Genomic DNA, 142,843 nt, shown 5'->3' with positions numbered 1-142,843 from the left:
TAAAATAACCAACATTAATACGAACTGAGTGTCTTTTTATAGATTGGATTCAGACTACAAAAAACATGGAGGCCCTACAATGCTGACTAGCTTTGAACGCTTGGTTTGGTTTAATTGTCTTTTTCTACTATCTATCGGTTTTCGACAAAAACCTCTTATTACTTGATAACAGGTACTTGATTCAAGTGAGAGTTTTCAATAATTGGTATCTAGATACATTTTACATACATATATTTAACCAGTAAATTAAGAAATGCATAGAGGTAGTTTTCTACCTAGACAACTACCTACCATTTATCTGATCTGTGGACTAGATAAAAAGTCACTGGGATTACCTGCCATGATTGCATATTTGAGATCCTCTTTCCAAGCCTCATCATGGTTGGTCGTGCTTCAGATCCATGAATTGCATGTAATGCATGTGCCACAGCATAAATCACATTGTAGATGTTGTAACTTTCACCTTCCATGCTTGTTTCAAAAATGTAAGAAGGTAAATTTTGTAAATTCTCCCTTCCTGTACATTGCTTCTTCCCCTTTCGAAAGATCCTTCCTGGATTGTCCAGCATGCAGGGAAACAACCTTTCCCAACATAATAGGAGAAAGACGTCTCCTTGTGGCTTCAAGGGGTCTAAAGACAGGAAGAAATGGCTGAATTCTGAGACATCCCCAGTGTGGGGCCTAAAATGCAAAGCCCCATGGAAGGGCTTAACTAATTTTGATACGTCTTGATTCCTCAGCACACTAAGTTTCCAATGGGAAGTTAAGATCCAAACTTTCCGAAATGATGTCTTTCTCAAATGTTCATAGATACTCATTGCCACCTGTACATTTGTAATGCTATTGGAGTCTCCAAATAGAACAATCACTTCAGCTTTAGACCAAGTCTCCGAAATATGCAGTATTTTCAACATTGGAGTATTAAGAAATTTTGATTTCAACTTTTCAGTGAAGGCCACACAGATCTCCTTCTCCTGGAGCATTGGTGTCAGAGTTGAGACGAAACGTCCTCCTCTGTCATCTTCAGGGGCTACCAGCCCAACCCAGTTCCATTGGAAATACAGGAGCAGCTGCACTAAACCCACATACTGAGCAAATTCACTGGGATTAATCCAGAAGAAGGAAGGATAAACTCTTCTCTCTCTCTGAGTGAACTCAAAGCCTACACCTAGCTGGAGAAAGTGAGTTTCTTGATAGAGTAAAATTTAAGGGTCACCATTATGTGAATTGTTGCCCAACCTGGCTCACTTTGAGTGACAAGCTTAATTTTCTGGCCTTGTTAGGAAGAAGGATTACATATTAGGAAGAAGAGGTTATGTATTTTGCCTGGTAATGATGTATCAAAAGCCATGAATGTCAAATTAATACAGAGACTATACTAAGTACATTACTTTTATGAAGAATAGATTAGGAAGGAATTCCTCTTGGCAAATACCACATTTCAATATATGTCATTATCTATCACTTTTGACTTCTATAAAAACACACAAAATATAAATATAGGTCCCCTTAAACCCCTTTTCCACCTTTAGCTACACTGTGTGTTATTTGTCTACCCCATACTCTATCCAATGAGTCCCCCTTACCTGTGGGACCTTGAAGATGCTGAAGATGGAGGCCATCTGCCTTGAGGATCTGGGGTTGAGATCTCCGATGACAGAGAGCAGAGGGTCCTTCCTGTCACATTTGTAACCAGGAATCATTTGGTCTCTTGTGGAGAGAAGGGAGAGGCTGTTTGAGGAAATCTCCATCTGAGTCTGAGAATTTCTATAGATGTGGAAGCCAAGGGTGATGTTGGGGAGGAGAATCAGATCCTTGTTGACCTCTGTGACTGCAAATACCAAAGCTACAAACTGCTGGTAGTTCTTGGGTATGACTCTATAGTGAAAAAATCATCAGGGAAATTTTAAGGAAAGCTTGTGTGTGCTGGTGTCATGTTTAAAAACGTCCTTTGTAGGAGAAATTCCCAAATTCCTTTGAGTTGTGTTGGCTTTCTTGGCAGCTGCAGCATACGGCTGGCTCATAATTAAGTGATTGTCCACTAGGACCTCAAGATCCCTCTTACAGTTACTTCTATTGAGCAATGTACCACATATACAGTACCTGTGCATTTGGTTTTTCTTCCCTAAATGCAGAACCTTGCTTTTTTCACTGTTGAATTTCATTTTGTTAGATAGCCCCCAATGTTCAAGTCTGTCAAGATCCTTCTGTATCTTGAGCCTATCTTCTGGAGTGTTGGCTATTCCTGCCAGCTTGGTGTCATCTGCAAATTTGATGAGTTCCCCATCTATCCCCTCGTCCAAGTCATTGATGAAGATATTGAAGAGAACTGGAAAGACTGAGAATTCTAGCCTATTTTATGAGTTCTTTATTGAGAAAAACACAAACATCTGAACTACGCTAGGGCATTGCAAACATCACTAGAACAAGTATTTCTGAAAAGAGTCCTTGAACAAACCAAATAATTATTTACCTGTTTCCCCTTTAGGTGAAACTTACAAAATATTCTCCAAAAATAAAGATGGGTCTTCTTTAAAGGATTGGAAGTTGAATTTATGTACAATTGCCAAGGGAAAATTCCCACCAATAATGACATCACCAGGCCTGTAAAACTCTCTCGTAGTGTGTACAGTGTTTCTCAACACACACCCAGTTTGCATCCCCTTCACAGAAATTGAAGGCAGGAGCCAGATGAGCAGCAGGAGGAGGAGGCGAGGAAGCCCAGTCATTCTTCTCACCTTCCCCTCTAGATCAGAAATCGAAAGGGTGTTTTGTGTGTGCAGAGATTGAATTGCAAAGAGTTCTTGAAATCTCAGCAGAGCTTTAGCACAAGAGAGATAGTCTGTGCCACCTGGATGGCCCCCAAAGAAAATTTATATCAACTGTGCTTCCTGTTACCTGTGTATGGTCTGTTACCAAAGAGGAAACTAAGGCTAGCTGAGTCTCACCAAACCTTGAAGTTGCCTCTTCACAACACAAGGCAAGGTGACATGTCCTGCCCGCAATGGGAGAACTCCGAATATATAATTTAAAGCAGGTTTTATGTCGGAAGATCTTCATGGGTAGAAATCCATAGGGGATACATTAGAAATTATCATTCTTCTGATAATTACAAGGAAAAACAATTTTCCTATGTACTGAGCAATACACCAGATAAAGAAAAATGATTTTGGGACTCTTGTTGTTAATCCACAGATCAGATGCAGTTGAGAGTCAAGGTGAAGTTGGGTATTTGGATTATGTGAAACTGAGCATGGAGTTTGGCCTCTTCCATAGTTTGTTTGGCTAGTATAAGTCTTCATGGGGATGGTGGCCCTTGACAATCAGTTGTACCCTAGTAAGGCTGGGCAATCATACCAACACTTGGATGGACTAAGTGGTTTATAAATACCAACATGGCAGGGGATGAAATTAGACACTAACTTCTCCCATAGAACTTAAAAAAGGGAAACTTTCTCGCAGGGAGGACAATTAACCAATGGAACAGCTTTTCTTCAGACATTGTGGGTGCTTCATCACTGGAGAGACTGGAGAGTCATGTGTCTGAAATGATGTAGGATCTCATGCTTGAGTGGGGGGAGGGGGAGGGGCCTGGCGTAGAAGACCCTAGAAGTCCCTTCCACCTCTATTCTGATTTTGATCATCAGCCTTTTTCCCCTCTGTTGAATCATTTCTTTTTTTTTTCTTTTTAAATTTGAATTATATGCCGCCCTTCTCCGGAGACTCAGGGCAGCTTACAATGCATTAAGCAATACCCTTCATCCTTTTGTATATTTATACAAAGTCAGCTTATTGCCCCCACAAACTGGGTCCTCATTTCACCTACCTTAGAAAGGATGGAAGGCTGAGTCAACCTTGAGCCTTGGAGAGATTCGAACCAGCAGTAAATTGCAGGGAGCTGTGTTAATAACAGGGTGCGTAGACCAGTGTACCATCAAGGCTCTTTCTATCTTTCTGCACCTATTTGCAGACCTTATCATTATTTCCTTCATTTTCCCATCTGTTATAAAGACTGAATTGGTCCAGGCAGTCACTGGGAACAGAGATTGTGCAGCTGTCTGACAAGGGCTTCCTTAAAGCTGTTTATTCCATTTCTTGCTTCTTGTTCATTCCATTTCCCCATAAATCACAACCATCTTGGTGTTGTGTATATTACCTTCCAAATACTTAGCCATAGTGAGAATATATATACCAAATCTATGAACATTTATTGCAAATCTTTTGAGTTCTCAGAGACCATAGTGTCCACTGTATATAAGAGTAAACAGACATTTGCAGGTCCAAATAACCAACCGTTAAGCATGTCCTGTATTCTTACCTGTAAATTCATTAAATAAGCAAGAGAATATCACACCACCATATTTTTCTTACTACTCACAATGCATTGCCTTTAACTTCACCCTTCCTTCCCTCCCTCCCTCCCTCCCTCCACCCCTCCTTCTTTCTTTCCTTCGTTCCTTCCTTCCATCCATCCATCCATCCATCCATCCATCCACCTTCCTTCTTCGTAATATTTGGAAGAAATATTAAGAGAGCAGTAGCAGGAAAATATCCATGAATATCAATTTCACATGATCTTATTTATTAATAAACTATGTTTCTCAATTAAGATAATAGAGAATAAAACAATATGGTTCATTTCAATGCTAGAATTAAAAAAAATCTCTAATAGTCAATTGAAAGAAAATTTCAGTAGGAAATTCAGCAAAGGAATCAGTGGAAGGGAACAAGGTTAAAAACACTGAGAGTGAAACAAACCCAACATATTCTTAAATATGCTTTTGATTAAAATTAATTAAATGGGAAACTACCATTTTGGAAACTAATATCCAGATATACAATATCAATGTTTATTATCAAGTTGATCTTTGGGACAAGTAGCATTAATGAAAAAAGTGGGTGATTGTTGCGGATTAACAGACATTCTGAGATTACTCACATCACTTGATTTCCAATTGTTTAAGGGACAAGCCCGTCTCTGATTTCCACTTTTAAAAGAAATGAGATGAATTTGAAAAATGTCCAAAATCAAAATGAAACCTCATAATCCCTGCATAAATGAGGGTGGAATGAGGCATTTTAATGGATTTTATGTTGTGATTTTTAATGTTGCAATCCAGCTGGAGTCACCTGTGTGTAAATTGGATGTCAATATAAATGTGTTTCATATTTATAATCAGGGATTATAATCAGAGATCCTTGTGCCTCATTATATTCTCTCTACAATTCAGATTGGGTTTAAATAGGATAATGTAGCATTTGGGGAAAAAGATGCAAGCCAAAAGACCAGCCCCAGAGGCCAAGATGGAGAAGATCTCCACAGCCACCATGGACTTCCCTTTGGTGCTCAGGTAGGTGGGGAGGAAAGTGATCCACACACTGCAAAAGACCAGCATACTAAAAATAATGAACTTGGCTTCATTAAAGCTGTCAGGCAATTTCCTAGCCAGAAAGGCCACAGAGAAACTCACAAGGGCCAGGAAACCCAGATAGATGAGAACAACATAAAACATCAAAGCTGAACCTTCATTACATTCCAAGATGGCCTCTCCTACTAAAGAGTGGAAGTCAAAGTTGGGAAATGGAGGAGAGGTAGCCAGCCAGGTGGCACAAAGAAGTGCTTGGACTAGGGGACAGGCTAAGACAATGGAGTTAGTCAATGGTTTTCCTAAGAATTTTCTTGCCCTGTTCCCTGGCTTGGTGGCCATGAAGGCCAGAACCACCATGACAGTTTTTGCCAAGACAGAGGAAACCGCAAGGGAAAAGAGAATGGCAAAGGCAGTTTGTCGGAAGAGACAGGTGAGCTTCGTGGGTCGACCAATAAAGAGGAAGGAGCAGAGGAAGCAGAGCAGGAGGGAGACCAGGAGGATGTAGGTGAGATTTCTGTTGTTGGCCTTGACAATTGGTGTGTTGTAATTTTTACGGAAAATCACCAGAACTGCCAATGTGATCACAGAAAGAGAAAGAGCGAGAGAAACTAAAGTGTATCCCAGGGTGTCTTGATAGGAAAGGAAGTGGATCTTCTTGGCAATGCAGTGGTCCTTGTCCTTGTTTGGATATTGGTTTTCTGGGCAGGGGTCACAGTGAGCTGCATCTGAAATCGAAAGTCAGTGTGAATTTCTTGGTGAATCAACAAGGGCAAATCATCCGTCCATACTGACAATGCTGGGAATGTCAGCTTTGGAAGCCATATTACCCCGGAAACTTCCATGCTGCCACATTCTCATGTGTAGGAAAGTAGGGGGGGTAGTAGAGGGGTTGCCTGTAGACATAATAGCATTCTTCCTGTCGGTCAAGGTCAGGGCAATCCTGCATCTGGAGAAGGAGTGGTCGGAGTGATGTCTCGAGATGGGACGGCGGTAGATTGGAGCATGTGATCGACTGAGGACTGAGGGGATGGTTTTGGGAGTTTTGATTTACTGAGGGAAAACCCGGACCTTTTAGATTCAGATTTTCCCAGATGTGCCAGTTTACCTATTCTAGTAAATAGAACTTTGAAAATGCTTTCAAAGCAGATGTATCTGCTCTGTTTCTGACAGGCCTATGAATTTCCTGTGATATCAAGTGTTCTGATAGAAGAAGCAGGTTCTTAATAAAAACTAAACCTTCTAATTAAAGCTAAAGAATCTCACTCCACATTCTTTCACATAAAGATTGGGGTCTTGTTTTCCTGATGGGATGTATAAGTAGGAGTAGAAAGACTTGTAGGGAACCCATGAATTGTGCTCCAAAACCAACTGTCAACCCTGAAGCTGACCTGACCGAAGCCATTTTTGACAGCTTCAATGTTGTCACACTGGAGTTGAGGGATAGGGAGCGGGCATTTTAGATAGCTGGGATTTTGTAGCCAAAACAAAATACTTCTCAACAGGCAATCAGGCAGCAACATGATTGGACCATGTGACTGGATTGCTTTGAGAAAATGATAAACTTTTACTTTTAATTACGTGTAAACTGTAGGAACAATCAGAGTTGGGTTTCACCAGATCTGTTCCAATATGGTATATCCAATAAAGCTATACTTTGAGGAATCTACCTGCTTTAGGGTTTTGCTTCATATGGGTGTATTACTTGGAACGCTGACACCAACCTGTATTAAACTTATGAGGGGCAAGAAAAGTGGTCTATGGAGTAGTACAATTTAGAGTCATGAATTGAGAGGCTGAAAAGTATGAATATACTGAAGCATGTAAATCCTTCCAAAATTAATATTTTCCCCTGGTTTTCTTGATCCTGGAAGAGCTACATTTAAAGTGAGTCTACCTGTCTGATTAGAAATGGTTCCTTCTGGACAAGGGTCACATTGGTAGCAGCAAACCGGCTTTCCTTCTGGAACGCTTCTTTTCTCTCCTGCATGGCATCTCTTCATGCCACACCTGGCAAAGGGCACCTTCTAAAAAAGAGAAGAGAGATACTGTAGGTGGCCCCAGCAATGAATATGCTTCATTTATTCATTTCTACATTGCTCTTTCCATCTTTAGAATGCCTTCAAAAGAAATGGTTTACCAGAAACCAGGATAAGCCAATGCAATCCTGACCCACCAATGGACTCTGGAGATTGGAACTGGGACCTCAAAATGCAAAGGAAGGTTTGTGACATGGAGCTAGAGCTTTTCTGAAAGAAAGAATTGTGAGGATCCAACTGAATGGAAACGGTCCATGGAAATCATTTCTGCCTGCTTTTAAGATGTCCAGGGTTTCGAGCAGGAATTCTTCCCAATCTTACCCCATCTTGAACTTTTCAGAAATCAAATCTCAAATGTGTTCAACTCAAAAGCATATTTTTCCATCCAATTCCTGAATGTAATGGTTTCCCAGTGATGTGCATCCTCTGGAGTGAATGAATCTTTTGCTGAATTTACATTTCCTTCCAGCTCACCTTTGTGGCCCAGATGATTTCATCGGAGTTAATGGTGAAATCTTGTCCTTGGGAAGCTGTGGAATCTATTTGCCCAACTTTCATGGGGACAAAAGATTGATTGGGGAGGAAAAGCCAGTTAAGAAGATCATAACAATCAGACACCAATGTACTTTCTGAAAAGGAGATTTCCTCTCCAGCACTGTTGTTGAACTTGATGTTCCTCAGATAGGGAAGAACCTGAAAGAAAAGACAGCTGGATTAATTGGCTGAACACCACACATAGGACATCCTGATTTCTATCATGATGTCATGGCCATCAGCCTAGGAGATTGGTCTATATCTGAGAAGCTAAATGATGGAGATCTAAGCAATCAAATCTAAGGCACTCAGATTAGGACCATGTTGAGTTCTTCTGCATATGCTGAGTTTGACAGAAGCTTAACCCAACAAACAAAGCAGTAGAAGAAATGGCACACTCTCAGGCAACCACTGATGTCCTTCCAGGAACTTCTAGGAAGCTCTTTGCTCTTATGAATAATCAGTTTGGTTTAATTCTCTTTTTCCGCCATCTATCCCTTTTCAACAAAAACCTCTCACTTAATTCAAATGACAGGTTTCCATAATTGCTATCTTAATCTCTTCTTAGATACATTTTACATACAGATATTTAATCAGTAAATCAAGAAATGCATAAAGGTAGTTTTCTATCTAGACAACTACCTATCCTTTTTCTGATATGTGGATCAGATAAAAAGTCACTGGGATTACCTGCCATGATTGAATATTTGAGATCCTCTTTCCAAGCCTCATCATGGTTGGTTGTGCTCCAGATCCATGCATTGCATGTAATGCATGTGCCACAGCATAAATGGCATTGTAGATGTTGTAACTCTCACCTTCCATGCTTCTTTCAAAAATGTAAGAAGGTAAACTTTGTAAATTCTCCCTTCCTGTACATTTTTTCTCCCCCTTTGGAAAGATCCTGCCTGGATTGTCCATCATGCAGAGAAACAACCTTTCCCAACATGGAGGAAGAAAGACATCCCCTTGTGGCTTCAAGGGGTCTAAAGACAGGAGGAAACGACTGAATTCTGAGACATCCCCAGTGTGGGGCCTAAAATGCAAAGCCCCATGGAAGGGCTTTACTAGTTTTGATACGTCTTGATTCCCCACCACACTAAGTTTCCAATGGGAAGTTAAGATCCAAACTTTCCGAAATGATGTCTTTCTCAAATATTCATAGATACCCATTACCACCTGTACATTTGTAATACTATTGGGGTCTCCAAATAGAACAATCACTTCAGCTTTAGTCCAAGTCTCTGAAATATGCAGTATTTTCATCATTGGAGTATTAAGAAAATCCGATTTCAACTTTTCAGTGAAGGCCACGCAGATCTCCTTCTCCTGGAGCATTGGCATCAGAGTTGAGACAAAACGTTCTCCTCTGTCATCTTGAGGGGCTACCAGCCCAACCCAGTTCCATTGGAAATGCAGGAGCAGCTGGATTAAACCCACATACTGAGCAAATTCACTGGGATTAATCCAGAAGAAGGAAGGACAAAGTCTTCTCTCTCCCTGAGTGAACTCATAGCCAACACCTAGCTGGAGAAAGTGAGATTTTGATTTTAAGGGTCACCATTATGTGGATTATTGGCTCACTTTGAGTGGCAAGCTTAATTTCTTGGCCTTGTTAGGAAGAAGGGTTACATATTAGGAAGAAGAGATTATGTATTTTGCTTTGTGATATTGTGTCAAAAGCCAAGGAAATGTCAAATTAATACAGAGAATATTCTAACTACACTACTTTTATGAAGAATAGATTAGGAAGGAATTCCTCTTGGCAAATACCACATTTCAATATATCTCATTATCTAGCACTTTTGGCTTCTATAAAAACATATATCAACACAAAAATATAAATATAGGTCCCCCAAACCCCTTTTCCACCTTTAGCTTCACTGTGTGCTTTGTTGTTTGTCTACCCCATACTCTATCCAATGAGGCCCTCTTACCTGTGGGACCTTGAAGATGCTGAAGATGGAGGCCATCTGCCTTGAGGATCTGGGGTTGAGATCTCCGATGACAGAGAGTAGAGGGTGCTGCCTGTCACATTTGTAACCTGGAACCATTTGGCCTCTTGTGGAGAGAAGGGAGAGGCTGATTATGGAAATCTCCTTCTGAATCTGAGAATTGCTATAGATGTGGAAGCCAAGGGTGATGTTGGGGAGGAGAACCAGATCCTTGTTGACCTCTGTGACTGCAAATACCAAAGCTACGAACTGCTGGTAGTTCTTGGGTACGACTCTACAGTGAGAAAATCATCAGGGAAATTTTAAGGAAAGCTTGTGTGGAGTAGGTCATGTCATTTTTAAAAACACCCTTTGCAGCAGAAACTCCCAAATTCCTTCGGGTTTTTTTCATTGTTAAGGCTGTTCCTTGATTAATGGCCTTGACAGCAAGGAGAAAATCCTGTTTATCCATATCACAGATCATTTTATACTCCTCCATCAGCCCTCCCTTCTTCACTTTGCTCCAATGGGTATTGTTCTTCCCAATTGCTTCTCTTCCACCCTCATTAATTTTCTTCCCTCTTGAAGGAGCTTCTTCAGGTCTGGAAACCATTGTTGAGCAGTAGGTGTGACAACATACGTTTATTGAAGGCCCATTTATGAGCAATCCTGATTCAAAAATGGATGGAGTTTTTCCAACTCCTCAGCACTGTAAATGGGTTGACCTCATCTTTGAGTTTTATACCAGCAGTTTCTGTCCAAATTAGTACTGTAAGTCAACTTCTTCACTAGGCCAGCACAGTTTCTAAAGTGTTGTCCTTCCTCACTTTTTTGGGTGTTATATGAGCTTCCTGATTGAGAGTCCTGGAAAGACTGAGAATTCTTGCCTATTTTATGAGTTTGGTTTTTTATTGAGAAAAGAACAAACATCTGAACTATGCTAGGGCATTGTAAACATCACTAGAATAAGTATTTCTGAAAAGAGTCCTTGAACAAACCAAATAATTATTTACCTTTTTCCCCTTTAAGTGAAACTTACAAAATATCCTCCAGAAATAAAGATGGGTCTTTTTTAAAGGATTTGAAGTAGAATGAATGTATAGTTCCCATGGGAAAATTCCCACCAATAATGACATCACCAGACCTGTAAAAGTCTCTTGTAGTGTGTACAGTGTTTCTCAACACACACCCAGTTTGCATCTTCTTTGCAGAAGTTGGAGGAAGGAGCCAGAAGAGCAGCAGCAGCAGGAGGAGAGGCAGCCCAGCCATTCTTCTCACCTTTCCTCCTAGATCAGAAATCAAAAGGGTGTTTTGTGTGTGCAGAGACTGAATCGCAGGGAGTCCTTGAAATCTCAGCAGAGCTTTAGCACAAGAGAGATAGTCTGTGCCACCTGGATGGCCCCCAAAGCAAATTTATATTCAATGATGCTTCCTGTTACCTGTGTATGGTTTGTGACCAAAGAGGATACTAAGGACAGACAAGTCTCACCAAACCCTGAAGTTGCCTCTTCACAACACAAGGCAAGGTGACATGTCCTGCCTCCACTGGGAGAACTCCGAGTATTTAATTTAAAGCAGGTTTCAACTTGGAAGATTTTTGTGGGTAGAAATCCATAGGGGATACATTAGAGATAGCTGTTCTTCTGATAATTGCATGGAAAAGCAATTTTCTTATTTACTGAGCAATACACCAGATAGAGAAAAATGAGTTTGGATTTCCTATTATTAATCCACAGATCAGATGCACTGGACAATCAAGGTGGAATTGTGTATTTGAGTCATGTGAAACTGAGCATGTGCACACAAGGTGGAGTTTGGCCTCTTCCATTGGTTGTTTGGATAGTATAAGTGTTGATGGGGCATGGTGGCCCTTGACAATCAATTGAATCCTAGTAAGTCTGGGCAATCATACCAACACTTGGATGGAATAAGTGGTTTATAAATACTAACATGGCAGGTGATGTAATTAGACACTAATTCTTCCGATAGACCTTAATAGTTGGCAAGAGAATTTCTCAAGGTATTAGGTTAAATCAAACTCTATGTGAAGATTTTCCAGGAATGAGTTGGAATCAGAAAAGTTTGCCTGCTGTGTTTGTCTTGGGAAGCAGGTCTTCAGAATTGTGAACTGGTGTGGGAAAGACACCATCACCAAATGGCAAATGTCTGGGTTGGCTGAGGTAATAGGAATGTGTCCATGGTATTATGTGGTTCTCTCCATTCCCTGGAGCTCTTTCCATTCAGTGTTAGTTGGAGGGGAGACACTGAGCCCCAACCTCTGGTTTTCAAGGTACCTCAATGAGTCCTTCTCATTTCAAAGTCAAGTATCACCCTTACCCTGAGGGTATTCAATTATACAACCAGTGATTGACCAAGCAATGAGGTCAAGATTTTGCCCTAGTACCCGAAGTTTATTGAATGGGGAGGAACAGTCTCCATTTTAATCCTAGTAGAATCAAACAGCTGTGGATGATTGGTCCTCCCAACACTGGGGTCATTGGATCTTTGATCTTGCATGACTTGCTTAGGACTGCTGTGCACTCTGGGTGTCTTCCTGGACTCTCAGCTCCTCCTCCAAAAGCAGATGTTAGTGATGGTAGTTTTTTTCTAAAGCTTCGATTTGTTCAAAAGGATGATATTGAGCTGTGGAGAGTCTGAATGCCCCAAAATCAACAAAGAAAAGGAAGGCAAGAAGAAAGGTTGGAAGCAGAAAGTCTCTATTATTGGGATCAGACCAGGAACTGAACTGGATCAAGCATAAATTCATCCGTGAGAGAGATGTGGTTCCTGCATCTCTCAAGGAGGTTGTGGCTATCCCCCTCCTCAAGTAAGTGATCCCATCATACTGGCCAATGTCAACCCTGAAGCTGATCTGGCTGAAGCCATCTTGAGGGTTCAGTCAGAGGTGGGCTGCACATACGTTAACAACCGGTTCACCAGAAATGTTCACCTACCTCGCTTGTGCGCGGCTTCAAACTCCCTGCAAGTCTTTTTAGGCAGCCGCAGTGAGTACAGCAGGCGAGGCGTGGAACTCAGCTGGGATGCGTGGGTGGGGCCAGTGAGCCAGAGTGTTAGCAATGTAGGACAGAATAGCGCTAGGGCCGGTGGATGGGCCCAGCCGGTGGTCAGAACTACCAGTTCCCCTGAACTGGTCTGACCAGGCAACAGCCCACCTCTGGGTTCAGTGCTGTCACACTGGAGCAAAGGACTTTTACTTTTAATTTGGTGAAAACTAAGGGGCCCCTCAGAGCTGGTTTTCACCAGATATGTGCCAATATGATCTTTCCAATAAACCTATTATTTTGGATTCCACCTGCGTTGAAGTTTTTGCTTGCAATGGACCTATTATTTGGAATCCCCACAGCCAATTTTCACCCAGTATCCAATATGCCTTCTTTCTTTTTAATTTATTAATCAATTTGTTGTATTCCACTGAGTGTCCCTGTTATCTGGGAGCATCGTCAATATTACAAATAAGAATTTCAAAAAGTGTCATTTGGTCCTTGGAACATTTATGAATGGTAGTGCTGGGAACACTTCTCAGATTTACACTTCTACCCACACCTTCCCCCCTCTCTACACCCCTCCCCCAATTTAAGGAAGGAGGTGCTTTTTCTTTTGAGTGGCAGTTCTGTCATCCCAGCATCAAACTGCCCCACAGGATCTTACACCTACTTGCAGACAGCCATTGTTTGAATAAATGTACACACCACCAACTAATAAAAAAATAGCTATACTTTTGGGAGACTCCCTTTAACTCCCTCCAACCATGACTTTATCCATCTCCTGCTAACATGTTCATTTTTTCATCAAGTTCATTCCTCACAACCGAGAACCCTCTATGTTTCTAAATTCATTTCCATGCCTTTTAAGCAGGGGTGAAATCCAGCAGGTTCTGACAGGTTCTGGAGAACCGATAGCGGAAATTTTGAGCCGGTAAATACCATCTCTGGCTGGCCCCAGAATGGGGTGGGAATGGAGACTCTGCAATATCCTTCCCCCAGGAGTGGGGAGGGAACGGAGATTTTGCAGTATCCTCCAAATGCCATGGCCAACAAGCCACACCATGCTCACCAAGCCATGCCCAAAGAATCGGTAGTAAAAAAATTGGATTTCACCACTGCTTTTAAGTCCTCCAATTTCCCCATCTTGATTGTATGCTGTAACACACACACACACACACACACTTCCTAAAGACTGAATTGTTCCAGACAGTCACTGGAACAGAGTGAAAGGGGTTCTTGTGAACAGTTCGTATCAATTTCTCTGTCAAACACAGCTGTCTTGGTTTTTGATATATAATTTTTCAAATGCATACTCATAGCAAGGATGTATATCTATCTATGCAACGATTTTTGGAAATGATTCGAGTCCTTAGATAACATCTGCATATAGTAGTACAAGACATTTGTCTTCTCAAATAACCACTTTTTAAAGTATTTCCTGACCTCTTATCTCTAATTTCTTTAAAGAAATCAGAGAGTATCATAAAACAAGGTCTTCCTCCCTACTCAGTAATCAATTGTTTAATTATTTGTTCAAGAAAGAACAAGCCATGATGTATTCATCTATCTATCTATCTATCTATCTATCTATCTATCTATCTATCCTTCCTTCCTTCCTTCCATCTTCATAACAGTCACAAAGAATAAATAAGGTATGAAAAGCTGGGGCCAGAAAATAATCACATGATCTTGTTGATGAAAAATGTAGCTTTCTCACTTAAGTTAATAGAAATTAAAACAGTATGGTTCATATAAACTCCATACCTTTTAAAAAAACTAATGGCCAATTGAATGAAAAAGTTAGCAGGAAAAGGCAAACCCTTGCTAATCCATTGAAAAAAATTCTTAAAAACACTAATAGTGAACACAACACATTTTTATAGCCGATCAGATTAAAAAAAGAGAACAGGCATGTTGGAAAGTAATAACAACATCTTTACATTATTATCATTTATTTCCAAGTTGATCATGGGGCCTCCCTGGGAAGAACTGGCATTAATGAAAAATAAAAGGATGAGTGTTTGTTGCTGATTATTAGAAATTTGTGATTAGCACGTCACTTGATTTAGAATTATTTAAGGAAAAAGCACCTCTCTCATCATTTATTTTAAAAATCAAAAACTAAAATGTCAAAATTAAACATACATCCCCATATACATCAGAGATTTTTATGTCTCATTATATTCTCTCTACAATTGAGATTTGGTTTAAATAGGATAATGTAGCATTTGGGGAAAAAGATGCAAGCCAAGAGACCAGACCCAGAGGCCAAGATGGAGAAGATCTCCACAGCCACCATGGACTTCCCTTTGGTGCTCAGATAAGTGGGGAGGAAGCTGATCCAAACACTGCAAAAGACCAGCATGCTGAAAGTAATGAACTTGGCTTCATTAAAGCTGTCAGGCAATTTCCTAGCCAAAAAGGCCACCGTGAAACTGATGAGGGCCAGAAAACTCATGTAGGAGAGGACAGTGTAAAACATTAAACCTGAGCCTTCATTACATTCCAAGATGGCCTCTCCTACTAAAGAGTGGAAGTCAAAGTTGGGAAATGGAGGAGAGGTTGCCAGCCAGGTGGCACAAAGAAGTGCTTGTATCAGGGGACAGGCTAAAACAATGGAGTTAGTCAGTGGTTTTCCTAAGAGTTTCCTTGTCTTGTTCCCTGGCTTGGTGGCCATGAAGGCCAGAACCACCATGACAGTTTTTGCCAAGACGGAGGAAACCGCAAGGGAAAAGAGAATGGCAAAGGCAGTTTGTCGGAAGAGACAGGTGAGCTTCCCAGGTTGACCAATGAAGAGGAAGGAGCAGAGGAAGCAGAGCAGGAGGGAGACCAGGAGGATGTAGGTGAGATCTCGGTTGTTGGCCTTGACAATTGGTGTGTTGTGATTTTTATGGAAAATCACTAGAACTGCCAATGTGATCACAGAGAGAGAAAGAGCGAGAGAAACTAAAATGTATCCCAGGGTGTCTTGATAGGCAAGGAAGTGGATCTTCTTGGCAATGCAGTGGTCCTTGTCCTTGTTGGGATATTGGTTTTCTGGGCAGGGGTCACAATGAGCTGCATCTGAAATCGAAAGTCAGTGTGAATTTCTTGGTGAATCAACAAGGGCAAATCATCCATCCATACTGACAATGCTTGGAATAGCCAGAAAAATGGATCTGTTCTCTGGCTCAACATCTCTTCTTTATACTTCAAATCCACTCATTCAACCTTTTTTTATTTACAGGAAAGGTTTAGCAGATATAGGTAGACAGATGTACTCTGTCTCTGACAGGTCTACAAATCACCTGGGACATTGAGTGTTCTGATAGAAGAGGCAGGTCCTTGATAAAAATTAAAGCTTGAATCTCACTCTCCATTCTTTCACAAAAAGATTGGTGTCTGGTTTTCCTGATGGGATGTAACAGTGGGAGTGGACAGCCTAGTAGGGAACTCATGAATTGTGCTCCAAAATCAACTGAAGCTGACCTGACCAAAGCCATCTTGACAGCTTCAATGTTTCACACGGGAGCTGAGGGATAGGGAGGCAGGATTTTAGATAGCTGGGATTTTGATAGCCAAAACAAAATACTTTCTCTTGGGAACCAAGGACATTCTCACAGAATGTGTTCAGAGGAAGGTGGAGTGATGTCACCAGTCAACCAGATAGCAATATAATTGGACCATGTGACTGATTGTTTTGAGAAAGTGACAAACTTTTACTTTTAATTAGGTGAAAACCACGGGAATCTTCAGTGTCGGTTTTCACCAGATCTGTTCCAATATGATATATCCAATAAAGCTATTCTTTGAGGAATCTACCTGCCTTGGAGTTTTGATTGATATGTGTGTATTACTTGGAACCCTGACACCAACCTGTATTAAATTTATATTAAGTTTAGATTAATGAATTGAGAGGGTCTGCTGAAAAGAAATATGAATATATTGAAGCATATAAATCCTACCAAGCTGATGCCAAAATTAACACGTTTCCATTGAATGGTTTCCTTAATCCTGGAAGATCAGCATTTGAATGTGCTACCTGTTTGATTAGAAATGGTTCCTTCTGGACAAGGGTCACATTGGTAGCAGCAAACTGGCTCTCCCTCTGGAACGCTTCTCCTCTCTCCTGCCTGGCACCTCTTCATGCCACACCTGGCAAAGGGCACCTTCTAAAAGAGAAAAGAGAGATATTGCAGTTGGCTCAGCAAAGATTATTCTTCATTTATTCATTTGTACATTGCTCTTTCCATCTTTAGAACATCTTCAAAAGAAATGGTTTACCAGTAACCAGGATAAACTCCAGAGGGAGTCAGGCCAATGCAATCCTTTTTTTTTTTTTAAATAATTTTTTTAATTTTAAAACAAAAAAGAATAATAACATGCAAACATCATTCATTCAATCAAGTACAGACAGTACATCAGTCGGTTTACATTTTTATTATATAGCCAATGATAAAATAAATCCCATATCAAATAATATTGTTTTTCTTCCTGCTCTCTTATTTATAATGTCAGTTTACTCATTTCGGCACAGTCCAACATTTTCCTAATAATTTCTTCATCTGTAGGTATCATTTCTGCTTTCCAATTTTTAGCAAATACAATTCTAGTAGCTGTTAGAAGATTCACAATTAAATACTGTAGTTCTTTATTATATATTTCTGGTAAAATTCCTAATAATAATATCTCTGGTTTAAAGTCTATGTGTCTCTTGGTCATTTTTTCCAGCCACATGGGTATCTTAGTCCAATATCTCCTTGCTTCTAGGCATTTCCACCACATGTGGTAATAGGATCCTGGGGTCTGATAACATTTCCAACACCTCTCCGATTTATTCTGGAACATTCTGGCGATTCTCGATGGGGACAAATGCCACCTGTAAAACATCTTATACAAATTTTATTTATTTATTTATTTATTTATTTATTTATTTATTTATTTATTTATTTATTTATTTATTTTATTGAATTTCTATACCGCCCTACTCCCGAAGGACTCAGGGCCGTGCACAGCCATGAAATAAAACACATAGATGTACAAAATTTAAAATCGAATAAAATGAATTAAATAAATTTGGCTGAATTAATACCCATAATTTAAAATACCCATATTTTAAAATCCATTAAAAATTTAGAATTTACACTTAAAAGGGAGAAGATTTAGGCGAGGCCAGCTTGATGAAATAAAAGCTTCTTCAACTCGCGGCGGAAGGTGCGCAGATCCGGAATCCTCCGTATCTCTGGGGGGAGCTCATTCCAGATCGTCGGTGCCCCCACAGAGAAGGCTCTCCCCCTAGGGGCCGACAGCCGACATTGTTTGGCCGACGGCACCTGGAGGAGCCCCACTCTGTGGGAGCGTACTGGTCGGTGGGAGGCTGTTGATGGTAGTAGGCGGTCCCGTAAGTAACCAGGTCCCAAGCCATGGAGCGCTTTAAAGGTGGTAACCAAAACCTTGAAGCGCACCCGGAAGACCACCGGGAGCCAGTGCAGCTCGCGCAGGAGAGGTGTTACATGGGAGCTCCCTGTTGCTCCCATAACCACCCGCGCGGCCGCACTCTGCGCCAGTTGGAGCCTCCGGGTGCACCTCAAGGGGAGCCCCATGTAGAGAGCATTACAATAGTCCAGACGAGAGGTGACGAGGGCATGAGAGGTGATGAGGGCAACGAGTCCCGATCTAGAAAGGGACGCAACTGGCAAATCAGGCGAACCTGATGAAAAATCCTCCCGGTCACGGCCGTCAAGTGCTCTTCTAAAGACAGCCGTGAGTCCAGGAGGACGCCCAAGTTACGAGCCCTTTCCGTGGGGGCCAATGATTCACCCCCAATAGCCAGCGATGGCGCCAGCTGACTATATCGGGACGTCGGAAACCACAGCCACTCGGTCTTGGATGGGTTGAGCCTGAGCCCGTTTCTCCCCATCCAGATCCGTACGGCCTCCAGGCACTGGGACATCACTTCAAGGGCATCGTTGGGGTGGTCCAGGGTGGAGATGTACAGCTGGGTGTCATCAGCGTACAGATGGTACTTCACCCCGAAACCACGGATGATCTCACCCAGCGGCTTTACATAAATGTTGAACAGAAGGGGCGAGAGAACCGATCCCTGCGGCACCCCACATATAAGGGGCCTCGGGGTCGATCTCTGCCCCCCTGTCAACACAGACTGCGACCGGTCAGAGAGAAAGGAGGAGAACCACCGTAAAACGGTGCCTCCCACCCCCAACCCCTCCAGCCGGTGCAGCATGATACCATGGTCGATGGTATCAAAAGCTGCTGAGAGGTCTAACAGGACCAGGACAGAGGAACAACCCCTGTCCCGAGCCCTCCAGAGATCATCAACCAACGCGACCAATGCCGTTTCCGTGCTGTACCCAGGCCTGAAGCCCGACTGGAACGGATCTAGATACGACGCTTCATCCAGGTACTGGGGTAGCTGTCGCGCAACCACACTCTCAACAACCTTCGCAACGAAGCAAAGGTTGGAGACTGGACGATAATTAGCCAATACTGCCGGGTCCAGGGAAGGCTTCTTGAGGAGAGGCCTTACCACAGCCTCTTTCAAGGCGGCGGGAAAGACACCCTCACCCAACGAAGCATTTATAATCCCCTGGAGCCAGCCTCACGTCCCCTCCCGGGAAGCCAGCACTAACCAGGAGGGACACGGGTCCAACAAACATGTGGTCGCGTTCAATCTACCCAGAATCCTGTCCACGTCATCTGGGGTCACAGGATCAAACTCATCCCAGATAACAGTCTCAAGGCCTGTCCCCGTCACCCTCACTGGATCTATCCCGTCAGAGTCCAGACCTGCCCGAATCTGAGTGATTTTGTCATACAGATACTGAACAAAATCCTCGGCTCTTCCCTCCAAGGGGTCCTCCCGCGCTTCCTGGTGGAGCAGGGAGCGGGTCACCCTAAACAGGGTGGCCGGGCGATTATCTGATGATGCAATAAGAGCAGTAAAATGAGTACATTTTGCTGCTTTTATCGCCACTAGGTAACTCCTAATATGAGATCTTACCAGTGTTCGGTCAGATTCAGAAAGACTAGCCCTCCAACAGCTCTCTAGGCATCTTTTCCGGCGCTTCATCTCCCTCAGCTCCTCGGTGAACCAAGGAGCCAGGCGAGATCGGCGCCGGGTCAGAGGCCGCAAAGGCACGACTCGATCCAGGGCTCCAGCAGCCGCCCTATCCCAGGCGGCCACTAGGTCCCCAGATGAGGCGTGAGCCAGAACCTCCGGGATTGGCCCAAGCTCCATCTGGAACCTGTCAGGTTCCATCAGGCGCCTGGGGTGGTACCATCTTACCGGTTCCGCCTCCCTGCGGCGGGGTGCTGCGGTTCGAAGGTCAAGGCGAAGGAGCGAGTGATCTGACCATGACAAGGGCTCGATGACTATATCCCCTATCTCGAGATCACTCAACCACTGTCCAGAGACAAAAACCAAGTCCAGTGTGTTTCCCCCAGTGTGCGTAGGGCCATGAATTAGTTGGGTCAGGTCCATGGCCGTCATGGAAGCCATGAATTTTCCTTATATGCTATAGACATTGTCATTTTATAGTTATGAGACCACAATTTTTGCCATTTTTCTAGATCAATCCCATAACCAAAATTTTCCCCCCATGCTACTATCGATTCTTTAACTTCTTCTTCTTCCAGTTTTAACTCTAACAAAACCACATACAGCTTTTTAATAATATGATCATCTGCCCCCATTAAAATCTTATCCAAATTAGTCAAAGCCTTGTAAAACCCTTCTTGCTTACAATCTTCTCAATACCTAGAAAATATTTGCTTATATGAAAACCAATCCATCTTAAATCCCTGTTCCTCTAATTCCTGTTTTAATTTGAGTTTACCCTTTTCATCCAATAATTAGCTATACCTAATAGTTTGCTCCTTTCTAAATATTATGGGATAAGAAAAAGGCTCTTTGCTTTAGATATCCAAACAGGTATTTTCAAGTAATAAAGTTTCTTAACCTTCTCCCAATTCAGCCATAAAGCTTCACTTATTTGATGTCTTCTGAAATACCCTTGTATTTTTGTTCCTTTGTACCATAAGAAAGCATGCCAACCCCTCAACAAATCATGTCCCTCCAGGTTTAATAATCTAGTATTCCTCAAAGTTATCCATTCTTTCACCCACGTTAAATTTGCGGCTTGATAGTACCATTCAAAATTGGGCAGACCGAAGCCACCCCTTGATTTAGCCTCTTGTAATAGCTTTAACTTTATTCTCGCCTTTTCCTTTGCCATATATATCTCATTATCATTTTATCTAAGTCAATAAAAAATTCTTTATCCAACTTAATTGGAATTTTCTGAAATAAATACAGAATTCTAGGCAAGACGTTCATCTTAATGGTTGAAATCCTACCAATCAAAGACAATTGTAAATTGCCCCATTTTAACAAATCTTGCCCTATCCGTTGTTTAAGCTTATTATAATTGTTTTCTTTCAAAGCCCCAGATATTTCACTTTATTTGTAATCTGCATTTTCGAAATCTCCATCAACTCTTCTTTCTGTTTTTTCAACATATTTTTAGTCAATACTTTTGTTTTATCCTTGTTAATTTTCAAACCAGCTACTTTTCCAAAATCTCCAATAATTTCTATTAATTTACTTATTGTCGTTAATGGTTCTTCAATAATAAATCAAATCCCTGAATTTAACGGGTTTCCCAGTGAAAAGGGTGTTATGCACCCCCTGGAGTGAATGAATCCTTTGCTGAATTTACAACATTTCCTTCCAGCTCACCTTTGTGACCCAGATGATTTCATCAGAGTTAATGGTGAAAACTTGTCCTGGGGAAGCCATGGAATTCATTTGCCCAACTTTCATGGGGACAAAAGATTGATTGGGGAGGAAAAGCCAGTTGAGGAGATCATAACGAGTAGAAACCAATCCACTTTCTGAGAAAGAGACTTCCTCTCCAGCACTGTTGTTGAACTTGATGTTCCTCAGATAGGGGAGAATCTGGGGAAAAAAAGACACCTGGACTAATTGGCTGAACTCCACACAGAGGACATCCTGGTTTCTATCATAATCAGCCTAGGAGATGGGTCTATATCTGAGAAGCTAAATGAGTTCCCTTGATGGAGATCTAAGTAATCAGATGTAACATCAAATATTCAACTTCAATGACAATACATTTTTTTTATCATTGCACATTAGTATCATGGCTTCTTCAATTCCAGTCTTACAAGAGTGATAGCTACATACAAACATTTTTATGCCATATTCCAAATTACATTGTGTAGTTTTGCTCTGTGATACTTGGCAAGCTACATTTTCAGTTTTATTTGGGCCCATAGTTTTGTAAATGACAAATGCAAGCTAGACTTTCTCTAGAAATAGAGAAAGTCTCGCTTGCAAAGAAGTAGATGTGACCAAGGGGGGGTCATGTAGAAGGTTTGTCCTGCACTGGTTTATCACTTCACTATCTAGAGACGAATAATTTAGCCTTTGAAGTTGAAAAGTCTGATGAATTTCAGATCAGGAACCCAGTAGGACCAAGTTGAGTTCTTCTGCATATGCTGAAGTTGACAGAGACTTAACTCATCAAAGAAGGCAGAACAAGAAATGGCATACTAAAAAAATGGAGTGGACTCACAAATAATTCTAAGCCATAATAATCAACCTTAATATGAACTGAGTGTCTTTTTACAGATTGGATTCAGGCTACCTACTGAGAGAAAAAGAGGAGGTTCTACCATGCTGACGAGGACTTCAACTGACCTGTCGAAGCATCTTCCACAAATGCACTCAGATTAGGACCATGTTGGGTTCTTCTGCCTATGCTGAGCTTGACAGAAGCTTAACCCAACAAACAAAGCAGTAGAAGAAATGGCACACTCTCAGGCAACCACTGATGTCCTTCCAGGAACTTCTAGGAAGCTCTTTGCTCTTATGAACAATCGGATTGTTTTAATTCGCTTTTCCTTCTATCCCTTTTCAACAAATACTTCTCACTTAATTCAAATGACAGTTTCCATAATTGCTATCTTAATCTCTTCTTAGGTACATTTTACATACAGATATTTAATCAGTAAATCAAGAAATGCATAGAGGAAGTTTTCTACCTAGACAAATAAAAAGTCACTGGGATTACCTGCCATGATTGAATATTTGAGATCCTCTTTCCAAGCCTCATCATGGTTGGTTGTGCTCCAGATCCATGCATTGCATGTAATCCGTGTGCCATAGCATAAATGGCATTGTAGATGCTGTAACTTTCACCTTCCATGCTTGTGTCAAAAACGTAAGAAGGTAAACTTTGTAAATTCTCCCTTCCTGTACATTTTTTCTCCCCCTTTGGAAAGATCCTGCCTGGATTGTCCATCATGCAGCCAAACAACCTTTCCCAACATAATAGGAGAAAGATATCTCCTTGTGGGTTCAAGGGGTCTAAAGACAGGAGGAAATGACTGAATTCTGAGACATCCCCAGTATGGGGCCTAAAATGCAAAGCCCCATGAAAGGGCTTAACTAATTTTGATACGTCTTGATTCCCCAGCACACTAAGTTTCCAATGGGAAGTTAAGATCCAAACTTTCCGAAATGATGTCTTTCTCAAATGTTCATAGATACCCATTGCCACCTGTACATTTGTAATGCTATTGGAGTCTCCAAATAGAACAATCACTTCAGCTTTAGACCAAGTCTCCGAAATATGCAGTATTTTCAATTTTGGAGTATAAAGAAAATTCGATTTCAACTTTTCAGTGAAGGCCAGGCAGATCTCCTTCTCCTGGAGCATTGGTGTCAGAGTTGAGACAAAACGTTCTCCTCTGTCATTCTCAGGGGCTACCAGCCCAACCCAGTTCCATTGGAAATACAGAAGCAGCTGCACTAAACCCACATACTGAGCAAATTCACTGGGATTAATCCAGAAGAAGGAAGGATAAACTCTTCTCTCTCCTTGAGTGAACTCAAAGCCAACACCTAGCTGGAGAAAGTGAGTTTCTTGATAGAGTAAATTTTAAGGGTCACCATTATGTGGATTATTGCCCCACCTGGCTCGCTTTGAGTGACAAGCTTAATTTTTTGGCTTTATTAGGAAGAAGGATTACATATTAGGAAGAAGAGGTTATGTATTTTGCCTGGTGATATTGTGTCAAAAGCCAAGGGAATGTCAAATTAATACAGAGAATATACTAACTACACTACTTTTATGAAGAATAGATTAGGAAGGAATTCCTCTTGGCAAATACCAAATTTCAATATAGCTCATTATCTATCACTTTTGACTTCTATAAAAACACACAAAATATAAATATAGGTCCCTGCAAACCCCTTTTCCACCTTTAGCTGCACTGTGTGTTATTTGTCTACCCCATATTCTATCCAATGAGGCCCCCTTACCTGTGGGATCTTGAAGGTGCTGAAGATGGAGGCCATCTGCCTTGAGGATCTGGGGTTGAGATCTCCGATGACAGAGAGCAAAGGATGCTGCCTGTCACAATTGTAACCTGGAACCAGTCGGCCTCTTGTGGAGAGAAGGGAGAGGCTGATTATGGAAATCTCCACCTCAGACTGAAAATTGCTATAGATATGGAAGCCAAGGGTGATGTTGGGGAGGAGAACCAGATCCTTGTTGATCTCTGTGACTGCAAACACTAAGGCCATGAATTGCTGGTAGTTCTTGGGTTTGACTCTATAGTGAGAAAAGCATCAGGGAAATTTTAAGGAAAGCTTGTGTGGAGTAGGTCATGTCATTTTTAAAAACGTCCTTTGCAGCAGGAACTCCCAAATTCCTTTGGGTTTGTTTCATTGTTAAGGATGTTCCTTGATTAATGGCCTTGACAGCAAGGAGAAAATCCTCTTTATCCAAATCACAGATCATTTTGTATCCCTCCATCAGCCCTCCCTTCTTCCCTTTGTTTCAATGATTGTAGTCCTTCCCAATCACTTCTCTTTCACTATAATTAATTTGTTTCCCTCTTGAAGCACCTTCTTCATGTCTGGAAACTATTTTGTAATTTATTTATTTATTTATTTATTTATTTATTTATTTATTTATTTATTTATTTATTTATTTATTTTGTCAAACATATACAACATAGCATGGACAGTTATAAACATAAACAGAAAGAAACGAAGTAAGTACAGATAAATGGGGACATTGTTGAGCACAAGTCTACAGCCGGGGGTGACAGCATACATTTACCGAAGGCCATTATTTAGGAGCAATCCTGATTCCAAAAACAAACGGATTTTCTTTACCACAAGTCCACACTGTAAACAGATTGACACCATCTTTGAATTTTGAATAAGAAATTTGTCCAAATTAATATTGAAAGTCAACTTCTTCACTAAGGCAGCAGAATTTCCTCACTTTATTTGGTGCGTTATTAGCTTTCTGATCAAGAGTTCTGGAAAGATGGAGAATTCTCCGTGGTCTCCATATTTTATGAGTTTGGTTCTTTATTTGAAAAAAAGCACAAAGATCTGAACTATGCTAGGGCATTGAAAACATCACTAGAACAAGTATTTTTGAAGAGAGTCTCTGAACACAAAGCAAACCAAATAATTATTTACATCTTTCCCCTTTGGGTGAAACTTACATAATAGTCTCCAGAAGTAGAGATGGTTTTACTTTAAAGGATTTGAATTTAAATATATGTGTAGTTCCCAGGGGAAAATTCCCACCAATAATGACATCACCAGGCCTGTAAAACTTTCTCTTAGTCTGTAAATTGTCTATCAACACACACCCAGTTTGCATCTTCTTAGCAGAAGTTGGAGGCAGGAGCCAGAAGAGCAGCAGCAACAGGAGAGGCAGCCCAGTCATTCTTCTCACCTTCCCTCCTAGATCAGTAATCAAGAGGTTATTTTTTTTTGCAGAAGTTGAATTGCAGGGAGCCCTTGAAATCTCAGCAGAGCTTTAGCACAAGAGAGATAATCTGTGGCACCTGAATGGCCCCAAGGTAAATTTATATTAAACGGTGCTTCCTCTTACCTGTGTATGGTCTGTGACCAAAGAGGAAACTAAGGCCAGACAAGTCTCCCCAAATCCTGAAGTTGCCTCTTTGCAACACAAAGCAAGGTGACATGTTCTGCCCCCACCCAGAGAACTCCAAGTATCTAATTTAAAGCAGGTTTTATGTCGGAAGATCTTCATGGGTAGAAATCCATAGGGGATACATTAGAAATTACCATTCTTCTGATAATTACAAGGAAAAACTATTTTCCTATGTACTGAGCAATACACCAGACAAAGAAAAATGATTTTGGGACTCTTGTTGTTAATCCACAGATCAGATGCAGTTGAGAGTCAAGGTGAAGTTGGGTATTTGAGTTATGTGAAACTGAGCATGGAGTTTGGCCTCTTCCATAGTTTGTTTGGCTAGTATAAGTCTTCATGGGGCATGGTGGCCCTTGACAATCAGTTGTGCCCTAGTAAATCTGGGCAATCATACCAACACTTGGATGGAGTAAATGGTTTATAAATACCAACATGGCAGGGGATGAAATTAGACACTAGCTTCTCCCATAGAACTTAAAAAAGAGGAACTACTACCAGCCAGTTTGGAAAGTACGAAGGCTCAACTCTCCCTGCCTTCCCCCTCGGCAGAACTTCAAGCAAAGAAACATGAGCCAGATAAGTACCCAGGGACTGTGCCAAAAGCCTCCGAGGCTGAATTTCCCTTTCCAAACATGAAAGATAAAGGGAAACCCCTAAGTGAATTGGGAAGGGCGAACTGGCTATGGGAATGGGAGCAAGCCAGAAAACAAACTAAGCACCAAGAAATTCTAAGGAAGCCACTCGAAAGCCCCATAGATGAGTTGAAAGAGAAATTTGACCGTGCCACCGTTCAGGGGGAGGGGCCATCTTGCAGACCCAAAGAAAAGAGAGAACCAGTCTGGGCTGTTGATCCAAGAGGCCGTAGGCCAAGGCGCAGCCCTTCCCCCCTCCACAGCAGGAGGAGGAGGAGCCCAATGATGCATCCATGGGTCCCCCCCCTCCCAGCAAGCAGTGAAGCCTAGATGAGGCAGCACCTCCCTACCCCAGGATGAGAGACGAGGCAGAGGACTATCAACACCAAGGCCGGCCCTACAGAACTCAGCACAGAGAGGAGAGGGTAGGGCGAGAGGAACCACCCCAGTTCAGAGAGAAGTTCGATGGTGACCCAGACAATCTCGCCCAATTCCTCGATTCAGCTGAGATATACATAGACCGTTTTGGACACCTCTACCCTTTCCCCAGAGCCCTAGTGAATGCTATCTCAGAAGGGCTGGAGGGAGAAGCAAAGAGGTGGTCAGCATCCCTCTACAAAAACAGGGCCCCCCAGCTGCAAGATGCGGATGGGTTCTTGCAACTATTGAGAGCCCATTATGAGGAGGAAGAGGAGGACTCCTATGTGGAAGACGAGCACAGAAACCTAATGCAGAACGGGAAGCCTATCAGAGAGCATATCCGTGAATTCAGGAGAGTCATTGGGACACTGCCTCCCCTACCAGAGCAATTGCTGGTGTACTTTTTTAGAACAAGCCTAGATAAGAGAATTTCCCAAGTGACTGCTTATCGGGACATCCCAAACCAACTCTCTGAATGGTTCAGGGTAGCAATAAAAGTCGATAGAGGGCTGCGGGCGAATGACATGTCGAAACCACCAGATGGAAAGGAGAGGGGCCGACCGGACCAGGGGCCACTCAACAGACGAGAAACCCCAACATCACAGCCCACCCAGAGGCCAACTGCCCCATGGAACCCACTGAAATGCTACAGATGTGGGGGAAGTGGCCACATAGCAGCAAGATGTGCAACCCCTAGGCCGGGACCAGCTCCACCGCCCAAAGCACGACCGGAACGAGGGCCCTAGTGCACCACCCACGTACCACGGAAAGCTCCCCAAATCCCGGAGTTTTTTGCTCACCTGACCGAAACCAGAGGAATCCCAGATGAGGGAGATCAGTCCCCTGAACCCTATGACACGGAGGACGAAGGCGAGGACGACCCAATGGTGAGTGGACCCGTCCATCCTTTTCTTTTCCCCATATGCCTAACAGCCCCCAAAACAGGGGCCCAAGGGACTTTCCAAGCCCTAATAGACTCTGGTAGCACAAGGTGCCTAATTAACCTACCCACAGTTCTAAAATTGGGGATCCGAGCTAAAAAGCTCAAACAACCAATTCGCTTTGAGCAAGTTGATGGGTCCCTAGTGGGGGGAGTGTACGCCACACACTTGACTGAACCCCTGAGACTGGAACTAGCAGATCACTGGGAAACGATCCGCTTCATAATAGCCCCCAAGATGACAGTCCAAGTCATATTGGGACTCTCGTGGTTGGACAAATGGGGCCCAATCATTTGGTGGCAAGAGGGGACCCACAGGCTGAGGATAGCAAAGGGTCCCCAACCCCTGCCACCCCGACCAGAAGAATTCCCTCCCACGCTGAGACCCCAAAACCGCCCGCCACTGCAGAAGAAAACACCACCAACACAAGGGTCCCTCCCAGAAGGTACAGCGAAGCAATTGGCAGCCGCACCCGCCAGTGCTTGTAATGCAGATCAGATCCCAGGGGAGTACCAAGACCTTGCAGAGGTATTCAGCGAGGCCGAGTGTGACATTCTACCCCCCCACCGCGAGACCGATTGTGCCATCGAGATTATCCCAGGAGCAAAACTACCCAAACCTAAAATGTATGCCATGACGCCCCGTGAAATGCAGGAAATGCGGGACTACATAGACAAGAACTTACGAAGAGGATTTATTGAGCCAGTAAAACCAAGGGTAGCGGCGCTGGTCCTGTTTAAAGAGAAAAAGGACGGCTCTATGAGACTGGTGGTCGATTTTCGAATTCTCAACACCGTTTGCGTACACAACTTATACCCCTTCCCACTCATGAAGGACATGCTAGCCCACCTAGCTAAAAGAAGTTTTCACCAAACTAGACCTTCGAGAAGCTTATTACTGAGTACGCATCAAGGCAGGAGATGAATGGAAAACAGCATTCAACTGCCCCCTGGGTAGTTTCCAGTTCAAGGTAATGCCCTTTGGATTGCAAGGAGCCCCGGCAATGTTCATGCAGTTGATAAATGAAGTCCTACATGAGCACCTTTACAAAGGGGTCCTCGTCTACCTGGACGATATTCTCATCTACACGGAGACCATAGACAAACATGTACCTCTCGTCCGCCAAGTACTGAAAAAACTGCTAAGGGCAAACCTGTATGTCAAACTGTCAAAATGCGATTTCCACCAATCATGGCTAGACTACCTAGGCTACCGAGTATCAAACGAGGGGATAGAAATGGACCCAGCCAAGGTCCAATCAGTTCTACAATGGCAGCCCCTCGCACCCGCAGACAACTGCAAAGCTTCCTAGGTGTCAGCCTCAGCATTTCTGCTTCAGCTGCCATAAGAAACGGGAGGGGATTAGTTGGAGCAAAGAGGGGGGGAAGGTAGTAGGAGGGGTTCGAAAGAAACGAAACTAAATCTCAAAAGGGGACGGCTGACCAACTGTCCACATTCCTGAGGAATGACGCTGCCAGACGTGTTGCCACCTGACCTTTAGAAGACCTTTGGATTGGCTGTTGATTTATGAACATGGGGGGGGAGAAGCTTAGTAGATGCATTTCGCGCGTTTTGCTCACTTCCAGCTTCACCTGGGTTGTTAATCTTTTCATATTCAGTAAAAGTACCAAATTCTTTAAAAATGCTTGAGTTTGGGTTTTCCTTTCCTGGATACTGAAGGAAGCATACCTGACATTAAGCTGGAAGTCCACACCAGTCATCCCGGACAAAAACCGAGGGGACTGTAAATCCAAAATATGTCAGATCGAGGGAGTGATGGAGAAGAGAAGCTGGGGGCAGCCAGTTCAACCGCCCTCCAGTCGGAGAAGGAGACTGTAGAATGGTTGGAAAGACTCCGTTTGGAGACGGAGGAGGCTAGATGGTCGAAGGGAGTGGGGAGACTGCCTGACTGGGGAGAGGAACCCTGGGGAGTGACAACTTCCAGACCCCGAAAAAAGGAGGCAGTGTGGATGCAAGAAACAAAAGAACGCCTCATGATAGACCAAGCCTTGCAGCTTATCCGTGATGTAGAAGAAAGCAGAAGAAACCGTGAGTCTTTTGGAATTCCTGGGGAGAAAGGGGGGGCAAGCCCCAGGGGGGAGCCAGAAGAAACAGCCTGTGGGGGAGAGGAAGAGCTTGAGGAGGGAACATCCCAGGCTTCGGCAGCTCGAGGGAGAGATGCAGCCGGCCAGAGAACCCCAGCCTTGCAGGCCCCCCCCCCGCAGACGTAAAAAGCCAAAAATCCCCCCCCTTCCTGGGAAGTTTGATGGGAATCCAAAGACCCTGGGATTTTTCCTGACCCAAGTGTGGAACCACATGCAGGACTGGGGGGAGGACTACGAAACAGAAGCGGCTAAAGTCAGAAGCGTCGCGAATGCCCTAGAGGGAGTAGCTGCTGAGTGGATGGTGGTTCTCCACAATAATACCTCCCCCCTGCTGAGAGATTACAACCAGTTCATGAGGGCCCTTAGAAGGCGTTTTGAAGACCATTTAGCTGAACGAAAGGCCAGACTCAGAATGAAGAGCATTCAGCAGGGCCGGAGGCCGGTGGCAGAGTATATCCAAGAGTTTCGTGAACTGGCACCCTATATGACAGGCTGGTCAGAAATGGCGCTTTTGGAGAGTTTCAAGGATGGCTTGAATGAAGAGATATATCGAGACTGCAGGAGCATGGGGGTCCCCGATGATTTGGATAGATGGTACATAGTAGCTGAGGATGTGGAGATCGAGCTGAAACGGAGCGAACTACGAGGAAGGCGGATGGGGGACCAGTCATCCTCTTTCTACCGTAAGGGGCCACCCAAGATGACTGGCGGGAAGACCGAATCCAAACCCAAGTCAAAGCCCTTCACCTGTTTCAAATGCGGGAAGGAGGGTCACCGGGCAGCCGAATGCTTCTCCAAACCACCGCCAAAAGCCACCGGGGCCGGCCAAAAGAAAGGCGATAAAATACCCGCCAAAATCCGCGGCACCGCCCTGAAAGGAGAAGTCGTTGAGTTCACTCCCCGGAACCAGTGTGAGTTGGGAACTCCGACCAACGATGACGACAGCGAGACGGACTCCGACTCCGACACCGACGAAAGGGTGAGTCACACGGAAGAACCCTTACTCATCCCCGTAGAAATAAGGGTGCCCTCCACAGGGACTCACGCGCAATTGTTAGCCCTGTTGGACTCGGGGTGCACTAGGTGCATCATTAGCCCCAAAGTAGTGGAGGAAATGGGACTGAGACTAAAAACTTTAAAGAGACCCATTGCATTTTGTCAATTAGATGGGTCGATTGCAGGAGGGGGCCCAGCTAGTTTTATGACCGAACCCCTTGAACTGCAGTTGGGGAATCATGTAGAGAAGCTCAGCTTTATTGTAGCACCTGGCATGGAAAGACCCCTCATTCTAGGACTGCCTTGGCTTCGCAAATGGAATCCACGAGTAAATTGGAAGACGGGGGTCCTGCGCATCCGTACGGCAGAACCAACTCCGGAAAAGGAAGCCCCCCCCCAAGGGACGACATAAAGCCAGAAAGGGTGGCAGTAGCTATTACCCATATTGAGGGAGAAGAAAAAATTCCAAAACAATATTGGGACCTCAAGGAAGTGTTTAGCGAAAAAGCATCAGATGCCCTGCCTCCCCACAGGGCCACTGACTGCACCATTGAAATACTCCCTGGGGTGAAGCTTCCCAAACCAAAAATTTACCCCATGACACCTCGAGAATTGGGGGAATTGCGAAAGTTTATCGACAAAAACTTAGAGCGGGGATTCATCGAACGACCCAAACCAAAGGTGGCGGCGCCAGTAATGTTCCGCGAAAAGAAAGATGGATCCTTCAGATTAGTCGTTGATTATAGAAACATGAACGCCATTTGCGTAGAAAATGTCTATCCCCTCCCACTCATGAAGGACATGTTAGCCCATTTAGGGAAGGGGAAAATTTTTTACCAAACTTGATTTAAGAGAGGCATACTACCGAGTGAGAATAAAAGAGGGAGATGAATGGAAGACAGCATTTAATTGCCCACTGGGATGTTTCCAGTTTAAAGTACTCCCTTTTGGACTACAGGGAGCCCCGGCTGTATTCATGCAGTTGATCAATGAAGTGCTGCACGAGCACCTATATAAGGGGGTGTTGGTCTATTTGGACGATATTCTAATTTATTCTGACAACATGGCCGACCATGTAAGACTGGTTCGAGCGGTCTTGAATAAACTCAGAGCAGCTGAACTCTATGCCAAACTTTCTAAATGTGAATTCCACCAAGACAAAATCGACTACCTTGGATATCGTATATCTCATGAGGGAATAGAGATGGACCCAGAAAAGGTCCGGGCAGTGATGGAATGGGCCGCACCACGCACCCGTAAACAGTTACAGATTTTCTTAGGGTTCGCCAATTTTTATAGACAATTTATCCCCTCTTTCGCGAAAATCACGCTGCCAATTACAAACTTGCTAAAAACCAAGGGAGAAGTAAAGCCCAAACCCTCGAAACCACTAGAATGGACTATGGACTGTCAAGCTGCTTTCGAAAACCTGAAACGACTGTTTGCAGCTGAACCTGTGCTCAAACACCCCGACATGGAACAACCTTTTGTAGTACAAGCTGATGCTAGCGACGTCGCTGTAGGAGCAATACTCTTGCAAAAGAATGAAAATGGGCTATTACAACCCTGTGCTTACACGTCCGGTAAACTATCAGACACGGAAAGGAGATGGGCCATATGGGAGAAAGAAGTGTTTGCAGTTAGATGGGCGCTATTAACATGGAGACAATTTTTAGAAGGGGCAAAACACCCTTTTGAGGTGTGGACTGATCATAAGAATCTAGAAGCATTAAAAACACCACGCAAACTATCACCAAAACAGGCGCGCTGGGCCCAACACTTCAAGCGTTTCAATTTCACTTTACGTTACCTTCCTGGGGGAAAAAATTTCATGGCGGACGCACTTTCCAGATTGCCGCAGTACAACAGCATAAAAAAGGAAGTGGTTCAACCAATGATCCCCTTGACGCAATTGGCAACACCTGTCATTACCAGAGCGCAGAGTAAAACCGAAACAGAACTCTCTGGGGATTTGCTCGAAAAATTACGAGAAGCGCTAAAAACTGGCGAGTGGTTTAAGGCCCACTCGAATGAATGCACACTTCGCGATGGACTACCTTGGGTTGGATCGAAATTGTACGTTCCAGCCACATTAAGAACAACCGTATTGAAATATGCTCATGATGCCAAGGCCGCAGGACACTTTGCGTTTGTCAAGACTCTACATCTTGTTAAGAGACAATTTTGGTGGCCTGCGCTTAAAAAGGACATAGAGGCATATGTGGCTAGCTGTCCAGTATGTGCCTCGGCTAAAAGACCTCCAGGAAAATCCCCTGGATTACTGCAAAGTGTGGCTAGACCGAACGCCCCTTGGAAAGAAATATCTATGGACTTTATCGTGGACTTACCAGACAGTGAAGGCTGCACTGTTATTTGGGTAGTAACTGATTTGTTTTCCAAACAAGTACATTTCATCCCTTGCTCAAAGATCCCTTCAGCAAAAACCCTCGCAAAACTGTTTATTCGGCAGATTTACCGACTACATGGATCTCCGAAAAGAATAATTTCTGACAGGGGTGTGCAATTTACTTCTAGTTTCTGGAAGGAGTTTTTGAAATTGATAGGCTCCACACAGGGGTTAAGTTCCAGTCACCACCCTCAGACAAATGGGGCCTGTGAAAGAACCAATGGGGTGCTCGAACAATACCTTAGGTGTTACGTAAATTACCAGCAAGACAATTGGGTAGACTTGTTGCCATTTGCAGAAGTAGCATATAACAATTCTGTACACAGTAGCACCGGATTCACCCCTTTTAAGGTCGCATCGGGCCAGGATTTTGTACCCATTCCCGAGCTACCACAAGATGATCCCCAAAATCCCTCCTTGATGGATTGGATTGAACAATTAAAGAGCACCTGGGCAGTGACTCGGAAGGCATTAGATGAAGCTCACCGGGCTCATAAGGCGCAAGCCGATAAGATCTACAACCCTGCGCCTACAACTCCTGCAGACTCACTGACACAGAGAGGCGATGGGCGGCATGGGAGAAGGAAGCGTTCGCAGTAAGATGGGTGTTATTGACCTGGTGGCACCTACTAGAGGGAGGCCAGAAACCGTTTGAAGTCTGGACTGATCATAAAAACCTGGAGGCCCTAAAAACCCCACGGAAACTGTCGCCCAGGCAAGTCCGGTGGGCTCAATACTTCAATCATTTCAATTTTGAGCTTAAGCACATCCCAGGAGGGAGGAATTTCCTGGCTGACGCCCTCTCCCGGATGCCCCAATACAACAGTGAGTGGGAGCAGGTAGTGAATGCCATCATCCCCTCCATCCAAGCAGCGGCTCAAGTGATCACCAGACGGCAACAACGTGACCGGCAGGGCCAACTTGCAAGTGACTTAACTGCAAAATTAAAAAATGAAACACTGACAGACCCCTGGTTCCGAGACAATCAACATCTCTTGACAAAAAGAGATGACCTAGCATGGAAGGGGACAAAGCTCTATGTCCCACAGACTTTACGCACCCTGATTTTCAAGAGGAGTCACGACGTTAAACCAGCGGGATACTTCAGGTTCCTAAAGACTCTGCACCTAGTACGAAGGCAGTTCTGGTGGCCCCACATGAGAAAGGATATAGACAGTTATGTAAAAAGCTGCACCATTTGTGCCACGATGAAGACAAGACCAGGGTGCCCGCCTGGACTGTTGCAACCAGTAGCTGAGCCGACAAGACCATGGGAGGAGATTGCGATGGACTTCATAGTAGACCTACCGAGGAGCAGTGGGAATACAGTGATCTGGACTGTAATAGACTTATTCTCCAAACAGGCACACTTCATTCCTTGTAGCGGACTGCCCTCAGCCCGCCAGTTATCCAAACTGTTCCTGAAACACATCTACCACCTGCATGGAGTCCCCAGGAGAATCATCTCCGACCGAGGGGTCCAGTTCACCGCAAAGTTCTGGAGAGAGTTCCTACGATCCATAGGGTCATCCCAAGGGCTCAGCTCAGCATTTCACCCGAGCACCAATGGGGGGGCAGAAAGACTGAACGCTATGATAGAACAGTATTTAAGATGCTACGTCGACTACCAGCAGTCCAATTGGGCAGACCTCCTATCTTTTGCGGAGGTCGCATATAATAATGCTGTCCACAGCAGCACGGGGCTAACCCCGTTCAAAGTAGTGAGTGGCATGGATTTTGTTCCCATGCCAGAATACCCGAGGGAGCCCCCTTCCTCAGTCAGTTTGACCGACTGGATGGCAATGTTGAGACAAACTTGGGAAAATGTTAAGAGGGCGCTGGCAAAGGCGGCTCAATCTTATAAGGAACAAGCAGACAAGCACCGAACTCCCCAAAGACCATTTCAGTTGGGAGAGAAAGTCTACCTTTCCACCAAGTACTTGAGACTTAGACTCCTGAGCAAGAAATTAGGCCCAAAATTTATAGGACCGTTCCCTATAGTAAAAATAATCAACCCCGTTACAGTACAACTGCAGTTGCCACGGCTCTTGGGGAAGATTCACCCCGTTTTTCACAGTAGCCTTCTGAAACCTGTAGTGGGGTCTACTTTAAGGCCGATGCCATGTAAACCCCCTGGACCCCTGGTTGTTGGGGGCCAAACTCACTACAAAGTGCAGCGAATTCTTGACTCAAGATGGCACAGGGGCGCCTCCAGTACTTAATTAAATGGAAGGACTACCCGTTGTCAGAGGCTTCCTGGGTGAAGAGCTCAAACATCCAAGCTGACCGCCTTATAGCAAAATTCCATGCAGACCACCCAGGAAAGCCAGGGGGGGGTTCGCAGCAAAGAAGGGGACAATGATACTTATCTTGTTGTGTTTCTCCTATGGGGCAGGTTACGTCGGAGAAGTGAAGGGAGAGGGGCCGGATGTCAGCGTTCCAAATTATGATCTCCTTCAGCGCTGACATGAATGAATGAAAGAGGGAGAAGCTTTGCTTTAATGCTGAGATGAACTTTTACCTAGTTCCCTGCTCTTCAGTAGATAGCGTTCCCTGTGTGACAGAGGGAGGGGGGAAATTCCTGTGAAAAGAAAGTGCTTGGGATGATGGCCAATGAGACATTGGGGTTGAGGAACGGAAAGGGAGGGGTTTGGAAGGAGGTGCCAGTCTTGGCTACACACAGAGTTCAGGGATGTCGTTCTCCTATTCTTAAATTAAAAAAAAAGATTCATTAGAGACCTTGCGTTTGAGAATGAAGTTTATTTAAAATAGCAACGAAACCTGACACATATTTTTCTTACTACTCACAATACATTGTATTTAACTTCACCCTTCCTTCCTTCCTTCCCTCCCTCCCTCCCTCCTTCCTTCTTTCCTTCCTTTCTTCCTTCCTTCCTTCCATTCATCCACCCACCTTCCTTCTTCGTAATATTTGGAAAATATTAAGAAGAGAGCAAGAACAGTAAAATATCCATCAATATCAATTTCACATGAGCTTATTTATTAATAAAGTATGTTTCTCAATTAACATAATAGAGAATAAAACAATATGGTTCATTTCAATGCTAGAATTAAAGAAAAAAACCCCTAATAGTCAATTGAAAGAAAAAATTTCAGTAGGAAATTCAGCAAAGCCTCAGGCATCAGTGGAAGGAAACAATCTTAAAAACACTGAGAGTAAAACAAACCCAACATATTCTTAAATATGCTTCTGATTAAAATTAATAAAATGGGAAACTATCATTTTGGAAACTAATATCCAGATATACAATATCAATGTTTATTATCAACTAGCATTAATGAAAAAAGTGGACGATTGTTGCAGATTAACAGACATTCTGAGATTACTCACATCACTTGATTTCCAATTGTTTAATGGACAAGCCCGCCTCTGATTTCCACTTTTAAAAGAAATGAGATCAAATTGAAAAATAACCAAGATCAAAATGAATACTCCTAATCCCTGCATAAGTGGATGTGGAAATGAGGCATTTAATGGGTTTTTATGTTGTGGTTTTTAGTGTTGTAATCCAGCTAGTGTCACCTGTGTGTAAATTGGGTATCAATATAAATATGTTTCATATTTATAATCAGAGATTATAATCAGAGATTCTTGTGCCTCATTATATTCTCTCTACAATTGAGATTGGGTTTAAATAGGATAATGTAGCATTTGGGGAAAAAGATGCAAGTCAAAAGACCAGCGCCAGAGGCCAAGATGGAGAAGATCTCCACAGCCACCATGGACTTCCCTTTGGTGCTCAGGTAGGTGGGGAGGAAGCTGATCCAAACACTGCAAAAGACCAGCATGCTGAAAGTAATGAACTTGGCTTCATTAAAGCTGTCAGGCAATTTCCTAGCCAAAAAGGCCACCGTGAAACTGATGAGGGCCAGAACACCCAGGTAGGAGAGGACAGTGTAAAACATTAAACCTGAGCCTTCATTACATTCCAAGATGGCCTCTCCTACTAAAGAGTGGAAGTCAAAGTTGGGAAATGGAGGAGAGGTTGCCAGCCAGGTGGAACAAAGAACTGCTTGGACCAGGGGACACGCTAAGACAATGGAGTTCGTCAGAGGTTTTCCTAAGAGTTTCCTTGTCTTGTTCCCTGGCTTGGTGGCCATGAAGGCCAGAACCACCATGACAGTTTTTGCCAAGACGGAGGACACTGCAAGGGAAAAGAGAATGGCAAAGGCAGTTTGTCGGAAGAGACAGGTGAGCTTCCCAGGTCGACCAATAAAGAGGAAGGAGCAGAGGAAGCAGAGCAGGAGGGAGACCAGTAGGATGTAGGTGAGATTTCTGTTGTTGGCCTTGACAATTGGTGTGTTGTGATTTTTATGGAAAATCACCAGAACTGCCGATGTGGTCACAGAGAGGAAAAGACTGAGAGATGCTAAAGAGTATCCCAGGATGTCTTGATAGGCAAGGAAATGGATCTTCTTGGCAATGCAGTGGTCCTTGTCCTTGTTGGGATATTGGTTTTCTGGGCAGGGGTCACAGTGAGCTGCATCTGAAATCAAAAGTCAGTGTCAATTTCATGGTGAATCAACAAGGGCAAATCATCCTTCCATATTGACAATGCTGAGTTAGCCAGAAAAACTGGCTCAACATCTTTCCTTTATGCTTCAAATCCACCCATTCAAACTTTTTTTGCAGGGAAGGGTTAGCAGACATAGATAGATGTACCTGCTCTGTGTCAGACAGGTCCATAAATTTCCTGGGAGTTTGAATGTTCTGATAGAAGAGGCAGTTCATTAATTAAGATTAAAGCTAGAATCTCACATCCTAGTCTTTCCCAGAAAGATTGGTATCTGGTTTTCCTGATGGGATGTATAAGTAGGAGTAGAAAGCCAGGTAGGGAACCCATGAATTGTGCCCCAAAACCAACTGTCAATCCTGAAGCTGACCTGACCAGAGCCATCTTGACAGCTTCAATGTTTCACCCTGGGGCTGAGGAATATGGAGGCAGGATTTTAGATAGCTGGATTTTGTAGCCAAAACAAAATACTTTCTCTTCGGAACCAAGGACATTCTCACAGAATATATTCAGAGGAAGGTGGAGTCATGTCACCAGGCAACCAGATAGCAATATAATTGGACCATGTGACTGATTGTTTTGAGAAAGTGACAAACTTTTACTTTTAATTAGGTGAAAACTGTGGGAATCTTCAGTGTCGGTTTTCACCAGAATCTATTCCAATATCCAATAAAGCTACTCTTTGAGGAATCTACCTGCCTTGGAGTTTTGCTTGATATGGGTGTATTACTCGGAACCCTGTAACCAACCTGTATTAAATTTATGAGGAGCAAGAAAAGAGGCCTGTGGAGGAGTACAGTTAAGATTCATGAATTGAGAGGGTCTGCTGAAAAGGATGAATATGCTGAATCATGTAAATCCTACCAAAATTAATATTTTCCACTGGTTTCCTTGATCCTGGAAGAGCTACATTTAAAGCGTGTCTACCTGTCTCATTAGAAATGGTCTCTTCTGGACAAGGGTCACATTGGTAGCAGCACACCTGCTTGCCCTCTGGAACGTTTCTTTTCTCTCCTGCATGGCACCTTTTCATGCCACACCTGGCAAAGGGCACCTTCTAAAAAAGAGAAGAGAGATACTGTAGGTGGCCCCAGCAATGAATATGCTTCATTTATTCATTTGTACACTGCTCTTTCCATCTTTAGAACACCTTCAAAAGAAATGGTTTACCAAAAATCAGGATAAGCTCCAGAGGGAGTCAGGCCAATGCAATCCTGACCCACCAACGGATGCTGGAGATTGGAACTGGGACCTCGAAATGCAAATGAAGACTTGTGACATGGAGCTACAGCTTTTCTAAAAGAAAGAACTGTGGGGATCCAACTGAATGGAAATGGTCCATGAAAACCATTCTTGCTTGCTTCAATAGTGTTCTAGGTTTCAAGCGGGATGTCAGGTTTTGATGCTATCTCAAAATAAATGAATTTCCAAACTGCCGATCTTTGAGGAAATTTTCTCTTTATTGAGCATAGCGATCTGATCCTGGCTCTTTCGCGGTCAGTACTGACCTTTACCCCCCAATCCCTCCCTTTCCAATCCCCATATTCTCTGCTTCTCATTGGCTATCTTCCAAGCCACTTTCCTCAACCCTTCTTCGTCAGATCACAGGAATGTCTCCCCCCTCCCATCTCCGAGGAGACAGAATCTTCAAAGGGATTTAGTAGGCAAAAGTTCAAGCTTCTCCTCTCCTTATATATGTCAGTGCTGGGACGTTGACATAGGAATTCTTCCTAACCTATCCTATCCTGGACTTTTCAGAAGTCAAATCTCAAATGTGTTCAACTCAAAAGCTTGTTTTTTCATCAAATCCCTGAATTTAACTGTTTCCCAGTGAAAAGGGTGTTATGCATCTCCTGGAGTGAATAAATCCTTTGCTGAATTTATAACGTTTCCTTCCAGCTCACCTTTGTCACCCAGATGATTGCATCGGAGTTAATGGTGAAATCTTTTCCTTGGGAAGCCGTCGAATCTATTTGCCCAACTTTCATAGGGACAAAAGATTGATTGGGGAGGAAAAGCCAGTTGAGAAGATCATAACGAGTAGAAACCAATCCATTTTCTGAGAAGGAGACTTCCTCTCCAGCACAATTGTTGAACTTGATGTTCCTCAGATGGGAAGGAATCTGAAAAAAAAAGACACCTGGACTAATTGACTGAACTCCACACATAGGACATCCTGGTTTCTGTCATAATCTGCCTAGGAGATGGGTCTATATCTGAGGAGCTAAATGAGTTCCCTTAATGGAGATCAAAGTAATCAGAAGTAACATCAAATATTCAACTTCAATGACAACACATTTTGCTGGACATCAGTATCATGGCTTCTTCAATTCCAGTCTTACAAGAATGATAGCTACATATAAACATTTTAATTCCATATTCTAAATTACATTGTGTAGTTTTGTTTTGTGATACTTGGCAAGTTACATTTTTAATTTTATTTGAGTCCATGAGAAATGCATTTGAAGAATGATTAAATAATTAAATCGACAGGGTCCTTGGAGCTATTTGAGCGTGGTTGTTTTCTTGCAGATGTTTTATGGCCTAAAATGGATAACATTGATAGTGATATCACTCCCTTCTAGCATTGATAATGCTCTTAGAGCACCAAGACTCTTCATTTCAACCTCTAATATTCTCCTTTATTGGTAAATACTTTCCAACATAACTTTGCAAGCTAGACTTTCTCTAGCTGATAGTCAAAGAGAACAGAATGAAGAAGTAGATATGACCAAGAAGGGCCACATGGAGGATTTGTTACTTCACTGTCCAGAGAGGAATAATTTATCCTTGGATGTTGAAATTTTAGATCAGGAACCCATTAGGACCATGTTGAATTCTTCTTCATATTCTGAGGTTGACAGAGACTTAACACAACAAACAAAGCAGTACAAGAAGCAACATACTATAAAAATAGGGTAGAGTCAGAAAGAATTCTAAGACACAACAGTAAAATGAATTGAGGGTCTTTTTACAGATTGGATTCAGGCTACCTACTGAGAGAAAATGAAGAGATTCTACAAAAATTCCTGCCTAGGACTTCAACCGACCTGTTGAAGCATCTTGTGGAAATGCACCCAGATTGTCATCATAGTCTGTGATGACCACTTCTCCTTGAAGTGGTTACACCTGATTCTCAGGCAACCACTGATGTCCTTCCAGGAACTTCTAGGAAGCTCTTTCCTCTTATGAATAATCAGTTTGGTTTAATTCTCTTTTTCCTCCATCTATCCCTTTTCAACAAAAACCTCTCACTTAATTCAAATGACAGGGTTTATTGTTAAACCCTGTCATATATATTATATAAAAACCCTGTATATATTAAATATTTAATATATATATTTTAAAATATATATTTATTTTATTTATTTATTTATTATTATATTTCTATACCGCCTTTCTCCCGTAGGACTCAAGGCGGTGTACAGTCAAGAAAAATATAGACACACAAACATCATAAAATTGCTAATTAAAATTGTTACTTAGTTTGGTCAATTAAATAAAACCCAGAATTAGATAACATTTAAAAAATCATTTGCATGTTTGTATGTTTAGCCCTGCCTGTTGGAACATCAGGGTCTTGAGGGCACGGCGGAAAGCACGGAGATCAGGGATATTCCGTATCTCCGGGGGCAGTTCATTCCAAAGGGTTGGAGCCCCCACAGAGAAGGCCCTCCCCCTGGGAGTCGCCAGTCGACATAATTTGACTGACGGTACCCTGAGTAGTCCCTCCCTGTGAGAACAAACTGGTCGGTGGGAGGCTATTGGTGGCAAAAGACGGTCTCGTAGGTACCCAGGTCCTAAGCCATGGAGCGCTTTAAAGGTGATAACTAACACCTTGAATCGCACCCGGAAGACCACCGGGAGCCAGTGCAGCTCGCGTAGGAGAGGTGTTACATGGGCGTAATGAGCTGCGCCCATAATCACCCGCGCGGCTACGTTCTGGACCAGTTGGAGCCTCCGGGTGCTTTTCAAGTCCATACGGGAGGTAACTAGGGCATGAGTGACCGTGCGCAAGGCGTCCCGATCCAGAAAGGGATGCAACTGGCGGATCAGGCGAACCTGATAAAAGGGACCCCTGGCCACGGCCGTCAAATGATCTTCTAAAGATAACCGTGAATCCAGGAGGACACCCAAGTTGCGGGCCCTCTCTGTGGGGAGCAAGATCTCATCCCCTATTGTCAGTGATGGTACCAGCTGACTATACCGGGACGCCGGAAGCCACAGCCACTCGGTCTTGGAGGGGTTGAGTCTGAGCTTGTTTCTCCCCATCCAGATCCGCAGGGCCTCCAGGCAACGGGACATCACAGCAAGGGCATCATTGGGGTGGTCTGGGGTGGAGATGTATAGCTGTGTGTCATCAGCATACTGATGAACACTCACCCCAAAACCACGGATGATCTCACCTAGCGGTTTTACATAAATGTTGAACAGAAGGGGTGAGAGGACTGACCCTTGCGGCACCCCACAAATAAGGTGCCTCGAGGTCGACCTCTGCCCCCCTGCCAACACAAACTGCGAACGGTCAGAGAGGAAGGAGGAGAACCACCGAAGAACAGTGCCCCCTATTCCTAACCCCTCCAGCCGGTGCAGTAAGATACCATGGTCGATGGTATCAAAAGCCGCTGAGAGATCTAATAGGACCAGGATAGAGGAGCAACCTCTGTCCCGAGCCCTCCAGAGATCATCCACCAATGCGACCAATGCCGTTTCTGTGCTGTATCGTGACCTGAAGCCCGACTGGAACGGATCCAGATAGACAACTTCATCCAGGTATCGGGGTAGTTGTCGCGCCACCACACTCTCAACAACCTTCGCAACAAAGCGAAGATTGGAGACTGGACAATAATTTGATAATATAGCCGGGTCCAGGGAAGGCTTCTTGAGGAGGGGCTTCACAACCGCCTCTTTCAAGGCGGCGGGAAAGACACCCTCACTCAGGGAAGCATTTATAATCCCCTGGAGCCAGCCTCGTGTAACCTCCCGGGAGGCCAGTACCAACCAGGAGGGACACGGGTCCAATAAACATGTGGAAGCGTTAAGCTTGCCCAGAATCCTGTCCACGTCCTCAGGAGCCACAGAGTCAAACTCTTCCCAGATAACGCTCTCAAGACCTGCCCCCGTCTCCTCCCCTGGATCTACCCAATCGGAGTCCAGGCCTTCCCGAATCTGACCGACTTTATCATGCAGGAATTGTACAAAATCCTCAGCTCGACCCTTTAAGGGATCTTCCCGTACCCCCACCTGAAGTAGGGAGCGGGTCACCCTAAACAGCGCAGCTGGGCGGTTCTCTGCAGATGCAATAAGAGCGGAGAAGTAGCTAGACTTCGCCGCTCTTATCGCCACTAGGTAGATCTTAATATAAGATCTCACCTGTGTTCGGTCAGATTCAGATCGGCTTGTCCTCCAATCACTCTCCAGGCGTCTTTTCCGACGCTTCATCTCTCTCAGCTCCTCGGAAAACCAAGGAGCTAGACGAGATTGGCATCGGGTCAGAGGCCGCAAAGGCACGACGCGGTCCAAGGCCCCAGTAGCCGCCCTGTCCCAGGCGACCACCAGGTCCTCAGTCGAGTCGTGAGCCAGAGTCTCAGGAAATGGCCCAAGCTCCATCAGGAACCTTTTGGGGTCCATCAGGCACCTGGGACGGAACCATTTGGTTGGTTCCGTCTCCCTGCGGAGGGTGGAAGTGACTTGAAAGTCCATGTGAAGGAGAGAATGATCAGACCATGACAAGGGCTTGATGTCTATATCCCCTATTCTTAGATCATTCAGCCACTGATCAGAGATAAAAATCAAGTCCAGAGTGTGATTCCCCAAGTGGGTGGGGCCTTGAACTACCTGGGTCAGGCCCATGGCCGTCATGGAAGCCATGAACTCCCGAGCCGTCTCCGACATCTCACCAGCAGATGGCAGGTTAAAATCCCCCATAACAATAAGTCTGGGGGTTTCCACCGCCACCCCGGCTATAATGTCGAGCAGCTCAGGCAGGACCGCTGTTACGTGGCAGGGAGCCAGGTACGCAATCAGTAGGCCCATCTGAATCCCCTGACCCCACTTCACAAGGAGGGACTCACATCCGGCTATCTGAGGAACAGTGGCCTCCCTCGGGCAAAGACTTTCTCTAAAGATTGCTGCCACTCCCCCACCCCTTCCCTGAGCCCTTGGCTGATGGAATGCACGGAAACCTGGCGGGCACATTTCCACAAGGGGAACTCCTCCCTCCTGGCCTAACCAGGTCTCTGTAATCCCTGCCAGGTCAGCACCCCCCTCTGAAATAAGATCATGAATGAGGGGGGCTTTATTTACCACTGACCTGGCATTACATAACATCAGCCATAGACCCAGGGTCTGAGACTCTGAACAACCCGGGAAACGAGCAGTGCTTTGGGGGTCGGAGTGGGCAATCGCTCGTAAACATCGAGTGCGCACTCCCGAAACATAATATGGCCCCCTGCAGCCATCATATCTGCCCCTCCCACTTACTATACTAATGCCCATTGCTTCATCCCCCTGCATCCTTGTCAGATTTCTGTCCCCATCCTCCCCACCATGATTATCAGACCCATTACCCCTTTCAGTGGATTTATGGATCCCCCCAGATCCATTCCCACAATCCCTCCCAGAACCCCTTAAAATAGAACTTAAAGATTTATCTAAAAACCCCCAAAGCCGTCGTTTTTTTGCAAACCACCTCTCAGGGTTCCAAAACCCGTCCTCAAGGGCGGCCCTTGATAACTGAGAGGGCCAGACATGCGAGAGGGGGGAATCTCGCAGTGCAAGGAGCTCCGCAGTTGAATACATCAAAGATAGGAGCGAGTTGAAGGAGATGAAGGATCATTTTCTTCTAAGAGTGTTAGAGATGGTTAAGACAGGTAATTTAAAATAAGGGAGGAAATAGATGTAAAAGGGAGACCAGTAAGTTACAAATGTCAATACATCGGAACATCATCGCCCTCTCACGACGATGGGAAGTCTTGTGGTTGTAGTAAGTCCATCCAAAGGAGGTGGGGGTAGAGGTCTCAAAAGGTCGTCCTCTCACAGCGACCAAACCATTTGAAACAAACAAAGAGAAGGTGGTCTATCTCCCCATAATCCAAGACTCTCGATGTCTGTATCTCCTCCAGTCCTGATACCAGCGATGGCCGAGGATTAGATCAAAAAAGTAAGGCAGAGCCACTGGACAAAGTATTTAGGGTTAAATAATCAGGGTAATCTTGGGGGAACAGGTGGTAAATAAAGCTGCAGATCGATCTAAGATTGCAAGTTAACGCTGAGTGGTCTATATACACACACACACACACACACACACACACACACACACACACACATGTAGGTCTTTGGTTATTCGGGTTTTCTCCTGCGTAAAATTGGAGGTTTCTTGGCAACGTTTCTACGAAGTCTCATTCGTCATCTTCAGGCTGGTGTCTTCGGCTTCGTGCTTCTAGAAGCAATGTGTGTGATCGCAGCTGTTTCTTCCTTTTAACTGCCAGTGGGGGTGTGAACTTAAAAGGAAGAAACAGCTGCAATCACACACATTGCTCCTAGAAGCACGAAGCCGAAGACACCAGCCTGAAGATGACGAATGAGACTTTAAAATCCTGGCTAAGATCACAGCTCAGAATCCTCTAGATGACGCCTCTAGGTTATCAAGTATTTGGAAACCTGCACTGAGGGAAACTCGAATTTTAACATCAGAGGATAGGCAGAGATCCCAACAGGCAACCAGTGGTGTTGTAATGCGTATAAGAACCCTTTCCTCTTTGCAGTCGATAGCTAGCAATAGGGAGACAGAGAGAACCAAGCCAGAAGATATGCCAAGATCTCAACAGGCAACCAGTGGTGCTGTGATGCCTACTAGAATTCTTACCTCTTTGCAGTGGACAGTTGGTAATAGGGAGCCAGAGAAATGTGGACCTTTAACATGCAGTCAGGCTGCCGCTACGATAATGAAGCAGGACCCACAGCTTCTAAACTGATAATAAAGGCCCGAAGATGACAAGGTAGAGAGCTTGTCTAAACGTTGCCTAACCTTAAAGTGTTGGTTAGGATTTCAGCCAGAGTTTTTTGAAAGACCTTAAAAAGGTTTTTGTTTGGGAATTTAGAGGATTCTGAGCTGGGATCTTAGCCAGGATTTTAAACATTTTAACTAACAAGCTTATAATGATGCGGGAAAACACCCAAGATTTTAACTTTTTACATACACACACCCGCCAAAACTTAAAAAGACACACACACACACACACACACACACACACACACACACACACACACATATGTATGTATAATAAGTTACATTATATATGTATATAATCAATGAAAAAGCTACCAAAAGGTCATTAAATAATGATTTTTTTAAAAAAAAAGAGATGATGGATGGAGACAAAATAGTTTTCAAAATGGGGGCTATATTAAAACTGAGGGGGGAGAGTAGAAAGTACAAATTGGGAAAATACTATTACAAACACTGATGTATCATAATTTGCTAGAATTACAGTGTGCATGACAAGTCAGAATACTATGGTTATGTATATCTAATCGTACTATTATGTTAGCATTGTGTAAAAAGTATATCAACCCAGACAACGCACTTTCCACAAGATATGTATGGCTGTTAAAGAAAAATTACAAATAAAACATATAGATAGCATATAGATATTTAATGCAAGAAATGCATATAGGTAGATTCCTATCTAAAGATCTGTGGACGAGATAAAAAGTCACTGGGATTACCTGCCATGATTGAATGTTGGAGATCCTCTTTCCAAACCTCATCATGGTTGGTCGTGCTCCAGATCCATGCATTGCATGTAATGCGTGTGCCACAGCATAAATGGCATTGTAGATATTGTAACTCTCACCTTCCATGCTTGTTTCAAACACGTAAGATGGCAGATTCCGTAAATTCTCCTTTCCTGTACATTGTTTCTCTCCCTTTGGAAGGATCTCGCCTAGTTTGTGGATCCTGCAGCCAAACAACATTTCCCAACATAGCGAGAGAAAGACGTCCCCTTGTGGCTTCAAGGGGTCTAAAGACAGGAGGAAACGGCTGAATTCTGAGACATCCCCAGTGTGGGGCCTAAAATGCAAAGCCCCATGGAAGGGCTTTACTACTATCGATACTTCTTGATCCCTCACCACACTAAGTTTCCAATGGGAAGTTAAGATCCAAACTTTCCGAAATGATGTCTTTCTCAAATGTTCATGGACACTCACTGCTGCCTGTACATTTGTAATACTATTAGTGTCTCCAAATAGAATAATCACTTCAGCTTTAGACCAAGCCTCCGAAATCTGAAGTATTTTCAACACTGGAATAGTAACAAAATTCAATTTCAACTTTTCAGTGAAGGCCAGGCAGATCTCCTTCTCCTGGATCATTGGCGTCAGAGATGAGATGAAACGTTCTCCACTGTCATCTTCAGGGGCCACCAGCCCAACCCAGTTCCAGTGGAAATGCAGGAGCAGCTGGACTATACCCACGTACTGGGGAAATTCCCTGGGATTAATCCGGAAAAAGGAAGGATGAACTGATCTGTATTCCAGAGGGATCTCAAAGCCAACACTGAGCTGGAGAAAATGAGATTCTTTTTTTTTTTTTATTAAAGAGTTTTACAGTTTTACACAAACCTGTTCCTCTCCTCCTCCCCCTCCTCCCCCCTCCCCCCCGACTTCCCAGAGCAAAATACAGGGTAAAATATTAAACAAACATAGTCAAACATAAACAACCTAACTATAAACTCTAAACATCCCTCAGCACTTTAACTCCCCCTTACATGCCAAAATATATAAGTATAAAAAATCTATCTAAATATTTCATTCATAAGCTATTTGCAACTTTTTAGTCCCATATTTATTCTGAATGTAGTCGATCCATCTTCTCCATTCTGCTATGTGTCTTTCATTTGAACAGTCTTTCAAATATGCAGATATTTTGGCCATTTCCGGCAAATTAGTTACTTTTAATGTCCAGTCCTCAATAGTAGGTAAGTCTTCCTTCTTCCAATACTGCGCCACCAACAATCTGGCTGCAGTTATTAGATTCAATATCAATTTAGTCTCTATCACCGTACAATCTGTAATTATACCCAATAAAAAAAGTTGTGGCGTAAATTTTATCTTCTTTTTGAGAATATTTTGCATAATCCACCATATCTTAATCCAGAATGCCTCAATTTTTTTACAAGTCCACCATATATGATAATACGTTGCGTCATCACATTTACCTCTCCAGCATGTGGACTGTAAACTGGGATACATACTGGCTAACTTTTTGGGATCTAAGTGCCATCTATAAAACATTTTGTAAAAATTTTCTCTCAAATTTTGAGCTTGAGTAAATTTTACATTTCTAACCCATATTTTTTCCCACGTTTCCATCATTATTGGTTCCTCAATATTTTGTGCCCATTTTATCATACAATCCTTCACTAATTCCATCTCTGAATCTATTTCTATCAATGCATTATACAACCTTTTAATATGCATTGGGCTTTGATCCCTTATTTGTTTTATCAAGTTTTCATCATTTTGTATAATACCAATTTTCTGATCTTCTTTCCATCTACTGTACAACTGTCCATACTGAAACCAAGTTTGTATTACCCTTTCTTGCTTTAATACCTCTAGAGACTTTAACTTCAATATACCTCTTTCCATAAGAAGAAGCTCTTTATAAGTAATCACATCTTGTTTTTGTTCTATACTTATATTTTCCATCGTGTGTCTAGGTATTGCCCATATGGGTAATTTACTATTTAATTTATATTGATATTTTTTTCCATACACGTAACAATGCATTCCTCAGTATATGACTTCTGAAATTCTTATCCACCTTTTTGTCATATAATAAATATGCATGCCACCCATATAATAAGTCATATCCCTCAATATTCAATATTCTCTCTTCTGTTAAATTAATCCAATCACTGATTGCTGATAAGGCAGCTGTCTCATAATATAATCTTAAATTGGGCATTTTGAGACCTCCTCTTTCACGTATATCTTGTATTATTTTTTGCTTTACCCTTGGTCTCTTTCCTGCCCACACAAAATTGCTAATACCCTTCTGCCATTCATTCAAATTTCCATTTTTCTTCAATATTGGTATCATTTGAAAGAGAAATAGAAGCTTTGGTAAAATATTCATTTTCACTGCCGCTATCCTTCCCAATAACGATAGATGTAATTTTTTCCAATTTTCCAACGCCTTCTGTATTTTTTGCCACAGTAATTCATAATTATACTTATATAATTTTGCATTTGATGTCATAATATAAACACCTAAATATTTAACCTTATTTGCTATTTCGAATCCAGTTATTCTTTCCATTTCCTCTTTTTGACTTGCAACCATATTTTTAGTTATTATCTTTGTTTTCCCTGCATTTATTTTGAATCCAGAGACTTGTCCATATTGATTAATTATTTCCATCAAACCTGTGACCGATTGTACTGGTTGGGTCAACATCACAACCAGGTCATCTGCAAATGCTTTTAATCTATAATCATCCTGCCAAATTTTAATTCCCCTTAATTTATCTGAATCACGTATTTTATTCAACAGCAATTCCAAAGTCAAAATAAACAACAATGGAGATAAAGGACAAAGGATAAAGGATTCTTGATAGAGTAAATTTTAAGGGTCACCATTAGGTGGATTATTGCCCGAACTGTTAGATTGGCTCACTTTGAGTGGCAAGCTTAATTTTCTGGTCTTTTTAGGAAGAAGGATACATATTAGGAAGAAGAGGTTACGGATTTTGTCTGGTGGTGACAAGTGAGAAGCCAAGGCAACCATATGTCAAATTAACACAGAGAATATACTACACTACACTTTTATGAAGAATAGATTGGGAAGGAATTCCTCTTGGCAAAATTACCCCATTATCTATCACTTTTGTCTTCTATAAAAACATATCTTGAGACAAAAAATATGAGCATATGTCCCCCAAAACCCCTTTGGTTTCCACCTTTACCTTCTGGGTGCACTTCAGTTGATTGTCTACTCCCATACTCTATCCAATGAAGCCCCCTTACCTGTGAGACCTTGAAGGTGCTGAAGATGGAGGCCATCTGCCTTGAGGATCTGGGGTTGAGATCTCCGATGACAGAGAGCAGAGGGTCCTGCATGTCACATTTGTAACCTGGAACCATTCGGCCTCGGGTGGAGAGAAGGGAGAGGCTGATCATGGAAATCTCCATCTCAGCCTGAAAATTGCTATAGATGTGGAAGCCAAGGGTGATGTTGGGGAGGAGAACCAGATCCTTGTTGATCTCTGTGACTGCAAATACTAAGGCCATGAATTGCTGATAGTTCTTGGGTACGATTCTACAGTGAGAAAATCATTGGGGAGATTTTAAGGAAAGCTTGTGTTGATGGAGTTTATCCTGCTTATTTTTTCAATGTCCTTTGTATCAGGAAATTCCAAATTTCATTAGAATTCATTCCCAAATTCCAAATGTACATTTGTACATTTCCTGAAGGTCCCTATTTAGGGGCAAGCCCGATTCTAAGATGGATGGATTTTTTACAACTGCTCCACACTGTAAATGGATTGACCACATCTTTGAGTTTTTCATCAGGAGTTTATGTCCGAATAAATGTTGTAAGTCAACTTCTTCACTAGGCCAGCACAGTTTCTAAGGTGTTGTCCTTCCTCACTTTTCGGTGGTTTATTAACTTCAAGAGTTCTGGGAATATGGAGAGTTCTAGCCTATTTTATGAGTTTAGTTCTTTGTTGAGAAAAGCACAAAAATGTGAACATTGCAAACATCACTAGAACAAGTACTTTTGAAGAGAGTCCCTGAACACAAAGCAAACAGAATAATTATTTACATCTTTACCCTTTGGATGAAATTTAAAAAATATTCTCCAGAACTATAGATGGTTTTTCTTTAAAGGATTGGAAGGTGAATGTAAGTACAGTTCCCAGCGGAAAATTCCCACCAATAATGACATCACCAGGCCTGTAAAACTCTTTCTTACTCTGTAAAGTGTCTGTCAACACACACCCAGTTTGCATCATCATAGCAATAGTTGGAGGCAGGAGCCAGAAGAGCAGCAGCAACAGGAGAGACAGCCCAGTCATTCTTCTCACCTTCCCCTCTAGATCAGAAATCAAGAGGTTATTATATTTTTTGCAGAAGTTAAATTGTAGGGAGCCCTTGAAATCTCGGCAGAACTTTAGCACAAGAGAGACAGTCTGTGCCGCCTGAATGGCCCCCAACGCAAATTTATATTAAACGGTGCTTCCTCTTACCTGTGTATGGTCTGTGACCAAATAGGAAACTAAGGCTAGCTGAGACTCACCAAACCCTGAAGTTGCCTCTTTGCAACACAAGGCAAAGTGACATGTTCTGTCCCCACTGGGAGAACTCTGAGTATCTAATTTAAAGCAGGTTTTATCTCAGAAGAACTTCATGGGTAGAAATCCATAGGGGATACACTGGAAATTACTGTTCTTCTGATAATTGCAAGGAAAAACAATTTTCCTATGTACTGAGCAATACACCAGTTAAAGAAAAATGAATTTGGGACTCTTGTTGTTATTCTACAGATCAGATGCAGTTAAGAGTCAAGGTGAAGTTGGGTATTTGAGTTATGTGAAACTGAGCATGGAGTTTGGCCTCTTCCATAGTTTGTTTGGCTAGTATAAGTCTTCATGGGGCATGGTGGCCCTTGTGACAATCAGTTATACCCTAGTAAGTCTGGGCAATCATACCAACACTGGGATGGACTAAGTGCTTTATAAATACCAACATGGCAGGGGATGAAATTAGACACTAACTTCTCCCATAGAACTTAAAAAAGAGAAACTTCCTCACAGTGAGGACAATTAACCAATGGAATATTTTGCCTTCAGACGTTGTGGGTGCTTCATCTCTGGAGGTTTTTAAGAAGAGACTGGACAGTCATGTGTCTGAAATGGTGTAGGATCTCATGCTTGAGTGGGGAGTGACCTTCAAGGTCCCTTCCACTTCTATTCTGATTTTGATCATCAGTCTTTTTCCCTCTGTTGAATCATTTCTATCTTTCTGCACCTATTTGCAGACCTTATCATTATTTCCTTCATTTTCCCATCTGTTATACAGACTGAATTGGTCCAGGCAGTCACTGGGACACAGAGATTGTGCAGCTGTCTGACAAGGGCTTCCTTAAAGCTGTTCGTTCCATTTCTTGCTTCTTGTTCATTCCATTTCCCCATAAATCATAACCATCTTGGTGTTGTGTATATTACCTCCCAAATACTTACCCATAGTGAGGATATTTATATCAAATCTATGAACATTCATTGCAAATCATTTGAGTTCTCAGAGACCATACTGTCCACTGTATATAAGAGTAAACAGACATTTTCATGCCCAAATAACCAACTGTTAAGCATGTCCTGTATTCTTACCTGTAAGTTCATTAAATAAGCAAGAGAATATCACACAACCATATCTTTCTTACTGCTCACAATGCATTGCATTTAACTTCACCCTTTCTTCCTTCCCTCCCTCCCTCCTTCCTTCTTTCCTTCCTTACTTCCTTCCTTCCCTCCACCCACCCATCCACCCACTCACGTTCCTTCTTCGTAATATTTGGAAAAAATATTAAGAAGGGAGCAAGAGGAGGAAAATATCCATCAGTATCAATTTCACATGAACTTATTTATTAATAAAGTATGTTTCTCAATTAACATAACAGAAAATGAAACAATAAGGTTCATTTCAATGTTAGATTTAAAGAAAATACCCTCTAATAGTCAATTGAAAAAAAAATTCAGTAGGAAATTCAGCAAAGCCTCAGGAATCAGTGGAATAAAACAAGCTTAAAAACACTGAGAGTGAAACAAACCCAACATATTCTTAAATATATATTTTGATTAAAATTAATAAAATGGGAAATTATCATTTTGGAAACTAATATCTAGATATACAATATCAATGTTTATTATCGTTGATCTTTGGGACAAGTAGCATTAATGAAAAAAGTGGGTGAATGTTGCAGATTAACAGAAAATCTGAGATTACTCACATCACTTGATTTCCAATTGTTTAAGGGACAAGCCCATCTCTAATATCATCTTTTAAAAGAAATGAGATAAAATTGAAAAATATCCAAGATCAAAATGAAACCTCCCAATCCCTGCATAAGTGAATGTGGAAATGAGGCCTTTAATGGGTTTTTATGTAGTGGTTTTTAATGTTGTAATCCAGCTAGAGTCACCTGTGTGTAAATTGGGTAGCAATATAAATATGCTTCATATTTATAATCAGAGATCCTTGTGCCTCATTATATTCTCTCTACAATTCAGATTGGGTTTAAATAGGATAATGTAGCATTTGGGGAAAAAGATGCAACCCAAGAGACCAGCCCCAGAGGCCAAGATGGAGAAGATCTCCACAGCCACCATGGACTTCCCTTTGGTGCTCAGGTAGGTGGGGAGGAAGCTGATCCAAACACTGCAAAAGACCAGCATGCTGAAAGTAATGAACTTGGCTTCATTAAAGCTGTCAGGCAATTTCCTAGCTAGAAAGGCCACCGTGAAACTGATGAGGGCCAGAACACCCAAGTATGAGAGGACAGTGTAAAACATTAAACCTGAGCCTTCATTACATTCCAAGATGGCCTCTCCTACTAAAGAGTGGAAGTCAAAGTTGGGAAATGGAGGAGAGGTTGCCAGCCAGGTGGCACAAAGAAGTGCTTGGACCAGCGGACAGGCTAAGACAATGGAGTTGGTCAGAGGTTTCCCTATGAGTTTCCTTGTCCTGTTCCCTGGCTTGGTGGCCATGAAGGCCAGAACCACCATGACAGTTTTTGCCAAGACGGAGGAAACTGCAAGGGAAAAGAAAATGGCAAAGGCAGTTTGTCGGAAGAGACAGGTGAGCTTCGTGGGTCGACCGATGAAGAGGAAGGAGCAGAGGAAGCAGAGCAGGAGGGAGACCAGAAGGACGTAGGTGAGATCTCGGTTGTTGGCCTTGACAATCGGTGTGTCACGATGCTTAAGGAAAATTGTCAGAACTGCCAATGTGATCCCAGAGAGAGAAAGAGTGAGAGAAACTAAAATGTATCCCAGGGTGTCTTGATAGGCAAGGAAGTGGATCTTCTTGGCAATGCAGTGGTCCTTGTCCTTGTTGGGATATTGGTTTTCTGGGCAGGGGTCACAGTGAGCTGCATCTGAAATGGAAAGTCAGTGTGAATTTCTTGGTGAATCAACAAAGGCAAATCATCCGTCCATACTGACAATGCTTGGAATAGCCAGAAAAATGGATCTGTTCTCTGGCTCAGCATCTCTTCTTTATACTTCAAATCCACTCATTCAAACTTTTTTTTTTGCAGCAAAGGTTTAGCAGACATAGGTAGACAGATCTGCTCTGTCTCTAACAGGTCTACAAATTACCTGGGAGATCGAGTGTTCTGATAGAAGAGGCAGGTTTCTGATAAAAATTAAAGCTTGAATCCCATTTCTTCACAAAATATTTTCTCTTGGGAACCAAGGACATTCTCACACCTGGTCATAGGAAGGTGGAGTGATGTCGACAGGCAACCAGACAGCACCTTGATTGGACCATGTGACTGATTGTTCTGAGAAAGTGAAAAACTTTTACTTTTAATTAGGTGAAAACTGCGGGAATCTTCAGTGTCGGTTTTCACCAGATCTGTTCCAATATGATATTTCCAATAAAGCTATTCTTTGAGGAATCTCCCTGCCTCGGAATTTTGCTTGATATGGGTCTATTACTTGGAACCCTGACACCAACCTATATTAAATTTCTGAGGACCAAGAAAAGTGGCCTGTGGGGTAGTACAGATTTGCTTCATGAATTGAGAGGGTCTGCTGAAAAGAAGTATGAATATATTGAAGCATATAAATCCTACCAAGCTGATGCCAAAATTAACACTTTTCCATTGAATGGTTTCCTTGATCCTGGAAGATCAACATTTGAATGTGCTACCTGTCTGCTTAGAAATGGTTCCTTCTGGACAAGGGTCACATTTGTAGCAGCAAACTGGCTCGCCCTCTGGAACGCTTCTTCTCTCTCCTGCCTGGCACCTCTTCATGACACACCTGGCAAAGGGCACCTTCTAAAAAAGAGAAGAGAGATATTGCAGGTGGCTCAGCAAAGATTATTCTTCATTTATTCATTTGTACATTACTCTTTCCATCTTTAGAATGTCTTCAAAAGAAATGGTTTACCAGAAACCAGGACAAATTCTAGAGGGAGTCAGACCAATGCAATCCTGAACCACCAATGGATGCTGGAGATTGGAACTGGGACCTCAAAATGGAAAGGAAGGCTTGTGACATGGAGCTAAACTTTTTCTAAAAGAGAGAATTGTTAGGATCCAACTGAATGGGAATGGTCCATGGAAATCATTCCTGCCTGTTTAAGAGTGTCCTGGGTTTCTAGAAGCAAATCTTCCCAATCTTACCTCATATTGAACTTTTCAGAAGTCAAATCTCAAATGTGTTAATAGAATGTTTTTTCATCAAATTCGTGAATTTTACTGTTTCCCAGTTAAGAAGGTGCTGTGCCTCCCCTGGGGTGAATGAATCCTAAATATATAATGTTTCCTTCGACCTCACCTTTGTGGCCCAGATGATTGCATCGGAGTTAATGGTGAAATCTTGTCCCAGGGATGCCGTGGAATCTATTTGCCCAACTTTCATGGGGACAAAAGATTGATTGGGGAGGAAAACCCAGTTAAGAAGGTCATAACGAGTAGACACCAATCCACTTTCTGAGAAGGAGACTTCCTCTCCAGCACTGTTGTTGAACTTGATGTTCCTCAGATAGGGAAGAATCTGAAAAAAAAAAGACACCTGGACTAATTGGCTGAACTCCACACAGAGGACATCCTGGTTTCTGTCATAATCAGCCTAGGAGATGGGTCTATATCTGAGAAGCTAAATGAGTTCCCTTGATGGAGATCTAAGCAATCAGAAGTAACAACAAATATTCAACTTCAATGACAACACATTTTCTTTATCATTAGTCATTAATATCATGGGTTCTTCAAGTCCAGTCTTACAAAAATGATAGCTACATACAAACATTTTAATGCCATATTCTAAATTTCATTGTGTAGTTTTGCCTTGTAATACTTGGCAAGCTACATTTTTAATTTTATTTGAGTCCATGAGAAATGCATTTTAGGCATGATTAATTAAATTGAAGGGGTCCCTTGTGCTCTTTGAGCATGGTTGTTTTCTTGCAGATGTTTCATGGCCTAAAATGGATAACATTGATAGTGATATCACTCCTTTCTAGCACTGATGATGCTACCTAGTTGGGTCATGAAATGTCTGCAAGAAATCAACTAAATTCAAAGAGCACCAAGACTCTTCATTTCAATCCTGAGCTAGAATATTCTTCTTTATTGGTAAATACTCTCTATCATAACTTTGCAAGCTAGACTTTCTCTAACTGATAGTCAAAGAGAGCAGAACAAAGAAGTAGATCTGACCAAGTGTAGGCCATGTAGAAGATTTGTCACTTCACTGTCTAGAGAGGAATAATTCAGCCTTTGATGTTGAAAAATCTGATGAATTTCAGATCAGGAATCCATTAGGACCAAGTTGAGTTCTTCTGCATATGCTGAAGTTGACAGAGACTTAACCCAACCAACAAGGCAATACAAGAAATGGCATACTAAAAAAATGGAGTGGACTCACAAATAATTCTAAGCCACAATAACCAACATTAATATGAACTGAGTGTCTTTTTACAGATTGGATTCAGGCTACCTACTGAGAGAAAAGGAAGAGGTTCTACCATGCTGACTAGGACTTCAACTGACGTGTTGAAGCATCCTCTACAAATGCACTCAGATTAGGACCATGTTGGGTTCTTCTGCCTATGCTGAGGTTGACAGAAGCTTAACACAACAAACAAAGCAGTACAAGCAATGACACACTCTCAGGCAACCATTGATGTCCTTCCAGGAACTTCTAGGAAACTCTTTGCTCTTATGAATAATTGGTTTGGTTTAATTCTCTTTTTCTGCCTTTCCAACAAAATCCTCTTACTGATACTTAATTCAAATGACAGTTTTCAATAATTGCTATCTTAATCTCTTCATAGATACATTTTACATACAGATCAAGAAATGCATAGAGATAGTTTTCTACCTAGACAACTACCTATCATTTATCTGATCTGTGGATCAAATAAAAAGTCACTGGGGTTACCTGCCATGATTGAATATTTGAGATCCTCTTTCTAAGCTTCATCATGGTTGGTCGTGCTCCAGATCCATGCATTGCATGTAATGCGTGTGCCACAGCATAAATCGCATTGTAGATGTTGTAACTTTCACCTTCCATGCTTGTTTCAAAAATGTAAGAAGGTAAATTTTGTAAATTCTCCCTTCCTGTACATTGTTTCTTCCCCTTTGGAAAGATCCTGCCTGGATTGTCCATCATGCAGCCAAACAACCTTTCCCAACATAGCGGGAGAAAGACGTCCCCTTGTGGCTTCAAGGGGTCTAAAGACAGGAGGAAAGGACTGAATTCTGAGACATCCCCAGTGTGGGGCCGAAAATGCAAAGCCCCATGGAAGGGCTTTACTACTTTCGATACATCTTGATTCCTCACCACACTAAGTTTCCAATGGGAAGTTAAGATCCAAACTTTCCAAAATGATGTCTTTCTCAAATGTTCATAGATACTTATTGCTACCTGTACATTTTTAATACTATTGGGATCTCCAAATAGAACAATCACTTCAGCTTTAGACCAAGTCTCCGAAATTTGCAGTATTTTCAACATTGGAGTAGTTAGAAAATTCAGTTTCAACTTTTCAGTGAAGGCCAGGCAGATCTCCTTCTCCTGGAGCATTGGCATTAGGGATGAGATGAAACCTTCTCCCCTGTCATCTTCAGAGGCCAGAAGCCCAACCCAGTTCCACTGGAAATACAGGAGCAGCTGGACTAAACCCATATACTGAGGAGATTCCTTGGGATTAATCCAGAAGAATGAAGGATAAACTCTTCTCTCTCCCTGAGAGAACTCAAAGCCAACACCTAGCTGAAGAAAGTGAGATTCTTGATAGAGTAAATTTTATGGGTCACCATTATGTGGATTATTGCCCCACCTGGCTCACTTTGAGTGATAAGCTTAATTTTCTTGCCTTCTTAGGAAATTTCAAATCTTTATTGTCAGTGCACAAGATATGTACAATGAGATTGGTTGAGCTCCCTCAGTACACTCCCACCAACACAATACAACTCACAGTAAAGACAGAAAATCCCTGTTAAATATTAACAAAGTACCCAGTCCTATTGCACCAGTGTGAACATGTTACACATTGGGCCGGCCCTGCATTCCATCATTCTACGTAATTATGACGTTAAATTAGGAAGAATGATTACATATTAGGAAGAAGAGTTTATGTATTTTTCCTGGTATTGATGTGTGAAAAGCCAAGGGAATGTCAAATTAATACAGAGAATATACTAACTACACTACTTTTATGAAGAAAAGATTAGGAAGGAATTCCTCTTGGCAAATGCCACATTTCAGTATAGCTCATTATCTATCACTTTTGACTTCTATAAAAACACACAAAAATATAAATATACAGTAGGTCCCCCAAACCCCTTTTCCAACTTTAGCTACACTGTGTGTTATTTGTCTACCTCATACTCTATCCAAAGAGGCTTCTTACCTGTGGGACCTTGAAGGTGCTGAAGATGGAGGCCATCTGCCTTGAGGATCTGGGGTTGAGATCTCCGATGACAGAGAACAGAGGGTGCTGCCTGTCACATTTGTAACCTGGAACCATTTGGCCTCTTGTGGAGAGAAGGGAGAGGCTGATTATGGAAATCTCCATCTGAGTCTGAAAATTGCTATAGATGTGGAAGCCAAGGGTGATGTTGGGGAGGAGAACCAGATCCTTGTTGACCTCTGTGACTGCAAATACCAATGCTACGAACTGCTGGTAGCTCTTGGGTAGGACTCTACAGTGAGAAAATCATCGGGGAAATTTTAAGGAAAGCTTGTGTGGAGTAGGTCATGTCATTTTTAAAAACGTCCTTTGCAGCAGGAACTCCCAAATTCCTTTGGGTTTTTTTCATTGTTAAGGCTGTTCCTTGATTAATGGCCTTGACAGCAAGGAGAAAATCCTGTTTATCCATACCACAGATTGTTTTATACTCCTCCATCAGCCCTCCCTTCTTCACTTTGCTCCAATGCGTATAGTTCTTCCCAATTACTTCTCTTCCACCCTCATTAATTTTCTCCCCTCTTGAAGGAGCTTCTTCAGGTCTGGAAACCATTGCTGAATCCAATGCAGATGGATTTTTTTACAACTCCTTGACACTGTAAATGGCTTGACCTCATCTTTGAGTTTTGTATCAGGAGTTTATGTCCAAATTAATTCTGTAAGTCAACTTCTTCACTAGGCCAGCACAGTTTCTAAAGTGTTGTCCTTCCCCACTTTTTTGGGTGGTTTATTAGCTTCCTGATTGAGAGTCCTTCAAAGACTGAGAATTCTGATCTATTTTATGAGTTTGGTTCTTTATTGAGAAAAGCACAAAGATCTGAACTACGCTAGGGCATTGCAAACATCACTAGAACAGATATTTCTGAAAAGAGTTCTTGAACAAACCAAATAATTATTTACATGTTTCCCCTTTAAGTGAAACTTACAAAATATCATCCAGAAATGAAGATGGGACTTCTTTAAAGTATTGGAAGTTGAATTTATGTATAGTTCCCATGGGAAAATTTGCACCAATAATAACATCACCAGGTCTGTAAAAGTCTCTCGTAGTGTGTAAAGTGTTTGTCAACACACACCCAGTTTGCATTCCCTTAACAGAAATTGAAGGCAGGAGCCAGAAGAGCAGCAGCAGGAGGAGGAGAGGCAGCCCAGCCATTCTTCTCACTTTTCCTCCTGGATCAAAAATCAAAAGGTTGTTTTGTGTGTGCAGAGGTTGAATTGCAGGGAGTCCTTGAAAACTCAGCAGAGCTTTAGCACAAGAGAGATAGTCTGTTCCACCTTGATGGCCCCCAAAGCAAATTTATATCAACTTCCTCTTACCTGTGTATGGTCTGTGACCAAAAAGGAAACTAAGGCTAGCTGAGTCTCACCAAACTGTGAAGTTGCCTCTTCACAACACAAAGCAAGGTGACATGTCCTGCCTCCACTGGGAGAACTCCGAGTAAGTAATTCAAAGCAGGTTTTAACTTGGAAGATCTTCATGGGTAGAAATCCATAGGGGATACCTTAGAAATTATTGTTCTTCTGATAATTGCATGGAAAAGCAATTTTCCTCTTTACTGAGAAATACACCAGATAGAGAAAAATGAGTTTGGGTCTCCTATTGTTAATCCACAGATAAGATGCCCTTGACAATCAAGGTGGAATTGTGTATTTGAGTTATGTGAAACTGAGCATGTGCACACAAGGTGGAGTTTGGCATCTTCCATAGTTTTTTTGGATAATATAAGTGTTCACACCACATAATATAGCCAGCAAGAATGGCCTTGAATCCCGGCCTTAGTTGCAAAGCTGCAATGTAATATTTATTATTTATTTATTTATTATTCATATTTCTATGCCGCCCACTCTCCGAGGACTCTGGGCGGCTTACACCAAAGACAGTATACAAAATAGCATATTGCCCCCCAAAATCTGGGTCCTCATTTTACCCACCTCGGAAGGATGAAAGGCTGAGTCAACCTTGAGCCGGTGAGATTTGATCCGCTGATCTGCTGAACTAGCAGTCAGCTGAACTAGCTGCAGTACAGCACTCTAACCACTGCGCCACCTCGGCTCTTAATATCCCCCCGATCCCTCCCCCTTTTCTATGGCAGCTATCAGCAGACTAGTTGACACCATATATACTCCAAACTCCTGATAGTGAACATGTTAAAAATTTTCAATTAAAAGAAACAAAATGAGAATATGTCCTTCTTGAAATTATAAACAACTTTAACACCAGGGTTTATTTCCGTACAAGACATTAGACCTCAGTGGCGATAACTGGAAGACATGGAAAACAAAAGGCTGGGTAATTGTTGTGGAGAAGAGGTATATTGTGACTAGACACAGCATTTGATGAATAATGATAAATTGGACAAATCTCTCAATTCATGATAGTTTAGAAATGTTCCAAATACGTTTCAGACAGAAAAATATAAATGTGGCCTATTCCTGCATTAGTTAGAGATATTTGTTTCTTATCATATTTTCCCTACAATTAAGATGGGGCCTCAGTAGAATAATGTAGCATTTGGGGGAAAAGATGCAAGCCAAGAGAGCAGCCCCAGAGGCCAAGATGGAAAAGATCTCCATGGCCACCATGGACTTCCCTTTGGTGCTCAGGTAGGTGGGGAGGAAGGTGATCCAAACACTGCAAAAGACCAGCATGCTAAAAGTAATGAACTTGGCTTCATTAAAGCTGTCGGGCAATTTCCTAGCCAGAAAGGCCACAGTGAAACTAATGAGTGCCAGAATACCCAGGTAGGCAAGGACAGTGTAAAACATTGAAGCTGAGCCTTCATTACATTCCAAGATGATCTCTCCAAACAAGGAGTGGAAGTCCAAGTTGAGAAATGGGGGTGACTTTGCCAGCCAGGTGGCACAAAGAACTACTTGGACCAGGGGACAGGCAATGACAATGGAGTTGGTCAGTGGCTTTCCCAAGAGTTTCCTTGTCTTGTTCCCTGGCTTGGTAGCCATGAAGGCAAGAACCACCATGACAGTTTTTGCCAAGACAGAGGAAACTGCAAGGGAAAAGAGAATGGCAAAGGCAGTTTGTCGGAAGAGACAGGTGAGCTTCCCAGGTCGATCAATGAAGAGGAAGGAGCACAGGAAGCAGAGCAGGAGGGAGACCAGGAGGATGTAGGTGAGATCTCGGTTGTTGACCTTGACAATCGGTGTGTCACGATGCTTAAGGAAAATCTCTGATCACAGAGATAAAAAAAAGTGAGAGAAACCAAAATGTATCCCAGGGTTTCTTGATAGGCAAGGAAGTGGATCTTCTTGGTAATGCATTGGTCCTTGTTCTTGTTGGGGTATTGGTCTTCTGGGCAGGGGTCACAGTGAGCTGCATCTGAAATCAAGAGTCTTTGTCTAAGTATTTCTGTGCTACCTGCCATGAGAAAAATCCCTGTCCCACATAATATTTCAGTCATGACTCCTTAAAATAAGATTGACAGAAGGACCCATGGCATTATTTATTTATTTATTTATTTATTTTATTAAATTTTTATACCGCCCTTCTCCTGGAGGACTCAGGGCAGTGTACAGCCAGAGATAAAACCCACAACAATATAAAAGTTAAAAGACGAATTAAAAATATTAAATAATTTGGCCAAAAAAGACAACCCATTAAAATAGTATTAGGCCAGCCCTGCTTGGTGAAACAATAGCGTTTTGAGGGCGCGGCGAAAGGTGCGAAGGTCAGGAATCCTACGAATCTCCGGGGGCAGCTCATTCCAGAGGGCAGATGCCCCCACAGAAAAGGCTCACCTCCTGGGGGTCACCAGTCGACATTGTTTGACCGACGGCACCCTGAGGAGTCCCTCTCTGTGTGAGCGTATTGGCCGGTGGGAGGCTATCGGTGGCAGAAGGCGGTCTTGTAAGTACCCAGGTCCTAAGCCATGGAGCGCTTTAAAGGTGGCAACCAACACCTTGAATCGCACCCAGAAGACCACCGGGAGCCAGTGCAGCTCACGCAGGAGCGGTGTTACATGGGAGCATTGAGTCGTTCCCATAATCACCTGCGCGGCTGCATTCTGGACCAGTTGGAGCCTCCGGGTGCTCTTCAAGGGGAGCCCCATGTAGAGAGCATTACAGTAGTCCAGACGGGAGGTGACGAGGGCGTGAGTGACCATGCGCAAGGAGTCCCGGTCCAGAAATGGTTTATGGTGCATTAGAAATTGCAGACCTTCTTTACTTCAAGATGAACCAGAGAATGAGTTGCTCAAAGACAGGAATCTGTTGAGTATCAAGGGCCTTATAAGTAGGCTATAAAGATGTGGGTTAGAGTTTTTCACTTTATATTAGATTATCAATAGATTTGCCACCATAAATCCTGCTATTTGATGTTTTTCTACATCTGTTTTTTTCAATCTCAACAACTTTCAGATATCTGGAGTTTAATTCCTAAAATCCTTGCTGGCTGGGGAATTCTGGGATTTGAAATCCATGCATATGAAATTCGCTGAGGTTCAGAAACACTGAAATACATTATCTACTAACCTGGATGACTGAAAATCTCAATAGACACTTTTTTTTTTTTAATTTGATTTATATGCCGCCCTTCTCCGGAGACTCAGGGCGGCTTACAATGCGCTAAGCAATAGCCTTTATTCTTTTGTATATTTATACAAAGTCAGCTTATTGCCCCCACAACTGGGTCCTCAATTTACCTACCTTAGAAAGGATGGAAGGCTGAGTCAAACTTGAGCCTTGGTGAGATTCGAACCTGCAGTAATTAACCAGCTTAATAACAGGGTGCCTTAGACCACTGTACTACCAAGGCTCTTTACTTTGTATTTGCTAAGAACATCATAACAAGGTAGGCACACGGACATAAATGTGGAATGGGAAGTGCTGATCACAAACGATTCTCAGGAAAAATTGGTTTTAGGAGGGAGAAAGGAAAGAAAGATCCAGAGGCCCAATATAAATGAGAATTGTGTGTCTTGAATTCTAAGCTTTCTATTTCAAGTTAAGTTCTTCCCATCACTCAGTCAGATTTTTCTTGTGGGGGTGTCAGGGAATTGTTAGCAGAGATTAATCTTTCCTTTCTAAAAAGGTCTACCCATTTATTTGGGAAATCTTAGTTCTCAGTACTAAAGGAAGAAAATTAGAAATCATAAATAACACAGACTACAGTAAGCCACTTATTCAGGATAGCAATCAGGAGATTTCTCATTGGTTTCTGATATTGGATGGGAGTGGAACGGTGATGAAGGATTGACCAATTCCTGACCTGGAAATATTGTGCATTCGGTGGTGGGTGGACAGGACTGCCCAATCCTTGTTCCTCATGAGTGGGGAACTGATAATATGGGGGGTGTGGGACACATGACAATTTTGGTCTGTATCCTAAAGATTTCTTGTGAAAAAAAAATGAGTATTGGTAACCTGTCCACCCTACCAAAAAGTGACAAAGACAATTTGGGAAGATCTATGACGGAAGGGAGCATCTGAAGATTGCTCTATGTATTTACTTTATTTTATTATTTTATTATTTATTATTTATCATAGTCTCATAAGAAGGTTTTAATACTGAGCCTAAATTATTTAATAATTTTAAATTATTTTAATTGTTGTTTGTGCTTTTAATAGGCTGTACACCGCCCTGAGTCCTTTGGGAGAAGGGCGGTATAGAAATAAAATGATGATGATGATGATGATGATGATGATGATGATGATTATTATTTATTGGTTAATCTTTAGTGAGATTCACAGCCTTTGAGGCTGGTTAATAGCTCAGCAGCTCGAGTCCTAACCAAGGACCTAGGAACTGTTAAGGTATCGTCGGAGGATGTAAGCTGTTCCGAGTAAGGTGGTTTTTTGTAGAGTCAAAATGTTCAAGTCCGGCAAATTTAGAATTTCTAAATAGCGGGGTAGCCCTTTGGGTATTGCTCCGAGGGCTCCAATTACAATTGGGACAACACACTATTTCTTTTTCCACAGTCGCTCAACTTCAATTTGTAAGTCCCGGTACTTTGTGATTTTTTCTTGCTGCTTATCTTCAATTCGTGCATCACCAGGTATTGCAATGTCAATGAACCATACTTTTTTCTTTTCAACTATTGTTATGTCAGGTGTGTTGTGGATCAAGTGCCTGTCAGTCTGAATCCTAAAGTCCCACAAGATCTTGAGTTTCTCATTTTTTCTCTCTTAAGTTTCTCTCTTATTATTATTATTTATATATAATATATAATATATATTTATTATATATAATAAGTTTCTCTATTATTATTATTATTATTATTATTATTATTATTATTATTATTATTATTATTATTATTATTTATTGGTTAATCTTTAGTGAGATTCACAGCCTTTGAGGCTGGTTAATAGCTCAGCAGCTCGAGTCCTAACCAAGGACCTAGGAACTGTTAAGGTATCGTCGGAGGATGTAAGCTGTTCCGAGTAAGGTGGTTTTTTGTAGAGTCAAAATGTTCAAGTCCGGCAAATTTAGAATTTCTAAATAGCGGGGTAGCCCTTTGGGTATTGCTCCAAGGGCTCCAATTACAATCAGGACAACACACGATTTCTTTTTCCACAGTCGCTCAACTTCAATTTGTAAGTCCCGGTACTTTGTGATTTTTTCTTGCTGCTTATCTTCAATTCGTGCATCACCAGGTATTGCAATGTCAATGAACCATACTTTTTTCTTTTCAACTATTGTTATGTCAGGTGTGTTGTGGACCAAGTGCCTGTCAGTCTAGAATCCTAAAGTCCCACAAGATCTTGAGTTTCTCATTCTCTAAAACTTTCTCAACCTGATGTTCCCAGTGGTTTTTGCTGTACTCAAATCCAAACTTCTGGCACAATTTCCAGTGAATGATTTTAGCAACACGGTCATGGCGTTGTAGTTATTATTATTATTATTATTATTATTATTATTATTATTATTATTATTATTATCTAAGTCATTTATGAAGATATGGAAGAGTAATGAGCCTAAAATGGAACCTTGTGGTACCCCACTGCTTACTTCCCTCCGTGTAGATGTAGTACCATTAAGTAGTTGAGTGTGGTTTATTAGCCAGATACAAATCCATCTGGTGGTGATTCTATCTCACATTTTTCTAGTTGCCAAGAATTAGGTTGTAGTCTACTTTGTTAATTGCCTTGCTGAAATCCAAATATGCCAGGGGTGAAATGCTCCTGGTTCGGACCAGATCACCCGATCTGGTAGTGATGGTGGCAGGTGGTTTGGAGAACTAGTAGCAAAAATCCCTGCCCCCCCCCCCCCATGCCCAGCTGAGTAGCGCAATCATCAGAGGCTTTAAAAAAAAAATTAAAACCATTTTTTCTACAACCTCTTCGGCCAAAAAAAGTGCTTTTAAAAGTAACAGAAAAAAGCCTCTGATGATCAGGCAACTCAACTGGGATCACCGAGGCTTTTAAAAGCATTTTTTTAACAACCTCTTTGGCCGAAGAGGTTGTAGAAAAAATGTTTTTAAAAGAAAAAAAAAAGCCTCTGACGATCAGACAATTCAGCTAGGATTGTCAGAGGCTTTTAAAAGAAAAAAAAAAGCTTCTGACGATCAGGCAACTCAGCTGGGATCATCAGAGGCTTTTTTTTTTAATTTGATTTATATGCCGCCCTTCTCTGGAGACTTAGGGTGGCTTACAATGTGTTAAGCATTTTTTTTCAACCTCTCGAAGAGGTTGTAGAAAAAAGGGTTTTAAAAGAAAAAAAAAGTTGGCCACGCCCACCCAGTCACATTACCCCACCACCACCACCACCAAGCCATGCCCACAGAACCAGTAGTAACAAATTTTACATTTCACCACTGGAATATACTATATCCACATGATCTGTTTCTGACAAATCCATGTGGGGTTCTGGTTATAAGTTGAGTTGCTTCTAGGTGTTGGCAGATCTTTTTTTTTCCAGAAACATCAAAGATAATATCCCAAAGGTGCCAAAAGACAATCATGACTTGGATGTCTGAGAATCTCCATAGACATTCAAATGTAATGATTAACCAGGATGTATAAGAAAGCAAGAAGTGTGTTGAGATTCTCAGTCATGCAGGTCATGGATGTCCCAATTGAGGACATAGAGTGTCAGCGTCACCCTAGTCTCACTAGTCTCAGGCCAGTGGCACTTCTCACCTACAGATAGATCCTGAACATCTCGGATGTCAGCATGCAAAGGAAGACATCTGACATTGAGCTACAGCATTTCTAAAACAAAGAATCATTGAGGACTGAACTGAACACAAATGGTCCATGGAAATCACTTTTGCCTGCTCTAATGGCATCCTGGATTTCAAGCAGTTCTTCCCAATCCTGATGTTTCATGGATTGGCTCTCTTTTAATTCAAATTGTTGTTTGTATTTATCATTTTATTGTTTCTATGCAGTTAAGAATTGCATTATTGATGAGATGGATGACATATGCTGAGGATTTTGTCCAGTATCTGCACGATAAAATCACTCAGATTCGGGAAGGCTTGGTCTCTGACTGGGTAGGTACAGACAGGATGATGGGTGCCGGTCTTGAGACTGCCATTTGGGAGGAGTTCGACCCTGTTGCTTCCGAGGACGTGGACAGGATACTGGGGCGGCTGAACGTGACCACATGTTTATTGGACCCGTGTCCCTCCTGGTTGGTGCTGGCCTCCCGGGAGGTTACGCGAGGCTGGCTCCAGGGGATTATCAACGCTTCCTTGAGTGAGGGTGTCTTGCCATCCGCCTTGAAAGAGGCGGTGGTGAGGCCCCTCCTCAAGAAGCCTGCTCTGGATCCAGCTGTTTTGGCTAACTATCGTCCAATCTCCAACCTTCCCTTCTTGGCGAAGGTTGTTGAGAGTGTGGTGGCGCGACAACTTCCTGGGTACCTGGATGAAGCTGTCTATCTGGATCCGCTCCAGTCCGGCTTCAGGCCTGGGCACAGCATGGAAACGGCATTGGTTGCATTGGTGGATGATCTCAGCGAGGCAGAACATCAGTCAAAATAAAAGCACATTCCAGCCATATCTCTGTCAAGGCTCTCTCCACAGTTACCCAGAGTGGCCAGAGGGGAGTGATCTCTACAACCCGCAAAATTGCTTCATTTTTTTTTTTAAATTTGATTTATATGCCGCCCTTCTCCGAAGACTCAGGGCGGCTTACAATGTGCTCAGCACATTCATTGGAGAATGTGACTGATGACACACCTTGTTATCAGTCAGAGGGGGGAAACAGAGTCAGAGCCAGAACATAAATTACAAGGCGTCAGAGTTGGCTTCACTTGGAATATGCCGACATGAAGCTCCCTAATAAATAACTGGATTTCTTTTGAAGTTTGGCTTGAGGCTCATGAGGGCACCGGTCAGAAACCCTGACAAGTAGTAATAGTAGCAGTAGCAGCAGCAGCAGCAGTAGTAGTAGTAGTAGTAGTAGTAGTAGTAGTAGTATAGTAGTAGTAGCATAGTAGCATAGTAGCAATTATGTACTAGTGATAGCATTGAGATAATAGTAATATATTATCAATAGTGATAGAAATATGAGATAATATACATAGAAAGAACTCATAGGCTGAATCTTTAACTTTTCAGTTAACTCATAAGAAGATCCACTGATTTTCTATCCTTTGTTCTGGATGGGGTCATAGTACCTAAGATGGAACTGGTGTGCAGTTTGGCTGACTTCATTAAAAAATAAAGACTGGAAAAGGTGGGTCTGGATGTCCAATCTGGAATCCTGGGGGAAAATGTGGTTGACATTGGTAGAAGATATAAATATTTTCTTTATTCAATGATCAATTCTAACAGCCTGTGATGGGAACTGTTAACATCATCTGACATTAAGTGGTAAGAATTTCAGCTCGGTTGCTCAAGGTAATGCAAATTATTGCAAATAATGAAAAGTTATGCAATATTACAAGCACAATAATTAAAAGCTGAGCTTTTCATGATAAAAGGGAGGGAGATATAAAGCTAAACAGACTTCCTTCTGGTTAAAGTATTTAAAGTATTTGTATGTTTGAATAAAACTGAAAGGCTTCTTGCAGACCCTTCTAACTAGGCCAAATAATTAAGTCAAGACTCTAACTATGAGTTGGAATCAGCAAAATGAGTCAGCAAATAGAATAAAATAACCATAATGTTATTTTAGCTAGCATGTGCTTGTTGTGTCTGGACATAGTTGGAGTGGAAACCTCTATATTAACCTGTACAGAAGTGACTATGTGTTTTCTTGCTTTCCTACTTAATTTTCCTCATGAGGTGACTTCTATTGTTCAGTTCTGGCCTCAGCACTATAATGTAGCATTTGGGGAGAAAGATACAACTCAGCAGACCAGCCGCAGAGGCCAAGATGGAGAAGATCTCCACGGCCACCATGGACCTCCCTTTGGTGCTCAGATAGCTGGGGAGAAAGGAGACCCAGACACTGCAAAAGACCAGCATGCTGAAGGTAATGAACTTGGCTTCATTAAAACTGTCTGGTAGTTTCCTGGCCAGAAAAGCCACTAGGAAGCTGATGAGACTCAGGAAACCCATGTAGCTCAGAACAGCATAAAACATGGCGGTTGAACCTTCATTGCATTCCAACACAATTTCTCCCTTCACAGAATGAAAGTCCAAATTAGTAAATGGGGGGGAGATTGCCAGCCAGGAGGCACAAAGAGCTGTTTGCACAAGGGGACAGGCCAGGACTAACACCAGCTGCTTCCCCAAGAGTTTTCTTGCCCTGTTTCCTGGCTTAGTAGCCATGAAGGCCAGAACTACAGTCAGAGTTTTTGCCAACATGGATGAAATGGCAGTGGAGAAGACGATGCCGAAAGTGGTTTGTCGGAGGAGACAGGTGAGGTTCCTTGGCTGCCCGATGAAGAGGAAGGAGCAGAGGAAGCAGAGCAGGAGGGAGACCAGGAGAAGGTAGGTGAGGTTGCGGTTGTTGGCCTTGACGATGGGTGTATTGCAGTGTTTGATGAAGGCTGCCAACACAAGGATTGTGGTCAAAGAGAAGAAAAGAGCTAGACAAACTAAAATGAAGCCGAGTGTATCCTCATAGGAGAGAAAGTTCATGGTCTTGGGAATGCACAGGACGTGGTTCTTGTTTGGCTGTTGGTCTTCTGGGCAGGGGATGCACTGAGCAGCATCTGGAAGAACAGGCACCAGCTGACATTAGACAGAGAACCAGGGATTATCCTTGAGGGGAACTGTTTTCCCAATGAAAGAATTGAAATGCCCCATGATCCCCATCTCTTTACTTCTGCTGCACAGAACACAAAAGGATCCAGAAGAATCAGAAGATGTCATAGCAGCTAAAAACTTCTCAGGAGTAATTATATAATGAATTAATTGATTTGTTTTATTTCATTATTATATTTTGAAATTCCCATCTCCCACACTGAGGGACTCGAGGCATTCGACAATGAAGTTACTTCTTGGTAAGCTAGAAAAAGGTGGGATAGATAGCATCACCATCAGATGGATTCATAACTGGCTTACAAACCATACTCAACGAGTAGTCCTTAATAGGTCTACATCTACATGAAGGGAAGTAAGCAGTGGGGTACCACAAGGTTTTGTCCTAGGCCCAGTACTCTTCAATATCTTCATAAATGACTTAGATGAGGGAATAGAAGGGGAATTTAGCAAATTTGCAGATGATATTAAGCTGGCAGGAATAGCCAACACCCTAGAAGATAGGCTCAAGATCCAGATGGATCTTGACAGAATTGAATCCTGGGCCCTATCTAACAAAATGAAATTCAATGTAGAGAAAAATAAAGTCTTACACTTAGGCAAGAAAAACCAAAAGTACACATATAGACTGGGTGAAACCAGGCTTAATAGCAATAACCATGAGAGGGATCTTGGAGTCTTAGTGGACAACCAATTAAATATGAGGCGGCAGCCAAAAAGGCCAATGCAATCCTAAATTGAATTAAGAGAGGGATACAATCAAGATCAAGTGAGGTACTAATACCACTCTATAAAGCCTTAGTAAGACCACACCTACAATACAGCATCCAGCTTTGGTCAACACACTATAAAAAGTTGTTGGGACTCTAGAAAGAGTGCAGAGAAGAGCAACCAAGATAATTAGGGGACTGGAGGCTAAAACATATGAAGAATGGTTACAGGAACTAGTCGAGGAAAGAGAAGGACCAGGGGAGACATGATAGCAGTGTTCCAATATTTGAGGGGCTGCCACAGAGAGGAGGGGTCAACCGATTTTCCAAAGCACCTGAAGACCAGCAAGGAATAATAGATGGAAACTGAACAAGGAGAGATCAACCTGGAAATAAGGAGAAATTTTCTGACAGTGAGAACAATCAACCAATGGAACAGAAGTTGCCTTTGGAAGCTGTGGGAGCTTCATCACTGGAGGCTTTCAAGAAGAGACTGGACTGCCATCTTTCAGGAATGGTATAGGGTCTCCTGCTTGGGTGGGCTTTGGACTAGATGATTTACAAGGTCCCTTCCAACTCTGTTAATCTGTTATTCTGATTCTGGTCAGTGTTTAATAAAATATTAAAATACACATAGAAAACTGCTGCTAACAACTTAAAAGATCCATTCAACATACCACTCTTAAAAGTTCTGAATGACTTTCATGTTGATTTGTTCAACTGATTTGCCACCTCATATTCTCTCTCACTCTCTACGCGGGGTTCCCCTTGAAGAGCACTCGGAGGCTCCAACTAGTCCAGAATGCGGCCGCAGGGGTGATTATGGGGGCGACATGGTGCACCCATGTAACACCTCTCCTTCATGAGCTGCACTGGCTCACGGTGGTCTTTCGGGTGCGATTCAAGGTGTTGGTTACTACCTTTAAAGCGCTCCATGGCTTAGGACCGGGATATATACGAGATCGCCTTCTGCCGCCGATAGCCTCCCACCGGCCAATACGCTCCCACAGAGAGGGGCTCCTCAGGGTGCCGTCGGCCAAACAATGTCGACTGGCGACACCCAGGGGGAGAGCGTTCTCCGTGGGGGCACCAGCCCTCTGGAATGAGCTGCCCCTAGAGGTTCGTATGATCCCCGACCTGCGTACCTTTCGCCACGCCCTGAAGACCCTTTTATTCCAACAAGCCGGGCTCGCCTAATAGGAATTCTTAAATGGGGTGTTTGTTAGTTTTTAATTTCGTGGGCCAAATTTTATATATCTGTTTTTAAATTGTTCTTAAATTTTGTGGTTTATATGTGTTTTAAATATGGCTGTACACCGCCCTGAGTCCTTTGAGAGAAGGGCGGTATAGAACTTTAATAAAATCTAAAAATCTAAATCTAAATCTAAATCACTCCTCCCCAGGCAGCCACGCCAGACCTCCTCATTCCTGCTGGAGGGTCTCCTCAAGCAACTTGCCTGTTTGATTAGAAATGGTCCCTTCTGGGCAAGAAACACATCCATAGCAACAAGAATGCTTCCCCTCTGCAATTTTCTTGGCTTGTCCTGGAAGGCAGCTCTTCACACATCGGGAGAAAGGCTTTGTCTGAAAGGAGAGTGAGATTAGCTTTGACGTGGAGAGGTTAGAAATGTTCAGCTTGGCTTTGGGGTCTGCGTAAAAGCAGCCCCTCTTCTTCCTTCCCCTGAATAGAATTTGCGTCACAACAACCTGGTCCTTCCTCTCAGCCTTCCTGAACCCTGGAAACAACTTCTACTCCCTACCTGATTGGCCCACACAATGGCATCGGGGTTGATGCTGAAACCTTCAGCTGAAGGAGCCTCCGGATTGGCCCATCCGACTTTCTGTCGAAGAGTCGTCATATTTGCAAAGACGACCCAGTTGAGGATATCAAATCCCGCATATTTCATCCCAGTTTCTGAAAAGGAGACTTCCTCTCCAGCGGTATTGTTGAAAAGGACCTTTCTCAAGAAGGTGTGCATCTGGAATTGGAAAGCAAGCAACAGACAACCAAAAAGTCCATGACTTTATATAAAGAGATTTTAAATTGCAATATGCATAATAAATGTTTTTCTGTATCCCAGAAAGGAAAGAAAGATAAAAGCCAGCCATTGTTAAAGTTAATGAACTCAGCAATTCCCCAAAAGATTTTTACATGCAATCTCTTTTCTTTTATGTAGTAATTACTTTTTATCCAGTCTTTATTACTTTACAAGTAACTCAGTGTGGTGAACATAGATAATATTTCTTATTGTTTCTTCCTATTTCCCACCACCACCACAACATTGTGAGTTTATTACGCACTGCTGCAGACACATAATTGCAAGTGTGCTGTTGGCTGATGGAGAGAATCACCTTTGATGAGTAAATGGGCAAACATTAAAAAACTAAAATTAATTTTCCCCATAAATGGAAGTTTGAAGGGAGAGAAGAATATCTTGCTGAAAGGAGATTTAATTAACTTTGTAAAATATGATATCTGGTTATATCAAAGTTACAACTAAGCTGTAGATTGAGGGAAAGTTCTATTTCTGGAGCTGCTGGATATTATTATTTTATTATTATTATTATTATTATTTATTAGATTTCTATACCGCCCTACTCCCGAAGGACTCAGGGCGGTGCACAGCCAGACAATAAAAACACATACAATACAAAATATTAAAAAATAGAATAAAATCAAATTAAATAATTTTGGCCCCGACAAATTTAAAACCCCAAACTTTTAAAACCAATTCAAAATTGAATATATAAATACTAAAAGATATTTAAAATTTTAAAAATCTTTTATAAAAGAGGGGGAAAATTAGGCCAGGCCGGCCTGGTGAAATAGTAAGGTCTTTAAGGCGCGGCGGAAGGTGTGCAGATCCGGGATCCTCCGTATCTCTGGGGGGAGCTCGTTCCAGATAGTAGGTGCCCCCACAGAGAAGGCTCTCCCCCTGGGGGCCGCCAGTCGGCATTGTTTGGCTGACGGCACCCGGAGGAGCCCCTCTCTATGGGAGCGTACCGGCCGGTGGGAGGCTATTGGTGGTAGTAGGCGGTCCCGCAAGTATCCGGGTCCTAAGCCATGGAGCGCTTTAAAGGTGGTAACCAAAACCTTGAAGCGCACCCGGAAGACCACCGGGAGCCAGTGCAGCTCGCGCAGGAGAGGTGTTACATGGGAACGCCATGTCGCTCCCATTACCACCCGCGCGGCCGCACTCTGCGCCAGTTGGAGCCTCCGGGTGCTCCTCAAGGGGAGCCCCATGTAGAGAGCGTTGCAATAGTCCAGGCGGGAGGTGACAAGGGCATGAGTGACCGTGCGTAAAGAGTCCCGATCCAGAAAGGGACGCAACTGGCGAATCAGGCGAACCTGATGAAAAATCCTCCCGGTCACGGCCGTCAAGTGCTCTTCTAAAGACAGCCGTGAATCCAGGAGGATGCCCAAGTTGCGCGCCCTCTCCGTGGGGGCCAATGATTCGCCCCCAATAGTCAGTGATGGCGTCAACTGACTATATCGGGACGTCGGAAACCACAGCCACTCAGTCTTGGATGGGTTGAGCCTGAGCCTGTTCCTCCCCATCCAGATCCGTACGGCCTCCAGGCACCGGGACATCACTTCAAGGGCATCGTTGGGGTGATCCGGGGTGGAGATGTACAGCTGGGTGTCGTCAGCGTACTGATGGTACTCCACCCCGAAACCACGGATGATCTCGCCCAGCGGCTTCACATAAATGTTGAACAGGAGAGGCGAGAGGACCGACCCTTGCGGCACCCCACATATGAGGGGCCTCGGGGTCGACCTCTGTCCCCCTGTCAACACAGACTGCGACCGGTCAGAGAGAAAGGAGGAGAACCACCGCAACACAGTGCCTCCCACCCCCAACTCTTCCAACCGGTGCAGCATGATACCATGGTCGATGGTATCAAAAGCCGCTGAGAGATCTAACAGGACCAGGACAGAGGAGCACCCCCTGTCCCGAGCCCTCCAGAGATCATCAACCAACGCGACCAATGCCGTTTCCGTGCTGTACCCGGGCCTGAAGCCCGACTGGAACGGATCCAGATACGTCGTTTCATCCAGGTGCTGGGGGAGCTGTTGCGCAACCACACTCTCAACAACCTTCGCAACAAAGCGAAGATTGGAGACCGGACGATAATTTACCAACATTGCCGGGTCCAGGGAAGGCTTCTTGAGGAGAGGCCTCACCACCGCCTCTTTCAAGGCGGCGGGAAAGTTACCCTCACTCAGCGAAGCGTTTATAATCCCCTGGAGCCAGCCTCGTGTCACTTCCCGGGAAGCCAGTACTAACCAGGAAGGACACGGGTCCAATAAACAAGTGGTCGCGTTCAGTCTACCCAGAATCCTGTCCACGTCCTCAGGGGTCACAGGATCAAACTCATCCCAGATAACATTCTCAAGACCTGCCCCCGTCTCTCCCCCTGAGACTACCCAGTCGGAGTCCAAATCTTCCCGAATCTGAGTGATTTTGTCATACAGATACTGAACAAAATCCTCGGCTCTACCCTCCAAGGGGTCCTCCCGCGCTTCCTGGTGGAGCAGGGAGCGGGTCACCCTAAAGAGGGCGGCCGGGCGATTATCTGATGACGCAATAAGAGCAGCAAAATAACTACATTTCGCTGCTTTTATCGCCACTAAGTAATTCCTAATGTGGGATTTTACTAGTGTCCGGTCAGATTCAAGAAGACTGGCCCTCCAACTACTCTCTAGGCATCTTTTCCGGTGCTTCAACTCCTTCAGCTCCTCGGTAAACCAAGGAGCCAATTGAGATCGGCGCCGGGTCAGAGGCTGCAAAGGCACGACCCGATCCAGAGCACCAGCAGCCGCCCTATCCCAGGCGGCCACCAGGTCTCCAGTCGAGGCGTGTGCCAGAACCTCAGGAAATGGCCCAAGCTCCGTCTGGAATCTGTCAGGTTCCATCAGGCGCCTGGGGCGGAACCATCTGACTGGCTCCGCCTCCCTGCGGCGGGGTGCAGCGGTTTGAAAGTCGAGACGAAGGAGAGAGTGATCTGACCATGACAAGGGTTCAGTAACTATATCCCCTATATCAAGATCCCTCAACCACTGTCCAGAGACAAAAGCCAGATCCAGCGTGTTTCCCCCTGTGTGGGTAGGGCCATGAATTAACTGGGTCAGGTCCATAGCTGTCATGGAAGCCATGAACTCCCGAGCCATCTCTGACGTCTCACCCACGGACGGCAGGTTGAAATCCCCCATGACCATAAGCTTAGGGGTATCAACCGCCACCGCGGCGATGACGTTGAGTAGCTCGGGCAGGGCTGTTGCCACGTGGCAGGGAGCCAGGTACGTGATCAGCAAACCCATCTGAACCCCATGACCCCATTTCACAAAAAGGGATTCACAGCCGGCCGTCTGAGGAACAGTGGCCTCCCTCGGTCTCAGACCTTCTTTAATGATAACCGCTACCCCCCCCGCCCCTCCCCTGTGACCTCGGCTGATGGAATGCTTGGAAACCTGGATATTCAGCTTCAAGGACTGAAACTACAAATTATTCCCAAAGGAAAACAAGGTGCTTGGAAATATAAATGAGTCAAACTCTGGTTCCAAATGACTTCTCTGCAAAATGTTTTTGGTTAAATCGTTAATGAATAACTTCATTAATGAAGTAATGAATGAGATGCACTGATATTGCATGTTCCTCCAGTTCTTGCAAGAGGCATTGATGTCCTTCATTATTTTTCTTGCCCCTAACCCAAACCCCTGACCTTTGTCTTTTTTTTTTTTTTTTTTTGCTATATATTTTTTATTTTGAACATTTCATCTTCCATTAAACAGCATGTCTTCTGGGTGCAAATATCTCTGTGCAATGGCAAACAAAATTCACAATATTCATTACATTGATATTAGAATAGAATAACAGAGTTGGAAGGGATCTTGGGGGTCTTCTAGTCCAACCCCCTGCCCAGGCAGGAAACCCTACACCACTTCAGACAAATGGTAAATCTTCTTAAAAACTTCCAGTGTTGGAGCACTCACAACTTCTGCAGGCAAGTTGTTCCACTGATTAATTGTTCTAACTATCAGGAAATTTCTCCTTAGCTCTAAATTGCTTCTCTCCTTGATTAGTTTCCACCCATTGCTTCTTGTCCTACCCTCAGGTGCTTTGGAGAATAGCTTGTCTCCCTCTTCTTTGTGGCAATCCCTGAGATATTGGAACACTGCTATCATGTCTCCCCTGGTCCTTCTCTTCATTAAACTAGACGTAGCCAGTTCCTGCAATCGTTCTTCATATGTTTTAGCTTCTAGTCCCCTAATCATCTTTGTTGCTCTTCTCTGCACTCTTGCTAAAGTCTCCACATCTTTTTTACATCGTGGCGACCAAAACTGAATGCAATATTCCAAGTATGGCCTTACCAAGGCATTATAAAGTGGTATTAACACTTGATTCTATCCCTCTGTTGATGCAGCCCAGAACTGTGTTGGCTTTTTTGGCAGCTGCTGCACACTGCTGGCTCATATCTAAATAGTTGTCCACTAGGACTCTCACAGTTACTACTATTGAGCAAGGTACCACATATACAGTACCTGTGCATTTTGTTTTTCTTCCCTAAATGTAGAACCTTGCTTTTTTCACTGTTGAATTTCATTTTGTTAGATAGCACCCAATGTTCAAGTCTGTCAAGATCCTTCTGTATCTTGAGTCTATCTTCTGGAGTGTTGGCTATTCCTGCCAGCTTGGTGTCATCTGCAAATTTGATGAGTTCTCTATTGATTCTCTAATCTTACACTAATAATAATAAGCATAATAAACCTATTCATTTCTCCCTCTTAAAATATTTTCCAGTAAGAATATAATAGTAATATTAAACACAAGAGTCTTATCAAAAATATTAGTAAAAGTCATCATATTGTTTACATCTTTGTCTTTACATATTTTCTATATTTCACTCATTTCTATTTATTTCTAGTTTCTGTTTTTGTTCTCCAGCCATCCATAAAATAGTTCCCACGTCATACAGTATTCAGTTTGCTCTTTCTCCTGTATAGCTAAGGTTAACCTATTCATTTCTGCACATTCCAACATTTTCCTAATAACATTCTCGTCAGTCGGGATCTCTTCACTCTTGCAGTTTTGTGCAAATACAATTCTAGCCACAGTTAATACATGTATTCATTCCCTTTACTATAGGTTTTGGGCCTAACCCTGACCCTTGTCTTGATCACCAATCTTACAATCAAAGTACAGTCTCCTCTTTATTTATTTGTTCATTTATTTACCTTGACTATTTCAGTTCATATGCTTTCTTAACAAATCCAGTCTTGTCTTTGAAGTTTAAGCATGTACTTACAAACCAGCAGAGAAGATCTGAACAGTTACCTGCCAGGACTTCATAGAGAGGTGAAGATGTGACTTCTTTCTGCCCCTCTTCAATGCCCGTTGTGATTCCAACATATACGCAGCATGTAATGCATGTGCCACAGAATAGACAGCATTGTAGACACTGTAGCTGAAACCGGTCATCTTTCCATCAAAGACGGAGGCTGGGAGGGTGTCCAGGTTCTCCTCCCCTGTGCAAACCCTTCGGCCATCAGGTGAGGACAGACCTGCCTTCAAAACCTCACAGTCAAATACAACTTCCCACCATTCAGGGAGAAAGACGTCTCCGTGGGGTTCATGTGGATTCAGAGCCCAGAGATAATCTTTGAATCCTGGCACCGGGTTTGTGTGGACCGTCAAAGACAAAGCACCATGGAGGGATTTTAGTTTCCCCCACTCGTAGTGATAGCCAATAGCTGAAAATTCCCATTGGGTGGTCAGGATCCAGACCTTCCCAAAAGCGGTGTGCTTCGCTTCTTCATAAAAGTAGAGAGATAATATAAGGCTCTGCAGAGTATTTGAATCCCCCGCCACAATCACAACCTGAGCATCATTGCTCAAAATTGTCCAAAGCACATCTATTTGTTCACTGTTCAATTCATTAAATATTGAGATTCGGGGCAAGATCTGTTTTACAAATTGTATGCAAATGTCATTCAGGGCGAGTGTCGCATCAAAAATCCAGATGAAATGGTCACTGCTCTCTGACTTCTGAACGACAATCCCAATCCAGTTCCACTGGAAATAGAGAAGGAGCTGGACAACGGCTGCATTCTGTAGGTCATACTGGGGATCGATCTGGTAGAAGGTGGGGAACTGAGTCTTATCCCCCAGAACAGGGTCAGAGAAGCGGTATCCTAGCTGAAGGGAGGGTGGAGATGGAAGAAAAAGGAAGAGGTTAAGCAAGGAAAATGGAACCTGTATTTTTTGTTACTAACCTCAGATTATTTAGACTAGCAGGGTATCCTATTCTGGACCTTCTTCCCCACAACTTTGCACCTTCATGAGATGTTTTCTTCTGGTCACAGAAATGACTCTGGGAGTTGTTGGCAATAACCATACAAGGGCAGAGCTTACAGCATTCACCTTTTCAACATGTTGCGTGTCCAAGTACCTGAGAAATCTTGAAATTGCCAAATATGGTTGCCATCTGGTATGAGGTTCTGGAGTTGAGACCCCCAAGGACAGAGAGAAGGTTGTCCTGTGTGTCACACTTATAGTTAGGAAACACTTTTCCCCTGCTGGAGAGCAGAGACAGGCTGACATCTTGGACCATGCTTGCATACTGGTTCTCTTCATAGATGCGGAAGCCCAGAGTGATGTTGGGGAGAAGATGTGGGTCTCTGTTGACCTCCTGGATGGCAAATGCCAAAGCCAGAATGTGTTGGTAGTTCTTGGGAACAGGTCTTTGTCACAAGTGTTAGATGACAAAAATTAGACAGGGGCAGGAGGGAGATGTACTGTTTATTTGGTTAAGAAAGCATTACCAGGATTCTAGGAGTTAATCATAGAACAGATCAATACAAATTGGTTGATTTGTTTTACTGCTGTCGGAATACAGGGTTACTGTCAATCAGTAAGATATTTTTTTATTATTGTCAACAGTGTATGACAAAGCTTCCTTTCCCTTTCTCCACAGCAAATTTAAGTAAATTGATCCATAAATTATCATTTACATCATGAGCTCAGTTCGAGTCAGTATTGACTTTTCCAAAATGAACTTTTCAGTCCAGTTAAGGGAATGTGGCTGAGCCATGATGGCACAGTGGTTAGAGTGCAGTACTGCAGGCTACTTCTGCTGACTGCCAGATGCCTGCAATTTGGCAGTTTGAATTTCACCAGGCTCAAGGTTGACTCATCCTTCCATCCTTCCGAGATGGGTAAAAGGAGGACCCAGATTGTTGGGGACAATATGCTGACTCTGTAAACCACTTAGAGAAGGCTGTGAAGCACTGTGAAGCAGTATGTAAGTCTAAATGCTATTGCTATTGCTATCTTGACAAAACTACACATTTTGTTATCTCCAGTCATGTCATCTTCTGTCCTACATTCTCAAGCACTTTTTCCCAATCTGGCACCCTCTCATGTTCTCAGAGTCCTTTTGAATTAGGTGGCTTTATAAATCGAATGAATGTCTGACCAGGTTGACTTTTGCTGCTAGAAATGATTAATTAATTAATTAATTAATTAATTAATTAATTTATTTATTTATTTATTTATTTATTTATTGTCAAGCATATATAAGATTACAGATAAAAGTATATACATGATTATGAATACATGAAATGGATGTATAAACATGAAATGGATACAAATAAAAAGGGACATTACGACAGGGACGGTAGGCACGCTGGTGCGCTTATGCAGGCCTCTTACAGACCTCTTAGGAATGGGGTGAGGTCAACTGTAGATAGTCTAAGGTTAAAGTTTTGGTAATTTGGGGAAGAAACCACAGAATCAGGTAGTGCGTTCCAGGCATTGACCACACTGTTGCTGAAGTTGTATTTCCTGCAATCGAGTTTGTATCTATTGTGTGAATTAAGTTTGTACCTATTGGGTGCTCATGTATTACTGTGGTTGAAGTTGAAGTAGTCATTGACAGGTAGGACATTGTAGCAGATAATTTTATGTACTACACTTAAGTGAGACTGAAGGGGGCAAAGTTCTAAATTGTCTAAAGCCAAAATTTCAAGCCTGGGGGCATAAGGTATTCTGTTGTGAGCAGAGGAGTGGGGGACTCTTCTCGTGAAATATCTCTGGTCTCTCTCAATTGTATTAATGTCCGATATGAAGATATATCCCCCCCCCAGGTAGAAAAAACCCTTTCAATTAGTCAGAATGTGGAACTCTTTCTGTTGGGGATTCACCAAAGAAGCTTGCTCCACTGACTAGAAGTGCCCAGGATTAACAGGTGATTAGTGGGAAGCCAGGCTTGATGGGATAAAAGTCAGACCTTCACTACATAGAATGCAATGCAAGCATGAAGGGTGGTATTACAAATCATCAGAATAATGAGACAGGAAGATGAATTCAATGCAGAAATAAGACAGAAGGACCTAATATTATTTCTCCCCAAGTTCAGTCCATACTGGTTTCTTTGCAATATGCACCTTACCTACAGAAACATGGAGAAAAGGTTGACTCCCTTGTGTGACAAGTTATTCTTTATCACTGAAGAGTCAGAGGGCTTGAAAAGGGGACTAGAGGCAGATTGATTCATCAAAGAGAATCAATGTCTTCTAACTAGGAAGGTCCTACGTCAACGGAGGCTGAGTGGGATTTAACTATGTCCTATGTTCAAAACTACCCTTTTCACATTGCCCCAAGAAAAAAGACAATCAAGAAACACTTACAAAGAATAGGTATCCCAATCAGCAGGAGGCTCACGTGGGAGCTGTAGAACTTTAGTAAGGGAGAGAGGTAGGTTTCCACCGATAATGAGATCTCCGGGTCTATAATAGTCTTTTTGTTCTTGGAAAGTTCTCTTCCAGAAGCAGTTTGGCCTCAGGTCCATCTGGACAGATGCAGGCAAGAGCCATAGCCATACTAAAAGCCAACTCATTGGACACAGAAAGAGACTACAGGAAGTCAAAGGAGGGTCTTGCAGGAACTGTGATGCTCTGGTGACTTCAGAGAGTTCAAGTGGAGTTTTCAATCTTCACATAAGCATTCATCTAAGCTCCAACTGTAAAAGGACCCAGATATAGTATTCGGAGCTTGTAGATAAACATGTTTTCACCATGTAACCTGTTTAGGGTTAAGGTGGATTAATTTGTGGAAATCCACTGAGATGAAGTAATGATTACTAGTGTTTGATGAATCTCAGGAGGGGGAAATGTCCATAATCCCCATAACACTGGAGTAATTTTGTCATTTTGACAGGAGGAAAATCTATTTCTAAAACACAATTGTGTCTCTTGGTCTATCAATTGGGCAACTGACTGAGGTAAATGTTGTTCCAGATGCTTTCTCAGATGGAGCTGAGAGCCAGAAGAGAAGGCTGAAGAAGGCCCTCAAGGAACAAACAGAAGAGGCAAAGAAAAACTAAAGACAGACTGGAAAGAAAAAGCAGAAAATAAAAATAAAATAAAAGGCAGATTGAGTTCCATAGAAAAAGGAGGGTAGCTCCTTGGAGAGTGACAATGATAAACTATAATTAAGACAGCAGAAACATAGAAGTCAACAATGAATAAATTTATTGAGATATATAATATAAAGATGTGAATATATAGTGAAATTGTACTTAAAAAGTAGATAGGGTAAATTAAGGGGTTATAGGAAATACTGTTTTCTATTTAAATAGTTTTAATATAAACTATATTATTTTTAGTGCAGATTTAATTTGTGCACTACTTGAAGATATTCACAATTTACAATTTCATTCTTTCTTTTTTTTTAATTAGCAACCTTTCCTTTTGTAAAATAAAAGTCTTGCCCTCCTGCTCCCTAGGCACCCAACACAATCCAGCACATTTTAGACACTGTGATTAAAGTGGGAAACTATCCTGCTGTAAATTGGTGGGTTACGGGTTTTTTAAAAAATATCATGGATGTATTATATGATGGATTTATTATATGATGGATTTTAACAAAATTTGTTTTCAGCTGCCCAGAGTCACAGCTGTGTGTGAGTTGAATGACTAGATATAAATTTGTTTAATTAATAAATATCCACACCTTTGATATCAATGTATATTACTCAGATGATCATTGGGACCTTATGAGGGACAACTGTCCAAAATCCCCCAATCCAAGTAAAATTTCCCAATCCCAGGACAAATCAGAGATTCTTGTGCCTCATTATATTTTCTCTACAATTCAGATGGGGCCTCAGTAGGATAATGTAGCATTTGGGGAAAAAGATACAAGCCAAGAGACCAGCCCCAGAGGCCAAGATGGAGAAGATCTCCACGGCCACCATGGACTTCCCTTTGGTGCTCAGGTAGGTGGGGAGGAAGGAGATCCAAACACTGCAAAAGACCAGCATGCTAAAAGTAATGAACTTGGCTTCATTGAAACTATCAGGCAATTTCCTAGCCAAAAAGGCCACCATGAAACTCACAAGGGCCAGGAAACCCAGGTAGGCCAGGACAGCATAAAACATTGAAACTGAGCCTTCATTACATTCCAAGATGGCCTCTCCTACTAAAGAGTGGAAGTCAAAGTTGGGAAATGGAGGAGAGGTTGCCAGCCAGGTGGCACAAAGAACTGCTTGGACCAGGGGACAGGCTATGACAATGGAGTTGGTCAGTGGTTTTCCTAAGAGTTTCCTTGTCTTGTTCCCTGGCTTGGTGGCCATGAAGGCCAGAACCACCATGACAGTTTTTCCCAAGACAGAGGAAACTGCAAGGGCAAAGAGAATGGCAAAGGCAGTTTGTCGGAAGAGACAGGTGAGCTTCCCTGGTCGACCAATGAAGAGGAAGGAGCAGAGGAAGCAGAGCAGGAGGGAGACCAGGAGGATGTAGGTGAGATCTCGGTTGTTGGCCTTGACGATTGGTGTGTCACGATGTTTAAGGAAAATCACCAGGACTGCAGAAGTGATCATGGAGAGAAAAAGAGTGAGAGAAACTAAAGTGTATCCCAGGGTCTCTTGATAGGCAAGGAAGTGGAGCTTCTTGGCAATGCAGTGGTCCTTGTCCTTGTTGGGATATTGGTCTTTTGGGCAGGGATCACAATGAGCTGCATCTGAAATCAAGAATACTTTGCATATCATGGAATATCAAAAAGAACAAATCATACTTCAATATTGATTATTCTGATAATAGACTAGTCTGAGACAAGGATGTTTCCATCTTTTTGGATCAAGTTCTCTACTTTGTATTTTGCATCGACTCATTCAGAATACATATACATATACATATACATATACATATACATATACATATACATATACATATACATATACATATACATATACATTACTAACTATTCTAAAAATATAAGTTCCACACACACACACACACACACACACACACACATACAAACAAACAAACACACATTCTAAATGAGTCAATGCAAAATACAGTATCTATCTATCTATACAGTATGTCTGTCTGTCTATCTATCTATCATCTCTGTCTCTATCTCTATCTATCTATCTATCTATCTATCATCTATCTATCTATCATCTATCTATCTATCTATCTATCTATCTATCTATCTATCTATCTATCTATCTATCTCTATCTCTGTCTATCTATCTATTTATCTCTCTCTCTCTCTCTCTCTCTCTCTCTCTCTCTCTCTCTCTCTCTCTATCTCTATCTCTATCTCTATCTCTATCTATCTAATCTTTGCAGGGGAGGGTAGGAAGACTGAGTTAGATGGATCTCCCTCTTCTTCCTGAAAAGTTTGATATCTGGTTTTCCTGGACGTAGTTAGTTGTAAGAGTAGGACTAGAAAGCCCAGTGGGTAACTTATGAATTGTGCTCTGAAACTGCCCTGCATTCAATTGCTGAGGAACAGGAAAGGGGGCTTGGTGGGGGGAGGAGGGGAGGCCAGTTTAGATCCAGGAATAGAGAGGTTCTTCTAAAAATCATGACTATGTTGAAGAACGTCAATCTACAAAAAATGACAACAAAATTGATATTTCTTTCTACTGAATGGTTTCCTTGACCCAGGAAGATCTACATTGAAAGTTTCCTCTACCTGTCTGGTTAGAAATGGTCCCTTCTGGACAAGGGTCACATTGGTAGCAGCAAACCTGCTCACCCTCTGGAATTCTTTTCCTCTCTCCTGCATGGCACCTCTTCATGCCACACCTGGCAAAGGGCACCTTCTGAAAGAAGAAAGAGAAATGCATGAGATGTCTTCAGCAATGAATGTGCTCCGCTTATTCTTTTCTATATTTCTCTTTCCATCATTAGAATATCTTCAAGAGCAACGGTTAACTCTAGTGTAGCACAAATCAGGAAAAGCTCCTGGGGGGATTAAGGCTTGTGCTATTCTAAACCACCAATGGATTCTGGGGCTTGGAACTGGGGCTTGGCATGCAAAAGAAAGGTCGTGAATTGAGCTATAGCTTTTCTGAAGCAAACAGCGATGGAGATCCAACTGAATGGGAATGGTCCATGGAAACCACTCTTGGCTGCTCCATCTGCATCCTGGATTTCAGGCAGAATTTCTTCCTGATCTTAATTCTTTTTGCTCCGTCACAAATCAGATCTCAAATACGTTGCATGCAAAACAGCTTTTTCATCAAACGGTTGCCAAATTTTTGCTTCAGTAACCCGTTCTCCAGTAAGGGAGATATTTTGAATCCCCAGAAGAGAATGACTCTTTTGCTGCACTTATTTTACCTTCCAGCTCACCTTTTTTGCCCAGACAATTGCATCCGAGTTAATGGTGAAATCCTGTCCTGCGGGAGCCCCGGGATCTATTTGTCCAACTTTCACAGGGACAAAAGATTCGTTCGGGAGCAGAACCCAGTTGAAAAGATCATAACGAGCAGATCCCAGGCCATTTTCTGAGAAGGAGACTTCATCTCCAGCACTGTTGTTGAACCGAACGTTCCTCAAATAGGGAAGAAGCTGAAAGAAAAGAGACCTTCAGAAATTGCTAACACTTTCGCACACCTGTAAAGAATTTGTTTTCCTCACAGTGCCTGCCCTGATTCCTGACTTCAATGGACATGGAGGGTTTATGCTTTGAGCCAAAAAAAAAACCACACACACACCACAATTTCATGAATTTTAGACTACATTGAGTCCTGTTCTGTGTGCTAAAGTTGACCAAGGCTGGTTTCACACAACAAGCAGTTCAGTGCAACAAATGACAAGCGAAAAATGTGGGATAGGATCACATAGAATGCTAAGCCATAGTAACATAAATCAGAGTTAGAATGAATTGAGTCAAGTGTCTTTCTATAACTGGATTCAGGCTACAACACGGAGGAAACTGAGGTGGTTCTGAAAATATGTCTACTAGAAGTTCAGTTGACCCATTGAAGCATCTGGCAGAATTGTCATCTTGCTCTGGATCACTCTACACAATGGCCACTCCATGAAATTCACACAACCTTTGAATACTTCTGAAAACCTTTTGGGAACGTCATACATCCATGAATCTTAGGTACAATTGGTTTGTTTTATTTGTCCTTCCCCTTCTACCCCTATTGAATCAAACATTATACTTAATCTGTGTTATTGTTATTTTTAAAAATAGTTCTGCTTTAATCTGCTTTGAGATGCAGTGATATTATTATTATTATTATTATTATTATTATTATTATTATTATTATTATTTAATCTTTAGTGAGATTCACAGCCTTTGAGGCTGGTTAATAGCTCAGCAGCTCGAGTCCTAACCAAGGACCTAGGAACTGTTAAGGTATCGTCGGAGGATGTAAGCTGTTCCGAGTAAGGTGGTTTTTTGTAGAGTCAAAATGTTCAAGTCCGGCAAATTTAGAATTTCTAAATAGCGGGGTAGCCCTTTGGGTATTGCTCCAAGGGCTCCAATTACAATCGGGACAACACACGATTATTATTATTATTATTATTATTATTATTATTATTATTATTATTATTATTATTATTATTATTATTATTTCAATTTATATGCCGCCTTTCTCCGAAGACTCAGGGTGGCTTACAATACATTTAAAAAACCATTATAAAACCATTTAAAAATTAAAATATTAAAACCCATTCACACCATTTATGGCCGGATCTCACAAGATCGCAACAACGAGATCAACGGCCCCAGGCCTGCTGGAAAAGCCAGGTCTTCATCGCTTTTCGGAAGGCCAATAGGGTGGGGGTGGTCCAGACCTCAGGAGGTAACTGGCTCCAGAGAGCTGGGGCAGCCACAGAGAAGGCCCTCCCCCGCGGGCCCATGGGCTACAAACTGTCCTCTGTGCCTAAAAGCCCAATGTGAACTGTACTGCAATGAATGGCCCGCGGTGAAGGGACTGGGATGGAGGGGCCGTGGCCCAAAGTGCTGAGGCATAATAACATGGAGGTGAAATCCTGGTGGAGAAACAGGCGGCACCAAGAGTTCGAGCTGAAAAGTCCTAGACCCGATTAGGGGACTGGGGGTTATGACATAAGAAGAATGGTTACATGAATTTGGTATATCTAGTCTAATGAAAAGAAGAACCAGGGGTGACGAGATAGCAGTGTTCCCATACTTGAAAGGCTCCCATGAAGATGAGGGAGTCGAACTATTTTCCAAAGCACCAAAAGGCAAGAGAAGAAACAATGGTTGGAAATTAACCAAGGAGAGAAGGAACCGGGAACTAAGGAGAAATTTCCTAACAGAGCAATCAACCAATGGAACAGGTTGCTTTCAGAAGTTGTGGGTGCTCCATCACTGGAGACTTTCAAAAAGAGGCTGGACAACCATTTGTCTGAAATGATATAAGCTCTCCTGCTTGAGCATGGGGTTGGTTAGAAGACCTCCGAGGTCCCTTCCAACTCTGTTATTCTATGTTCTACACATGGGATACTTCCTTTCTACGTCGGCTCTAAGGATCTGTGGACTGAATTAAAAAACAGAGATTACCTGCCATGACTGGACATCTAAGATCCTCTTTCCAAATAGTCTCATCATAGCTGTTTGTCTTCCTGATCCATGCATTGCATGTAGTGCGTGTGCCACAGCATAAATGGCATTGTAGATATTGTAACTTTCACCTGTCATGCTTGTTTCAAACAGGTAAGTTGGCACATTCTGTAAATTCTCCTCTCCAGTACATGGTTTTTCCCCCTTTGGAGGGATCTCTCCTGGTTTGTAAATGTTGCAGCCAAAGATCAGTTTCCACCATAGAGGGAGAAAGATGTCTCCTTGTGGTTTCAAAGGATCTAAAGACATGAGAAAATGTCTGAATTCTGAGACATCCCTGGTGTGGTCCCTAAATTGCAAAGCCCCATGGTAATGCTTTATAACATGCAATATATATTCAGAGTTCATCACATTAAGTTTCCAACTGGATGTAAAGATCCAGACTTTCAGTAACGATGCATATCTCTGTGTTTCATAAGCAAACACAACTATCTGTGCATATGTAATACTACTGTAGTCTCCAAAAAAAATAATCACTTCACCTTTAGACCAAACATTGAAAATATAATATAAATTTGGATCTTGATCAGTGTAAAAATCAAATTTCATTATTTCAGTGAAGGCCAGGCAGATCTCCTTCTCCTTGAGCTTTGGTATCAGAGATGAGATGAAATGTTCTGCTCCGTCATCTTTGTTGGCCACCAGCCCAACCCAGTTCCACTGGAAATACAGGAGCAACTGAACTAAACCCTCATACTGAGCAGATTCATCAGGATTGATCTGGAAGAAGGAAGGATAAACGCTTCTGTCTCCTTGAGTGAACTCAAAGCCAACACCAAACTAGAGAAAGTGAAAAAAACAAAATTAAGTTTTATGGTGACTTTAAAGCTCACCATTGTGTAGTTTGAGTGACAAGCTTCATCTTCCTCCCTTCTTAGGAAGAGCCACCAGTTACCTGATTTGCCTGGTTGCGATAGATCATAAGTCAAAGAAGGAGGGGAATCTTTGGAGGAGTTGTGGAGAGGTGCAGTCTCCCACCACACCAAGAACGACTATCATTCCAGTCACAGAAGAAGGCAGCCGGCATGGCTGACCCAGAGGCTTGACGTCCCGGTTTATTTTTATTTATTTATTTTATTGAATTTGTATACCACCCTACTCCCGAAGGACTCAGGGCGGTGAACAGCCATAGAATAAAACATATAAATACAAAATTTAAAATAAATTAAAACGAATTAAATAATTTGGCTGAACAAATTTAAAACCCCAATAATTTAAAACCAGATTTAAAATTTCCATTTAAAAGGGGAAAGACTTAGGTCAGGCTGGCTTGATGAAATAGGAAAGTCTTGAGCGCGCGACGGAAGGTACGCAGATCCAGGATCCTCCGTATCTCCGGGGGGAGCTCGTTCCAGATAGTAGGTGCCCCCACAGAGAAGGCTCTCCCCCTGGGGGCCGCCAGTCAACATTGTTTGGCCGAGGGCACCCGGAGGAGCCCCTCTCTGTGGGAGCGTTCTGGTCAGTGGGAGGCTATTGGTGGTAGCAGGCGGTCCCGTAAATAACCAGGTCCTAAGCCATGGAGCGCTCTAAAGGTGATAACCAAAACCTTGAAGCGCACTCAGAAGACCACCGGGAGCCAGTGCAGCTCACACAGGAGAGGTGTTACATGGGAGCGCCACGTCACTCACGACACCACCTGCGCGGCCGCACCGGTTTAGAGCAATAGGAAGCGGAGTGTGAGTATGGTGCGAGATTCAGTGGTGAGAGCAAAGAATAAAAGTTTCCAGTTTTTCGACTATTGGAGAGGAAGTGTCCAGAGGGGCAGCAGAGAGGAAAGAAAGACTCCGAGTATGAACGGGCGGCAAACAGTGAGGAGAGCAAAACGGGAAGAGGGTGAATTGGAGACCAGCAGAAGAACACCAGGGGAGTGGAAAAGGAAAGTGAGTGTTCCAGGAAGCTGGGAAAGAGACGTGAACCTGAATACGAGGTTCTGCTTTTACCCATATATTTGCTGCTCTAACGGAAGAAGTGTGGATTGGGAAAAAGTAAAGGGCACATGAGAGTGACAGCGCAGATTGGAGATCGCCATTTTGAAGACAAGGACCAGCTGATTGTCACTTTTGAGTGAAGGACTAAAATTTCAAAGGAAAGATTATATCTGAACTTTTAAAACTCACAAGAACTGAAAGTACTATGTACATTTATACAAAATTTATATACTGATATACTTATTTATAAAGTAACAAATAAAATTTAAATTTTTATATTTATAATTAATTAATAGCAATTTAGTATTAATTATTGGTAAATTTATTATCTTTTTATCTTTTCTCTTCTTCTTTCTATTTTTTATCCCTCTCTTTTCTTTACCTTTTCCTCTTAATTTGTTCATTTATTATTTAAAACAAAGATTTAAAATTAATATTAGAGCTTCTTAATTGATTAAATTAGTAATTGTATAACTATCTATTTGTTGGTTTAAACTAAAAGTGGAATAATTTTAGTAATTCAATTATTAATTAAGATATGAATGAAGTTCTCCTTTTAATAGAATTCTATTAAGTAAGTTAGAAATTATATTATATAGATAAGTTTTCTGAGATATAATGCATTATGAATTGTAATGGACTAGTTAATACTCTGGTAGTAAGGGATAAGGAAAGGAAGGAAGGAAAGGAAGTTGAACAGCGAAGTGGATGGTAAATTGGGAAAAGATAGATAGGATTTTAGGGGAACAGTATAGAATGTTAAAGGAAATGACCAGCACCACTACAACCATTGTGAAGACGGGAAGGAAACTACTTCGACATTGACTGGACCATCAGCTTCTCCTGCAGCGCAGAGAACAATAGAAGGAATGTTCCCATCAGAAAAACAACCCCCTAGTTTGAGAATGCAAATCATGCAGGCTACCCTCTCAACAATTCAAGAGACTATGATGTATGACAAATAATAATGAAGAAATGAGGAGGGATATGGATGAGTTCAAGAGGGAAGTCAAAAGCGATATCCAAAAATTAGATGAAAAGATGGGTTCAATACAAGAAATCATACAAAAAAATGATCAACGAATAACAGTGATAGAGAAAAGAACAGAACAGACAGAAGAAAAATTGAACTCATTGGACCAGAAAATGATGGGACTAAATAAAGAACTGGAAAATACAGTGGCCCACCTGGAGATGGAGAGAGCTGCATTTTATTTGCGATTTCAGAATGTTGTCGAAGATAGAGAGGAGTACCTGACATTTCTGATGGTGGAAGTGATTGCGGAGGCCCTTCACGAGATAAGGACGAAATAATAAACAAGCTGGACGAGGTCTATAGGGTCCACACGAACTACGCCAGACAATATAAACTTCCAAGGGAGGTCCATGTAAGATTTGTGCAAAGAAAAGTAAGAGACATTGTGTATAAAATATCGAAAAATGAACCCATGTTCTATGGAGGCAAGGAAATAACCATATTAAAGCAGGTCCCCAAGAGAATAAGAGAACTGAGAAAGGAATACTGGTTCCTAGCCACATTATTAAATAAGCGGCACATACCGTTTAGATGGATAACACCGGAGGGAATGTTGGTGTCAAGGCAAGGGAAAAAAATTAAAGTGGACTCACAGAGCAAACCACAGAACCTTCATGATGAAGTGATGGGTATAGAAGGAGCAAACAGTAACAGGGAGGAGCTGGAACGGAGGACTAAAGGGACCCAAAGACAGGCAGAACAGGAAAAGGTATTAGAGGAGGGAGACAAAGAGAAAGAAAGGGAATTTCAAGAGGAAGAAGGAGTGAAAACAAGAGCTAAGAGAAGGGACAGGAAGTAATAGAATATCGCACAGTAGAACCACAAAGAAATGGAACAGAATTTAAAATTTTTATCATTTAATGTAAATGGTCTTAACTCTCTGGCTAAACAACATCAAATTTTTAGAAAAGTGGTAAAACAAAAAATGGATATTGTGTGCATCCAAGAGGTGCACATAAGGAAACAGGATGAAAAATACTTACAATGTAAAAAATTAGGAGAATCATTTGTAGCATTAGCACATTAATTAGCATATTAGCATTAGGTGTACATTAGAGAAGGAATAGAGGGTAATTTGAGATATGCAGATGCAGCAGGAAGAATATTGATGATAGAAGTAAAATTAGAATATAAAAATGTTTTATTGGTGGTCATCTATGCACCAAATAATGGACAGTTAGAATTTTATTAAAATGTACATGAAAAGATATTAGAAGAAAAAAAACAGAGAATGTATGTTTAATTGGCGATTTCAACGCAATTGTAGATGTAACCCCAAAGTAAAGAAATTTACATATTATTCCAATCCTCACAAGTCCTGGTCCAGAATACACATGGTATGGATAACTAAGACACTCATTCAAGAGATAGAAACAGTAGAAATAATATCAAACAATTGGGCTGATCACAACCCGGTAATGTTGATATGGAAAGGACATCCAAGGAAAAAGAGGAGATGGACGTTGAGCCCACAGATACTGAAGGCAAAGGAATATATAGAGCAAATGAAAAAGGAATTAGAGTTGTTTTTTAGAGACAATACAAAATACCATACCTCCCTTCAGAATCTGTGCGATACAATGAAAGCTTATGTGAGAGGATTAACAATAGCCTACAGTGCAAAAAGAAAAAAGGAAAAGGAAAAAGAATATAAGAACATGCAGGAAGAGATCAACAATTGGGAAGAAAAATTACAAGATAAACCTGGGGATGAGCAAATTAGAGGTAACTGGATAGCAGCTAAACATAAATTGAATATTTTGGAACAGGAAAATTATGCAAAGACATTGAAATTTATAAAACAGAATTATTTTGAACGCGTGAATAAACCAGGGAGGTGGTTTGCTTATAGATTAAGAAAAGAAAGGGAGAAAAGAACAATTCAGCAACTACAGGATAAAAGGGGTAAAATGCAATATAGTTTAGAAAAGAAAAAGGAAATAGCATGTCAATTTTTTCAAGAACTCTGAGCAAGATAAAGTGACAGAGGAGGAAATAAATCAATATCTAAATGAGGAGGATAAATAAAACAAATAAAAGAGGATGTAGAAAAATGGGGGAAACTGAAATTATCATTATTAGGAAGGGTAGCAGCTATAAAGATGAATGTTCTGCCGAGGCTGCGTTATTTATTTCAGACAATTCCAGTAAAATTGGATATATATTTTTTTTTTGTAAATTTGAACAAGATAACTACAAAATTTGTGCAGGAAGGAAAAAAGCCAAGAATTAAATTAAGTACTTTGCAGGATGATAGAGGCAGAGGTGGATTTGGACTCCCAGCGTGGGAGACATATTATAGAGCAACAAGTTTGATATGGATCAGGGAATGGGTGAATCTGAAAAATCAAAGACTGTTAACCTTGGAGGGACATTATTTGTTGATGGGGTGGCACGCCTTCTTGTGGAAAACCAGGAACAAAACACATAGGTATTTTTGCAATCATATATTAAGAGATTCATTAATTTATACATGGCAGGAAATTAAAAGTAAACACTATATGAAAGTTCCTGGATGGTTATCCACAGTGGAGGCGATGATACACCCCAACACCTTAGAAATTTGAAAAATGGTAAGATACTATGGAATTTTGGATTCTCAAGGAACATTAAAAACACGAGAGGAACTCAGAGATCAAGGGATAAAGATAGATTGATGGCCCTATCTTCAGATAAAAACAAGATATAAAAAGGATGAAGAGGAAGGAGGAATTGAATTAAAACCGAATCAGTTGGATAAACTTTTAGAAGCCACGAAGGAAAAATTGATTTCAAAAATTTACAAATATCTATTGGAATTTGATCTAGCAGAGGAATTAGTAAAGGGATAAATGATAGCATGGGCAAGAAATATTGGGCATAATTTAGAATTGGAGGACTGGGAAAAAGTGTAAGAAAATAACTATATTATAACAAAGTCAGTGGTTTATAAAGAGAATCAATACAAAATGTGGTATAGATGGTATCTGGCCCCTTCGAGATTAGCAAAAATGTATTCAAATTCCAACCTGCTGGAAATGCAAACTGGCACAGGGTACTTTCTTCCACGTCTGGTGGCTTTGCCCAAAAATTAGGAAGTATTGGGAAAAAGTAAGAATTTGGCTAATAGAAATAACATCGGAAAAAATAGAACTCAAACCAGAGATTTTCCTACTAGGGATGATTAAAGAAAACTATAGGAAAGAAATAAAGTATTTAATATTACACATAGTCACTGCAGCCAGATTGGCGCTCGCCCAATATTGGAAAACTGACTAACTGCCAACAGACCAATGGATAATCCAAAAAATCTATAATTGCGCGAAATTGGACAAACTAACATTTGAAATGAAGGATAAGGTAGACTCAAAATGTTATATAGCGTGGAATAGGTGGTATGATTGGGTAACTCGTAGAAATGAGAGTAAATGAAAAATTTTGTATGATAATAATAATTAACAAATATGCACCATTAATAAGATAATGGACGTGTGACCAAAGTCACTGTTTCTTTTTATGTTTTGTCGTTTGTATTAATATATATGTATCTTGTATATACATAGTATAGTATTTTACTTTTGTATGTTTAATAAAGTTTTGTTTTTAAAACAAACAAAAAAAAAAGATCATAAGTCAAAGGAACAAAACCTCTACCTGATTCAGAGAATAAACTGCACCGAAAGGTGCAGAAAGATGATAAATTTTTATGAAAGTCAGGGAGCAATGCCTCTTGGCAAATGCAGCTTTTCAGAATTATGTCGGTATCTTTTTGCAATTGTATAAAAATGTATGTTGACATATAACATTTGTTGGAAGAAATATCCTTCTGGGTTTAGTTCCAAGTGGGGAGAAAATCAGTGGAAACATGGTGGCTGATTGGAAAGATGGTTTTTAATGGTGGACGGGACCAAATGGTTTGAGGTCCTGGGCAAAAATACATGGGAGGGAGGGAGGGAGGGAGGGAGGGAGGGAGGGAGAGAGAGAGAGAGAGAGAGAGAGAGAGAGAGAGAGAGAGAGAGAGAGAGAGAGAGAGAGAGAGAGAGAGAGAGAGAGATTTATACCCTCTGTTCGGCTTTGAATTTGAACTTGTATTCTAATTGGCTGTCAGACTCCCAGGGGGCAGGGGTCTTAGCTAACTTTGAAGGCTCCCTGTGTCACAGGCTTGGTTGAGCCTTGCTGGGTGGTGTAATCTTCCCAGGTGCCATGTGGTGAGATGAGTAGAGAGCTAATCCTATCATGTTGTGGGGGCCATGTCCTAATCCCATCACCTGGAGCTGAAGGGGTGAGGGCAGGGAGTCGCAGAAAGCTGCTTTCTTTTTAAAAACATGTTTCTCCTTTTCTCATTGAGGGAAATATAATACTCTGCCTTTTTAATATTCCCCAGAATATTTCATTCTTCTAGAAGAGGGGTGGGTGCTAACTTCCCACACATAGAAAAATCAATTCAACTTTAGGATGGATTATCTAAGTCATATACCCCTGGTGTGTCCCCCGCCCCCCCCCAATACCTTTGCTTACATCCTTGGCTTCTGTGTGTGCTTTGGTTGTTTGTGTGCTCCAAACTGCATCCAGTGCAGCTTCCTTACCTGTGGGACTTTGGGGATGCTGAAGATGGAGGCCATCTGCCTTGAGGATTTGGAGTTGTGACCTCCAATGACAGAGAGCAGAGAGTCCTTCCTGTCACATTTGTAACCTGGAACCATTCGGTGCCGTGTGGAGAGCAGGAAGAGGCTGTATAAGAAAATCTTCCTCTCCATCTTCTGATTTTCATAGATGTGGAAGCCGAAGGTGATGTTGGGGAGGAGAACTGGATCCTTATTCACCTCCATGACAGCAAACATCAAGGCCAGGAATTGATGGTACTCTTTGACTAGGGGTCTACAGTGAGAAAAAGATTGGGGAACATTATAGGAAAGATCTTGTGTGTTGGCGGAGTTGGCCTGGTCTTTTTTGTGTGTTCTTGCAGCATTAAGTGACAAGTTCCATTGGGTTGTTTTGGCTTTTTTAAGGATGTTCCTTGATTGCATTTGGATGGATTTCTGAGAAAGGAGAAAGGCCAGGCCGTCCATTTCCCACATCATTTTTTACCCCTCTATCCTCCCTCCTTTCTTCACTTTCCTCCAGTGGCTGAACTACTCCCCAATTGCTTCTCTTCCTCCCTACTCAGTTTGTTTCATCCTTGAAGCAGCTTCTACAGGTCTGAGAAGAAGACTCCAGTGGGGGCCACAGCCCCTTAGATTTACTAAGGACCATTATTGAAGAGCTTTGTGTCAGGCCTAGAAACCATCTTTTTCATTGGATCTTCAGGCCTGCCACATTTACTACTGTGGGAAAGTGGGAGGGGGGATTGAATGGAGCACAGGTGATAAATAATCATAATAACATTCTGTTGTGACTCCGGCTCCCGAGCCTCTGAAAGTGATGGGGAGGAACTGACAAGGCCTCCCTCTCCAGGACCCTCCTTTCTGGCAACTCCTCAGGTTCCAGCTGAAGGCCAGGAGTTAGGCATGTTGGAGCACCCACTAATAGGGAATGATGAAGATCAATCTTGGATTGATCCCAGGCAGCGTTGGAGGGAGAGGCATGCTCATTGCTCTGCAGGCTCTGTGATGGACAAAAACTGCATATCGTGAGCTTCGAATGGGATATCTTTCAGAATTAAGGCTTGGACTTTGTGAATGACTTCTGACTACTCTTTTGTGCCTTGTGAACTCTTGGTTGCCCCAGTAAATGACTACAGATACGCTGACTCCTGTTTCTAGAAGTGATAAGAAACTTGGCAGGCATTCGGAAAGTAGCTGCCAGAACTTTTATCTGCCAAAGGATTGTAAAAATAAATTACTGGTAGACGTCTTTTGCTCGTGTGTCTGCCTATGTGAGGTAGGGGGACAGAACATCATTCCTTTCTCAGAGAGTCAAGGACATCTTATCCTGCACCTTAAGGGGTGCGGCTGGGATGCATCTCCAGTTGGGACAGTGCTTTAGTTGGACCATGTGATGGACATGTGGGTGCTGGGCATGGACTTGGACTTTCTTTGGGTGGGGAACACCTGGAAGCTTTCAGATTCGGGTTTTCCCAGATGTGCCAATATGACATCTCTAATAAAATGGAACTTCGAGGAAACTCAAACCTCAGAGTCTTCTTTCATTGGGGGTGTTACTTGGAAACCAGACACTCTGCTGATTCCAAAGCTGAGGAGGGTGTTTGTTTGTTTTGCTTTTTTGACCATATCCACATTGGAAAAAGATAAAAAAAAATTGAGTTTTTTTAAAATATGACTTTATATCCAAATTAATATTATAAGTCAACTTCTTCACTAAACCAGCAAAGTTTCCAAGGTGTTTCCCCTCCCTACTTTTATATGGTTGATAATCATCCTGATAAAAACGTCTGGAAAGGCAGGTCCTGCCTCCTGCATATAATTTGTGTATATACTGTTGTTCTTCTCTGTCCTCAGGATCAGTTCTGGAAAGACTGGGAATTCTAGACTATTTCCTGAACTTTCCTCTTTATTGAGAAAGGGACAAAGATCTGCCGATCCCTAGAATGAGTATCTCTTAAAAGAGGCCCTGAATCCAAAGAAAAGGAAACAATCACCTACATTTTTTCCCTCCAGGGAAACTTACCTGCGGTCAATAATAAGCTGCAATGGGTCCCCTTGAAAATCTGGTGATTTGGACTCCACAAAAGTTGCCAGGGGCAAATTCCCTCCAACGATCAGATCGCCAGGCCTGTAAAATTCCCACTGATTTAGAAACTTTACTTGTTTTTGCAATGGACATACGGTATGAATCTTCTTAGCACTAACTGGAGGCAGGAGACAGAAGAGCAGCAGCAGGAGAGGCAGCCCACTCATTCTTCTCACCTTCCCTCCTAGATCAGAAATCAAGGTTTGTGCAGAAGCTGAATGGCAGGGAGTATTTGAAATGCCATCAGAGCTGTAGCACAACAGACAGCTTCCGTGCCTTCTGGATGGCCTCAAGTCAAATTTATCTGATGTCTCTTTGCATGAACACATTTGTACTTTATCACTTTATTTCTTCCTATCTATCCTATTCTGAAATTAGAGTATGTGTGGTGTTTTATTTTATAGAATAACAGAGTTGGAAGGGACCTTGGAGGTCTTCTAGTTCAACCCCCTCCTTAGGCAGGAAACCCTACACCACTTCAGACAAATGGTTATCCAACCTCTTTTTAAAAACTTCCAGTGTTGGAGCATTCACAACTTCTGGAGGCAAGTCGTTTCACTGATGAATTGTTCTCACTGTCAGGAAATTTCTCCTTAGTTCTAAGTTGCTTCTCTCCTTGATTAGTTTCCACCCATTGCTTCTTGTCCTGCCATCAGGTACTTTGGAGAGTAGCTTGACTCCCTCTTCTTTGGGGAAGCCCCTGAGATATTGGAAAACTGCTCTCATGTCACCCCTGGTCCTTCTTTTCACTAGACTCGACATACCCAGTTCCAGCAACCATTCTTTATATGAATTGTAATAAGGTCACAAGACTAATCCATCAATAAAATACTGTATCAATCATGCTTTCTCTTACCTGTGTTTGGGCTTTGACACAAAGGCTAGCTGAGCCTCACCAAACCCCGCAGTTAGCTCTTTGGAAGACCAGGCAAAATCCTCCACCACTGGGACAACTCAGAGAATATCTTTTAAAGCAGGTTTAACCTTGGAATATTTTTGTGGATTGAAATCCATAAGGAATATATTAAGAATTACTGTTATTCTATAATTGGAAGGGAAAGCAATTGTCCTATCCATTGGGCAATAGATGTTGTTTGTACACCAGACAGGGAAAAACATGCTTGTATCTCTTGTTGCTAATCCACAGAGCAGATGGATTTGGGAATCAAGGTGAAGTTGACTTTTGAAATAACTGAAAGTTAACACCTATACACAAGATGAAGTTTGGCCTGTGCCATGGTATCTTCAGGTAGAATGGGTGCTAATGGGGTATGGTGGCAGTGAGCTGTACCTTAGGAAGTGTGAGCAATCATACCAATGGTTAGATGCAATAACTCCTTTAGTTATTGTCAAGATTTTATTGCTACAATGCTTGTTAGCTTCATCATCTTGCCAAAGAAAAGGGGGGAGGGAATGGAATGCCAAGAAGCCATTCACTGACCGCAGGAGCCTTCACCATACCAAGGTCATTGACGCAGGTGCTCGATGGAGAAGTGAACTGTTCCCATAACAGAAATAAATATTACTATTGGACAATGTGAAGACTTTGTGGGTGGGGGAATGGGAATCTAATGTTTAACTAAGCAAACTTTTGTGCAGGAAACCTCAGAGTTGGTTTCACTGGGACTTAATTGCCTTAAGGACTCCTTTCGTTGGGTTCACTAGTAAGATTGTTGCCATTAAACCAACTGTCCTTAACCTTCACATTATGAATGCTGTCAGATGTAAATGCCTTATTCTCTAATGTGTAAATAGTATATGAATGGGGTATCAGGGGTTAACTTATTTTTCACTTCTTAATGTATTCATAATTCACCACTCCCACTTATTGCTCCACCCATTGTATATATAAGGAGCCACCTACACCCTTTTCCTTGCTTCTATCTGTGAATATTCAGTGAATATAGAATGCCTATTGTAAATAAAAGGAAGTATATTTAAACCTTTAACTCTCACTAATATTATTGAGTCTGATCCTGAAAATATTGCAACAAGCTGGTAGCAGAGGATGGTTAATTGACTCAATAAAAACTTAAAAATGTCTAAGAAAGATAGGCCCAACACCAGGGCCTACAGCAAAGAAATGGAAACAGAACAAGAAATAATCAACGAATCCACAAACGCAATTTCGAGAGAATCCGAAGAATACACCACTGAAGACGAAGAAATAATAGACGAAAATGATGACCAGGAGGAAATCGAAATAGAGAATAACGAACTCAGGTCAGAGATATTAAAACTATTAAAAAGCCAGAAGAATGATGAAAGCCTCATCGCGAACCTCCAAGAAATGCTGAAGAACAGCGGAGCAGCGAGAGAGAAAAACATCACTAATGAGAAGTCTAAAGACCCAAAAATAGTGAGTGATATGACTGCAGAGAAAGTCATTACGAAGAAGAAAAACAGTGATCCCGCGCGAAATTTTGAATGGCAGCCATCTTGGTTTCAACAGGCCTCCAAGGTGAGCGAAGCAGAGCCAATCAAAATGCTCAATTCAAAATTTCTGGCGCGAAATACGTTATCAGACAACGAAAATGAAAAAGAAGATTCGAACTCCTCAGAAGAATCAGAATCAGAAAGTGAAGATGACTCAACAAAATCCCAAATAAAATCAGCAATGAAAACACTTTTTGCTGCATTTGGGCCAAAACTAAAAATTACCAAAGAGCCACCGAAGAAGCGAGCGAGCAAGCCGATACCTCAAGACCTGCCCGCTCCCATCCTGACTTCGAAAGCGACGACGCCCGAACCCAGAGAGCCTTGTCGATTCCGCCCTACACCACAGACCGAAGCAAGTGCCAACGCACCCAAAAGAAAAAGGAGAGCAGCCGCCGTCGTCAGAACTCCCAAGGTCGAACCAGAGACCGACTCGTCTGAAGCAGAGCAGAGCGAGCGAGCCGCAATGGAGAGAACCTTCCACGACGACTTCAAAGAAGAAATGGACAACGCGCATGCGCGAAACTACGCAGACGGTCCGGGAAGACATGAACTGGCGAGAGAACCACGCAGACTCGTTGCGAGCATCCCCATGCCGTTTTGCAATTTTCTACACTTGCGAGACCACGGACTGCCCCAGGTCGTAAGTAATGGACAAAATAATGTCGGAAATTTACCCAGTGACTTCCCAAAACTAAGGGTTGATGGCATTAATTTGCAAGAATGGTATCAACAACTCCAGGTTGTTTTTATGAAGGAAAATTTACTATTCTTTATCACTAGTCCCCCAAAAAGACCTTGGACTTTAAAAATAGATTGTTTACACCATAGAGCATTTTTCTTAATAATATCTAGTGTGTCTCCTGCAATGTATCATAGCATCAAACCTAATCTGACTGTTTCAGAAATTATTCAATGCATGTTTAATTTGTTTCACAGCGATAGTGTGGCTACCACCACAAGAATGTCTAAGGATTTCTTTTCATCTAGAGTGAAACCAGGGGTTTCCATAAGTGAGCATTTAATATCTTTAAACAAAATAAGAGCTGAGCTGCATTTGAGGGGGGAGGTGATTTCAGACCAAACAATGAAAAGTGTTATTATCAACTCACTTGATTCATCATGGGACAGTTTTATGTCACATTTAGACACTATCAATCTAGGATATTTATCCATAGAAAGTCTATCCAATAAATTGATAGCAGAAGACAATTCAAGAAGAAATCGTTCTAGCAATCACACAGAACACAAACCTTATAGGAAAGTAGCTTTCCAAGAAAAATATAATGAAACATTTAAATGTCACAATTGTGGATCCAGGGAATACAATAGAAGAGATTGTCCCAAAATTTCAAAGGAAAGACATAGGTCAGAATATAGGAACAAATACAATTATAGACAGTCTTCCATAGATAGACATAGATATAGAAGCCCACCAAATTACAAAGAGAATAGAGGGGGCAGAGATAATTCAAAGGATAGAAAATCTGGTTCACTGAATGGATTAAATAAACAAGACAACACTAAAATACAGCAAAATGAGAACAATAATTGGCTTATTGATTCTGGAGCAACTAATCACACCACTAATAACAAAAATATATTGTCTTCATTTACAGAAGATAAATTTGTAATAAAGGTAGCTAACCAAGAAAAGGTTCAAGTATTAGGCAGAGGAAATGTAACCTTGCCTGGTCTAGGAAAAATAGAGGGGGTATTGTTAATACCTGAAATACCTCATAACATACTAAGTGCCATAAAACTAAGTAGAGATTCTGACATTAATATAGTTTTCTCAAAGGGAAAAGCGACTTTGGAGAAGAATAAAATAAATATAGGCACTGTGATGATTAAAGGAGGCCTACCTTATCTGATAACAAAGGAAAAATGGTTGCATAACATTGATTCAAATATGGAAGATTGTATTGAAGCAGATGATGAAAATATTAGCAACAGTGACAATGATGAATGTAAAATATCTCATGATCACGCAGATGCACACAATGAAAAAAAACCAAAAATAGGTAAACCAATTCATGATGAGTGTGCTCACATCTTACATAGGAAGTTAGGACATGCCAGTTTTCCTGTAGTACAAAAAATGACTGAACACGCAGAAGGTGTCAAAATAAAAAATTGTGAAAACTATTTGGAATGCTCAGTATGTAAATCTACAAAACTAAAAACTAGTCCCAGGCCAAGAAAATCTACTAGATCAACTAACAAAATTTTTGACTTAGTACACATGGACTTAGTTGGCCCATTAACTCCATCAATCACCTATAGAAAACGTTACTTCCTGACAATAGTAGACGATTATAGCCATTATGGGTTTGTTTATACATTAAAACACAAAGATGAAACCTTTCAAAAATTTAAGGAATTTTACAAACGCATAGAAACACAACACAATATCAGAATAAAACAAATTATGACAGATAGGGGATGTGAATTCATGTCTAAAGAATTCTCCCAATGGTTAAAGGATAGAGGAATGCTACATTACACGTCTAGTCCATTTTCTGCGTTTCAGAACGGGATTGTAGAGAGAAAGAATTCCACATTACAAACCATGATTAGATGCACATTGGAGGATGCTGGCTTAAGCAAACAATTTTGGTCAGAAGCCTTACATTATTCAAATTACACACAAAATAGAACCTGGTCCAGTATTGTAAATAAGACACCATATGAAGTAATGTATAATAGGAAACCAAAATTAGCACACATGCACATATTTGGAGTCACTGCAGACGTACACATACCTAAACAGTTGAGAAGAAAGGGAGAAAACGTATCCAGAAGACTCAGGTTTATGGGATATGAAACTGGCACCAAAGGGTACAGATTCATTGATAATAATAACAAATTTATAGTTTCCAGAACAGCTGTGTTCCATGAACAGGCCAACTGGTCTAAATTACATCTTAATGAAATATTTCCAAATAAATGTAAAGATACAAAATCTCATGAGAAAGGGACCATAGAAAAACAGAATATCAACAAATATAAAAGCAAAACCAAAACTTGGACAAATAGCCAACACAAAATAAAGACAGACACACTAACAAAAAAGGAAGCAAGATATTTGCATGATAACAATAGCAAACCTGAAAGAGTCATTAGAAACAACAGAAATCAAATGCCAAATAAATACAGAGATTACATAATGCATATGGATGGTGAGCCAATAACACCTAATACTTATGAGGAAGTGTTAAAACTCCCTCGTGAAGAAAAAGAAAAATGGGAATTAGCTATGAAAAAAGAGATGGAAAGTTTACAAGGATTAAATGTATTTACACCTGCAATTGCACCTAAAGATAAAACAATTATTGGTACCAGGTGGATATATAAAATTAAGAACTTAGAAGGAGGCAATACTCTATATAAAGCTAGATTAGTTGCACAAGGTTATGCACAGAAATATCCGGAGGACTATACTGACACGTATTCCCCCACTGTAAGAACAGAGAGTGTCAAAACAGCTCTAGTGGTAGCATCAGCACTCAATCTTGATGTATTTCAATATGACATACAGACTGCGTATCTACACGCAAAACTAGATAAGGAAATATACGTAAGAGCACCTCACAGTCAATACACCAACAAAAATGAAATTTGGCTGTTGAACAAGAGTTTATACGGATTAAAACAATCTGGTAAAAGATGGTATGATTGTTTAGTAAAAGTACTTAAGACCATGGATTTCAACGCTACCACTGCTGATAACTGTTTCTTTGTCAAAAAGGGTGATGATTACATTGAATTTGTGTTGATTTATGTAGAGGACATTTTATATATAGGAAAACACAAAGAGAGAAGAGAAACTTTTGTAAATAAGTTAAATGAACATTTCTCGTTGAAATCTCTAGGTAAAGTGAACAAATATCTTGGTGTTCAAATTAATAAGACTAGAAGGGGATTCAAACTTACTCAGAGAGATAAGATTATAGAACTCTTAAATAAATGCAATTTAAACAATGCCAAACCCTGTGATACTCCTATGCAAACTGATTTTCTTAGAAATACTGATGAATCTTCACCTGAATTCAAGGATAACACGTTTTATAGATCAATCATAGGTTCACTTCTTTATATATCTAATTGGACTAGACCAGATATCGCCTTACCACTCAATTTATTATCCAGACACGTCAGCAAACCAACAATGTATCACTGGGAAGCTGTTAAAAGAATTTTAAGATATCTGAAAAGTACACTAGATTTTTGCTTAGTATTAGAACCTAGTGATAATAAAGAACCAAAGCTTGCATGTTATGCAGATGCGGACTGGGCTGGAGACACATCATGCAGAAAAAGTACATCTGGTTATATTTTTCTCTTAAATGACTGTCCAGTTTACTGGTATACTGGTAAACAAGAACTAGTAGCCACTTCAACGACAGAAGCGGAATATGTTTGTTTATCCAAAGCTGCAAATAACCTTGTATGGTTTAATGATTTAATTTCAGATGTTTGGAAAAAACCTGCTTTGCCTTTTGTTATGCATGAAGACAATAAAGCAGCCATTGAAATATCTAGATCTGATGCCATTGGACAAAGGTCCAGGCATATAGATATAAAATTTAAACATGTGAGGCAATTATCTCAGGATGGATTTATTAAAGCAGTGCATTGTGATACTTCAGAACAATTAGCTGACATATTGACAAAGCCTTTACCTTCTAAGCAACACAAATATTTAACATCTAAATTGTATGTCTTGTATTGTCCTGAATCTGAATGTAATTGGTGTTGTATAACGAATCGGCATTTAGAGGGGGATTTGTCAGATGTAAATGCCTTATTCTCTAATGTGTAAATAGTATATGAATGGGGTATCAGGGGTTAACTTATTTTTCACTTCTTAATGTATTCATAATTCACCACTCCCACTTATTGCTCCACCCATTGTATATATAAGGAGCCACCTACACCCTTTTCCTTGCTTCTATCTGTGAATATTCAGTGAATATAGAATGCCTATTGTAAATAAAAGGAAGTATATTTAAACCTTTAACTCTCACTAATATTATTGAGTCTGATCCTGAAAATATTGCAACAAATGCAGCCTCTCTGAGCACTTCCGAGAGAGTTGTAGCATGGTGACTTCAGGAATGGAGAAAAAGCTGAGGCCACACTGAAGCTGTTCTTCCCCAGGAAGCTCTGGCAATGATCCCAGGGGACTCCAGAATACAGCTACTAATGATGCGGTCCAAGGTGAGAGCCAAGCAGTTGGAGCAGCCACCAACACGAGGAGAAGGAGTCATGACCAGGTTCCTCTACCCCAGTGGTTCTCAACCTTCCTAATGCCGCGACCCTTTAATACAGTTTCTCATGTTGTGGTGACCCTCAACCATAAAATTATTCCTAAGACCATTGAAAATATGTGTTTTCCGATGGTCTTAGGCGACCCCTGTGAAAGGGTCATTCGACCCCCAAAGGGGTCGCGACCCACAGGTTGAGAACCACTGCTCTACCAGATCCCGAAAGCCCAATGAATGAGCGGCATGGGAAAGGTTGCCGAGATGGAGTTTCCCCTGATTCCACTGGGAGTAGCGATAACCTGGGGAACCAAATGGAATGCCAGGAGGGCTGCCGAGTGGGAAGAGCCAATAGAGTGGAAGTCCCCAACCATGGCTCGCAGCCGTTCGGTTGAGCAACTGAGGGAGAAGTTCAGCAGGATGGAGATGTGGGGAGGGGCATCAATGAAGTTGTGAACATAGTCTCCTTTTTCCCCATCCGATGGTACTGGGGCGTTTGTGTCACAGGGTAGCAGGACCTTGGGGGTAGTGGGATGCCCTTCGGCAGCTTCTGGGCAACCCCTACTGCTCCCTGTGATGGAAGGAGCCCAAGTTCATGCCACCCTGCAGGTGGTGGGATACCATCAGGTTACGTAATTTATTTATTTATTTATTTTTCACATTTATATACCGCACTACTCCCGCAGGACTCAGGGCGGTGAACAGCCAGATAAAACACATAAATTACAAAATTTAAAAAAACAGTATAAAATCTGATTAAATAATTTGGCCCATGACAATTTAAACAACCCTAATGTTTTTAAGACAAATTTAAAATTCATCATTTGAATTAAAAAGGGAAAAGAAAAAGTTAGGCCAGGCCAGCCTGTTGAAATAGGAAAGTCTTGAGAGCACGGCGAAAGGTGCGTAGATCCAGGATCCTCCGTATCTCCGGGGGGAGCTCGTTCCAGATAGCAGGTGCTCCCACAGAGAAGGCTCTCCCCCTAGGGGCCGCCAGTCGACACTGTTTGGCTGACGGCACCTGGAGGAGTCCCTCTCTATGGGAGCGTACTGGCCGGTGGGAGGCTGTTGGTGGCAGCAGACGGTCCTGTAAATAACCAGGTCCTAAGCCATGAAGCGCTCTAAAGGTGGTGACCAAAACCTTGAAGCGCACCCGGAAGACCAGTGCAGCTCGCGCAGGAGAGGTGTTACATGGGAACGCCACGTCGCTCCCATAACCACCCACGTGGCTGCACTCTGCACCAGTTGGAGCCTCCGGATGCTCCTGAAGGGGAGCCCCATGTAGAGAGTACTACAGTAGTCCAGGCGGGATGTGACCAGGGCATGAGTGACCATGCGTAAGGAGTCCCAATCTAGAAAGGGACGCAACTGGCAGATCAGGCGAACCTGATGAAAAGTCCTCCCGGTCACGGCCGTCAAATGTTCTTCTAAAGACAGCCGTGAATCCAGGAGGACACCCAAGTTGCGAGCCCTCTCCGTGGGGGCCAACAACTCACCCCCAATAGTCAGCGATGGCATCAACTGACTATATCGGGATGCCGGAAACCACAGCCACTCGGTCTTGGATGGGTTAAGCCTGAGTCAGTTTCTCCCCATATATTCTCCCGTAATAGTCTGGGAAGACCGTGAGTCCCTGCCTTTGGAAGCCACATTTGACAGTTGGCCAGAGAAGCTCACCTACTTCCTAAACCAGGTGTGGAACTACTTGGATTGGTAGGGAGCGGTTGATTACATTCAGGAGTTCTGCAGCCTGGCTGGAAGACTAAGAGGGTGGCCAGAGCACTTACTGTTCCACAATTTCCGAGACAGATTAACTGTATTAGAATTTCCTGGGGGGGGATCCCAGATGATCCATGTGTGGTATCAACACGCTATCACAGTATAATTGGACCTGTTGGAGTACAGGCAGCACACAGTGCAAGAGAGCCACCCCTGCTGATCAAGGAGAGGCGCTGGTCAATGCGCAGAGAGGGAGGAACGCCTCCATCGGCCACTAGAGAGGGCCAGTGTCACCTCACACAGGCCTGCTTCTGATGTGGAAAGGAGGACCGTTGGGCTGCTAACTGCCTAACCCTTCAGCCTGTATCGGTGCCGAAATCCCCAAGCCAGTCGAAGCTGAAGTAAACATTGAAGAAGATGGAGAAGACTTGGGGAGAGCAACAGGTCAAGCCTGGCTATGTTCCAACTCCCCACGTACCATGTTTTCCCGAAAATAAGACCCTGTCTTAAATTTTTTTTTGAACTCTGAAATAAGCGCTTGGCCTTATTTTCGGAGAGGTCTTATTATTTTGGGATGCATGGAGCAAGATAGAGATCCTTTTGTCATCTTACCTGATTTCCAGCTATCTGTTTAAATATTTTCGGGGAGGGCTTATTTTTTGGGGAGGCTTATTTTATCGCATGTGCTCAAAAGCCCGATTAGACTTATTATCAGGAGATGTCTTATTTTCGGGGAAACAGGGTAGTTACCAAAGAGATGTTATTTATTGTGTGGAGAGTGTCTTTTCATACTTTCCAGCCTCAGGAGGGCCCTCTGCAATTAGACACCTAACTACATTTCATGTTAGTTAGTTTGTCCAAAACTGCACATAACACGTATACCTAAGACTTCAAAGACTACAACTCTCTTAAATGAACAGCAAAAAATATCCAAGAATGGCAATTTTGCAAAACTAGCTGGTCGTTGACTTTGCCTTATTTAAAATGGGCCATGGCTATGAGGAAGTTGACCTCTAAGTGGTATCAGGGAACAGCCCATGATGTTTTGTGCTGTGCTCACCACCCTCTGTGATGTTTTTCTTTTCTTTTTTCTTTTGGTTTTAAAAACAAAATTTTATTAAACATATAAAAGTAAAGTACTATACTATGTATATACAAGATACATATATATTAATACAAACGACAATACATAAAAAGAAAAAGTGACTTTGGTCACATGTCCATTATCTTATTAACGGTGCATATTTGTTAATTATTATTATCATACAAAATTTTTCATTTACTCTCATTTCTACGAGTAATCCAATCATACCACCTATTCCACGCTATATAACATTTTGAGTCTACCTTGTCCTTCATTTCAAATGTTAGTTTGTCCAATTTCACGCAATTATAGATTTTTTGGATTATCCATTGGTCTGTTGGCAGTTAGTCAGTTTTCCAATATTGGGCGAGAGCCAATCTGGCTGCAGTGACTATGTGTAATATTAAATACTTTATTTCTTTCCTATAGTTTTCTTTAATCATCCCTAATAGGAAAATCTCTGGTTTGAGTTCTATTTTTTCCGATGTTATTTCTATTAGCCAAATTCTTACTTTTTCCCAATACTTCCTAATTTTTGGGCAAAGCCACCAGACATGGAAGAAAGTACCCTGTGCCTGTTTGCATTTCCAGCAGGTTGGAATTTGAATACATTTTTGCTAATCTCGAAGGGGCCAGATACCATCTATACCACATTTTGTATTGATTCTCTTTATAAACCACTGACTTTGTTATAATATAGTTATTTTCTTACACTTTTTCCCAGTCCTCCAATTCTAAATTATGCCCAATATTTCTTGCCCATGCTATCATTTATCCCTTTACTAATTCCTCTGCTAGATCAAATTCCAATAGATATTTGTAAATTTTTGAAATCAATTTTTCCTTCGTGGCTTCTAAAAGTTTATCCAACTGATTCGGTTTTAATTCAATTCCTCCTTCCTCTTCTTCCTTTTTATATCTTGTTTTTATCTGAAGATAGGGCCATCAATCTATCTGTATCCCTTGATCTCTGAGTTCCTCTCGTGTTTTTAATGTTCTTTGAGAATCCAAAATTCCATAGTATCTTACCATTTTTCAAATTTCTAAGGTGTTGGGGTGTATCATCGCCTCCACTGTGGATAACCATCCAGGAACTTTCATATAGTGTTTACTTTTAATTTCCTGCCATGTATAAATTAATGAATATCTTAATATATGATTGCAAAAATACCTATGTGTTTTGTTCCTGGTGTTCCACAAGAAGGCGTGCCACCCCATCAACAAATAATGTCCCTCCAAGGTTAACAGTCTTTGATTTTTCAGATTCACCCATTCCCTGATCCATGTCAAACTTGTTGCTCTATAATATGTCTCCCACGCTGGGAGTCCAAATCCACCTCTGCCTCTATCATCCTGCAAAGTACTTAGTTTAATTCTTGCCTTTTTTCCTTCCCACACAAATTTTGTAGTTATCTTGTTCAAATTTACAAAAAAAAATTTGTCTAATTTTACTGGAATCGTCTGAAATAAATAAAGCAGCCTCGGCAGAATGTTCATCTTTATAGCTGCTATCCTTCCTAATAATGATAATTTCAGTTTCCCCCATTTTTCTAAATCCTCTTTTATTTGTTAAAGTTACATAATTATTCTCCTTTATAGTTGAGGATTTGGCTGTCAAATATATGCCTAAATACTTAATCTTTTTTACTCCTTGTAATCCTAATTCTTTAATTAATTCCTCTGTTTGTTTTCCTGCTACATTTTTCGTTAACATTTTAGTCTTATCTTTATTAATTTTTAAGCCAGCTACCTTCCCCAATTTCTCTATCTCTCTTATCAATATTGGTCCTATTTCTAATGGTTCTTCTATGAAGAATACAAGGTCATCCCCAAATGCTTGGGCCTTGTATTCCTCTCGTTTTGCATTCAATCCTTTTATCTTTTTGTTTGATCTAATTTTTATCAATAGATTTTCCAATGTCAGGATGAAGAGTAAGGGTGAAAGCGGATATCCCTGCCGTACTCTTTTTTTATGTCAAAAAAGTTTGTAAAATCTCCATTTACTGTTATACTTGCTTTTTGTTTTGTGTATATGGAGGCTATTGTATTTTCAAATCTCTCCCCAAATTTCATGTTTTTTATTTGCTGAAGCATAAATTGCCATCTGACCTGATCAAAAGCCTTTTGGGCATCCAGAAAGACCAGGGCTACCAGCCTCTCTGGATGCACCTCCTAATATTCTAATACATTGATTACAGTTCTTATATTATTTTTTATTTGTCTTGTTGGTAAAAACCCATTTTGGTCTGGGTGTATTCTATAATTTAGTATTTTTTTTCATCCTGTTTGCCATTATATTCATAAAAATTTTGTAATCAGTGTTTAATAAAGAGATTGGTCTATAATTTTTTATCTGTGCTATATCTGCTCCTTCCTTCGGTATCAATGAAATGTATGCTTCTCTCCACGAATCTGGTAGCTTTGCCTCTATTAATGCCCCATTACAGGTTTCTAATAATATCCAATCCAATGCTTCTCCTAGTCCTTATAGAATTCACTTTGTAGTCCATTTGTCCCTGGGGTTTTATTATTTTTTTTGTTTCTTAATTGCCTCTCTTAATTCTTCTATAGTGATATCCCTATTTAATATCTCCCTTTCTTCCTCTGTTAAAGCCAACATTCCCTCTCCATTTAGATATTGATTTATTTCCTCCTCTGTCACTTTATCTTGCTCATAGAGTTCTTGAAAAAATTGATATGCTATCCCCTTTTTCTTTTCTAAACTATATTGCATTTTACCCCTTTTATCCTGTAGTTGCTGAATTGTTCTTTTCTCCCTTTCTTTTCTTAATCTATAAGCAAGCCACCTCTCTGGCTTAGTTGCATGTTCAAAATAATTCTGTTTTATAAATTTCAATGCCTTTGCATAATTTTCCTGTTCCAATATATTCAATTTATGTTTAGCTGCTAACCATTTACCTCTAATTTGCTCATCCCCAGGTTTATCTTGTAATTTTTCTTCCCAATTGTTGATCTCTTCCTGCACATTCTTATATTCATTTTCCCTTTCCTTTTTTTCTTTTTGCACTGTAGGCTATTGTTAATCCTCTCACATAAGCTTTCATTGTATCCCACAGATTCTGAAGGGAGGTATGGTATTTTGTATTGTCTCTAAAAAACAACTCTAATTCCTTTTTCATTTGCTCTATATATTCCTTTTCCTTCAGTATCTTTGGGCTCAACATCTATCTCCTCTTTTTCCTTGGATGTCCTTTCCATATCAACAGTACCGGGTTATGATCAGCCCAATTGTTTGACATTATTTCTATTGTTTCTATCTCTTGAATAAGTGTCTTAGTTATCCATACCATGTCTATTCTGGACCAGGACTTCTGAGCATTAGAATAATATGTAAATTTCTTTACCTTGGGGTTATAAAATCTCCAACTATCTATTAAATTTAATTCTTCTACTAAGTCCATAAAAGTTCTAGGGAGTACATTTTTCTTTTTTTATTATTATTCTGATTACTGCTATAATCCTTTTTTACATCAATAATTGCGTTGAAATCGCAAATTAGACATATATTCTCTGTTTTTTCTTCTGATATCTTTTCATGTACTTTTTTATAAAATTCTAACTGTCCATTATTTGGCGCATAGATGACCACCAATAAAACATTTTTATATTCTAATTTTACTTCTATCATCAATATTCTTCCTGCTGCATCTGCGTATCTCAAATTACCCTCTATTCCTTCTCTAATGTACACCACTATTCCTCTTTTCTTTTCTTCCGCTAATGCTACAAATGATTCTCCTAATTTTTTACACTGTAAGTATTTTTCATCCTGTTTCCTTATGTGCACCTCTTGGATGCACACAATATCCATTTTTTGTTTTACCGCTTTTCTAAAAATTTGATGTCATTTAGCCAGAGAGTTAAGACCATTTACATTTAATGATAAAATTTTTAAATTCTGTTCCATTTCTTTGTGGTTCTACTGCGCGATATTCTATTACTTCCTGTCCCTTCTCTTAGCTCTTTTGTTCTCACTCCTTCTTCCTCTTGAAGTTCCCTTTCTTCCTCTTTGTCTCCCTCCTCTAATACCTTTTCCTGTTCTTCCTGTCTTTGGGCCCCTTTAGTCCTCTGTTCCGGCTCCTCCCTGCTACTATTTGCACCTTCTATACCCATCATTTCGTCATGAAGTTTCTGTGCTTTGCTTTGTGAGTCCGCTTTAATTTTTTTCCCTTGCCATGACACCAACCTTCCCTCCGGTGTTATGTTTTTCTATCTGTCGCTGTCAAGCCGGCATGCCATACCGTGAGGTAATATACAAACTGAGAATTTTTTTAAAAAGTGTTCTTGCATCTCCCTGAGGCCCATTGTAATTCTTCTCAGAACATCCCGACAGCACCTCTGAATCCCTGGATGCATATGTTTAGAGAAATGAGAGAATATCCTTCTTGGAATAATGAATTTATATGTAACAGCAAGCTTTCTTTTTACATAGCGCACTGGACAATGTGAAAAACTGGGATATGGGATAAAAAAGCTGCATGATTATTGCTGATAGCAGGTTCCTTTATTCATTCATTGACTGATTCATTCAATTTCTATATCTGCCCACCTCAGATAAGTGATTCTTATTGTAATCACTTATACCACTTGGTAAGGGGTTGTTTACTCGATGTGTTCCTCTTTCTCTGTCATCAAGTTTTTAAAATGACATAAGATATTAAATATACGTCAAAGAAAAATTTTAAAACATTCCTGGGCATGGATCAGTTAGAGATTTTTGGTCCTTATCATATTTTCCCTACAGTTAAGATGGGGCCTTAATAGGATAATGTAGCATTTGGGAAAAAAGATACAAGCCAAGAGAGCAGCTCCAGAGGCCAAAATGGAGAAGATCTCCACAGCCACCATGGACTTCCCTTTGGTGCTCAGGTAGGTGGGGAGGAAAGAGACCCAGACACTGCAAAAGACCAGCATGCTAAAAGTAATGAACTTGGCTTCATTAAAACTATCAGGCAATTTTCTAGCCAAAAAGGCCACTGTGAAACTGACAAGGGCCAAGAAACCCAGGTAAGCGAGGACAGTGTAAAACATTAAAGCTGAACCTTCATTACATTCCAAGATGGCCTCTCCCACCAAGGAACGAAAGTCAAAGTTGAGAAATGGGGGAGAGGTTACCAACCAGGTGGCACAAAGAACTGCTTGGACCAGGGGACAAGCTAAGATAATGGAGTTGGTCAGTGGTTTTCCTAAGAGTTTCCTTGCCCTGTTCCCTGGTTTGGTAGCCATGAAGGCCAGAACCACCATGACAGTTTTTGCCAACACAGAGGAAACTGCCAGGGAAAAAAGAATGGCAAAGGTAATTTGTCGGAAGAGACAGGTGATCTTCCTGGGTCGACCAATGAAAAGGAAAGAGCAGAGGAGGCAGAGCAGGAGGGAGACCAGGAGGATATAGGTGAGATCTCGGTTGTTGGCCTTGACAATCGGTGTATCATGATGTTTAAGGAAAACTGCCAGCACAGTTAATGTGGTCATCGAGAGAGAAAGTGCGAGAGAAGACAAAGTATATCCCAAGGTGTCTTGATAGGAAAGGAAGTGGATCTTCTTGGCAATGCAGTGGTCCTTCTCCTTGTTGGGATATTGGTCTTCTGGGCAGGGATCACAACTTGCAGAATCTGAAATGAAGAGTACTTTGCATATCATGGAATATCAAAGAAGAAATCATTCTTCAATATTGAATATTCTGGGAATAGGCTAGTCTGAGACAAGGATGTTTCCACTTTTTGTGATCAAATTCTCTACTTTGTATTTTGTATATATATAGTCTGATGAGCCGTTGCAAAACACAGTTCTTATCTATCTCTATCTATCTATCTATCTATCTATCTATCTATCTATCTATCTATCTAATCTTTGCAGGGAAGGGTAGGAAGACTGAGTTAGATGGATCTCCCTCTTCTTCCTGAAAAGTTTGATATCTGGTTTTCCTGGACGTAAGAGTAGGACTAGAAAGCCCAGTGGGTAACTTATGAATTGTGCTCTGAAACTGCCCTGCATTAAGTTGCTGAGGAGCAGGAAAGGGGGTTTGGGGGTGGAGGGGAGGCCAGTTTAGATCCAGGAATAGAGAGGTTCTCCTGAAAATCATGACTATGTTGAAGAATGTCAATCTACAAAAAATGACAACAAAATTGATATTTCTTTCTACTGAATGGTTTCCTTGACCCTGGAAGATCTACATTGAAAGTTTCTTCTACCTGTCTGGTTAGAAATGGTCCCTTCTGGACAAGGGTCACATTGGTAGCAGCAAACCTGCTCGCCCTCTGGAACTCTTTTCCTCTCTCCTGCATGACACCTCTTCATGCCACACCTGGCAAAGGGCACCTTCTACAAGAGAAAAGAGAAATGCTTGAGATGTCTTCAGCAATGAATGTGCTTCACTTATTCTTTTCTATATTTCTCTTTCCATCATTAGAATATTTTCAAGAGCAACGGTTAACTCTAGTGTAGCACAAATCAGGAAAAGCTCCTGGAGGATTGTGCTATTCTAAACCATCAATGGATTCTGGGGCTTGGAACTGGGGCTTGGCATGCAAAAGAAGGGCCGTGAATTGAGCTATAGCTTTTCTGAAGCAAACAGCGATGGAGATCCAACTGAATGGGAATGGTCCATGGAAACCACTCTTGGCTGCTCCATCTGCATCCTGGATTTCAGGCAGAATTTCTTCCTGATCTCAATTCTTTTTGCTCCGTCACAAATCAGATCTCAAATACGTTGCATGCAAAACAGCTTTTTCATCAAACGGTTGCCAAATTTTTGCTTCAGTAAGCCGTTCTCCAGTAAGGGAGATATTTTGAATCCCCGGAAGAGAATGACTCTTTTGCTGCACTTATTTTACCTTCCAGCTCACCTTTTTTGCCCAGACAATTGCATCAGAGTTAATGGTGAAATCCTGTCCTGCGGGAGCCCCGGGATCTATTTGTCCAACTTTCACAGGGACAAAAGATTCGTTGGGGAGCAGAACCCAGTTGAAAAGATCAAAACGAGCAGATCCCAGGCCATTTTCTGAGAAGGAGACTTCATCTCCAGCACTGTTGTTGAACCAAACGTTCCTCAAATAGGGAAGAAGCTGAAAGAAAAGAAACTTTCAGAAATTACTAATACTCTCTACTCCTCTAAGAATTTGTTTTCCTCACAGTGCCTGCCCTGATTCCTGACTTCAATGGACATGGAGGGTTTATGCTTTGAGGCAAAAAAAAAACACACACACACCACAATTTCATGAATTTTAGACTACATTGAGTCCTGTTCTGTGTGCTAAAGTTGACCAAGGCTGGTTTCACACAACAAGCAGTTCAGTGCAACAAATGACAAGTGAAAAATGTGGGATAGGATCACATAGAATGCTAAGCCATAGTAACATAAATCAGAGTTAGAATGAATTGGGTCAACTGTCTTTCTATAACTGGATTCAGCCTACAACACGGAGGAAACTGAGGTGGTTCTGAAAATATGTCTACTGGGACTTCAGTTGACCCATTGAAGCATCTGGCAGAATTGTCATCTTGCTCTGGATCACTCTATGCAATGGCCACTCCATGAAATTCACACAACCTTTGAATACCTCTGAAATCCTTTTGGGAACGTCATACATCCATGAATCTTAGATATAATTGGTTTGTTTTATTTGTCCTTGCCCCTTCTATCCCACTGAATCAAACATTATACTTAATATGTATTATTGTTGCTTTTAAAAATATTTCTGCTTTAATCTTCTTTGAGATGCAGTGATATAATGCCATATTGATATTTAACCGACAATTCAAGAGATACTTTTCCTTGAAAATTCTTAGGGGAATAGAAACTATAGTCTACAAACTGAACACTCAATCTAGGCAAGTATGTTGTCTCCCTGGAGCAAAAACCAAAGATATCACTGACAACTTTGCTAAAATAATCAACCCCATGGATTACTACACATTTCTTCTCCTTCTTCTACATTTGGGGGCATCAATAATAGAACAATGAATCTAAAAACAATAGCAAGCTAAGGAAGCAAGTTAAAGAATTAGGAACACAAGTGGTGTTTTCATCTTTACTTCCAACAAAAGACCAACATCCAATGAGGGAGCTAAGTATTTTAGAAATGATTCAAAACTGGAGCTCTTATCCAGTGAGTCCTTACTTCTCATTAGGTGGCCAAAGTATTTCAAATTAATAGGTCAGCAAAATGCTGTGGATACTTCGATTTCAATAAAGCATTTGATAAAGTAGACCACAAACTATTTCTTGGCAACCTAATAAAATGTGAGATAGACAGCATAACCAGTAGGTGGGCTTTTACAAGCTGACAAATTGTGTTCAACATGTACTCCACAACAGAACAACATCTACATGGGGAGAACAACAATGTGTGGCAGCAGCCAAAAAAAGCCAATGCAATCCTAGCCTGAATTAAAAGAGGGATAGAATCAAAATCATGTGAAGTTCTAATACCGCTTTACAAAGCCTTAGTAAGGCCACACTTGGGAATACTGCATCTAATCCTGGTCATCACAATATAAAAAAGATGTTGAGACTCTTGAAAGAGTGCAGGGAAGAGCAAAAAAGTGATTAGAGGCTAAGACATAAGAAGAATGGTTACAGGAATTTGCTACATCTATTCTAATGAAAACAAAAACTTGGGGTGAGGAGATAGCAGTGTTCCCATACTTGAAAGGCTCCTACGAAGATGAGGGAGTCGAACTATTTTCCAAAGCACCAAAAGGCAAGACAAGAAACAATGTTTGGAAATTAACCAAGGAGAGAAGGAACCTGGAACTAAGGAGAAATTTCATAACAATGAGAGCAGTCAACCAATGGAATAGCTTGCTTTCAGAAGTTGTGGATGCTCCATCACTGGAGGCTTTCAAAAAGAGGCTGGACATCCATTTTTCTGAAATGATATAAGCTCTCCTGCTTGAGCAGGGGGTTGGTTAGAAGACCTCCAAGGTCCCTTCCAACTCTGTTATTCTATGTTCTACACATGGGGTACTTCCTCTCTATGTTGGCTCTAAGGATCTGTGGACTGGATTAAAAAGCAGAGATTACCTGCCATGACTGGACATCTAAGATCCTCTTTCCAAGTCTCATCATAGCTGTTTGTCTTCCTGATCCATGCATTGCATGTAGTGCGTGTGCCACAGCATAAATGGCATTGTAGATATTGTAACTTTCACCTGTCATGCTTGTTTCAAACATGTAAGTTGGCACATTCTGTAAATTCTCCTCTCCAATACATGGTTTTATCTCCTTTGAAGGGATCTCTCCTGGTTCGTAAATGTTGCAGCCAAAGATCTTTCCCCACCATAGAGGGAGAAAGATGTCACCTTGTGGTTTCAAAGGGTCTAAAGACATGAGAAAATGGCTGAATTCTGAGACATCCCTGCTGTGGTCCCTAAAATGCAAAGCACCATGGTAGGGCTTTATAACATGCAATATATATTCAGAGCTCATCACATTAAGTTTCCAATTGGATGTGAAGATCCAAACTTTCAGTAATGATGCGTATTTCTGTTTTTTATAAGCAAACAAAACTATCTGTGCATATGTAATACTACTGTAGTCTCCAAAAAAAATAATCACTTCACCTTTAGACCAAATGTTGAAAATATAATATAAATTTGGATCTTGATCAGTGTAAAAATCAAATTTCATTATTTCAGTGAAGGCCAGGCAGATCTCCTTCTCCTTGAGCTTTGGTATCAGAGACGAGACGAAATGTTCTGCATTGTCATCTTTGTTGGCCACCAGCCCAACCCAGTTCCACTGGAAATGCAGGAGCAGCTGGACTAAACCCTCATACTGAGCAGATTCATCAGGATTGATCTGGATGAAGGAAGGATAAACGCTTCTGTCTCCTTGAGTGAACTCAAAGCCAACACCGAGCTAGAGAAAGTGAGAATCTTTCAAAAACAAAGTCAAGTTTTATGGTGACTTTAAAGCTCACCATTGTGTAGTTAATGCCCCACCAGTCAGGCTGATTCACTTTGAGTGACAAGCTTCATCTTCCTCCCTTCTTAGGAAGAACCACCAGTTACCTGATTTGCCTGGTTGTGATAGATCATAAGTCAAAGGAACAAAACATCTATGTGATTCAGAGAATAAACATTTTTTTTAGTTTTAAAAAACAAACTTTATTAGATTAAAAAAAATAAAATTGTATAAAACATTCACAACCTTAAAACACAATCAACAGTATCAACAAACAACAAACAAAGTATATATAATGTATGTAAGTACACATATATACAAAAACTTTTTTTCCTTTTTTTCCTTAATGACGGTGTATAATTATTACTTTTAATTTATTCCTAAATTTTGACTTTACCTTCTTTTCCATTGGTTTATCCACTCATATCAACTGTCCCATATCTTAAAATACTGTGAGTCTTCCTTATCTTTCAATTTCAACGTTAGTCTATCCATTTCTGCACATGTGTAAATTTTTTGAATTATTTGCTGCTCCGTTGGCAATTGATCTGTTTTCCAGACTTGTGCTAGGGCTAACCTAGCTGCCGTGATTATATGTAATATTAGGTACTTTTTTTCCTTTCTAATGTTTTGTTTAAGCATTCCTAACAAAAAAATTTCTGGTTCTAACTCAATATCCTCCGCAATTATTTCTGATATCCAAATTTTTATTTTTATCCAATATTTCTTAATTTTTGGGCAAAGCCACCAGACATGAAAGAAGGTTCCCTGTGCTTGCTTACATTTCCAACACGTTGGATTAAGATTTGCATACATCCTCGCCAATCTCGCAGGGGCTAGATACCATCTGTACCACATCTTGTAGTGGTTCTCTTTATATACTACGGATTTTGTTATTCTATAGTTGGTTTCCCATACCCTCTCCCATTCTTCCAGTTGTATGTTTTTGCCAATATTCCTTGCCCAAGCTATCATTTGTCCTTTGACTAGATTTTCTGCTAGGTCGAATTCTAATAAGTATTTGTAAATCTTTGAAATCAAATTTCCATCTTTAGCTCCTAATAATTTGTCTAGTTGGTTGGGATTTATTTCGATTCCTCCTTCCTCATTATCTTTATTGTATCTAGTTTGTACTTGTAGGTAGGGCCACCAGTCTATTTCTATACCTTGTTCCCTGAGTTCCTGCTGTGTTTTTAATCTTCCTTGGGGATCCAGTAATTCTTTATATCTTATTAATTTATGGGGGGCTAGTGTGTTGGGGTGCATTGCCGCCTTCAATGCAGATATCCAACCGGGAACCTTCATATAATGTTTATTTTTAATTTCGAACCAAGTGCTAATCAGTGGATTTCTTATTATGTGGTTTTTAAAATGTTTATAGGTTTTGTTCCCAGCGTTCCACAAGAAGGCATGCCACCCCTTTAATAGATCGTGGCCTTCCAATTTTAATAGTCTGTAATTATCCAAATTGACCCACTCCTTAATCCATGTTAAACTCGCTGCCTTATAGTATTTTTCCCACGCTGGTAGGCCAAAACCCCCTCTAGATCTATCATTCTGTAATATGTTTAAATTTATTCTTGGTTTTTTTCCCTTCCATATGAATGTTGATCTTATTTTATTCAAATTTGTAAAAAAGTTTTTCTCTAATTTAACTGGAATAGTTTGAAATAAGTAGAGGAGCCTGCGGAATATATTCATCTTTATCGCCCCAATTCTTCCTAGCAATGATAACTTTAGTTTCCCCCATCTTTCTAAATCATTTTTAATTTGTTGTACTAACTCTCCGTAATTATTATCTTTTATAGCCACATTCCTAGTTGTCAGAGTAATACCTAAATATTTTATCCTCTTAACTACTTGTAATCCTGATTGTTTTTCTAACTCTTCTATTTGTTTTGCTGTTAAATTTTTAGTTAATATTTTAGTCTTATCCTTATTGACTTTTAAACCTGCCACCTTACCAAATTTCTCTATTTCCTCTGTTAATTTTAATTCCGTTTCTAATGGATCCTCTATGAAGAATGCAAGGTCATCAGCAAATGCTTGGACCTTGTATTCTTCTCCTTTAACCTTGAGTCCTTTTATATTTTTGTTGAGTCTGATTCTTCTAAGTAGATTTTCTACTGTTAGAATAAAAAGTAGTGGTGAAAGTGGGTACCCTTGTCATACTCCTCTACTTATTTCAAAAAAATTGGTTAGTTCCCCATTGACTAGTATCCTTGCTTTCTGTTTTGTGTATATTGAAACTATCATCTTTTCGAATTTCTCCCCAAATTTCATATTCTTTATTTGTTGTGTCATGAATCTCCAGTTGACCCGATCAAATGCCTTTTGTGCATCCAGAAAATCAGGGCTACCTGTTTCTCTGGATGCACCTCATAGTATTCTATTACATTGATCACTGTCCTTATGTTGTTTTTAATTTGTCTTGCCGGCAGGAATCCATTCTGGTCTGAATGTATTCTATGGTTTAATATTGTCTTTAATCTGTTTGCCATCAAATTCATAAAAATCTTATAATTGGAATTTAGTAAAGAAATCGGCCTATAATTTTTTATCTGTGTTGTATCAGCCCCCTCCTTCGGGATTAAGGAGATATATGCCTCCCTCCAAGATTCTAGCAGCTTTGCCTCTTTCAATGCCTCATTGTACACCTCTAATAGTATCCAATTTAGTGATTCCCCTAATCCTTTATATAATTCTATTGGTAACCCATCTGTTCCTGGAGTTTTATTGTTTTTTTATTTCCTAATTGTTGCCTGTAGTTCCTCTATAGTAATCTCTCTATTGAGTATCTCTTCCTCTTCTTCTGGCATTATACTACTACTGGCATTCTCTCCTCTTTTAAATATTGGTCTATTTCCTCTGTTGGCACCTTATCCTGTGTGTATAAATCTTGAAAAAATTGGGTTACTGTCTTTCTTCTTTTCTAGATTCTGACTTAACTTACCATCCTTATCCTGCAGTTAATGAATTGTTCGTTTCTCTCTTTCTCTTCTTAATTTATAAGCCATCCACCTCCCTGGTTTGTTCGCCTGTTCAAATTGATTTTGTTTTACAAATTTCATTGTATTGACATATTTTTCTTGCTCAAATAAATTCAATTTGTGTTTAGCTGCCATCCAATTAGTTCTTATTTGTTCATCCCCTGGCCTCTCCCGTAATTTCCCTTCCCAATTTTTGATCTCTTCTCGAATTTTGTTATATTCATTTTCCTTCTCCTTTTTCCATTTACTATTATATGGGTTCAGTTCCAAGTGGGGGGAAAATCACTGGAAACATGGTGGCTGATTGGGAAGATGGTTTTTAATGGTGGACAGGACCTCATGGTTTGAGGTTGTGGGCAAAAAGTACATGGTTGAGAGAGAGAGAGAGATTTATACCCTCTGTTCGGCTTTGAATTTGAGCTTGTATTCTGATTGGCTGTCAGACTCCCAGGGGGCAGGGGTCTTAGCTAACTTTGAAGGTTGCCTGTGTCACAGGCTAGGTTGAGCCTTGCTGGGTGATGTAATCTTCCAAGGTGCCATATGGTGAGATGAGTAGAGAGTTAATCCTATCATGTTGTGAGGGCCATGTCTTAATCCCATCACCCTGGAGCTGAAGGGTTGGGGGCAGGGACTTGCAGGAAGCTGCTTTGTTTTTAAAAGCATGTTTCTCCTTTTCTCATCGAGGGAAATATAATATTCTGCCTTTTTAATATTCCACAGAATATTTAATACTTCTAGAAGGGCGATGGGTGCTAACTTCCCACACATAGAAAAATCAATTCAACTTTAGGATGGATTATCTAAGTCATATACCCCTGGTGTGTCGTCTCCCCCAAATACCACTGCTTACATCCTTGGCTTCTGTGTGTGCTTTGGTTGTTTGTGTGCTCCATACTGCATCCAGTGCAGCTTCCTTACCTGTGGGACTTTGAGGATGCTGAAGATGGAGGCCATCTGCCTTGAGGATTTGGAGTTGTGACCTCCAATGACAGAGAGCAGAGTCTCCTGCCTGTCACATTTGTAACCTGGAACCATTTGGCGCCATGTGGAGAGCAGGGAGAGGCTGTTTAAGAAAATATTCCTCTCCATCTTCTTATTTTCATAGATGTGGAAGCCAAGGGTGATGTTGGGGAGGAGAACTAGATCCTTATTCACCTCCCTGACAGCAAACATCAAGGCCAGGAACTGATTGTACTCTTTGATTAGGCATCTACAGTGAGAAAAAGATTGGGGAATATTATAGGAAAGATCTTGTGTGTCGGTGGAGTTGGCCTGGTCTTTTTTGTGTGTTCTTGCAGCATTAAAATAACCCAGGTTCCATTGGGTTGTTTTGGCTTTTTTAAGGATGTTCCTTGATTGCATTTGGATGGATTTCTGAGAAAGGCCGTCCATTTCCCACATCATTTTATACCCCTCTATCCTCCCTCCTTTCTTCACTTTCCTCCAGTGGCTGAACTCCTCCCCAATTGCTCCTCTTCCTCCCTACTCAGTTTGTTTCACCCTTGAAGCAGCTTCTACAGGTCTGAGGAGAAGACTCCCGTGGGGGCCACAGCCCAGATTTACTAAGGACCATTATTGAAGAGCTTTGTGTCAGGCCTAGAAACCATCTTTTTCATTGGATCTTCAGGCCTGCCACATTTACTACTGTGGGAAAGTGGGAGGGGGGATTGAATGGAGCACAGGTGATAAATAATCATAATAACATTTCTTTCTCAAAGAGTCAAGGACATCTTGTCCTGTACCTGGAGAGGTAAGGCTGGAAGGTGTTTCCCCTCCCTACTTTTATTTAGTTGATAATCATCCCAGGGATGAAATGCTACTGGGTTCGCCCAAACCAGTAGCTTTTTAAACGCACAGTGCGTGTTTGGTGCTCACTGCGCATGAGCACACAGCACATGTTTGGTGCTCATACACATGCACAGTGCATGCTTGGCACATGGCATGCATGCGTGGCCAACAAACTGATAGCAAACCAGTTCAGATTTCACCACTGAATTATCCTGATGAAAACATATGGAAAGGCAGGTCATGCCCCAGCATATAATCTGTGTATATACCGTTGTTGTTCTTTGTCCTCAGGAACAGTTTTGGGAAACAATAGCAATAGCACTTAGACTTATATACCGCTTCACAGTGCTTTACAGCCCTCTCTAAGCGGTTTACAGAGTCAGCCTATTGACCCTAACAATCTGGCTCCTCATTTTACCGACTTCCGAAGGAGGAAAGGCTGAGTCAACCTTGACTCTGGTGAGATTTGAACTGCCCAATTGCAGGCAGCCGGCAGGCAGCAGAAGTAGCCTGTAGTACTGCACTCTAACCAGTGCCCCACCGTGGCTCACAAAGGGAATTCTAGCCTATTTCTTGATTTGTCCTCTTCACTGAGAAAAGGACAAAAGTCTGAACATCCCTAGAATGAGTATTTCTTAAAAGAGGCCCTGAATCCAAAGGAAAGAAAACAATCACTTACATTTTTCCCCTCCAGGTGAAACTTACGTGAATTTATTAATATGTCGCAATGGGTCCCTTTGAAAATCTGGTGATTTGGACTGCACAAAAGTTACTAGGGGCAAATTCCCTCCAATGATCAGATCACCAGGCCTGTAAAATTCCCACTGATTTGGAAATTTTACATGTTTTTTCAATGGACATACGGAATGAATCTTCTTAGCGGTAACTGGAGGCAGGAGACAGAAGAGCAGCAGCAGCAGGAGAGGCAGCCCAATCATTCTTCTCACCTTCCCTCCTAGATCAGAAATCAAGGTTTGTGCAGAAGCTGAATTGCAGGGAGTATTTGAAATACCATCAGAGCTTTAGCACAACAGACAGCTCCATGCCTTCTGGATGGCCTCAAGTCAAATTTATCTGATGTCTCCTTGCATTAACACATTTTTATTTTACCACTTTATTTCTTCCTATCTGTCCTATTCTGAAATTAGACTATGGGCTGTATTTTATTTTATAGAATAACAGAGTTGGAAGGGACCTTGGAGGTCTTCTAGCTCAACCCCCTGCTTAGGCAGGAAATCCTACACCACTTCAGACAAATGGTTCTCCAACATCTTCTTAAAAACTTCCAATGTTGGAGCATTCACAACTTCTGGAGGCAAGTTGTTCCACTGATTAGTTGTTCTCACTGTCAGGAAATCCCTCCTTAGTTCTAAGTTGCTTCTCTCCTTGATTAGTTTCCGCCCATTGCTTCTTGTCCTGCCTTCAGGTACTTTGGAGAATAGCTTGACTCCCTCTTCTTTGTGGCAACTCCTGAGATATTGGAAGACTGCTATCATGTCACCCCTAGTCCTTCTTTTCATCAGACTAGACATACCCAGTTCCAGCAACCGTTCTTTATATGAATAAAAAATAAAATAAAATTTTATTTTATTTTAATAAGCTCACAAGACTAATCCATCAATAAAATCCTGTATCAATCATGCTTTCTCTTACCTGTGTTTGGGCTTTGACACAAAGGCCAGCTGAGTCTCACCAAACCCCGCAGTTAGCTCTTCGGGGGACCAGGCAAGGTCCTCCAGCACTGGGAGAACTCAGAGAATATCTTTTCAAGCAGGTTTAACCTTGGAATATTTTTGTGGGTTGAAATCCACAGGGAATACATTGAGAATTACTGTTATTCTATCATCGGAGGGGAAAGCAATTGTCCTATCCATTGGGCAATAGATGTTGTTTGTACACCAGACAGGGAAAAACATGCTTGTGTCTGAATCTGACCGAACACTGGTGAGGTCTCATATTAAGATCTACCTCATGGCAATAAGAGTGGCAAAATCTAACTATTTTTTTGCTCTTATCGGGTCTGCAGAGAACCGCCCAGCAGCCCTGTTTAGGGTGACCAGCTCCCTCCTTCATCTGGGAGCGAGGGAAGAGCCCTTGCAGGGCAGGGCTGAGGATTTTGTGCAATTCCTGCATGACAAAGTCACTCAGATTCCGGAAGGTCTGGACTCAGATTGGGTAGATCCAGATGGGGTGACAGAGGTGGGTCTTGTGAATGTTATCTGGGAGGGGTTTGACCCTGTGACTCCCAAGGACGTGGACAGGATTCTGGGTAGGCTTAGTGCTGCCACATGTTTATTGGACCCGTGTCCCTCCTGGTTAGTTCTGGCCTCCCGGGCGGTTACACAAGGCTGGCTCCAGGGGATTATTAATGCTTCTTTGAGTGAGGGTTTCTTCCCTACCTCTCTGAAAGAGGTGGTGGTGAAGCCCCTCCTCAAGAAGCCCTCCCTGGACTCGGCTGTACTAGTGAACTATCGTCCAGTCTCCAACCTTCGCTTTGTTGCAAAGGTTTTTGAGAGTGTGGTGGCGCATCAACTTCCGCGGTACCTGGATGAAGCTGATTATCTAGATCCGTTCCAGTCGGGCTTCAGGCCGGGGTACAGCACGGAAATGGCATTGGTCGCATTCATTGATGATCTCTGGAGGGCTTGGGACAGGGGCTGTTCCTCTGTCCTGGTCCTATTAGACCTCTCAGCGGCTTTTGATACCATCGCCCATGGTTTCATGCTGTGACGATTGGAGGGGTTGGGAGTGGGGGGCACTGTTTTGCAGTGGTTCTCCTCCTTCCTCTCCGACCATATGCAGTTTGTGTTGGCAGGGGGACAGAGGTCGATGTCGAGGCACCTTGTTTGTGGGGTGCCACAAGGGTCAGTCCTCTCTCCCCTTCTGTTCAACATTTATGTGAAGCCGCTGGGTGAGATCATCTGTGGTTTTGGGGTGAAGTTCCACCAGTACGCTGATGACACTCAGCTGTACATCTCCACCCCAGACCATCCCAATGATGCCCTTGACGTGATGTCCCAGTGCCTGGAGGCCGTGCGGATCTGGATGGGGAGAAACAAGCTCAGACTCAACCCTTCCAAGACCGAGTGGCTGTGGCTCCCGGCATCCCGATATAGTCAGCTGGTTCCATCACTGACTATTGGGGGCGAGATCTTGGCCCCCTCAGAGAGGGTTCACAACTTGGGTGTTCTGGATACACAGCTGTTTTTGGAAGATCATATGATGGCCGTGGCCAGGGGAGCTTTTTATCAGGTTCACCTGATGTGCCAGTTGTGTCCCTTTCTGGACCGGGATGCCCTGCGCACGGTCACTCATGCCCTCATCATGTCCAGTCTGGACTACTGTAATGCTCTCTACATGAGGCTCCCCTTGAAGAGCACTCGGAGGCTCCAACTGGTCCAGAATGTGGCCGTGCGGGTGATTATGGGGGCAACTCATTGCACCCACGTGACACCTCTGCTGCGTGAGCTGCACTGGCTCCCAGTGGTCTTCCGGGTGCGAGTCAAGGTGTTGGTTACCACCTTTAAAGCGCTCCATGGCTTAGGACTGGGGTATATATGAGACCGCCTTCTGCCATCGACAGCCTCCCACTGGCCAATACGCTCCCACAAAGAGGGACTCATCAGGGTGCCTTCGGCCAATCAATGTTGACTGGTGACACCCAGGGGGAGAGCCTTCTCTGTCGGGGCACCAGCCCTCTGGAACGAGCTGCCCCTAGATGTGAATATGATCCCCGACCTGTGCACCTTTTGCCACGCCCTGAAGGCCCTCTTGTTTCAACAAGCCGGGCTGGCCTAACATGAATATGAATTTTAAATGGGTGTATGTAAGTTTTTTAATTTGTGGGCCAAGTTTTTGTATATTTGATTTTAATGGTTTTTAAATTTTGTAAATTTTATATGTTTTAATATGGCTGTACACCGCCCCGAGTCCTTCGGGAGAAGGGTGGTATAGAAGTCTAATAAAAGTAAAGTAAAAAGTTGTGTCTCTTGTTGGTAATCCACAGAGCAGATGGACTTGGGAATCAAAGTGAAGTTGACTTTTTGAACTAACTGAAAGTGAACACCTGCACACAAGATGAAGTTTGGCCTGTGCCATGGTATCTTCAGGTAGAATGGGTGCTAATGGGGCATGATGGCAGTGAGCTGTAACTTGGGAAGTGTGAGCAATCATACCAATGGTTAGATGCAATAACTCCTTTAGTTATTGTCAAGATTTTATTGCTACAATGCTTGTTAGCTTCATCATCTTCCCAAAGAAAAGCGGGGAGGGATTGGAATGCCAAGAAGCCATTCATGGACCACAGGAGCCTGCACCATACCAAGGTCATTGACGCAGGTGCTCGATGGAGAAGTGAACTGTTCCCATAACAGAAATAAATATTACTATTGGACAATGTGAACACTCTGTGGGTGGGGGAATGGGAATCTGATTTTTAACTAAGCAAGCTTTTGCGTGGGAAACCTCAGAGTTCATTTTGCTGGGACTTAATTTTTTTTTTTAATTTGATTTATATGCCGCCCTTCTCCGAAGACTCAGGGTGGCTTACAATGTGCTCAGCAATAGCCTTCATCCTTTTGTATATTTATACAAAGTCAGCTTATTGCCCCCACAACTGGGTCCTCAATTTACCTACCTTAGAAAGGATGGAAGGCTGAGTCAACCTTGAGCCTTGGCGAGATTCGAACCCTGCAGTAATTGCAGGCAGCTGGTCTTAATAACCAGCTTAATAACAGGGTGCCTTAAACCCCTGTACTACCAAGGCTCTTAATTGCCTTAAGTACTCCTTTTGTTGGGTTCACTAGTAAGATTGTTGCCATTAAACCAACTGTCCTTAACCTTCACATTATGAATGCAGCCTATCTGGGCACTTCCAAGAGAGTTGTAGCATGGTGACGTCAGGAACGGAGAAAAAGCTGAGGCCACACTGAAGCAGTTCTTCCCCAGGAAGCTCTGGCAATGATCCCAGCGGACTCCGGAATGAAGCTACTAATGATCCGGTCCAAGGTGAGAGCCAAGCAGTTGGAGCAGCCACCGACACAAGGTGAAGGATTTGTGGCCAGGCTCCTCTACCTGATCCCAAAATCCTAATGGATGAGCAGCATGGGAAAGGCTGCCAAGATGGAGTTTCCCCTGATTCCACTGGAAGTAGCGATAACCTGGGGAACCAAATGGAATGCCACGAGGGTTGCCAAGTGGGAAGAGCCGATAGAGTGGAAGTCTCCAACCATGGCTCGCAGCCCTTCAGTCGAGCAACTGAGGGAGAAGTTCAGTGGGATGGAGATGTGGGGAGGGGTATTTGACCGCCATGTGTGGTATCAGCTGGCTACGACGGTAGAACTGGACCTGCTGAAGTACAGGCAATACATAGTGCAAGAGAGCCACTCCCACCAAAGCAAGAAGAGGTGCCTGTCAATGTGCAGAGAGGGAGGAAGCCCTCCGTCGGCCACTAGAGAGGGCCAGTGTCGCTCCACACAGGCCTGCTTCTGATGTGGAAAGGAGGACCATTAGGCTGCTAACTGCCTAACACTTCAGCCTAATCAGTTCCGAAATCCCGAAGCCAGTCAAAGCTGAAGTAAACGTTGAAGAAGATGGAGAAGACTGGGACAGAGCAACAGTTCGAGCTTGGCTATGTTCCAACTCCCCAAGTACCATGTTTCCCCAAAAATAAGACCCTGTCTGATATTTTTTTGAACCCCAAAATAAGCGCTTGGCCTTATTTTTGGAGAGGTCTTATTATTTTGGGGCACATGGAACAAGATATGGCTCCTTTTGTCATCTTACCTGATTTCCAGCTCTGCGTTTAAATATTTTCTAGGAGGACTTATTTTTTGGGGGAGGCTTATTTTATCGCATGCGCTCAAAAGCCCAATTGGACTTATTATCAGGAGATGTCTTATTTTTGGGGAAACAGGGTAGTTACCAAAGAGATGTTATTGTGTGGAGAATGTCTTTTCATACTTTCCAGCCTCAGCAGGGCCATCTGCAATTAGGCATCTAACTACATTTCATGCAGTTCCAGTTGTCCAAAACTACACATAACTCAAGTCCAAGGCAGTGCCCAAAAGTCGGTACCCCACTGAAAGCTCCCCGCTTCACAGTAGATATGATTACCTCATAGGAATGTTAAATATCAAAGATATTTATGGGCCTGCTATTTCCATAGTTGGTGCACCAGCTTTTGCAAACTGTGCTTTTCAAAATATATATGAAAAATATGGTTTTTATAGTTACAGAATGTATACCTAAGACGACAATTCTCTTAAATGAGCAGCACAAATATCCAAGAATGGCAATTTGGCAAAATTAGCTGGTCGTTGACTTTGCCTTATTTAAAATGGGCTACGGCTATGAGGAAGTTGACCTCTAAGAGGTCAAAAGGAAAAACAGACAGTGGGGAAAATCAGTTTTCAGTTTGATGGGAGTAGGTAATAATAATAATAACCTTTATTGTCACTGCACAACATATGTACAATGAGATTGGTGGAGCTCCCTTAGTTAACCCCCCCAAACACAATACAACTCACAGTGAAAAGAGAAAATCCCTAAGCCAATAAATCATATTAACAAAACACCCAGTCCTATTGCACCAATGGGAACATGTTACACATTGCGCCGGCCCTGCAAGTCCATCGTACTACGTAGTTATGATGTTATTTCGCATCCAGGAGTCTGACAGCCCACAGATAAAAACGGTTCTTCAGCCTGTTTGTGCAACTGGCTAAATACTTCTATATCTCCTTCCCGACGGTAGGAGGGTAAAGAAGTGATGACCAGGGTGAGAGTCGTCCCTGAGAATTTTCCTCACTCTTCTAAGGCAGCGAGCCCTAGCGATCTCATCTAGTGGTATCAGGGAAAAGCCCACAATGTTTTGTGCCGTGCTCAGCACCCTCTGTAATGTTTTTCTATCCGATGCTGTCAAGCCAGCATGCCATACTGAGCCAGGCTAAGATTCGATATTGGGATAAAACTCAAATATTAGAAAACCAAATCTTTGGTCAAGACAGAAGTGCCTCTTCCGTGCCAAGGTGCTGAGATGACAAACGGTATTTGACGTAGGTACAGAATTGTAAAAGGGCAAACTGACCCTAAACAGATACATCCTGTTGTTTAATGTTTATTACACCCCAAAAGTCATGTAGATTCTAGAGAAGAAATACTGCTTCCCTTACTGTCTTCTTCACTGCTCGTGAGGCGCCTTTGAGCCCCTTATCTCCTTTTATTATGTCTTGAGCTCCGGAGCTGAAAACCTGAGCCTGTGGGCTGTTATGTCTTTCCTAGAGATAGATTAAAGGGTAGCTTCTACATGTGAAATGTCGCACTCTTCGTAATAACTTTGCCTTTATACTGTATAAATATCTGGTTAAAATCAGCCATCTTTGTTCAGACCCTTCGCTGTCTTTGAACCTTGCGCAATAAACTCTTTCCTGCATTGAAGAGCTTGGCCTAGTCCGTCATTTTTTGTCTACAACAATACAGTGAGGTAATATACAAGCTGAGAATTTTTTTAAAAAGTGTTCTTGCATCTCCCTGAGGCCCATTGTAATTCTTCTCAGAACATCCCTACAGCAGCCTCTGAATCCCCGGATGCATATGTTTATTTTAACTAAATTCTCGGTAGGTAACAAAAGAGTAGGAAGAAACCTGAAATCCATTACAGTATTACTTATGAATATGCATGCTTGAATCATTTCAAGAATGAATCATTCTTACATCATTTTCTCCTTTCTGAAATGTATAAATATCAGCGCATCTCTTTGTCCTCTCAGGGGACCCAGTTATCATAAAACATAATCTTTACTGAGAAGCTCTGAGATATGACATGGCACAAGGGATTGTTAAAATAACATGTGTGTAGTGATATTATTTTATCACAATTATATTTAATTGCAACCACGAAACTCCACCACATTGATGAGCAGATTTGGGTAGGAAGTTGAGAATTTAATCTTTACTATGAAAAAAGAAAGGAATCGAAACAGGAAATTCTACAAAGTTTCAGAAGACTCTGGTAACAATTATATACACAGAGAAACATTGATATGGAATCTAACCTTTTAAAAGACTAATATAGTGAAAGATCTAATTAAAAGAAATAAAAATTAGAGAATATCCTTCTTGGAATAATGAACTTATATGTAACAGCAAGCGTTCTTTCTACATAGCTCACTGGGCATCAATGTAGAAAACTGGGGTATGGGATAAAAAAGCTGCATTATTATTGCTGATAGCAGGTTCCTTTATTCATTCATTGACTGATTCATTCAATTTCTATATCTGCCCACCTCAGACAAGTGATTCTTATTGTAATCACTTATACCACTTGATAAGTGTTATTTAATGAATGTGATCCTCTTTTTCTGTCATCACATTTTTAAAATGACATAAGATACTAAATATGCCTCAAAGAAAAATTTTAAAACATTCCCAGGCATGCATCAGTTAGAGATTTTTGGTTTTTATCATATTCTCCCTACAGTTAAGATTGGGTCTCAGTAGGATAATGTAGCATTTGGGGAAAAAGATGCAAGCCAAGAGACCAGCCCCAGAGGCCAAGATGGAGAAGATCTCCACAGCCACCATGGACTTCCCTTTGGTGCTCAGGTAGGTGGGGAGGAAGCTGATCCAAACACTGCAAAAGACCAGCATGCTAAAAGTAATGAACTTGGCTTCATTAAAGCTGTCGGGCAATTTCCTAGCCAGGAAAGCCACTGTGAAACTCACAAAGGCCAGGAAACCCAGATAGGCAAGGACAGCATAAAACATTGAAACTGAGCCTTCATTGCATTCCAAGATGGCCTCCCCAGTCAAGGCATGGAAATCCAAATTGGGAAATGGGGGAGAGGTTACCAGCCAGGTGGCACAAAGAACTACTTGGACCAGGGGACAGGCTACAACAATGGCATTGGTCAATGGTTTTCCTAAGAATTTCCTTGCCCTGTTTCCTGGCTTGGTGGCCATGAAGGCCAGAACCACCATGACAGTTTTTGCCAAGATGGAGGAAACTGCAAGGGAAAAGAGAATGGCAAAGGCAGTTTGTCGGAAGAGACAGGTGAGCTTCCCAGGTCGACCAATGAAGAGGAAGGAGCAGAGGAAGCAGAGCAGGAGGGAGACCAGAAGGATGTAGGTGAGATCGCGGTTGTTGGCCTTGACAATTGGTGTGTCACGATGTTTAAGGAAAATTGCCAGGACTCCCAATGTGATTGCAGAGAGAGAAAGTGTGAGCAAAGCTAAAGCATATCCCAGGGCATCTTCATAGGCAAGGAAGTGGATCTTCTTGGCAATGCAGTGGTCCTTGTCCTTGTTGGGATATTGGTCTTCTGGGCAGGGATCACAGTTTGCAGAATCTGAAATCAAGAGTACTTTGCACATCACGGAATATCAAAAAGAAGAAATCATTCTTCAAAATTGAATATTCTGGTAATAGGCTACTCTGAGACAAGGATGTTTCCATCTTTTGGGATTAAGTTCTCTACGTTATATTTTGCATCGACTCATGAGTCTGAATGAGCCGATGCAAAATACAGTATCTACCTACGTAACTACCTACATCCATCCATCCATCCATCCCTCCCTCCCTCCCTCCCTCCCTCCCTCCCTCTATCTCTATCTCTATCTCTATCTATCTCTATCTCTATCTCTATCTCTATCTCTATCTCTATCTCTATCTCTATCTCTATCTCTATCTCTATCTCTATCTCTATCTCTGTCTGGTTTCCTTGACCCGGGAAGATCTACATTGAAAGTGTGCTCTACCTGTTTGGTTAGAAATGGTCCCTTCTGGACAAGGGTCACATTGGTAGCAGCAAATCTGCTCGCCCTCTGGAACTCTTTTCCTTTCTCCTGCCTGACACCTCTTCATGCCACACCTGGCAAAGGGCACCTTCTAAAAGAAGAAAGAGAAATGCTTGAGATATCTTCAGCAATAAATATGCTTCACTTATTCTTTTATATATTTCTCTTTCCATCATTAGAATAACTTTAAGAGCAACGGCTAACTCTGGTGTAGCACAAATCAGGAAAAGCTCCTGGGGGGATTAAGGCTTGTGCTATTCTAAACCACCAATGGATTCTGGGGCTTGGAACTGGGGCTTGGCATGCAAAAGAAGGGCTGTGAATTGAATTATAGCTTTTCTGAAGCAAACAGCGATGGAGATCCAACTGAATGGGAATGGTCCATGGAAACCACTCTTGGCTGCTCCATCTGCATCCTGGATTTCAGGCAGAATTTCTTCCTGATCTTAATTCTTTTTGATCTGTCACAAATCAGATCTCAAATACGTTGCATGCAAAACAGCTTTTTCATCAAACGGTTGCCAAATTTTTGCTTCAGTAACCCGTTCTCCAGTAAGGGAGATATTTTGAATCCCCGGAAGAGAATAACTCTTTTGCTGCATTTATTTTACCTTCCAGCTCACCTTTTTTGCCCAGACAATTGCATCAGAGTTAATGGTGAAATCCTGTCCTGCAGGAGCCCCGGGATCTATTTGCCCCACTTTCACAGGGACAAAAGATTCATTGGGGAGCAGAACCCAGTTGAAAAGATCATAACGAGCAGATCCCAGGCCATGTTCTGAGAAGGAGACTTCCTCTCCAGCACTGTTGTTGAACCGAATGTTCCTCAAATAGGGAAGAAGCTGAAAGAAAAGAGACCTTCAGAAATTGCTAACACTTTCTTTCTTTTTTTTTTATTTAAAAAGTTTTACAAATACATTTTCTCCCCAGTTCTGTTCTCTGTGTTAAAGTTGACCAAGGTTGGTTTCACACAACAAGCAGTTCAGTGTAACAAATGGCAAGCTAAACATGTGGGAGGATCACATAGAATGCTAAGCCATAGTAACATAAATCAGAGTTAGAATGAATTGGGTCAAGTGTCTTTCTATAACTGGATTCAGGCTACAACATGGAGGAAACTGAGGTGGTTCTGAAAATATGTCTACTGGGACTTCAGTTGACCCATTGAAGCATCTGGCAGAATTGTCATCTTGCTCTGGATCACTCTATGCAATGGCCACTCCATGAAATTCACACAACCTTTGAATACTTCTGAAAACCTTTTGGGAACATCATACATCCATGAATGTTAGATATAATTGGTTTTTTTGATTTGTCCTTCCCCCTTCTATCCCACTGAATCAAACATTATACTTAATCTGTATTATTGTTGTTTTTAAAAATATTTCTGCTTTAATCTTCTTTGAGATGCAGTGATATAATGCCATATTGATATTTAACCGACAATTCAAGGGATACTTTTCCTTGAAAATTCTTAGAGGAATAGAAGCTATAGTCTACAGACTAAACAGTCAATCTAGGCAGGTATGTTGTCTCCCTGGAGCAAAAAATCAAAGATACCACTGAGAACCTTGCTAAAATAATCAACCCCATGGATTAATACACATTTCTTCTCCTTCTTCTATATGCGGGGGCACCACTAATAGAACAAATAATCAAAAAACAATAGCAAGCTAGGGAAGCAAGTTAAAGAATTAGGAACACAAGTGGTGTTTTCATCTATACTTACAACAAAAGACCAACATCCAATAAGGGAGCTAAGTATTTTAGAAATGATTCAAAACTGGAGCTCTTATCCAGTGAGTCCTTCCTTCTCATTAGGTGGCCAAAGTATTTCAAATTAGTAGATCAGCAGAATGCTGTGGATACTTCGATTTCAATAAAGCATTTGATAAAGTAGACCACAATCTATTTCTTGGCAAGCTAATAAAATGTGAGATAGACAGCATAACCAGTAGGTGGGTTTTTACTGGCTGACAAATTGTGTTCAACATGTACTCCACAACAGAACAACATCTACATGGAGGGAACAACAATGTGCGGCAGCAGCCAAAAAAAGCCAATGCAATCCTAGCCTGAATTAAAAGAGGGATAGAATCAAAATCATGTGAAGTTCTAATACTGCTTTACAAAGCCTTAGTAAGGCCACACTTGGAATACTGCATCTAATCCTGGTCACCACAATATAAAAAAGATGTTGAGACTCTTGAAAGAGTACAGGGAAGAGCAACAAAAATGATTAGGGGCCTGGAGGCTAAGACATAAGAAGAATTTGCTACATCTAGTCTAATGAAAAGAAAAACTTGGGGTGAGGAGATAGCAGTGTTCCCATACTTAAAAGGCTCCTACGAAGATGGGGGAGTCAAACTATTTTCCAAAGCACCAAAAGGCAAGACAAGAAACAATGGTCGGAAATTAACTAAGGAGAGAAGGAACCTGGAACTAAGGAGAAATTTCATAACAATGAGAGTAGTCAACCAATGGAATAGAAGTTGTGGGTGCTCCATCACTGGAGGCTTTCAAAAAGAGGCTGGACATCCATTTTTCTGAAATGATATAAGCTCTCCTGCTTGAGCAGGGGGTTGGTTAGAAGACCTCCAAGGTCCCTTCCAACTCTGTTATTCTATGTTCTACACATGGGGTATTTCCTCTCTATGTTGGCTCTAAGGATCTGTGGACTGGATTAAAAAGCAGAGATTACCTGCCATGACTGGACATCTAAGATCCTCTTTCCAAGTCTCATCATAGCTGGTCGTGCTCCTGATCCATGCATTGCATGTAGTGCGTGTGCCACAGCATAAATGGCATTGTAGATATTGTAACTTTCACCTGTCATGCTTGTTTCAAACATGTAAATTGGCACATTCTGTAAATTCTCCTCTCCAGTACATGGTTTTATCTCCTTTGAAGGGATCTCTCCTGGTTCATAAATGTTGCAGCCAAAGATCTTTCCCCACCATAGAGGGAGAAAGATGTCACCTTGTGGTTTCAAAGGGTCTAAAGACATGAGAAAATGGCTGAATTCTGAGACATCCCTGCTGTGGTCCCTAAAATGCAAAGCACCATGGTAGGGCTTTATAACATGCAATATATATTCAGAACTCATCACATTAAGTTTCCAATTGGATGTGAAGATCCAAACTTTCAGTAATGATGCGTATTTCTGTTTTTTATAAGCAAACAAAACTATCTGTGCATATGTAATACTACTGTAGTCTCCAAAAAAAATAATCACTTCACCTTTAGACCAAATGTTGAAAATATAATATAAATTTGGATCTTGATCAGTGTAAAAATCAAATTTCATTATTTCAGTGAAGGCCAGGCAGATCTCCTTCTCCTTGAGCTTTGGTATCAGAGATGAGACGAAATGTTCCGCATTGTCATCTTTGTTGGCCACCAGCCCAACCCAGTTCCACTGGAAATACAGGAGCAGCTGGACTAAACCCTCATACTGAGCAGATTCATCAGGATTGATCTGGATGAAGGAAGGATAAACTCTTCTCTCTCCTTGAGTGAACTCAAAGCCAACACCGAGCTAGAGAAAGTGAGAATCTTTCAAAAACAAAGTCAAGTTTTATGGTGACTTTAAAGCTCACCATTGTGTAGTTTGAGTGACAAGCTTCATCTTCCTCCCTTCTTAGGAAGAACCACCAGTTACCTGATTTGCCTGGTTGCGATAGATCATAAGTCAAAGGAACAAAACATCTACCTGATTCTTCACCGACAGGTGCAGAAAGATGATAAACTTTTATGAAAGTCAGGGAGCAATGTCTCTTGGCAAATACAGCTTTTCAAAATTATGTCGGTATCTTTTTGCAGTTGTATAAAAATGTATCTTGACATATAACATTGGTTGGAAGAAATATCCTTCTGGGTTCAGTTCCAAGTAGGGAGAAAATCACTGGAAACATGGTGGCTGATTGGAAAGATGGTTTTTAATGGTGGACAGGACCTCATCGTTTGAGATCCTGGGCAAAAAGTACATGGTTGAGAGAGAGAGAGATATTTATACCCTCTGTTCGGCTTTGAATTTGAGCTTGTATTCTGATTGGCTGTCAGACTCCCAGGGGGCAGGGGTCTTAGCTAACTTTGAAGGCTCCCTGTGTCACAGGCTTGGTTGAGCCTTGCTGGGTGGTGTAATCTTCCCAGGTGCCATGTGGTGAGATGAGTAGAGGGCTAATCCTATCATGTTGTGAGGGCCGTGTCTTAATCCCATCACCCTGGAGCTGAAAGGTAGGGGGCTGGGAGTCACAGGAAGCTGCTTTCTTTTTAAAAATAAGTTTCTCCTTTTCTCATTGAGGGAAATATAATATTCTGCCTTTTTAATATTCCCCAGAATATTTCATTCTTCTAGAAGGGGGGTGGGTGCTAACTTCCCACACATAGAAAAATCAATTCAACTTTAGGATGGATTATCTAAGTCATATACCCCTGGTGTGTCCCCCACCCCCCAATACCTTTGCTTACATCCTTGGCTTCTGTGTGTGCTTTGGTTGTTTGTGTGCTCCATACTGCATCCAGTGCAGCTTCCTTACCTGTGGGACTTTGGGGATGCTGAAGATGGAGGCCATCTGCCTTGAGGATTTGGAGTTGTGACCTCCAATGACAGAGAGCAGAGCGTCCTTCCTGTCACATTTGTAACCTGGAACCATTCGGCGCCTTGTGCAGAGCAGGGAGAGGCTGTTTAAGAAAATATTCCTCTCCATCTTCTTATTTTCATAGATGCGGAAGCCAAGAGTGATGTTGGGGAGGAGAACTAGATTCTTATTCACCTCCATGACAGCAAACATCAAGGCCAGGAACTGATGGTACTCTTTGACTAGGGATCTACAGTGAGAAAAAGATTGGGGAACATTATAGGAAAGATCTTGTGTGTCGGCGGAGTTGGCCTGGTCTTTCTTGTGTGTTCTTGCAACATTAAGTGACAAGTTCCATTGGGTTGTTTTGGCTTTTTTAAGGATGTTCCTTGATTGCATTTGGATGGATTTCTGAGAAAGGAGAAAGGCCAGGCCATCCATTTCCCACATCATTTTATACCCGGCTATCCTCCCTCCTTTCTTCACTTTCCTCCAGTGGCTGAACTACTCCCCAATTGTTCCTCTTCCTCCCTACTCAGCTTGTTTCATCCTTAAAGCAGCTTCTACAGGTCTGAGGAGAAGACTCCAGTGGGGGCCACAGCCCAGATTTCCTAAGGGCCATTATTGAGGAGCTCTGCAGATTCCAAAGCTGAGGAGTGTGTTTGTTTGTTTGTTTTGACAATATCCACATTGGAAAAACATCAAAAAAAATTGAGTTTTTTTCTACTATGACTTTATGTCCAAATTAATATTATAAGTCAACTTCTTCACTAAACCAGCAAAGTTTCCAAGGTGTTTTCCCTCCCTACTTTTATATGGTTGATAATCATCCTGATGAAAACATCTGGAAAGGCAGGTCCTGCTCCCTGCATATAATTTGTGTATATACTGTTCTTGTTCTCTGTCCTCAGGATCAGTTCTGGAAAGACAGAATTCTAGATTATTTCCTGAGCTTTCCTCTTTATTGAGAAAGGGACAAAGATCTGAGGATCCCTAGAATTTCTTAAAAGAGGCCCTGAATCCAAAGAAAAGGAAACAATCACCTACATTTTTTCCCTCCAGGTGAAACTTACGCGAATTTATGAGTAAGCCGCAATGGGTCCCTTTGGAAATCTGGTGATTTGGACTCCACAAAAGTTTCCAGGGGCAAATTCCCTCCAATGATCAGATCGCCAGGCCTGTAAAATTCCCACTGATTTGGAAATTTTACATGTTTTTGCAATGGACATACGGTTTGAATCTTCTTAGCGGTAACTGGAGGCAGGAGACAGAAGAGCAGCAGCAGCAGGAGAGGCAGCCCAGTCATTCTTCTCACCTTCCCTCCTAGATCAGAAATCAAGATTTGGGCAGAAGCTGAATGGAAGGGAGTATTTGAAATACCATCAGAGCTGTAGCACAACAGACAGTTTCCATGCCTTCTGGATGGCCTCAAGTCAAATTTATCTGATGTCACTTTGTATGAACACATTTGTACGTTATCACTTTATTTCTTCCTATCTCTCCTATTCTGAAATTAGACTATGTGCTGTATTTTATTTTATAGAATAACAGAGTTGGAAGGGACCTTGGAGGTCTTCCAGTTCAACCCCTTGCTTAGGCGTCAGACAAATGGTTATCCAACCTCTTCTTAAAAACTTCCAGTGTTGGAGTATTCACAACTTCTGGAGGCAAGTTGTTCCACTGATAAATTGTTTTCGCTGTCAGGAAATTTCTCCTTAGTTCTAAGTTGATTCTCTCCTTGATTAGTTTCCACCCATTGCTTCTTGTCTTACCCTCAGGTACTTTGGAGAATAGCTTGACTCCCTCTTCTTTGTGGCAACTCCTGAGATATTGGAAGACTGCTATCATGTCACCCCTAGTCCTTCTTTTCATCAGACTAGACATACCCAGTTCCAGCAACCGTTCTTTATATGAATAAAAAATAAAATAAAATTTTATTTTATTTTAATAAGGTCACAAGACTAATCCATCAATAAAATCCTGTATCAATCATGCTTTCTCTTACCTGTGTTTGGGCTTTGACACAAAGGCCAGCTGAGTCTCACCAAACCCTGCAGTTAGCTCTTCAGGGGACCAGGCAAGGTCCTCCAGCACTGGGAGAACTCAGAGAATATCTTTTCAAGCAGGTTTAACCTTGGAATATTTTTGTGGGTTGAAATCCACAGGGAATACATTATGAATTACTGTTATTCTATAAGTGGAGGGGAAAACAATTGTCCTATCCATTGGGCAATAGATGTTGTTTGTACACCAGACAGGGAAAAACATGTTTGCTTCTCTTGTTATTAATCCACAGACGTGGACGTGGGAATCCAGGTGAAGTTGACTTTTTGAACTTACTGAAAGTTAACACCTGCACACAAGATGGAGTTTGGCCTGTGCCATGGTATCTTCAGGTAGAATGGGTGCTAATGGGGCATGGTGGCAGTGATCTGTACCTTAGGAAGTGTGAGCAATCATACCAATAGATGCAATAACTACTTTCATTATTGTCAAGATTTTATTGCTACAATGCTTGTTAGCTTCATCATCTTCCCAAAGAAAAGCGGGGAGGGAATGGAATGCCAAGAAGCCATTCATGGACCACAGGAGCCTTCACCATACAAGGTCATTGACGCAGGTGCTCATGGAGAAGTGAACTGTTCCCATAACAGAAATAAATATTTCTATTGGACAATGTGAACAGTCTGTGGGTGGCGAAATGGGAATCTAATGCTTAACTAAGCAAACTTTTGCGCAGGAAACCTCAGAGTTGGTTTCACTGGGACTTAATTGTTAGGTGTTTTGTGCCAGCCTTGGCAGTCTCTTCAAAGGCCACCAGATGGGAGCAAAGAGGCACCTTTGATCCCACTGGTGGGTCGTGGGGCTCCAGCCCCTGCAGCCCAATTGGGGAGAGTTAATGGCCCTCCAGCCCCCTCACACACATGGATAAGGGAGGGGCCAGGGGCCCCTCTAAGAACCCCTGCACAGGGGCTGCTCTCTGTCTTTCCCTGCTCTTGTTCTACCTTCCTATGGGACTGATCCATGGGCTCAATCCAGGCATGGATGCCTCCATGCCAGGGAACTCATTTTACTCCACTTTTACTTCTAAATAAAGACCTAATTGATTGCATCCTTGCGCGCTGACCTTTTCTTGGAAGTGCCCTCAACGAACAATCGTTCTTTGTGAGATCCCTCACATTAATTGCCTTAAGGACTCCTTTTGTTGGGTTCACTTGTAAGATTGTTGCCATTAAACCAACTCCCCTTAACCTTCACATTATGAATGCAGCCTATCTGGGCACTTCCAAGAGAGTTGTAGCATCGTGACGTCAGGAATGGAGTAAAAGCTGAGGCCACACCAAAGCGGTTCTTTCCCAGGAAGCTCTGACAATGATCCCAGCGGACTCCGGAATGAAGCTACTAATGATGCGGTCCAAGGTGAGAGCCAAGCAGTTGGAGCAGCCACCAACAGAGCAGAAGGAGTTGTGGCCAGGTTCCTCTACCCGATCCCGAAAGCCCAATGGATGAGCGGCGTGGGAAAGGTTGCTGAGATGGAGTTTCCCCTGATTCTGCTGGGAGTAGCGATAACCGGGGGAACCAAATGGAATGCCAGGAGGGCTGCCAAGTGGGAAGAGCCAATAGAGTGGAAGTCCCCAACCATGGCTCGCAGCTCTTTGCTTGAGCAACTGAGGGAGAAGTTCAATGGGATGGAGATGTGGGGAGGGGCATCAATGAAGTTGCGAACATAGTCTCCATTTGCCCCATTCGATGATACTGGGATGTGTGTCAGAGGGTAGCAGGACATTGGGGGTAGTGGGCTGACCTTCAGCAGCTTCTGGGCAACCCCTACTGCTCCCTGTGATGGAAGGAGCCCAAGTTCATGCCATCCTGCAGGTGGTGGGGTACCATCAGGTTACGAAATAATCTGGGAAAACTGTGAGTCCCTGCCTTTGGAAGCCACATTTGACAGTTGGCCAGAGAAGCTCACCTACTTCCTAAACCAGGTGTGGAACTACTTGGATTGGTAGGGAGCAGTCTTCCCTGATGAGGGGTCCATCGTGAACTCCACCACGGTGAACTTGGAGGAAGAGGCCTCTGAGTGGGTGCCGGAATTTCATGAGAAGAGAGCTATGGAACTGGGAGATATAGTTGCCTTCCTGGAGGGGCCCCAGGCGAGATTCTCAGACCCCCACAAGCCTATCAGGCAGTCTGGAATTCATTCTATAAGACAGGGAATTCGATCAGTGGCTGAGTACATTCAGGAGTTGTGCAGCCTGGCTGGAAGACTAAGAGGGTAGCCACAGCACTTACTCTTCTACCACTTCTGAGACAGATTAACTGTATTAGAATTTCTTGTGGGGGGGATCCCAGATGATCTCCATGTGTTGTATTAGCTGGCTACCACGGGACAACTGGACCTGTTGGAGTACAGGCAGCACACAGTGCAAGAGAGCCACCCCTGCTGATCAAAGAGAGTAACCGGTCAATGCGCAGAGAGGGAGGAACCCAACCATCGGCCACTAGAGAGGGCCAGTGTCCCCTCAAACAAGCCTTCTTCTGATGTGGAAAGGAGGACCGTTGGGCTGCTAACTGCCTAGCCCTCCAGCCTGTATCAGTGCCGAAATCCCCAAGCCAGTCAAAGCTGAAGAAAACATTGAAGAAGATGGAGAAGACTTGGGCAGAGCAACAGTTCGAGCTTTACTATGTTCCAACTCCCCAAGTACCATGTTTCCCCAAAAATAAGACCCTGTCTTATATTTTTTTGAACCCCAAAATAAGCGCTTGGCCTTATTTTTGGGGAGGTCTTATTATTTTGGGGCATGTGGAGCAAGGTAGGGCTCCTCTTGCCTTCTTACCTGATTTCCAGCTCTGCGTTTAAATATTTTCAGGGAGGGCTTATTTTCGGAGGGAGGCTTATTTTATCGGGCTTCAGGCCTGGGTACAGCACGGAAACGGCATTGGTCGCATTGGTTGACGATCTCTGGAGGGCTCGGGACAGGGGTTGCTCCTCTGTCCTGGTCCTATTAGATCTCTCAGCAGCTTTTGATACCATCGACCATGGTATCATGCTGCAGCGGTTGAGGGGGTTAAGAATTGGAGGCACCGTGTTGCCGTGGTTCTCCTCCTTCCTCTCTGACCGCTCGCAGTTTGTGTTGGCAGGGGGGCAGAGATCGACCTCGAGGCGCCTCGCTTGGGGGGTGCCACAAGGGTCGGTCCTCTTGCCCCTTCTGTTCAACATTAAGTGAAGCCGCTGGGCGAGATCATCCGTGGTTTTGGGGTGAGGGTACATCAGTATGCTGATGATACTCAGCTGTACATCTCCACCCCAGAGCACACCAATGATGCCCTTGATGTGATGTCCCACTGCCTGGAGGCCGTGCGGGTCTGGATGGGGAGAAATAGGCTCAAACTCAACCCTTCCAAGACTGAGTGGTTGTGGCTTCCGACGTCCCGGTATAGTCAGCTGTCGCCATCACTGTCTATAGGGGGTGAATTCTTACCCCCCACAGAGAGGGCTCGCAATCTGGGTGTCCTCCTGGACGCACGGCTGTCTTTAGAAGAGCATATGATGGCCATGGCCAGGGGGGCCTTCTATCAGGTTCGCCTGATCCACCAGTTGCAGCCCTTTCTGGACTGGGATGCCTTGCGCATGGTCACTCATGCCCTCGTTACCTCTCGGCTGGATTACTGTAATGCTCTTTACATGGGGCTCCCCTTGAAGAGCACTCGGAGGCTCCAACTGGTCCAGAATGCAGCCGTGCGGGTGATTATGGGTACAACTCGTTGCGCTCATGTAACACCTCTCCTGCGCGAGCTGCACTGGCTCTCAGTGGTCTTCCGGGTGCAATTCAAGGTGTTGGTTACCACCTTTAAAGCGCTCCATGGCTCCGGACCTGGGTACTTACGAGACCATCTTCTGCCACCGATAGCGTCCCACTGACCGGTTCGCTCCCACAGAGAGGGATTCCTCAGGATGCCGTTGGCCAAACTATGTCGGCTGGCGACACTCAGGGGGAGAGCTTTCTCTGTGGGAACTCCTGCCCTTTGGAACGAACTGCCCCCAGAAATACGTAGAAGCTCTGATCTCCGAGTTTTTTGCTGTGCCCTCAAGACCCTGCTCTTCCGACAGGCAGGGTTATCTTTGTAAAGGAGTTTTAAATTTGGAGTTTTAAATTTTTGGGTTTTAACGAATCTTGGCCGTAAATGTAATAATTTTAATAATTTTTAAATTTAATTGGGATTTGTATTGTGTTTTTTACTTGGCTGTGCACTGCCCCAAGTCCTTCGG

The 142,843-nt window shown here is 42.1% G+C and overlaps 8 protein-coding genes across 8 annotated transcripts; all 8 read right to left on the bottom strand.

Annotated features, from left to right (window-relative positions):
• Positions 1 to 5,189: 5,189 nt before the first annotated feature.
• Positions 5,190 to 9,283, bottom strand: LOC139313468 (vomeronasal type-2 receptor 26-like). Its single transcript, XM_070939076.1, has 4 exons — positions 8,630 to 9,283; positions 7,880 to 8,098; positions 7,264 to 7,393; positions 5,190 to 6,094 (listed from the first exon to the last, which is right to left on the bottom strand). Exons 1-4 carry the CDS (start codon positions 9,281 to 9,283, stop codon positions 5,190 to 5,192), a joined length of 1,908 nt encoding a protein of 635 aa, XP_070795177.1.
• Positions 9,284 to 15,036: 5,753 nt separating this feature from the next.
• On the bottom strand, positions 15,037 to 28,986 carry LOC139313456 (vomeronasal type-2 receptor 26-like). Its single transcript, XM_070939067.1, has 5 exons — positions 28,913 to 28,986; positions 24,223 to 24,514; positions 21,616 to 21,834; positions 16,900 to 17,029; positions 15,037 to 15,941 (listed from the first exon to the last, which is right to left on the bottom strand). The coding sequence occupies exons 1-5, from the start codon at positions 28,984 to 28,986 to the stop codon at positions 15,037 to 15,039; spliced, it is 1,620 nt and encodes a 539-aa protein (XP_070795168.1).
• Positions 28,987 to 36,989: 8,003 nt separating this feature from the next.
• LOC139313445 (vomeronasal type-2 receptor 26-like) lies at positions 36,990 to 51,009 on the bottom strand. The gene is made up of 7 exons (XM_070939057.1): positions 50,933 to 51,009; positions 49,958 to 50,249; positions 47,259 to 47,404; positions 46,652 to 46,883; positions 39,826 to 40,044; positions 38,849 to 38,978; positions 36,990 to 37,894 (listed from the first exon to the last, which is right to left on the bottom strand). Exons 1-7 carry the CDS (start codon positions 51,007 to 51,009, stop codon positions 36,990 to 36,992), a joined length of 2,001 nt encoding a protein of 666 aa, XP_070795158.1.
• A 2,169-nt stretch (positions 51,010 to 53,178) lies between these two features.
• Positions 53,179 to 59,186, bottom strand: LOC139313434 (vomeronasal type-2 receptor 26-like). Its single transcript, XM_070939049.1, has 5 exons — positions 59,065 to 59,186; positions 58,577 to 58,868; positions 55,495 to 55,713; positions 54,863 to 54,992; positions 53,179 to 54,083 (listed from the first exon to the last, which is right to left on the bottom strand). The coding sequence occupies exons 1-5, from the start codon at positions 59,184 to 59,186 to the stop codon at positions 53,179 to 53,181; spliced, it is 1,668 nt and encodes a 555-aa protein (XP_070795150.1).
• Positions 59,187 to 68,799: 9,613 nt separating this feature from the next.
• Positions 68,800 to 79,877, bottom strand: LOC139313423 (vomeronasal type-2 receptor 26-like). Its single transcript, XM_070939039.1, has 6 exons — positions 79,840 to 79,877; positions 78,906 to 79,197; positions 77,792 to 78,652; positions 72,215 to 72,433; positions 71,912 to 72,038; positions 68,800 to 69,695 (listed from the first exon to the last, which is right to left on the bottom strand). The coding sequence occupies exons 1-6, from the start codon at positions 79,875 to 79,877 to the stop codon at positions 68,800 to 68,802; spliced, it is 2,433 nt and encodes an 810-aa protein (XP_070795140.1).
• Positions 79,878 to 82,571: 2,694 nt separating this feature from the next.
• On the bottom strand, positions 82,572 to 111,628 carry LOC139313412 (vomeronasal type-2 receptor 26-like). The gene is made up of 7 exons (XM_070939029.1): positions 111,454 to 111,628; positions 96,923 to 97,103; positions 94,882 to 95,173; positions 87,293 to 88,132; positions 85,102 to 85,320; positions 84,440 to 84,569; positions 82,572 to 83,476 (listed from the first exon to the last, which is right to left on the bottom strand). The coding sequence occupies exons 1-7, from the start codon at positions 111,626 to 111,628 to the stop codon at positions 82,572 to 82,574; spliced, it is 2,742 nt and encodes a 913-aa protein (XP_070795130.1).
• Positions 111,629 to 112,219: 591 nt separating this feature from the next.
• On the bottom strand, positions 112,220 to 124,912 carry LOC139313404 (vomeronasal type-2 receptor 26-like). The gene is made up of 7 exons (XM_070939018.1): positions 124,903 to 124,912; positions 123,851 to 123,938; positions 121,328 to 121,619; positions 116,538 to 117,374; positions 114,358 to 114,576; positions 113,704 to 113,833; positions 112,220 to 113,124 (listed from the first exon to the last, which is right to left on the bottom strand). Exons 1-7 carry the CDS (start codon positions 124,910 to 124,912, stop codon positions 112,220 to 112,222), a joined length of 2,481 nt encoding a protein of 826 aa, XP_070795119.1.
• A 5,727-nt stretch (positions 124,913 to 130,639) lies between these two features.
• LOC139313396 (vomeronasal type-2 receptor 26-like) lies at positions 130,640 to 137,878 on the bottom strand. The gene is made up of 6 exons (XM_070939006.1): positions 137,646 to 137,878; positions 136,531 to 136,822; positions 134,694 to 135,530; positions 132,616 to 132,834; positions 131,954 to 132,083; positions 130,640 to 131,544 (listed from the first exon to the last, which is right to left on the bottom strand). Exons 1-6 carry the CDS (start codon positions 137,876 to 137,878, stop codon positions 130,640 to 130,642), a joined length of 2,616 nt encoding a protein of 871 aa, XP_070795107.1.
• Between the last annotated feature and the right edge of the window lie 4,965 nt (positions 137,879 to 142,843).

This window comes from Pituophis catenifer, unplaced genomic scaffold (assembly GCF_029215685.1).
Source record: "Pituophis catenifer annectens isolate HBS135680 unplaced genomic scaffold, rPitCat1.0.hap2 SCAF_1, whole genome shotgun sequence".
NCBI classification, from domain to species: Eukaryota; Metazoa; Chordata; class Lepidosauria; order Squamata; family Colubridae; genus Pituophis; species Pituophis catenifer.
This window is presented reverse-complemented; position numbering and strand designations above follow the sequence as displayed.

What these genes read in the sequence shown, in the direction of transcription:
- LOC139313468 (XM_070939076.1), bottom strand. Translation starts at nt 9,283, where the DNA reads ATGCCAATGCTCCAGGAGAAGGAGATCTGCGTGGCCTTCACTGAAAAG. An exon ending in CAAATATTCAATCATGGCAG is followed by an intron (nt 8,099 to 8,629) that starts GTAATCCCAGTG and finishes CTTTTCTTTCAG; the next exon opens with GTTCTTCCCTATCTGAGGAA. An exon ending in AAATCATCTGGGCCACAAAG is followed by an intron (nt 7,394 to 7,879) that starts GTGAGCTGGAAG and finishes TCTCTTTTTTAG; the next exon opens with AAGGTGCCCTTTGCCAGGTG.
- LOC139313456 (XM_070939067.1), bottom strand. Translation starts at nt 28,986, where the DNA reads ATGTTTGTCTATGGTCTCCGTGTAGATGAGAATATCGTCCAGGTAGAC. An exon ending in CCCTTTGTAAAGGTGCTCAT is followed by an intron (nt 24,515 to 28,912) that starts GTAGGACTTCAT and finishes TTCTCACTATAG; the next exon opens with AGTCAAACCCAAGAACTACC. An exon ending in AAATCATCTGGGTCACAAAG is followed by an intron (nt 17,030 to 21,615) that starts GTGAGCTGGAAG and finishes TTTCTCTTTTAG; the next exon opens with AAGGTGCCCTTTGCCAGGTG.
- LOC139313445 (XM_070939057.1), bottom strand. Translation starts at nt 51,009, where the DNA reads ATGACTGGGCTGTCTCTCCTGTTGCTGCTGCTCTTCTGGCTCCTGCCT. An exon ending in GCACCTTCAAGGTCTCACAG is followed by an intron (nt 47,405 to 49,957) that starts GTAAGGGGGCTT and finishes GAATTTCCCCAG; the next exon opens with TACGTGGGTATAGTCCAGCT. An exon ending in CAATCATCTGGGTGACAAAG is followed by an intron (nt 38,979 to 39,825) that starts GTGAGCTGGAAG and finishes TCTCTTTTTTAG; the next exon opens with AAGGTGCCCTTTGCCAGGTG.
- LOC139313434 (XM_070939049.1), bottom strand. Translation starts at nt 59,186, where the DNA reads ATGGTTTCCAGACCTGAAGAAGCTCCTTCAAGAGGGGAGAAAATTAAT. An exon ending in AAGGGAGGGCTGATGGAGGA is followed by an intron (nt 58,869 to 59,064) that starts GTATAAAACAAT and finishes TTCTCACTGTAG; the next exon opens with AGTCCTACCCAAGAGCTACC. An exon ending in AACCATTTCTAAGCAGACAG is followed by an intron (nt 54,084 to 54,862) that starts GTAGCACATTCA and finishes TTTCCATTTCAG; the next exon opens with ATGCAGCTCACTGTGACCCC.
- LOC139313423 (XM_070939039.1), bottom strand. Translation starts at nt 79,877, where the DNA reads ATGAGAGGGTGCCAGATTGGGAAAAAGTGCTTGAGAAT. An exon ending in TCTCTATGAAGTCCTGGCAG is followed by an intron (nt 72,434 to 77,791) that starts GTAACTGTTCAG and finishes TTCCAATTCCAG; the next exon opens with ATGCACACCTTCTTGAGAAA. An exon ending in GACCATTTCTAATCAAACAG is followed by an intron (nt 69,696 to 71,911) that starts GCAAGTTGCTTG and finishes CTGTTCTTCCAG; the next exon opens with ATGCTGCTCAGTGCATCCCC.
- LOC139313412 (XM_070939029.1), bottom strand. Translation starts at nt 111,628, where the DNA reads ATGATGGGTATAGAAGGTGCAAATAGTAGCAGGGAGGAGCCGGAACAG. An exon ending in GCTAAGAGAAGGGACAGGAA is followed by an intron (nt 97,104 to 111,453) that starts GTAATAGAATAT and finishes TCCTGCCTCCAG; the next exon opens with TTAGTGCTAAGAAGATTCAT. An exon ending in GACCATTTCTAACCAGACAG is followed by an intron (nt 83,477 to 84,439) that starts GTAGAGGAAACT and finishes TCTTGATTTCAG; the next exon opens with ATGCAGCTCATTGTGATCCC.
- LOC139313404 (XM_070939018.1), bottom strand. An exon ending in GCATCCTCAAAGTCCCACAG is followed by an intron (nt 117,375 to 121,327) that starts GTAAGGAAGCTG and finishes CACTTTCTCTAG; the next exon opens with CTCGGTGTTGGCTTTGAGTT. An exon ending in TAGATGTCCAGTCATGGCAG is followed by an intron (nt 114,577 to 116,537) that starts GTAATCTCTGCT and finishes CTTTTCTTTCAG; the next exon opens with CTTCTTCCCTATTTGAGGAA.
- LOC139313396 (XM_070939006.1), bottom strand. Translation starts at nt 137,878, where the DNA reads ATGACTGGGCTGCCTCTCCTGCTGCTGCTGCTCTTCTGTCTCCTGCCT. An exon ending in CGGCTTACTCATAAATTCGC is followed by an intron (nt 136,823 to 137,645) that starts GTAAGTTTCACC and finishes TTCTCACTGTAG; the next exon opens with ATCCCTAGTCAAAGAGTACC. An exon ending in TAGATGTCCAGTCATGGCAG is followed by an intron (nt 132,835 to 134,693) that starts GTAATCTCTGCT and finishes CTTTTCTTTCAG; the next exon opens with CTTCTTCCCTATTTGAGGAA.